This window comes from Lytechinus variegatus, chromosome 4 (assembly GCF_018143015.1).
Source record: "Lytechinus variegatus isolate NC3 chromosome 4, Lvar_3.0, whole genome shotgun sequence".
Taxonomy (NCBI): Eukaryota; Metazoa; Echinodermata; class Echinoidea; order Temnopleuroida; family Toxopneustidae; genus Lytechinus; species Lytechinus variegatus.
The window spans coordinates 58,280,020-58,424,198 of NC_054743.1; the positions used below are offsets into that span (position 1 = coordinate 58,280,020).

Consider the following 144,179-nt stretch of genomic DNA (forward strand, 5'->3'; position numbering starts at 1 on the left):
GAGCAAGATTGATAGATCATAAAGAGAAAGAAATTTTGAGAGGGAGATGGACAGACATGGCAAAGATGAGAGGGAGGGGGAAAGAAACTGAGAGAAGAAAAGCACAGCATGACAGGGGGGAGGGGTATATGATTCATGTAATCATGTATAGATCTTAAAGAGAAAGATATTGTGAGAGGAAAACAGGCAGACATGGAAAGGAAGAGAGGGGAAAAGAAAGAGAGGGGCAGAAAGAAAGGAATGAAGTAAGGTGTAGATATTGAGAGGGAGAAAGAAAGTGAGAGAAGAAAAGAGTACAGCATGGGGGGGGTCAATGATTCATTGCCCCCAAAAGAGAAAGAAATGGTAAGATGGAAACGGACATGAATTGGAAGAAAGGGGGGGAGAGCAAACATCGATGAGCTGAAAGAGAGTGACAGAGATACACAGATTTTCCCGAGGGAGTGATAAGAAGATGGAAGGAAAGATGCAGAGTGGATGTTGCTCCAACATTGATCCTCGTATCCATGGCATTCTGGTTTCTCCGAGAACGAAAGGTGAGAGGTCCGCAAATCAAAATATGGAAAGAGATCACTATCGCGAAAGAAAGATAGCCATCGGTCTGCTGGTCAAACCCAACCTGTTTGCATTGGATACTCGCGTCGATGAGGCCGGGCTGCGTAATTGATTTACCTCGCTCAAGCACCATTCATTAACGACCCTCCTCATTGACTCCAGTGATCTAACATCTTGATGGCAGGGCCTAGCGTAAAAGAGAAAGCAAAACGTTAACGCTTTATGAAGACCGCTGTGAATGGAGATCTCGGTTTTACGGTTATCTATGATTAATGGGATGTCCGCTAGCTTGGATTGTCGATGAGGAATAATACCAATTAACTTGGAAGGATTTTGAAATACGGAGGTATGTGAATGTGTGGATATTTCCAGTTATGATATCATAATTCATTATGCTGGTGTGGATTCAAACCATGAATATGCATATTTTAGACATAGTTTGTGTACTCATTTTGTTCCCGGCCATCGTAAAACAATTATGAATATACTCTGATGACAGAAATAGGAGATAATGAAGGTGAAGAAGAAAGGTAGGGTAGAACAGGAAGAAAAATGATGAGAGAATGATGAGAAGTAAGGATATTTAGGTCATGGTGTCTTTGAGATAAATCACAAGTCCCAGTACAACCTTGTTTAGTTACATGAGTAGCTTGTAATATGAATGAATGGATGGATGGATGGATGCGATGGATGAATGGATGAATGAATGAATGAATGGATGGATGGATGAAGGAATTATTGAATGAATGAATGAGTGAGTGAGTGAATGAGTGAATGAATGAATAAATGAATTGGTAAATGAATGAAAAAAGGAGAAGTAGGAGAAAGAAGAGGAGGAAAAAGAAGGAAGTTAGCAAGAAGAACAGGTGGGAAATGTCTTGATCATGGCTTTGCTAATAAAACTAAACCGTATCTCTTACTACAACAATCAAGATAGAAAAAAAACAAATTCTGCCAAAATCAAAGGTAGATATGAACTCCTTTTGGATAGGCAGAAATCTGTGCCAGAGAGCACCCAGAAGGCTGATCACTTGGGTGGCCATACGCAGAGGCCAAAACTACCAGAAGAATCTTACTAGCATGGTCTTCCTTAAAGGGGAAGGAAACCTTTGGAACGAATAGGCTTGTGTAGAAACAGAAAAATCAAAGAATAAGAATAAAGAAAGTTTGAGAAAAATCGGACAAATAGTGAGAAAGTTAAGAGCATTTGAATATTGCAATCACTAATGCTATGGAGATCCTCACATTGGCAATGCGACAAGGATGTGTGATGTCACTGATGAACAACTTTCCCTTGGGTGGACTATAAAATACCCTCAAAATGTCTCTTTTTGTTTTTTCTTATGATGATACAAACTCTTTATCCATGATGTATTCTTAAAAAAAAAGTATTACATGCCCTCCTGTAGACAGAACACATGATTTATAGATAGATGTGATAAAAGAGGCAATTCTAGTGAAATATATACTAAAGTAATGGGGAGAGTTGTTCACAAGTGACATCACACATCTTTGTCGCATTGCCAATTTGCTATCTCCATAGCATTAGTGATCGCAATATTCAAATGCTCATAACTTTCTCATTATTTGTCCGATTTTTCTCAAACTTTCGTTGATCTGTTTCTTTGATTTTTCTGTTTTCAAACAAGCTATCTTGTTCCAATGGTTTCATTCTCCTTTAATTACTGCTGAAATTACTGAAATCTTAATGAAGTCTGACCTCTTTGGTTATAAAATTTATCATCTGTCCATTCCTTTCCGGGCCCCATTGCATAAAAGTTACCATTACGGTAAGTTTGCCTTGCCATTGTATCTTTCCCAGAAATCCTTGATTTTGATTGGCTGATGAGCATCGTTATCATGGTAGTTACCATGGGATGGTAAAATAGTAACTTCTATGCAATTGGGCCCCGTCTAAAAGGGAGAGCAAACTGACCAACGCTATTGGGGCATGGCAAGAAACTTGCGATCAATTGCGAGTGTAATTTCAGTCTCTAAATCAATCATATGTCTTGCAATTAATTACAAATTTGCAACTGATTGCTAATCTGCTCCTTGAAATAAGGAGTGTAATCTGATTTGCTGCAGTTAAAATTGATCTATCGATTGTAAAATTGCAGCAGAATATTTGCAGTTGATTGCAAATATTTTCTTCCAACACCCCCCTAAGTGTGGTCTCTCATTAACTGTGTGTTATAAATAGCTAGTCTTAAAATACACCCTTTGAAATTTTCATTAATAATACAGATAATAAATCAGCATATAATCTTGTTTGTATACACAAACTTAACTGGACAGAGAGGAAAAAGACTTACTTTGCTACTTGAAATTACGATTATTGTGGTATGAATGTATTGAGTAGTGAACTGGTGTGTTGTCAATCAAGTTGGCCTATATCACAAGACTTCATTGCTTGGAATGTTGTATCATGGGTAAGAAAATTGGCTAGATTTAAGTAGTTGAGCACTTGAGGCGGGCACACTATACACGGCTGCTATGTTGTATATATTTAGGTTATGGTTAGTGGTGGTTATTTACCTAACTGCCAAGAAAGCATGAATTCTTATTAGTAAAAACCAGAGGACTTATGGCTTAAGGTCCTCTTTCAGGGACCTGGTAATGGGAATAATCTCCTCACTGAAAGGGCACAAGTGCTTCGACTTTGTTTCACACACAGGTCACTGGGTTGGCGATACCGCCCATAATCCGACCGATTCATTCGTTGGATCTAGGGATTTTAGTTTAAAGTCCTAGGCAAAGTTACTTACTTCCTTTGAAATATTATATCAGCTGTTACACTTGCCATATCTGAACAAACCTTTTAGGAGTGCACTCTGAAAGAGAGAGAGAAAGAAAGAGAGAGAGAGTGATCTTGCATTGCTAAGGCGCCAAAGCTAAGAATCTGACAAAAACAAACATGCTGTAACTATTGACGCGGCCTTGAAGATATCATTCATTGTATACATTCTATCAAGCCAGATTTCGTTAACGTTCTTTCCACATAATTTAGATTGATTTTTAAGGGATGGAGGCCATGGCCAAAACCAAACCTCAAAAACAAGAGTGAGTAGACAGTGCTGCTCCCAATGCAAGGGCCTAACACTGATTTAAGAATCATGGTCTAGAGGTTATGTCCCTTGCTTCTCAATTAATCAGGGGGTCATGGGTTCAAATCCAAGCCATGGTGTTGATTTCCTTCAGCCTAGAATTTATATGCAGATGCACTTGGCCTAAAGGGATAATAATGATTTGAAAAATATATCAGTTTATAGGAGGTTCCAATTTTTAACGAAATTAACATCTTTTTTGCATATTCTTCTCTAACTTTGATGAATATTCATTTACAGCATACATCCTAGGAAATCAAGCTAATTTTGTTATGTGCAACCATATCCAATTGGGTCGTACCGGTACTCAGTTTTCATAATCAATTGTTAATATATAATTATGTAATGTGTCTCTGCAACATTGGGCATATACCTAAAAGTATTCTCGCTCTTAACATCTTTGAAGTTACCACCAACATGATATCATTGGGCACTGTGGTGTTCCTCAGTTTATATCTTTATTTCAAACATTAACATAACTTATTTGTTTTTATTTCCTAATCTATCATCAGTACTAGTTGTGAAGTTCATTACTATTAAAACACAGATTAGTTCTTTCCCCATAGATTCGTATTATCGACAAACATTACAGTGGAATAATTAACCAATCCCTTAATCCAGTTGTGGCTCTTAATTTTGAGATATCAGGAATAATGAAAGCTACAAACTCCTCTCCTTGATATTAAAATTTCCCGATAACTTAATTTGAAGCATATTTGATCAGGAAATCTGTGCACATGCTCGGCTGCACATTCATTAAATCTCCAAAGCTCGTTCATTTCACCATGTAATCGAAATGGACATCGAAACCAACAACGAAATTAACAATGACCCTCATGTGCAAGCATGTTGTCAGCATTCTTCTCACATACCCCCCCTCCCCTCCCTCTCTCTCTGGCAGTGGTTAGTTGACTTAAGTCGTGCATACAGCAAAATTGACGCCAATTTCTCTGCTTCCTCCCCCGTACCTTGGCTGTTATTTGGACAGTAATGGACGCCCCTGAGCAAATAATCTTTCTACGAATGTGTACGGCTCTGCCGAGCTGGTAGTCATGCGTTCTTTTAGTATCTGTTTCTCTGTAGCGTGATCTCTGGTGATAAAGCCTTCATGGCTGCACTCTATGGAATATAACATCTTCATTACATCTACCTTCTGTCTTAATATTGGAAGCTTGTTTATCAAGGAATGCACTTTTTGGTGGTATGTTGTTTCCTCCTGGAGTGAGGCGTTGCCAGGCATGACTTATTAAAGGTGAGCAGATTAGTTGGTCAAGCACTGGTATTTGTCATTTCAGACAAATTTTAAGTCATAAGGGTCTTTGAGCTTTCTTGATGTCTTGAATTTTTGTATTTTTAATACAATAATTCCAGAAAGAAAATAGGTGAACTTCTGATTTCTACTTCTGCCATATGCATCAGCAAGTTTGCTTTGAATTGATAATTTCAAGGTGTTGGCGTTGGTGTTTCGAGAGTGCATGCCTGACCTAGCTCCAACACTGAAAGTGGATTTACATTAAAAATGATACTCACATACATGTATTTGATAACTCAACACCTGATGAAGTCAGTCTCAACACCATTTCAATTGTGTTGCTGTGGCTGGTGTATGAATAAGCAAAACACTAACACCAGATGTCAACACCAAACTTATTTCAAATGGCGAAAAGGCTTTCATAATCAAAGTTGGAAAATATTGATCAATGTAGGCCTTTGTTATTAATTTGGATTGTTGATCTTGGAACATTAGCCTATATTCTTTAAAAGTTTGTTATTATTCTGATTAAAATTATTATTATTGTTATTATTCTGATTGATAATATTATTATTGTTATTATTCTGATTAATAATATTATTATTGTTATTATTCTGATTAATAATATATTATTATTGTTATTATTCTGATTAATAATATTATTGTTATAATTCTGATTAATAATATTATTATTATTATCATTATTGTTATTCTTATAATTATTATTATTAATTTTGATATTGATATTTTGATGTATTATTATTGTTTATCATTAATATTATTATAATTGGTATTATTAATTTTGATATTGATATTTTGATATATTATTATTGTTTATCATTATTATTATTATTATAATTATTATTATTAATTTTGATATTGATATTTTGATATATTATAATTGTTTATCATTATTATCTAAATTCCAAAATACCGCTTTGGCCACTTCATTGTTTATACACTTTCATTTATTGTCAGTTTTGACAGTCTTTTATCCACAATTACTTATTGATCTTGCTTCATAAGCTTTATTGACGATGTAGAGATGATATCTCAGGCTTTGCATGAAATGCTCTCACCTTGTGTAGAATTTCAGGACATCCTCTTATTAATAACCATCAAGTTATTGTTGATTATATCGGTATTCTCGATATTTCCCAAGAAATTCAAGGTTTTTTTTCTTTGATTGGTAAAAAAACCCAGCAGATATTTAGGTGAAACTCAACATTTGATGCGCTTACATTTACCTCTTCAAAGTTCTCTCTTCCTCTTTCCATTCTTTTCTTATTTCCTCCATGTCCATGATTTTTTCATTGTTTCATCATCAAAACATTAAATAAACTATGAAATAAATTAAATTTGATATTCTCTGTCTGTCTGCCTGTCTGTCTTTTTCTCTTTCATTCTCTTTTTTGTCTCATGCTCTGTCTGCTCTGTTGCTACTGTCTCTTTCTGCATGTCTGTCTGCTCGTCTCTCTATGTTTATTTTTATTTTCTCTGTCTTGTATTTCCTTCTATTTCTCCATTTTCTCTCTATATATGTGTCTCTGTCTCTGCCTCTCTGTCAGCCTCTCGCCATTCCTTACTCCAATTGCATTTGGTCCCCTCTCCCTCTGTGCTGCGAATGAACAATGAGCCGATCATTTTATTTCCTCGGCATGGATCAATTTATTTAAGCTCGCAAAACCCGCCGGCGTTCTCATTCTTTATCCCAATCATTCTCAATCCAACAACGTTTCGCAATCGTGATCCATCACAGTAACGAAGGAACGAACGAAAAGCGCAATTCCCTCATGTCCCCCCCCCCCTCTATCTCCTTTACTGTCCATCCCATGCTACATACAATCGTTGTTCAGGAGGAGAAGTTGTTTACTCATTTAGCTAGCAAAAATTGGATGAATAAGAGGAATAATTCCATTGTGCTCATCGTTCTCTCTTCCGCTATGAATTAAGGAGACTTGCCTTTTGTTAACACACCATGCTCGTCTCGTTGTGCGTCAAATTTATCCCGCTGATTGTCGGTAAGTCCAACATCGTCTGTTGCACAGTGCGATTTTGCCATTCGTTTCTCGTACAATAATACATGGAACGGACACGATGAACAGTATTTGTGCTATCGTGTTGTTGAAGCATGGTCATACTGGCTCGTGTACAAAGTACATCTTGCCTTTTCAACAGTATTAAGGTTGGAATTATTGCTTATTGTGAATTGATGTTAAAAATTATATTTAATATTTCTTTGACAGTTAGAATGTTTCATGAGTAACCACTTAGGGAGAATTATTTTAAGAGTCTTTCTGACATCTTTATAAAGCTTGAAAAGACAATATAAATATGTGTATTTAAGTTTTAATTCTCTAAAATTCATAGATTCATTTGTAGATTTACATCACAGATTCATACTACAGATATCAAAGATTTAAGCATTGGTTGTAGTCAATAAATTGGGCTCTTAATTTAAGAACATATTAAAAACTAGAAGTGTATTTCTTTTAATAATTCCTATTGGGGTAATGACTTAAAACTTTGACATGAAAATGTTCAATTCAATTAAATCCTTTCATTGTCACATTGCAATGGAAATTGTACAAAAGAACAACATCCGCATATTTTCAAGCTCAGATAACACAATTGATGCACACACACATGGCTTTTCATAGTCTGCTAGGTTGTAATGTTTCATGTCACTATACACATCTAAATCTGTGGTTTAATTTTTAGAAGCCAAATGTGACACCAATTTCTAAAACTAGATGATCAATATATCATCACATTTTGGCATTCAAATTGTAAAAAAAAACTTGAAATGATAATTACAATAGTCTTCTCCACCATTAAAACACAGGAAGCATTCTAGTAAACACATTAAGCTTGAAAGTTTAAACATTTTTTTTCACACTCATAGCTTCCCATAATTTGAGACCAGACTTACATGTAGACCATGGTTTAAGTGAAATCGGAGTTCAGAATACGGGCCATACACTCTAAATGTCAAGGATTTAGAATAAATCCATATCGGCTGTGAATAGTGACCAGCCAAATTAAATCTCAAAAAGAATTAAATTCAAATCTTTTAGATTCATATTCAAATCCACAATGTTTAAATCTGAATCTAATATTCGGCTGGTTAACTATTCACTTCCGATCTGGATTCATTTTAAATCCTTGACATTTAAGGTGTAGGGTGTAAGTTACAGCCCTTGCTCCCTACACATTATTGCAAACCTAAATGTGCCCCCCCCAAAAAAAAATAAAATAGAATTGGTATATGTTGATATTTGTTTCAATTCATGTAACTATGTGACAGTCAAGTACAGAATATGGCAAACTCCTCCTCGGAGGGGGGGGGGGGTATTTTTCTTTAAAATAATTATCAAACTGGATTTCAGATGTTGTTGTTCCTACGATGAAACAAATTTTTCTATGGGTTGGTACCAGAATGTCCAATATTGCAATATGATCTCTTTTTCCTATTCTTCAAGGGATGGGGATTTGATTAAGAATTTTGACATTATTGATATTTTCATATTTATGAAATGGGCCGGTGGAGCTGTATGATATTCAATTTCTTGACCGCTTCTTTTTATTTCCCATTTCATTTTCTTTTTTTCTCTCTCTCGAACTTGTTTCATATCTAATTGTGTTCTTTTTGTTCTTTACCTTTTATATTTTGAGCCATTGATCAAATATAAAACTTTTTTTTTGTTACAAAGCTTTTCTTTTTTTCAATTTCTCTCGTGGTATTCCATATTCTTGTGTGTTCCTTTTGTTATTTACCTTTACATTTCTTTTGAGACATTGATAAAATGTTAATTTGATTAGATATTTTTTTTTTCACCATTGCCTGCTCCTTTCATTTGTTTTCCCTCTCCAATTTTTCCTGTCTGCCCATCTATCTATCTATCTATCTTTCTATTTAATAGTATCTATCTGTCTATCTGTCTATCTGTCCAACTATCTTTCTATCTAATAGTATCTATCTATTTGTCTATCCATCCATCTATCCATCTCCTTTCCTCTGTGTCAGTCTATATCTGTCTGCCTCTTTCTCTCCTCAGTTTCTGCCCCTTTCCTCTCTCTTTCTTTCTTTCATTATCTCCTTTTCTTCTTTTTTCTCTCTTCTCTCTTTCTTGCTCAGCCTCTGTCCACCCCCTCTCTCTTTCACATTCCCCTTGTGCAAGTCCGTATGATTATTATGTCTGTCCCTTTCTCTCTCTCTCATTTCCTCTCATTTTGTATCTCCCATTCTACATTTTCTCTTTTTTTTCTTGTCTTTCTCCCCCTCTCTCTCCCACTTTCTCTCTTTCTCTCCTGTCTCATTCATCCTATTTCTATTTCACCATGCTCTAATTCATACATCTCCATGCAGTTCAATCTCCAGTCTCGTTGATGCAATTGATATACACATTAAATAACAGGTTTTCACTCGGGACCAATCACTCCAAGAATTGAGTCGAACATGACAGCTGAACCTCTTCTTCTTTCACACGAGCAATCTCGTGCATCATGCATGGTCTAGTGGTTCTGACTCTTGTTTCTCAAGCAGAGGGTCGTGGGTTTGAATCCCACCCATTGCATGTTTTTTTCTAATCAGCAATGAAGAGATTTGCAGGGTTTCATTTCATGAAGACTTGCTATGATAACAAATGCACAATTTCTATAACAAATTTGCTATCAGCCAGTCAGCTTGAATGATTTCAGTAGCTTTTAACTGTTATTGCAAATTTGTTATTACAACAAGTTTAATGAAACAGGCCCCCAGAAGGAGATATGAAACAATATCTGCTTTTAGAATTTTTCCCCATTAAGATGAAAGAATAAGACTTATTTCAAAATACTTATCCGAAGACCTTTGCTGTTCATCATCCGCCAAAACAATGCACCCTGGAATACGTTTTTAAGATATATTTACTTAAAAAGGCGTCATACATTATTCACTCGTTGTAACCATGACAGTTGGATTATTGACAATCTAAAAAGGAAAATGGTACATTTGAATACGCAATCACATAACTGAATACACAATTATTTACATATCAATTAAATATTTAAAGCCAAGTGGGAAATACAAAAAACAGTATAACACTGTACAAATCGGGACGAAAAAATGAAATGATCAGGATGAATAAAGAAAGACTAGGGAAAATATGCAAAGAAAAAATATAATGTAGCAGGGAAAAAAGAGAAGAGGGGATATGTGGAAGAAAATAGAGAAAGGCAGAGAATATGCAGATGGGTGTACATGGACTATCTAAAAAGTTGGATAACAATTATTACCTTTTTAAAGTTGACGAAATAATCACAGGTGCTTATCTCATTAGATTTTAAAGCACCATGTCACTTTAGTACAAATGACCTTCTTCTGATCATGCGTAGAATCTTTTGATCATGCGCAGAAAGGAACTACAAACTGACTTATTATGAAGACCATCCATTATCTCAGTCCATGGCTGTAACTTGTGTCATAAAACAATAAAAACTGAATTTGTTTTGAAGAAGTAAGAACACTGTTGACCTAATTTTCTAGAACACCCAGAAATCAACTTCCTCGCTTGCACGAACGAACAAACGATACTTCCTATTTGAAATCTCATCCCGCTACCTTGCCAATTCTGACTCCAAACAAGACGAAAAGGAGGAGGGGGAATTACTTGACAAGTGTTCTGGGGATGAAATTCAAGCTGTGCTGGTATCTTTCTCATATCATTAAGTGGTTTCGGAAAAAAAAAACCCACTGACATTTCACCGTCTTGGTTTGACTGCGTAGTTTGACGCCTTTCGTCCATTCTGTGAACGTCAATATTGTTGTGGTTGGGAGTCGAGTTACATCCACTGCGTAGTGACGGTTTCAACCTTGATATATAAAGTAGTAGGATACCTCATCGTCACATTATCTGTTACCCCCGATTTTATGCAGTGGTTTGACACTATTATTTTTAATATCAGCTTCCTTTACAACTTCGCCTATGTTGTTCCGGAAACATTTCAACCTTGATAGAACTGAAATAGTAGAATACTTTTGTTGCATTTAACCCCTGATTTTATGCACTGGTTTGACATTTGTTGTTATTGATTTGTTAACATTCTTACACCTGTGCCTTTGCGTAAATAGGGAGTTTATAAGTTTGTATCTAGCAAGCTAGCACTTCAAAAATAATATTTTATAGAAAAAGACTTTGTTACATTTTTACTCCTGAAGTTACATTGTAGTTTGATGCTATTATCAGTATCAACTTCCTTTCACCCTTGCTTATTTGTGCAGTGATTGCTCTTCGGTATGTATCCTGAAAATGTTTCAACCTTCATACATGAAGTAGAAGAAAACTTTATGATGACGTTCTTAACCCCTGGTTTTATCAAGGAGATATTTCCTTGGTTTTATGCAGTGATTTTGACCCTATTAATCATTAGTGACTCAATGTACACCCTTGCCTATGTGCAGTGAAGGTCCAACGATGAATAAATTTGAATATTAAATCTGGAATATCAGTGCTTACCTGTTGGCATATCTTCCCGTATATACACCACTTCTCATTCACAAATCATGTGGAATGTAATTGCATGTATATGCATAACAAAATGCAGTCATTATTTGTATTTTATGTTATCAAAATTAGGAGCCGAAGATTACCTAAAAAGGAACTTCATAATCTCTCGCACAAGGCATCTCATTCTAATTTCATATGCTTGATAGTTTAAATGGGAAATGCGATTGATTGTCAGGTGGGCTCGTACATTTAATGTACATTTGCTTGATAGAGTTACCTGTCATTATTATGAATGGTATGTTTGATCAGAGCGGTATTGCCCGGTAAGTAATTGCATCAGTGACTCATGAATGTTAACCCGTCGATACTCCAGTGAGATGAATCGATAAGTCAGGCTCAGGGGAGGAGGATGATGTGCTGTCAATTGAAGCCCGGTAGTGAATCCTGTCTGTGAATCTATCCTGGGCCCTGTTTTACAGAGAGTTGTGATTGATCCGATCAATCACAACTATGGACGACCAGCAACGTCAACATCTATTATTCATGTTTGTTCAAAATACTTTATAACTATGATGTATATTCATGCGTTCATTGTTGAAAATTCATTGTGCTTCTATTTTTTACAAAGGACATTGTTCAAATATCTGTAGAAAAAATTATGACACTGTTGGATTTCCCTAGAGTTACAATTGATTGGATCAATTGCTTATATCTGTAAGACAGGGCCCAGATCAACCTCAAGTATATGGAAATCCATCAATGTCATAATTTTTTCTTCAGGAAATTTGCACAATGTCCTTTGAAAACAAAGAGAAGCTCACTGAATTGTCAAGAAAACAGTGAATGTTTTAATATGCATCATATCTAAAAAAAAAAAAACATTTTGAAGAAATTTTAGATGTTGACATTGCTGGCTTTCCATAGTTGTGGTTGATCAGATCCATCATAAATCTTTTGTAAGACAGGGCACAGACCTTTCTTTCAATAAATCGTTATTGAGTTTATGATGTGATCATGATGGGTCAGCTGTGTAGGTAGAAGATATTGAGAAATGCAATTTCTATTCTCAAAACACCAGAAATTTTATCTTAATTTTTTCCAGCCTTTTTTAGATGATATGGCCTCGGGGCCATGAAACAGCTTTGAAAGTGGAGGGGGGGGGCTGACCATGCACAAAATCACAATCAGATGAACATTTTTGTACACTGTTTCGGAAAAAGGGGAGGGGTGAAGACCACCCACCCCCCCCCCTCATTTCTGCGGCCCCTGTGACCTGATCTATCTAGCTTGGCAGACGTTTTGAGTTGAAAGTATGATGAGTGCTCGGAGCATGCATTTAGAGGGCTTAGCTATTTACAAGGTGGTTCATGTGGCCTGCAGCTGTACCTTTGATAGGGATTTATTAAAGCTAAAATCAGGCTCTGAGACTATTTTCTGCAGTGGTCAAATATTTTGAAAAAAATATATAATTAAAATCCCCCTCTATACAAATGGTGACTTGTTTATTTACCAGTAGATGGTTACTTTCATTTCATTTGAAGATGATTAATTCATATAGAAAATCAAAGCTGCACAACCAAATTTCAAAAACCATATTTTAATTTTCTCCACTCTTTGCACTATCGTGAATACCACCGAGCAGCAACAGTCTCCATTGAAAAAAAAAAAAACATTGATCAGCAAATGTCGAAGGGCTTGTTTTTAACGTTATCCACGTTCCGTCTGCGACGGCTTTCACATCCCATCGCATGCCATGCACGGGTGAACGAACAAGCCGTCTAGCCAGAATCTAGTCTGCGTTGATTGAGAGTATTGATTTGAGTATCCCCTGTATTCAACTTGATTAGCTTAAAGGGTGTCAGGAATATTGGAGCTTGATTCGATAGAGAAAATAAATTTGGAGTCATGTGGTTTATGATTTGGTTCAGATTGCTAACTAAAGTAACAGGAAATGTTTAAGATAAATATCAAGTCCCTAAATACCTTTTTGTCCTAGGCAACTGCTTTCATTTTATATGAATGCCATTCTGTATTTGTTTTTGTATGAATAAGGTAAACTGATCTTGTAAGCGCTTTGGACCATTTGGGAAAAGACCTAACAAATATTGGGTATGAAAATTAAGATTATCACTGTAATTGTTATTATTATTAATATTATTATTAATATTCTTATCGGCATCATTATATATACGACTGAATTGATGCTCTTGATTTAAGGATTTAAAACTTACTTGTATAGTGTCCAATTGCACTCAAAATTTAGTTTTAAATCTAACAGATATGAATTTAAAAGCATTAAGATGTTAATTCAAGTCATTTGAGATTGAAAAATAACTCTTTTAGAAATGTAAAAAAAACATGTATGAATAAATTTTATAAATTACATGGAATTAAAGAGTTCAGAACAAAATTGATAATGCAAGGTTGGGTTATAATTTAAGGCAGTTACAAAGGTTGAAGCAGCATTATGTTACATATGCATACAATATCGAATTATATACCAGTGTATATTCTGCTATATTGAATACTTGCTGTGGTTTAGTGCGTTCATATCTTCTTCAGATGTAAATTTTCAATGTATTGTGTGCATGTTTATGTGTGTTTCCAGTGAAATCAATATTTGTTGTTTTCCAAAAAAAAAGCAGAGGGTTTTAGGATTTTATCATGTAGATATGTATGCAGTGACTTTATTTTGACTGTTACAAGGGGCAATGGTTCATGGGAAAGAAAGAAACAAAATAGAGAGGAGAGTGAGAGAGTGAGAGAGAGTGAGAATGTGTTTAAAGTTCAAGTCCACTCCAACAGAAAGGTTGATTTGAATAAAAAGGGAAAAATCCAACAAGCATAACACTGAAAATTTCATCAAAATCAAATGTAAAATAAGAAAGTTATGACATGTTTAAGTTTTTGCCTAATTTCACAAAACAGTGATATGCACATCCTGGTGGGTATGCAAATGAGGAGACTAATGACGTCATCCACTCACTATTTCTTTTATATTTTATTATATGAAATATTGTAATTTTATCCTCATTGTCAAGTGAAATAATGATTAATTACTCCCTGAGCATGTCAAAGAGTTGTGCATATCACTGTTTTGTGGAAAAATTAAAATGCCATAACTTTCTTTTTTTACATCCGATTTGGATGAAATTTTCAATGGTATGCTAGATTGATTTTTTTTCTGTTTTTTCTGATCAACATTTTTCTGGGGTGGACTTGACCTTTAAAAATGTTTACATGCAGACATCACCAAGCAGCATTGCGCAACAAAAATCAAGTAGAGTTCTGACTTCTCCACATTCTACAGTGAACGTTTCGAGAGCTTAAGGGTGTGTTTATGCTTCCATTGCGAGGACAGAATCAGCGATTTCAAACGTCGATTCAAAACGCCGATCGTAAACGTAGTTCTGGGAGTGCTGTTTATGCTTGACTTTTCAGAGCAAATCATGATCTCCAGCTGGCTTCGCATCGTAAAGCGAGGTCAACTTGGGCGCGCCTTTTTTTCGAAAGTTTTTTTTTTCAGATTGTTGTTATTACGTGGAGATAAGCATGGAGCAATACGACTGTATTGCCCGCTGATTTTCATCTCACCGGAAGCATGTACCAAATGACGTCATTTAAACACGTTTACGATCGTGGTTCTGTTTATGCTTCCCCAGAAAGCCTGATTCTGGTCAAACGACGTTTACAAACGCACCTTTTTGTGAGTTTACGATCGGCGTTTTGAAACAGCGTTTAAATGAAAGTAAGCATGGACGCAACCGTGTTTTGGACTAACCACGTTTGGAAACGCTGATTCTGGCCTGAAAAGTGGAAGCATAAACACGGCCTGAGATAGAGAGAGGAGGGCATGAAACATTGTAAGGAAGTGTAAAAGAGTGGGAGGGGAAAAAAAGAGGGAGAGAAAGAGAGAAGGATTGAAATAGATTCGCAAGATTTAGGTCAGGTCTGTGAGGTTGATATTGGGGAATCACTGTTTGGCTAAGCAGATATTAATCAATATGAGATAGCCGGGTCATGGCCTATGTATGATTTGATTTTCATGTATATATCTTTCCCACAACGTCATCCCCTACTCAAACACGCATTTTAAGAGAGCTCCTCCTCAAATTAAAATATTAGATCAATCTATTAATCATGATTTGGCTCTGCCATAATAATTCTAAATCATGTCCAGTGTGGTATAGTGTCCTTTCGATCAGTAAATCTAAGAATAATCTCTGTTTTCCTAATTATCTTGAATTATCATGTTTTAGGGAGGATTTTTGTTGCATGTCAATCATTTAAGGGAGGCATTGTAAGGAACTTAATACCTTATCAAAAATCTGAGCACCGTCTTTTGTGCGAGAATCCCGCTAGCGGCCTTTTATTACCAATCCTTGCACTAATCATTAACAGAACAATGAGAAATGCAAGAAAGCCGGTATGAAAAGACGCAAAGTGCAAAGTTTATCGCTGGATTCTTTGCTAGAGACATGACACAGAGTTTGGACATTTAGGGTACATGCACTTCATAGTCAATCGCATATCTGTTTGTGGTCCCCAAATAAGTCAAGGGGTGTTTCACAAAGATTTAAGTATGACTTAAATTGCACTTAAACACCGATACCTATATGAAATGCAACACACAATCCAATTAATCAATGCACAGTAGTGCGCGTCCTCTTTTCTTGATCTGACAAAGTTATGCCTATATACCTCACGCAACTAGGCATGTAAGTGCGACTCTAAGTCATACTTAAATCTTTGTGGAACACCCCCCAGAATTTATTTCTTTCATTGAATTGAAAATTTGCAATAGACTGCTCATCCACTTTTTGCAACACTGAGTGTTTAACTGATCTGCTACAGCTAAAATTGATTTATCAATTGTAAAATTGCTACAGAATATTTGCAACTGATTGCAAATAATTTCTTGTTACACCCCCTAAGAATCACATCTTGAGGTGAAAAAAAAATGGAAATATGTTTTCATAAAATCAAATTGAGGTGACCAAGAAAATATAATCAATGAAATTATGTGGAAGATCTTGTTTGAGCTTGTATCATTATTCATGAGACTGAAAAAGTTTCTTAACAAAATATAGAAATGCTGATGGAATAAACATCTGAATTTCATCCTCCAGGCATTCCCCAAAATTTGATATGACTGACATTTTATGAGGAAATTTTCCCCATGAATTAATAAGGAAAATGTGAAGTACATGCACATACATGCACATGTAAATTTTATTGAATTTGATATGGTGTCAAGGTCTTTTGAATTTCAAAGTTGACATGAATAAGTAGCCCTAAATGTCCAAACTTTGTGCCATGTCTCTAGCAAAGAAGCCAGCGATAAACTTTGCACTTTGCGTCTTTTCATAGCGGCTTTCTTGCATTTCTCATTGTTCTGTTAATGATGAGTGCAAGGATTGGTAATAAAAGGCCACTAGCGGGATTCCCGCACAAAAGACGGTGCTCAGATTTTTGATAAGGTATTAAGGGAACCGGTAGTCTGCAATGCTCAGCCTCATATTTGACACTTAAACCAATAACGGGTCTAGAGTAAAGACCAGATGGAAAATGCTCTGTCTGTCTGTCTGTGTCTAATAGGTAGAGCCAGCCACAGTACATGGTGAATCTAGTCTCACTACCTCAGACTCTGTTTTATGCACTATGTGTATTGTGAAAAACAAGGGTCTGTGCCTGCAGACTAGGGAACTGGCAAGTGTAAAGAATACCAGTGAACACCCTACTCTTTCATGAATATTGTATTGGATTTAACATACAACATATAGCATCCAATCCGATAGGACATGATAACGGTATATTTATCCAGGGAAGCCACACTTTAGTTCTGAAAACTAGTCTCCCAGTTGGCCCTGAGATTATTATTATCCCAACTTTCACTTGGCTGCCTTGGCACTCAACCATTTTAGGAATTTCCTCCTACAGGGTACCCATGTACCTCACCTGGGTTGAGTGCAGCACAATGTAGGCTAATTTCTTGCTGAAGGAAAGCATGCCATGGCTAGGAATCGAACCCGCGTCCCTCAGATTGAAAGACGAGAGTCATAACCACTAGACCACGACACCCCACACGGAGGAAGGACGGATGGAAGGGGTGTTTTCTAACTGCATGCACAACTGCATTGAATACAACGCTGAGGCACGCTTACATGCATCGTCTTAGCATCCTTTTTTAAGATGAGTTGGACTCTAACCTACTCTTGCTGATCATAAGAAAGAATTCAGATACCAAATAATGCTCAAAAGTGAATTGTTTGACATGGTATTCATACGATCACAGCTGCTCCCGTACCAGAATTCAGTCCCATGATGCATTGGGATACAAGAACCATAAATGCACATGTTCAATGCTATCTATTGGTACACTTATGAAAGTGCATCAGCACCGAGTTGGATGATGATGATGATCCCTTGAAAGTAAATCATAATTGAGTGGGTTTGATTTGCCTTGCAAATGCCATTTGGCAATGTAAGCAACCTGGAGAATGGACATGTGTGTGTTTGAATGTGAGGGAGTCGAGTGAGAGAGTTTAAGAGTGAAGATGAGAGAGGAGGCTGTGCTGAGTTTGCACCAGCCCGAGTTTGCACAATCTCTCAAGATTTTAGCCCGATCGGCCCTTTTCGCAATTAATCTCAAGATTCCAGAAACACTGTCTCCACCATCGCAAAAAAGAGCGATTCCTGCTCGAGCGAGGCATCGATGCATTACGGTCTGACCCTGTGAATAAACAATCCTGAGTGCATCTGCACCTGCGAATTAGCGGGATAATTCGTAAAATAGCGCGCTATTTTGCAAATAATCCCAAGTAGACTTGCATGGGATAGCGTGATAATTGCGTCTCCATTACAAATAATCTTGAGATCATTCAGATCGGGATAACTTGCTGGATCAGAAATAGCGCGCTAATTTGAAAATTGGGATGGTGCAGACAGCCCCAGAGTGAGAGAGAGTGGATGAGAAACGGTATCATCCATAGCCATAGACTTAGACCCTGTTCTCCTTACAGTCTTAAAACTAGTTTAGTTGAATCTAGTTTAACATGTAATATCAGCGCTCAAAGCGGTCTTGGAAGCAATCTTTCCAACCGGTTCGCGAAACCACCTCACGATGTGGTTTTCAAGATGACATGGCTTCGTTAAACTGGTTTTGGTGTAGGTGAGACCACAACCGTTCTTCGGGAAGCAATCTACGCACATGATGTGTGTAGAATGCCTACACTGTGTTTTCAAACTTCGCTCGAAGCTGGAGCGTTCCATAGCAACAAGATCATTTTCCGTCAAGTGGTTTTATAGTGTATATTTTTATTCCATCTTGTGCGAACAAGGATGACTGGTCCTTATCAGGCGTCTGGAACTAGCATCAGACTTCTACAGGTTGCGAATTGGTCAGAAAAAAGATGTCATCCCTTATTTAAATGGGTGCACGTTTCCTAGATCTAAGGTATTCTACCACGATGCCCATTACGTTTTCATATTTTACAGGGTGTACCTACCCCCCCCCCTCCTGGAGCCATGCTTGCTTATAGTGAGCAATCCAATAATTCTATCCCCTCTTCAGACAGTTAGAATCCTGTTTACCCTATCTGAAAGGAATCTTGTTACGTTTTGGATTATCACAGGGTAACTCTTTCAACCCCATCCCTCTCTAATACCTTGTGGCGTGTTTGAGATATGGAGAGACGAAATAGAGCAACGATTTCCATCTGTGGGGTATTATTGTTAGTATCATTTTTATCCTTATCACCATCATTTTCATCATCATCGTCATCATTATCATCATCATCGTCATTGTTGTTATCATCATCGTCATCCTCATCTTCTATAGAGACAGTGATTTTCTGTTTCAAAAAATGGTGTATTCCGTTTCTGAAAATGTGTAATTCCGTTTCAACTTGATCTAAAAGTGGAAATTCTGTTTAGTTACTGAAAATATACACAGCAAAAACCTGAATTCGGTTTTGCAAAGGTGAAATCCATGATTTTCTGCATAAAAAAGTATAAGAACCAAACAGATTTTTTGTTTCTTTTGCTGGTAAAACGGAAAATCACTGTCCGTATCTTCAATATTTATTGTTCAGAGTCACCTGTGCCTGGAAAGTGGAGAAGGGAATTGAATCACTTTGATCTGTGGGTCTATTCTCCCCGTATAACGGCCATAATATTTTAACAGAAGCTGGAAAAGGAAAAAAGTAAATCAAAGAATTTTTTTAAAAAAAAATAATTTTAATGTTGATGTAATAAAACTCTGGAAAAACACTTCTTTTCTTTGCTCTACTTTAAATATATTTTTATCAAGTAAAGTAAATTATTAAAGTAAAGTTCAAGTATAATGATGACCATCACAAAATGTATTGTGACATGGTTATTTTACCTCTAATAATCAACATTAGCAGAATAAAGCAATGTATTCTGTCAGAATATTCTACAAGTATACTTTTAAGAAATTTCTAACATAACTCACTCAAGAATATGCTTGTGTATTATGAATAGGTGACATAGATCGTATCTTATTAAATTGATGGGCCTCCCATTTTCATCATTCACACTCACAGTATACAGCTTTTTCCTTTTTAGCTAATGATCTCAGCCGATAACACTTTCAACACTCCATTCAAGCAATGACCAAGCGATACAGTTACTGATTGCTTAATTAGTCAAGAGCGAGGGGAAGATAAATACTGTAAGAGAAAATCCTCTTGGTCCAATTTTCTCGACCGTTAAAGTAGATGTAAATCTCGCCAGAATGGAAAGTGAGAAAGATATCCTATCTTCTTCTGTCGTCGATCTCGCCTGGATGTATTGTAAACATATTAATACAGAGGGTGAATCACAGCTGATGTGTTCCAGTGAAAAGGATGTAATGTACAAGGTGCATGCTGTTGGAAATTTACATGGGAAGAAATCTGCGCACTTATTTCTTATCTCTCTTTATCTATTATAAATATATAGGCCTACATACATCCCAGCTAGCCCCTTCACCCTATCCTCCCCCTTTTCTGTCAATTATGCATCTTCCTACATGATATGTAAAAGTTAAACAACCCCCCCCCCCCATTCACCCCGTCCCCGCCCTCCTGATATCAAGCATGCATCAAGCTATGACATGTGATCTCTCAATACGGAGTATTGCATATCTTAAATGTAAATGTGAGCCCCACACCTCCCCCCTTCACCTGTCCCCACCCTCCTAATATCAAGCATGCATCAAGATGACACATCTCTCTATATGGGGTATTAATAAGAAAAATGTGAATGCCAGCCCCCCCCCCCCTCTTCAATTACCCCTTTCCCACCCTCCTAATATCAAGCATGCATCTAACAATGACATGTTATCAATCTGTATGATGTATATTAATAAAAAAAAAGGGATCTCAGCCCCCCCCACTCATTCGCCCTCCCCCGCTCTCCTAATATCAAGCATAGATCTAGCTATGAAATGATGATGGATATTGATTTAAGAAAAATTGTAAATCCCAGCCTCCCCCCATCTCCTCAACCACCCCCACCCCTCCCCTATCTCCTCAACCACCCCCACCCCTCCCCCATCTTCTCAACCACCCCCCCCCTTTCCTAATTTCTTAATATCAAGCATGCATCACGCTACATGTATGACATGTGATCTCTCTATATGGGGTATTAATCATAAATGTAAATCTTGGCGAAAAGGGATGATAGTGTTTACTGAGATGTAGCCGGCAAATGTTTGCCAACCTCTTAAACTGATTCATCCTCCCTTGCCATCAGTCCTGCCTCCCCTTTATTAATATCATTTTTTAAAGGCTCTTTCTCCCCTCTCCTGTTTTTTTCTCTTTTAATATCCGTCAGTTCCACATTGTCTTGTCCCGTTCTCTCTAGTACACTTAGAAGCATTTTATATTAATGAATTTATTCGTTAGACTTCAGCCCAGTGCACACTACGCGATGCGATTGCCCTAAGATCTGATTAGAAAAAAGTTGCCTTTCGCGTATCAGCGCAACCGCATTGCAGGCTAGCAATACCCCTACCGAAATTTAAGCGTGCCGCTTGCTAGTAACTAGCATGCGACTAGCAGGGCACTCGCTTAATAAGCGAGTGCATGCTAGCGAACAGTCCCTGCTCGCTAAAAGATCGCTTAACTATTACTCTGCACGCATATCACACGCTTATTAAGCTAACCGCATGCTAGTTACTAGCATGCCGCAAGCTTGCGCAAGCTAGTCGCACGCTTCCCGCAAGCTTGGAAATTTCTGTAGGGGTAGTGTACACATTGCAACAGCTCTGCAGCACGCTGCATCTTTGTGGCACTTCTTCTCTTGCACGTATGTTGTCTGCGCTCCAGCAGCACAGCTATTTGGTCATCCTCTTGGACAAATCTGAGTGGCTAAAATTAGCAAAATCGTAAAAATATCCCAGAAAGATTTGACATGTCAGATGTCTTATACCCCTTTCACGCTGCCCTCTTCATTTTTCACCGGCGAACTTCTCCGCCTCGCATTCCTCACTTCACCGGCGAAAAAAAAAATGTACCCTTTCGCACTGACATTTTTTCACCGGCGAAAGTTCAATGGGCGATTCAAGGGTATCTACTTGGCCACAGCATTCAGCTGAGCTTGCAAGTAGTTGCGCGCGGAATCTCGGTGCAGGGGACTTCGGGAGAGAAAAAAATTGACCTCTGACGTCATTAAAGAGGAGAAGTTCTCCGGTTTGCTTTCATACTGGCTGTTTCACCGGCGAAGTTCGCCGGTGAAAAGTTTCACCGGCGAAGTTCTCCACCTCTAGAGGTGGAGAAGTTCGCCGGCGAACTTCACCGGTGAAGTTCTCCTGTGTACCTTTCATACTGGACACTTTCCCCTTCACTGGCGAACTTCGCCGGTGAAGTTCGCCGGTGAAAAGCGCAATATGAAAGGGTTATGAGATTAGGTCTGCAATCCTACTGCAACAAAGTGGATCAAAGTTGCGGCGCACATTGGTGCTATTGCATAGTGTGCGCAGGGCTTTAAGTGGCATATAAAGTCAAATACAGAAATTATTGAATATGTTATTGTCATGTGAAGACGTTATTTCATATGTGATGTATTAATTATGCAATCTATTTTTTTATTTTTAATGCACATTGTTTTAGGTTAATTTGAATAATAAAAGTGTATTTCCGTACCAAATTAATGTACTATTTTTGTAAAATATCAGGACCCATGAATCCTTGGATGTATACTTTATAATATATTCATTAGAAATGTTAATGAAATATTAAGAAGGTAATATTCTAATACCGCTTTTATTAATAACTTTTTTTAATTTCTTTTTTAGCAAACCATTTCAGATCATGATGATCATGACCACAGTGGTCCAAGATATTGAAACTGACCCTTTAAGTTGGCCCTTTAAATTGACTTCACCAAGAGCGATCGAGTTGATACTTCATGCATGTAATGCACAAATTTTATAGTCTCCTGCGCATCTTTGAAAAGAACAATAGGGATAAAATCATGAGGCATGGGATTAAAGGCAAAAAGTCAATTACTGAGATTTTCTCTGTAGACCTTAGATGTCTGGCAAAATTAATTTTGCTATAGGTCCCTAGCTTGGGAATTGGTTTGATAACTGTACCTGTAATTTGTTCGCAGGTTACTTAGCATTTCTCATTTTGTGGATTTTTACCCCCCCCCTTTCTCTCTCTCTCTCTCACTCTCTCCCCTTTCTTCATGGTATGGTCTGTATTGTAGGTTCATTTTGCAAGGGAAGTGTTTTGAGGAACAAATGTTCCCTGGTTTTATGCTTGTTGTATGCTACTGAAATTCTCCCATCCTATCGCCTCGAAAAACAAATGCATCAAAATCACTGACAAGGGACTACTCCCAACGTTTTGCCATGGATTTTTTTTCTTAGGGGACGGGGAGGGAGAATAATGTGAAATGTTATACACTATGTTTAAAATCTTAAAGAACCAAGTTTAAATTCAGATTTTATTAATGATTTGAGCATGGTTGTTTAGGATTTTGAAAATTTGTTAAAATTGTTTAAACAACTACTGTGCGATTCACATAGTAAACAGCATTGTTTAAAATTATTTTTAACAGTGTAGTACAAATAATTACCCAATCAATCAAGTGACAGAGGGAGAGAGAGAAAGAAAGAGAGCTAAGGGGGGGGGGTAAAATGATGTAAAGGGGAGGGGCAACCAGAAATGTACCCTCGTGTGTGTACTTTCCTCCCTCCTACAATGTGTGAGTTTACACCTTTCAGTAGTATCACTTTGATTACCTCCTCCACCCTTCACACCCAATATTTTTCACTCCCGTTCTTCTTTACGTTCTTCTTCATGTTTTTTCTGTCCCCAAAACTCTTCCCGAGGCGATCGGATGGCCCAACCTCATATGGAGGCACGCACATGCACATTAATTATTTTGAGGCTGTACTAATATGATATTTATTTTAGAACAGATAGAATTTTAAAGATATAAAATGAAACATAGGATGACAAATCCAGGGTTTGAGCCAGCAAGTGTTTTGAAAGTTCTCAAAACCAATCACGGTGCAAGCAGTTGCGCAATATTAGGTGTCTGAGCAGGCTTTTGATCAAGGTGAAGCAGATTGCTCACATATAATGATGTAATTTTGTGATAAACATTTATTTTTAGTAGTGATGACATGTTGAAAATATGACAAGATAATTTTTTTCTTCAAGTTACCTGAACATGTTGTAGAGCGTACTTCTGATATTAAAAAATGATACCACTTTTAAAATGTCCTTACTGAGCACTGTATTATACTTTGAAATATTGAATATACACAGATAATGTTCATGCCATTCTTATGTTTCCCAACATGATAGAAAAGAAATATGAGCTAGAACACATCCATATGTTGGATGTTTTTTAAAAAAGCATTTTGAGCAGTGGAACATGTAACTCAGAATCCTTCTAAAGTGTGAAAGGTAGCCGTGACATCCAGCTTGCCCAAATAGCATGCAGCGGCGAGCCATGTTTATTTTCCATATCTTTCCAGCTAGTTGGCAAATCATTGATTTTAGCCCGTATCTCGTTAGGTTTCGACTTCACGGCTATCCAGCGCGTCGGGTTCTCGATGAGGAACCCTTCAGGCGAGCTGTTGGTTAGTGCCATCCCAAATTGACTTTTCCTTGTGACATTTAGGGGGAAAATAATGGCACGGATGGGTTGAGATGGTCATGAGGAGAGATATGATGCTGATTGAGAGAGAGGAGGATGGAGGGGGAAAGGGGGGGGTGGAAAGAAAGTGTGAGAGATGGATGGGAGTAGTGGGGAGAGAGGGGCGGGAGAAGTTGGAGGTAGGGAGGGGAGTGGGGAAGAGAGATGGAGAGAGAGGGGGGCATGGCAGGGGTAAGAGAGGGTGGGGAAAGAGGGACAGGGGGGGAAGGAGGGGGAGTGTTTTAGGTAGTGGGGAAAATAAGAGAGGCGAGGGGGGGACTGGGGGAGAGAGTGAGAAGAGAGTAGTTGGAGAATGAGATAAAAGGTTTATGAAAATTAGTAATTTGTAATGTTATGGTCAAACACACAATCGGTGACACTGTCTTATTTTGCTACCTCAACTTATATTTTTTCACCCTCCTTCCCTCCCCTGTCTTCCCTCTTCTCTTCCCTCCCTCCTTCCCCCCTCAAATCTCTCATCTGTTCACTTTCATCCCTTGTCACACTGAAGTGTCAGTTCTCTATGATCTCTGCACTTTCGTCTTCAACCTAAATATGCCACCCTTCTTTTCAGCCAACTCTCCTTTTTGTTCTCTGTAAATTTCTCCTCTCACACATATCATGTCTACTTGAGTCTCTGCCCTTTCCCTCTCTCCAATCTGTCTGTCTGTACTTGTCTCCCTCGCTCCTGCCCCCTCCTCCCCCTCATCATTCTCCTTCCTCCTTCTCTCTGCCCCTCCCCCCACCCCCTCTTGTTTGATTAGCTATCATACATTTTTTCGTATTTCATTGTTTTCTCTATGGACAAGGCAAATACATGTACATATACATTCTTGGTATATTGTATGTTTTTACTACTGAAAACCTGCAATGATCTTGTATTTGCATTAATAAATCAGAATGTTGTGTTATGGTAGTTTAACGTAATCTAAATATCAGTGAAGTTAGCCAATTTTAGTCAAATGAGACATGGTACGACTATATGATCGTAGCTAGATGTACAAGTAGGCCTATATGCTTCGCTGAGTATATCAATTTGAATCTTATTTACAGGGAAAGTAAAGTGACTCACTCCAATGCTATAGTTTAACGCATGGTCAAACCCATTGCTCCCTGTATCTGGGTATTAAAAGCCAATTGCTCTGAAAATCAATAGCATATCTATGAAATAGAGAGCAATAATGGTTGTCTTCTAATGCAGGACACCCCAGAGAAAGTTTAGTCTGCAGGCACAGACCCTGGTTTTCGCAATTCACATAGTGCATAATGCAGGGTCTGAAGAAGTCAGACTAGATTCACTATGTACTGTGGCTTGCTCTACCTTTTGACACAGACAGAGTTTGGAGTCTAGTCTTCACTTTAAGACATTGTTGTTGTGTCAAATTTGAGTCTGTGCTTGTAGACTATCAAAAGTTAGTGCATTGGATGCTGAGGGCATTTAATTAGGAATGACCCATTTTTGGGATGCGATCTCTTTGAGAATGGTCATCAAGCGTGATATGATATGATAACGTTCTCATTGATTCATTGATTACTCCCTTCGGACCTCACCTGGACTCGGTGCCGAGAGCTTCCTTGCTCATGTACATAACCAGTAGACAGTTACAACCAGTTGGTGTTAGTGTTGGTATTTTAGTGTTGATGGTGGTGATAGTGTTCATGTTGGTGTGTTAGTGTTGGTGGTGGTTATGGTGTTGGTGTTTGTGTCTTAGTTTTGGTGTGATGGTTTTGATGTTGGTGTTGGTGGGTTACTGCTGATAGTGATGATGGTGATGGATTTGACAGATGTTGGAGTTGATATTAATGGTATTGTTGGTGTTTGTGTAAATGTTGATGTTGAGAGCCTCACATAGCTCCAATACCAAATGTAATTTAATGGAAATGATACTTGATAGCTCAACACCTTGTGAGCTCAATCTAAACACCAGCAATTGTTTTTAAACATTGAACTGAAAATTATTCTGTGAATACCCAATTCTTGAAAAATTGATATCGTAAAATATTGAAATTGAATTGAATTTACAAACAGAAAAAATATGTCAAATGGAATTTGAATACACTGCACAAGCCCAAACAGATACAACTATAAATCAGAAAACAAATGTGAGAAAGAAAAACTTTATTTGTAACATGAAATAATTTCAAGTTCTTCCTATCCCTTACCCTGTTGTGGAGCTATTGTATGGATGCATAAAGTTTAATAAGAAGAAAGATAATAAGTAGTGACGGATCCAGCAGGGGGGGGCACATCAAGCCTGTGCCCCCCCCCCCCTTTGAGAGTCATTGTCATTATTTTGTTAATGTAAATATGCCGGTTTTACACGAATGTGCCCCCCCCCCCCCCTTAAAAGTTGCAGCAAATATAGTAATAGGAATATTTCATTCATACACAGTGATGACCTTTTTTCCCCTCGGGAAATTGTGCCCCCCCCCACCCTTATGAAAATCCTGGATCTGCCTCTAATAATAAGGATGAACATATTGGTTATATATTCCTCATGAATAACAGTTGTTTAATCTTTTGCACAGGCTATCAAGGAATCGTTGGATGACTTGGCTCCGTCCATCGAGTCGGTGAAAGAGAAGGAGCATGTGGCGGTGTCTCAGGTCGGTGCAACGCAACGCAAAGAGATTCAGGAGGTGATGGATCGCCTCAGAGAGAACTGGCAAAGACTCAATAGAGAATATGAAGAAAGGCATGGGTAAGTCTATCAGAGTGTGAGTGTGTGAGACAGACAGACTGAGAGAGAGGTGCAACGCAAAGATATTCAGGAGGTGACGGATCGCCTCAGAGAGAATTGGCAAAGACTCAATAGAGAATATGAAGAAAGGCATGGGTAAGTCTATCAGAGAATGAGTGTGAGTGTGTAAGACAGACAGACTGAGAGAGAGGAGCAACGCAAAGATATTCAGGAGGTGACGGATCGCCTCAGAGAGAACTGGCAAAGACTCAATAGAGAATATGAAGAAAAACATGGGTAAGTCTATCAGAGAGTGAGTGTGAGAGACAGACAGACAGACACACAGACAGAGAAGACACACTGAGAGACAGAAAGAGAGAGAGAGGGGAAGGTGGAAACAGACAGAGTGAGAAAGGAAGAAATTATGAGACAGAGTGAGAAAGGGAAAGAAAGGGATAAACAGACGGACATGAAAAGACACATACAGATCAAGACAGAAAGAGATAGAAAGATATTGAACAGAAAGATGGAGACAGACAGAAAAACAGACTGTACATATATAGAGAGAGGGAGAATGACAGACAGACAGACACAGGAACATGGAATCATAGAATATAGAAATATCTGATACCTGTGGAGTAATTGGCTTTGTTTCATTGGTGTTGAACTTTTCCAAAATAACCTTGTACACATTATTAGTAGTACTATTGCCCTTGTTGATGCATATCATTTGTGTAATATGAAATCTGCCATCTCAGGACAAAAGGAAGGTAGTGGTGGTGGTGATTTTTTACCAGATTGCTGTTAGAAAGCATGAATGCTTGTAAGCGAGCAACCAGAGGACCTACGGCTTAAGGTCCTTTCCGAGGGACCTGGTAATGAGGATTAATGCCTTACCAAAGGGCACCAGCGCACCAAGTTGAAATCGAATCCGGGTCACCGAAACCCCCGCTCTATGGACTGAGGATGCAACATTGTGGAATGTTTAAATTGAAAAAAAAAAAGAAAATCCACAATTTATTGTTCGAAATAGACATCGGAAATGAAATACTCTAAAAAAAAATGTTTTGATCGTAGGCCCGGCAGTTGCTGTTCAGCGCCAGATCAACAAGGCTCTGTCCCTTTAATTGTTGAATGCCAAACAGGGTAGCAGCAACTCCCATATTTAACGTCTTTTGGTCTGACACTGCCGGGGTTTGAACTCCCGACCTCCCAGTTGTGAGATGGACGCTCTACCAACTGAGCCAACACATCCCTGGAAATGGGGAAAATGTGTCATTGTTGCTTGCTTTTTAAACATCTATATTCCAAAGATTTGGGGCTGCGTTGACTCCAATTCTTTTACCATCATGTATAGCATACAAGAAATATAAATAATCATGAAAAGGCAATTTCTTGTGAAAAAAATTAGGGCTGCTTCTTTTGGGCGTGGGACGGCATAAATATTGGTGAGCATTTCTTTTGAGATGACGGTATCTTGTTCTCTTGCAGTCAATTCCAGCGATGCTTCGACCAGTGGAGGCAGTTTCACTGTGATATGAGAGATTTAGCATCATGGTTATCGGAAGCAGAGAGGACCATTCAGGATAGCAAGAGAGCAGACGGGAGGCTTCACGTAGAGAAAGCATGCAATCATCAACCGGTAAGAACTTTAACCAGTCGTGCCTTATGTGATCATCCACCCCCAAAACCAGCAATGAGTCGCCCAAAATCTATTTTGAGACTTTAATTGAGCTTGAAAGAGCACATCCTAAGCTTTGAAGTGATAAGTGTAGTAGCTTTCATGGTATACCAAGTATCTTTCTTGGGCACATGTGACTTATCCAGCCAATCAGAGACATGTGCGCTGCAAGGTGCAGTGCATATGGCACTTTGACAGAGTATACATGTATAAGGCCTGCTTTTACAAAGTTTGCTCATTCTTCTGAAGGCGACAAGAACATACTTGTCGAAACGTCCTTTTCAAGACCAACACTTGCCCAAGAAAGATGCATGGTGTACTGTGAAACCTACACTTTTCTTTTTGCAATGGAAACCTTCAGAAGTTACATGTACATCATTCTTCTCTTTGAAATGATACCTAACCTGTCAAAGTTGGCCCAAAATAACCCATCCAAGTACTATTGATTGAATGCAGAAGGTATTCAGTGAGTGCTTCAAGGAAGTCGGAGAAAACAAGGCGTGAAGTTTGGGGTTTTCACTCAAGCATGAAATATGCAAACTGTGCCTTCTCTGTAAAACTTCCAAGCAGTCTAGAAAAAAATAGTATCAAACCTTTTTGGCCATTTACAGAGAACCTTCCCTCGCAACTTATTGTTGGTTTTTTGGTGGCTGGTTACTTGCAACATTCATATAGCGCTTGCAACGGTGCTTCTATACCCTGGCCTTGGCACTGTTTGTCTGATCAGGTGCTTTAAGCATTCAAGAAATTCCTTCCTACCAGGTATCCAGTTACTACACATGAGTGGAGAGAGGCAAATGTAGATAAATGCCTTCCCAAAGTCCAAAGACTTATCCTCTGAGCCACAACAACTCTACCCCTCAACACCTACATTGTGTAATACCTGAGTTGAGGATCAACTAAAGAAGTCACAGCAAACCATGATTTATAAATAGTCTTAAAATTCAAGGTTAATTATGTCCATATCTTTTTTTAAGGCTAATAACCTTACTCTAATTACCTTTAAAATCTTTTATCCTCTTTTTTCTTGTATAATTATGTGCAAAAGAGATTATTTCTATTTTTCTGATCAGGAAAAAAGTCATCTTTACAAAGTCTGTTTTTTTATTTGTCGATTGATAAGTTTTTCCCCCTCTGCTTTCACATTGCTATGGAAGAGAAATATTATTGGGCAGTGAACTTCATTTGTAATGATTTTGAAAATTTGTAATCTAATTGATATTGATATATTTATTTGTTTCATATACATGTACAAAATCTTGATTTATATGAATTGTGATTGTTAGCTTATTGATTTGAAAGAGGGAGAAAATAAAATGTTATTAAAAACAAAAAAATATATTGAAGATCTAGATCGAGGAAATCTATAAAAATCTAGCTTTGTGAAATCATTTCATCTAAGCTAAGAAGCAAAATCTGGTGATTACCAACTCAGATAAGCACATGTGGGACAGTGTATGATAATTGTTTGGGAAAAGGCTTGACACCTTGCTGGAATGCTATTGTTACAGTATCTTACACACTTTTCAGCAATCAACTCATTTCTACCAGCATCGATTGGCACATATTTTTATGAATACAAATTAAACATATGTGTGTATTCATTTTAGTGGATTCTGCTTTATCTAATTTTTAGTTTGATCCTACAAAGTTGCATTTATGATTAACTTCATGAGGCTACAGTGTATAGAAAATCAACTGTTTCACTGTATGATTAAAGGGATGGTGTGGGCTGAAATATTTATATCTAAATAAATAGAGTGAAATTCACAGAGCAAAATGCTGAAAATTTCATCAAAATCGGATAACAAATAACAAAGTTATTGAATTTTGATATCAATCAATATTTTTTTTAAACAGTTATATGCACATCGTTATGAATATTCATTAGGTAGGCTGATGATGTCACATCCCCACTTTCCTTTGTCTTATGTTATTACATGAAATCATAAATGTTTCATTTTTTCATACTCTTTTCATACTTGAGTAAATGATGTGTCTTCATTGTTGCAATGAATAACTAATGCAATAATCAGTTGTCAATCCAGTTGTTTTAGTTTTTGGTAGAAAAATTTTGAATAAACCTAATTTCATATACGGTAATTTAAAAAAAAGAACAAGTGGGGGTGTGACATCATGAGCCCATCTAATGAATATTCATGAAGACATGCCTAGAACTGTTCACCAGAAAAGTACAAATCTATAAAATTTAATAATTTTGTTATTTATCGGATTTTGATCAAATTTTCAGCATTTTGCTTTGTGAATTTTACTCTATTTATTGAGATATAAATATCTCCAGCGTGGATCATCCGTTAAGTCCCACACTATGAAATATTTGTACTGATGTCCCTTTTTTTATAAATGACCTGTGCCACCAGTCCACCATCTTGCCGGATCATATTCATATTGCAAAAAAGTGTAATTATTTTACTCTGATGTAATTCACATCGTATACCAGCATTCAACAACAAGCTATTGTATTCATCACTGCTAAGATGATTGAATACCCTTCATTAATTGTCTATCAAATATATGGGTAGCAGCAACAAGGCGTACATAATTTCAGCTGGGGGTAGGGCAAGAGTTGATCGCATGAATAAAGTAGAATCTATCATTCAGTTGATTGCGATGCACTTGCCATTGGGTATAAAAAGGCATTGTATTTGGAGTTATTCACAATATGATTATCCATTCGGAACAATGTCATGTGCATTGGTCTAATCGAGTTTCAACTGCTGTGTACTGAATTCTGTAATATGATTTAATTTTGTACTGGAACCAGCTGGCTCTGGTAGAAAATGGGTGAAATAGTTAAGATAGCTGTAATTAGCCTCTTTTCTATGCAGCATTTTCACAGTAGGTGTTATTGCCATTTTATTCATCTTCCAATACCTCTTCAGACCTGCAAACCAGTACGTGTTGGGCGTAGTTAGTACGTTTTTGCAACCAAAATACGGCAGTTCGTTTTTTCTTTTAAAAATTTGTTGTTTTTTTAATCTTAATATATTGAGAAAAATCATCTATATATGTCTCTATTTCATAAAACTTACACAAATATGGTTATGAGATCAATGTGACTTTTAGGTAACTTGTTTGTTTTATCATTTTGTTAAAACCAGGGTGAGATATTACACATGTTTCAATGTGTTTTTTTGTTCATCTGCAAGAGCAGTGCGCATTTTAGCTTGCATGCAGCTTGAGCGCCGCAATGAGCGAGGGCGCCACGCATTTTATTCAGAGATGCCAAGTTCAAAGACCAGCTATGCGTGAGATTTTCTGTGAATCTGAGTGAGATCACACACATTGTGTACAATGTAGATGGGGATAGGCTGTGATAGTTGCGTGAGACAGAGATTTGAGGGGATGAACAAGAGTCCAAAATGCTTGAGTCTCACGCATAATGCGTGAGACTTGGTAGCTCTGTTTATTATGAAATACAATTTTTTTGGGGGGGAAAATACAGTTTTTTTATCACAGAATACAATTTTTCATTCCCAGAGGTAGGCAGGTCTGCCTCTAATAGTCAATCTGTTTCAACCATTTCTATGCCACTTTCTTCCCATAAAAAAGAAGTAAGATCACCCTATACTCATTATTCACTTATGATGCAATCCCTGTAAATGTGAACTCCTTCCATCTTAAAATGGCAGAAATATTCATCATCTTATGTAAATGAATCAATCTTTACTCTGCCACAACACTTCTATAAAGTGCAATTTAATCATTTTGTCTTGGAATTCATAAATGATGATTAATTCATATTAATTTGATAAACACATAAATATAGCTGTAACCTAGTATTTTGTTCATCAACTTGAACTACCAAATGCTTCTAATGTCACTCCCCCACCCCTCTGCCTACCCCCCCCCCATACAGCACCCAGTTGACCCATATAACCCTGACATCCATCCTGCTGTTGAATCGCCATGGCAACGGTAAAAACGTGCATGCCCTTGCATGTCTCTTGACGCATCAGATCAAACGCATTTAGCGCATTTATCACAATGCATTTTGGCAAATTGGAAATAATGGGTGGAAATCAGAGAAATTGGACCGTGAGTGGAAAGACTACCACTCTCTTGCTTTGAGTGATATGTTTGATCAAATTTTGACATCCTCTTCATTTGTCGTATTCCCATTTCAGTCTTTTTTGTCGGTACTTTTCTTGCATACCCACCAGGGTTATTCCAATATTTTTTTCTTGTAGCTTCCGTCCAAAGTTATTGGCATGATTGATCAAACACAGTTTATTTTGTGAATGAGTTTTTCATATGGACTTCTTTGCTAATGTTTTAGTTTTCTTATGTTTTTCTAACATTGATACTTTTGTTAGGAGAAATTGGAAATGCACGGCATGAATTGCAACATCTTTTCACTCTTCAAATCATTTGGAATTTATTCTTATTTTCTGCTGATATGCCTGATGGGAATGTGACATAATTTCAAAAATTACTTATTATTTTGATTTATTAATTGGTATTTACATTATTTACTTAATGATTTGCATGAGTTAATACATGTATCTGCTAAACTTTTTTTTACAGAATGGTTTGACTAGAAATTTGCATTTGATGCATATTGCATAAAATGAATACTAGTTAGCAAAGATGTTGAACTTGGGAATATTTCTCTTTAAAAAAATGATGAATGTAGTCATCAGAGATGTTTTTTTTACTCAAAAATTATAACTGTTGCTTCATTCATAAAAATGTTTCTGAATGTTTCTCTTAATAATATAGACAGCAATGATTTTGAAAGGATTGGATCGGTATATCATTATTAGGAAAGCTTGAGCACCAGCAATGTTTGAATATGGTAATGAAACAAATTACAAAAGACATGCTGCTCTTATCTTCTTGGGGTGAGTTAGGCATACGACATTTGCTCCTGCGACCTTTGCTTTGGTCTTAATATGTCAGAGGGCCCAGGGTGAGTTAGGCATGCGACAATTGCTCCTGCGACATTTGCTTTGGTCTTAATATCTCAGAGGGCCCAGGGTGAGTTAGGCATACGACAATTGCTCCTGCGACATTTGCTTTGGTCTTAATATCTCAGAGGGCCCAGGGTGAGTTAGGCATACGACATTTGCTCTTGCGACATTTGCTTTGGTCTTAATATCTCAGAGGGCCCAGGGTGAGTTAGGCATACGACATTTGCTCTGGTCGTAATATCTCAGAGGGCCTAGGTTTAGAATTCGGACTGTAATAGAGTCTTGGTTCAGAATACTAGTAATGTAAAGATAAGGGTTGGGGTTTATTTAGTTCGGCCGGTAGATATTATGTTTGGCTCAACGTGCAGATATTTCACTGAAACAATTGTCGCCGTAAAAAATATCATGGAACCGATGGGCTTATATCAGGACTAGATCACGTTGAAATCTGCAAAATGGCAACTCATATTATTCCCCAGAGATGAGATCATACAATATGTATCACGGTGAATCCTGTTGAAATCTGCAAATTGGCAACTGATAGTTTTCCCCTATAATGAGTTCATATCAGGAGTAGATCATGTTATAATCTGCAAATCAGCAACCAAGTCTCCTATAGAGAGTTCACATCTTGGAAGCAATTAACGAAACACAGTGATTTTTCACTGATATCTGTAATAAGCTGCTGAAATCCTTGCATTTGATTGGCTGAGAGCAAATTGGTCGGTGAACAAAACTTTTCATTGAATTTTCGCCCAAATTCTCGTCAAAATCTTCAAATTGGCAACCAATTTAGTCTCCTGTATAGAGTTATTATTCATGTCAAAATCTTCAAACTTGCATTAATAGTAACTGCAGTCCCCTGTGGGGAGTTCATATCTGGAGTAGTTCATGTTTAAATTCTGCAAATTGGCAACCAATGCAAGTTGCTTTTGATTAGTTTGTATCAGTGGTAGATCATGAGAAATTCATGGCAACCAGTATTGTGTTCAGAGTTCATGTCGAAATTAAAGACCATGGGAAAATCTTCAAATTGGCAACCAATAACAGTCCCATTGTAATGACAACATGAAGTAAAATTTGTCAAACCTGTACTGCTATTAAGTCCCCTTTATGTTCAAATCACAAGTTAATGTCAAAATTTCTAAATTGGCAACTAATATAAGTCTCCCATGGGGAGTTCATATCAGTAGTAGATCATGTGAACATTTCAAGTTGGCAACTAATATGAGTCCCCTGTGGGAGTTCATATCAGTGGAAGATCATGTGAAAATCTTCAAATTGGCATCCAATATAAGTCCCCTGTGGGGAGCTCATATCAACGATAGATCTATGTGATGTCGTCATCTCTGAACGAGGTCTTAATTGTAGATGTCACGGCTGTCTGGTTTCTGAAGCCTAGGGTCCATTGATTGGTTGATATTCGTACAATCCAAGCTGTCACTCCTGAGTGTGTGCATGAATGAACACTGGGTTTAGCTTGTTCATGTGGTCCCACATGTTCACTTACGTGTCGTTGCGCTGTGCAGGGATATGAAATGAAAGATGTGATGCTGAGAATAATTTTGCTTCCCAAGAACGAGGTCATTGTAGACTGTATGAGAAAATGGTTTGATTGGGAAATATCAGCATTGTACATGTAAATCACACAATTTAACTTGATAGATTATAGGGACAGTGATTTTCCGTTCAAAAAATTGCCTTTTCCGTTTCAGAAAATCTCAAATTCCGTTTCAGCCTGTCAGAAAACGGAAATTCCGTTTCCCCATACACTTTGTACACACGGAAAAGTGACAATTCCGTTTACACATTGAATAGCAAAATCACAGCGCGTACACTCGCACAGGCCAAAATTTGTATCTGCTACTGGACCAACAACACAATAAAATCCGTTCTAATCGGATCTATGCGGGTGCATTTAAGAATTTTTCGATCACATTTAGCATGCATACATCCTCACCTTTCACATAATTAGCATTATTTCGCAGTGAAATTAAATTTCATCGACAATTTGGGGGGTTTTTGGACATCGTTATCATCTGACAACGGCTTTCGCCAATCCGCCATCTTGGATTTTAAGACCACGATATCGTGCTGTTACATCTTCAGACGTAGAGGGCAGCAACACACGACCATGCAGTTGAGCGATATGAAGCAATATGAAGCTCAACCCGGCGCGGCAGGCTGGGTACGGGCGCCTGTACTTTCGAGTGTGGTGATGTCGAGAGCAGTCACGATGTGTGAATTGTCATGATTGTAGCGAAGTGAGATCGTGTTTTCTGGGGTTTTGTGGCCATTTAATACTCTCATTTTGTTGTTATTTTGGAGTAATTTCTGTTGCTATTCTGTGTATTTTGAGGGAAAATACGTTTTCCGTGAATTTCCGTTTGAAATGCCACTTTCCGTTTCAAAAGGCCTTTTCCGTGAATTCCGTCCGTTTTACGCGATCGCGGAAAATCCTTGTCCCTAAGATTATCAGTAACGATTTTGTATCCTCTGAACCAGCTGTTCATAACATTGTTGCTTGTAAATGCTAATGAATCCTGCAAGATGTTTAAGAGAAGCATAATGTGAATTGTATAAAAGCATTTTTTTTTTTTGAAAGAATTCATTAGAAATTAATCTCAATAAATTCATGAATTTTCATAGAGGCTCCCTACATATCCAAGTATTTGTGGTAAAACCTTTGTTGATTTTGTCTTTAAACTTTGTCTTGAATCCCCAAAGTATTCAACATTGTAATATAAAATGAAATGATAATTTTCATACCCACATAAATTGTGAGATATTAATTTTATTGTTGATTTTACAGTGATATATTTAGGTAGTAATGATATTTTCTAATGTCTTGTCTTTTGCTTTGCATGTTATTGTTTCATTATTCTTGATCATTCAAAGCTTATACAGTGCGTCACAGATAAAAAAATGATTCATTTTCTGCGATTGCGGCTATCAAATTAAACATCAGATATTGAACCTCTTAAACACAATTGACTTTCTTTTTGAAATTCAGACACTGCCTGCCGAGCAAGTTTTTGATTTCCTTTCTTCAAATTGTTTTGCCTCACTCGTTTCTTTGTGAATGAGAAATCTCGTTAGAAAGAAGGGACTTGAAGCTTTGCAATGACGGGTCTTTTGTCTATTTTCCATCATTTTTGTGGGATGCACTGAATATTAAACTTTTCATCTTGCCGGAATTCACTATGCCTGATGATTCAATTTTGTCCAATGGTATTATTAAATACAAGCAAAAATTTCCATGAGTGAGAAAATAATCAGATTGTAGTGTTGCCCTTCAACTTTTGAATAACATTACTTGGCCTTGATTTACCCATAATGACATGTTTGTCAAAGGATATTATTAGGTTTCTGGTGAAAATAGCGTAATTTCTTGATGGTAGAGCAGCAATTCGAGGAGATTAGAGTCTCTCTCTTTAGGAATTGTTTCGACCATCTAGAGAGAGGCAACGACTTAAAAGGTTATTCATCAGGAGCCCCCCCCCACCCACTGATTCTGCGAGCCCTGTTCATCGTAATACATCAGAATAATAAAAAGGCATAACTAAAAATCTGTTCTCAACCCCACATCTTAAGGAACCGTCTTCATGTGGGTACATGCATTTGATAGAAATATATTTTAAGGGAACCCATTTTATATCTAGTATTTACTGAATACAAATTTGTCTTTGTACAAAACCGAGTATTCCAGCGTAGCATATATTTTAATTTATCATATGATTATCCTCAAATTGACAACAATTGTATGTAATATATGTATGGACAGAAGACGAGGGAAAGAACGTTGATTACTTTAAAATGAAGAAAGAAACCTACATTATTCAATTGTTTTAGATATTTTGTCTTCATTCTTGAAAATGTTGCCGATTGGCAGATTTTAACATTTACATTTCCTCTTTATGAATTCTGTCCTTGAATCAATAAGGTTTGTGCAAAAACTCATGTTTCTGACTTTGACATTCCTTTTGATGCAGATTCTTTAAAATTATGATACTGGGGAAAAAAACTATAAAAATTACCTTTTACAATCACTTTGATACATTTCCTTCAAAATCATGATCAAAACTTGAAAATTACCTTTAACATTTTAAGTAAGTACCCTGGAAGAACATAACTCATTTGTCAGCCTGGAGTTATTCATTGACAAGCTGTATAACCAGCCATATCAGTATTCATGTCCATAAACTGGAATAGGTAACAGTTCGTCGATCATATGGTGTAGATAACGCTTTGACTTTCATTCTACCTGATGGCTTAGAAAAGCATGAATACTTGTAACCAAGCAACCAAGAGGAGCAAAGGCTTAAGGTCCTCTCCGAGGGACCTGGTAATGTGGATGTATGCTTTACCAAAGGGCACTGGCTTAACAAGCTGGCATCGAACCAGGGTAATCACAATCCAAAACACTGCTCTACTGATTGAGGTATCGTGCACAGCAAAATCTGTGGTGTAAACCGGTGTACATAAAGGACCACACCAGTTATTTTACACCGGTGTTAAATTGGTGGTGTTAGTTTTACACCTATAGGTGTTATTACAACACCTATGGTTGTTACATTTACACTCTGGTGTTATGTTCAATCTCTAGGGTGTTATTTTAACACCTCAGGGTGTGGTCCTCTATTAACACCAATTGGTGTCAGTTTTAACACCACAGTTTTTACAGTGTGCCTCCTCATTTAGCGGACAAACAAGTTTTTGGGCCTAAAAGAACGAAAATCATGAATTTCTATATTGTTGTATTGTCCTTCAGATGAATATCGGACTTTGTCTATATCTTGGCTTTTAGGATGGTAGTAGATGCCTGGATGTTTACACGGCCAGCTAATACCCCTTTCATAAACCCAATTATGCGGCTAATAGCAGCATAATTTGGTCGTAAAATTGGAGGAGGACAAGAGTTATCCGTATTATTTTGATGCTGCTATTATCCACATAATAGCAGCATCGGGACAAGATTTTGAGTTTATGAACGCAATTCCAAATAAATGCGGATAATTGCCATGGTGCGGTCACAAGGTCACCCTTTCCAACACAACCGAATCGGAGGGGGCGTGCCAGTTGTCATGACGATTATCCGCCTTTTTCAGGACGGGCGCTCCTAAAAATAATGCGGCTTATTTTCGGAGTTTGTGAACGCAATTTTTATTGAATTATCCGCATTACTCTTAGGCGGCTAATTGGAGGATAGGTTTATGAAAAGGGTATAACATGCAAGCAAGTCTGTGAGTCCTCATGAAGCTAATTGATATGAATGCTCCGATAGGGCAGACAAGCACTGCACATGATATATGATTCCTTTTCATTGATAATGCATGGGGTTAATCAGTAACTTGTAACATATTCATGTTCAGTTCCGTCCCAACTGAGTATGTGCTCGATGTTAGTGCAGTGATATTTAGAGTGATTTGGTAACTGAGTTTCCTGACCCTACATGCTATAAAGGACTTAGATTGGGACTTGGAGAGACAAAAAACGAGTGGATATAATTTTTCAAAATTAAAATGAATGAATGAAAATATACAAGAATTTATACAAAATGAAAGTAATAAAACAAATTAGAATGATATCGATGATGATAATAGTGATGATGATAAGGCTGAGGATGATGATGATGATGATGATAATGATGATGTTGATGATGATGATGATGATGATGATGTTGATGAAGAGAATGATGATGATCGTGATTAAGATGATGGTGATGGTGATGATGATGATGGTGATGGTGATGATGATGATGATGATGATGATGAAGATGAGGATGATGATGATGATGATGATGATGAATGAATGAATAACATAGAAAAAAAATCATATCAGAAGCATTATTGTTTCTATTAAAAAATATATCAACATATGTTCTTCATATTGAATTTAGGTTAAAGGAGAAAGACAAGGACAAAACAAAAAATAAGAGAGGCAGATACAGATAGAGACAGGCAGAGAGAAACCAAGGAAATTGAAGAGAGTCAGAAACACAGGGAGAGAGACAGGCAGAGAAAGAGAGAGACCAAGAAAATTGAAGAGAGGCAGAAACACAGGGAGAGAGACAGACAGAGAAAGAGAGAGACCAAGAAAATTGAAGAGAGGCAGAAACACAGGGAGAGAGACAGACAGAGAAAGAGAGAGACCAAGAAAATTGAAGAGAGGTAGAAACAGAGAGAGAGACAGACAGAGAAAGAGAGAGACCAAGAAAATTTAAGAGAGGCAAAAACACAGGGAGAGAGACAGACAAAGAAAGAGATAGACCAAGAAAATTGAAGAGAGACAGAAACACAGGGAGGGAGACAGACAGAGAAAGGGCCTTATTTAGAGAGATGGAAAGAGAAAGATACACAGAAGATAATAGTGATGAATACAAGAGCACAATACATTCACACCTACATACTATTCTACCACTGTCAGCCCATTGATAGAATAACTCACCAACCGACCTGCCGACAAGCTATTCCTCTCCCTCAGCCTTGAGAAATTGGATAGCCCTCATTAAAGCCTCAACTTGAATATGAACCAGTCATTCGGAACATTACCTCATATTCAACACTCACAAGGCGACCGAGCTCTGGCAATAAACCCATAAACTCCCCCTGCTGGCAGCATAGCGCCAGGGTGATGTCCACTTCCACAGCTGTTTTCATTTCCACATCAAGGTGTTTCCACGGCGGCGGCCAGTCCAACCCGCTTTCCTCCTCCCTCCCTTTAATCACGACTCCTCCTTAAAGGTGCCAATTTAGCCATTCAGGAACATATGTTTAGCATTACTGATCGGGATGTTTTATTCAGCTGGTGGGATGACCGGTGTAGTATATAGTGCATGAACTTGGGAGTATAGACTCAACCCCGATTTGGATAGATTTTCAAGTGCTTGGACGTATATACCAAAGGCGGGGTAGGCTCCGAAATATTCAGGGGAGAGAGAGTCGTTGGCTTGGTAAATAAAGGTGGTATTGATGTAGGCATAAGACAGCATTGAAGTGTATGTGCGGGGATAAGAGATTAATCAAATGGAGCTCGCATCGGAGGATAAGTGACACGATTGAAGAGTATTATACCCCAGGGGGAGCATATGGAATATACACACAAAGCAGGCATATACCGAAGGGAATATATGGATGGCATATTGTCAGGCTGGCGAACGGTAGTATTTTGCTGAGGTATGTATGCTTTGTTACATAGATCTCTGAATTTCATATTGGGGTTACTTTTTGTATACAATAGGTGGTTCAGATGTTTTAATTTTGCGTGAAATTATTGGTTATTCTGCAAGGAAAGAGCCGTGGTGTAGTGGTTCCGACTCTCGCCTTGTAATCGCTGGTTTGTGTGGTGTGTTTGAATCCCAGCATGGCCTGGCGTCCTTTGGCAATGCATCTATCCACACCGCTGCCACCCTCCACCCAGGTGCTGAATGGGTAGCTGGTAGGATGTGAAAGTCACTGTAGCTTGTCCAGTACTGTGAGTGCCTCATATGGCGACTGCATGGAATACTCCCCAGGGAGTGGAGGGTGTGCATGCCTTGTGTACGGAATAACTGATTGAATCTGATGACCAGATTGTTAGTATTAATGGTTCATGAAAGAATTTAGGGTAAAAGAAAGTACAGTAGTTGCACCAAACAATTATTTCATGAGAAAGTCTTCTTAATCAAGGTTGATTGTTAAAATATTATCATACTTCTAGATCTGGTACATTAATGTAAACTCATCTTTGTAAAATTGTGAAATCTTAGCTGAAAGTTGATAACTCTGATGATCACTAATGCAGAAAAGCATATGAGGGACAGTGTATTGATATTGCTTCGAAAAATACCTGACATTTGATGGAATTCTGTGCTTATTTTGCTCATTTCTCAGCAATTATGCATTGTCTTCCAGAGCTAATTGGCACATACATGTATACATGTACATGCATGTATAAATACGAAGACTTTGGTGGTAATTTCATTTGATTCTGTTCAAACTCACTTTGAGATCGTTACTACAACTGGTATTTATCTTTAAGGGACATCTTATCTCAAAGGTAACTCTTCAGTTGCTGTGACATTTCCAAGACCACTCCTCAATCTCTAACACATTGTGGCAATGTTGCAGAGATGTGGCTACCACAGTGCAAAAAGTTGTCAAGTGATGAAGATGTTATGTAGACCAGCTTTGAAACTGGTTAACTCTTTAAAACATTTAATAGATGGACATGTTTGTTGATTTTACCATGACTCCGCAGAGAATCAAATATATGTTGCAAAAACGTAGACCCCTGTAACCAAAGGAGATTTGAGTTGTTAATTGCATCACAGTGAGCACCTAGCCATTTTGTAGCCCTTTTTAAAGGTCAAGTCCACCCCAGAAAATTGTTGATTTGAATCAATAGAGAAGAATCAAACTACCATAACACTGCCAATTTCATCGAAATCGGATGTAAAATAAGAAAGTTATGACATTGTAAAGTTTTGCTTATTTTTCACAAAACAGTTAAATGCACAACTCAGCGATATGCAAATGAGAGAGTTGATGATGTCCATCACTCACTATTTCTATTGTTTTTTATTGTTTGAATAATACAATATTTCACTATTTATGAATTTGACAATAAGGACCAACTTAACTTAACCATAAACTGTTCAAATAATGGTATTTCCACATGTTCAGGGAGAAATAAACTTTGTTTCACTTGACAAGGAGGAGAAAATTAGAACATTTCATGCAATAAAATACAAAAGAAATAGTGAGTGGGTGACGTCATCAGTCTACCAATTTGTATACCGACCAGGATGTGCATATAACTGTTTTGTGAAATCAAGCGAAACTTTAAAATGTCATAACTTTCTTATTTTACATCCGATTTTGATGAAATTTTCAGTGTTTTGCTTGTTGAATTTTTCTCCTTTTATTTCAAATAAACTTTTTGTTGGGTTGGACTTGTCCTTTAAAAATGGCCAGAAAATATTGAGTTTTGTCCATTTTACTGTATGTTTCTAGATTGGGATTAGTACACGAAACAGCTACAAAACAGTGGATTGTGTAAATTTTTTTTCAGCTTTGCTTACTGTGAATCTTGCTTGATCCTCTGACTAAGACGATGCATTACCTTCAAAGAAGACATCATAATGACTTTCCAATTGCCATTTATAAACTTAGTTTAGATTCTAATTGGCTCTTTCACTTTCTTATCCTTTCACCATAGTATTTCACATGTTGCAATAATTTTATAGTTATTATGTACAAATAATGAAGGAATCACTTCCTTGTAAGTACTTAAGAAGGAAGTGTAGTTGAGCTTGATGCAGGCAAGTGTTGGATGTAAACAAACCAGTATATTTGTTGGAATTTCATTTTTTATAAAAACACTCTGAAAGAGTTTTCAATTTAAGGTTAACCTTTAATCTCTCTGAATATTTTAGGAGTTAGCATCATTGAAAAGCTGTTCTTTTCTCTTTTTTTATGTTTCATTGAAGTAAAAAACAACGAGCAAACAAACCAAAATCGTGCTGCGCTTTACCCAGATGAATGGTGTATTAATCACATTAACAGTATTAATGATAAATTCTTGATTTTATTTTCAGTATGATACTTCCAAAAGAACGACACGATACTAAATTGAAGACAAAAATAAAGAATAGAACATAACATTTTAATAAACGGAACATGTTTCGAGGTGTCGCACCTCATCCTCAGCCTGAAAATTATTAACAGAGTCATTGGTATTTATACAGTTGAGATGTCAAGTAAAAATTTCAAGAATGTAGTTACACAGGATTACAAGGAATGCAATTGTTGAATGGAATGAAGTAAAAAGTTACAAAGTCTATGGATTTATCAGATAGGGGTGGGTTTAAATTAAATGGATAACATTATTTGGTAATTGTACACCTGTTGGTTTAGTTGAGGTTGTTTCCATTTGATGAAAAGCCCTTCTTTTATTTTTAGTTGAAAATCTGTTTGAGCAGTATCGAGAATTTTGAAACAGTGGGTATTGCATTCTAACAAGCACTGGGGTGACGATTGCAAGTGTCTCCAGACATGGGAGTTTTTGTCCTTCCCCAGATGCTCCTGTACTCGTGTCTTATAATGATGCTTGGTTTGACCAATATAGCGAGCTTTACATCTCGCACATGTAAATTGATATATGACACGAGCATGTATGCTAGTATGCTTTAAAGGAGCTTTGAATGTATTTTCAATGTTAGAAAATTTGATCCTGTGCTAAGTCATGTATTGATTCTGATGTGTTGGTGGTTTTATACTGAATAGAGAAATAACAGTACATTATTCCCCCCCCCAAAAAAAAATAAATAATAATAATAATAATAATAGATAAATAAATAAATGAAAATAAATAAAAGATAAATGAATGAATGATTGATTGATAGAATGAATGAATGAGTGCATGAGTGAATGAGTGAATGAATGAATGAATAAATAAATAAATAAATAACTAAATAAATGAATGAATGAATGAATAAATGAATGAATGAATGAATGAATGAAATTGTACCCTTGAGATTTTTGAGTTGCAGTTTGCAAGAACGAACAGAAAATGAACATAGTACAAATTCAAAGAAAAATGAAAACTAAGAGACCAGTTTGGAAGTCCAATTGGCCATCAGAAGATCTTGGTAACCTTGTTAATATTGCCAGTCACTAAATCTGAAAACTTGCTGAAACAATGCAAGCGTGTGCACACACTCTTTCTGTCAACATAGAATGAGGTATGTTGGTTTTTTTTAAAGGATTTTGAAGGATTGAATCTAATTATGATGAAGGGTTCCATTAAAAATGTAATTGTGTATGTATTTCATTTGCACGCTGATATCACAATTTTGCACCTTCGTACAATTCAATTCGTAATAGTTTCCTCACCTAACTTCATATTATAGAAGCTAATAAAGAGCAAAAGCTCTTGGACAAAATCTATATAATAATCATCAGTATCAATGGTTCAAAGTGGAAATCTTGATTCAAAGAAAATAACATGGAAACAATTATCATTCTTATTCCCCAAAAGTTAATTCAGTGTGCAAAGATTTAATCAGTTTATGTGAGCTTTTTCAACTTCCAACATCCATGTTAAGTGCCTTCAAGTTCATTATCATTGTAATTATCATCCTAGAAATATGATCATACAATTTGTCATGCTGAAAGCGAATTAAAGGTCAAGTCCACCTCAAAAAAATGTTGATTTGAATCAATAGAGAAAAATCAGACAAGCACAATGCTGAAATTTCATCAAAATCGGATGTTAAATAAGAAAGTTATGACTAGGCCTGGGACTTTCGGGTTTTTTTCTCTTCGGGTACCCGTGGCAATTTTCGGGCGGGTACCCGGGTACCCGAAAATCATGTCGCTCGAAATATGACTGGTGGAAAAACCCCATTGGTGACGTCATCAAGCCAATGCGATGCAAGCCAAGTTATGAATGAAAATATAGTAAGCATGCGCATTGCAAGGCTCCCGTGCGCCACGCATTATTCCATCGAAACAAGTCTGCAATACTCTGTCACCTCGTACCAAAATCGACCTAGAATTCCACTTTTCTATATTTTATATGAATTATGAAAGGTATTCTCAGAGGATCTATTTTCTCACCGATAGCGCACAGGTAAGCAAATTTTTATTACTTCTTGCTTTTCCGTCAAAATCGTACGAATTAGCGTCGATATTACATCGTGTTCGTGAGTTTGTAGAATCTATCGCTACGTGAACAAAGTCAATTGATTTCCGGGTTTAGGAGCGTCAAATGCACCAGCCAATCACGATCGTGTTACCATTTTCGGTTTATGATGGACTGAAAATGGTATCAAGAACGTGATTGGCTGGCGCCTCGTATGCTCCGAAACCCGGAAATCAATTGACTTTGTTCACGTAGCGATAGATTCTACAAACTCACAAACACGATGCAACATCGACGCTACTTCGTAAGATTTTGACGGAAAAGCAAGAAGTAATAAAAATTTGCTAACCTGTGCGCTATCGGTGAGGAAATAGATCCTCTGAGAATACCTTTTATAATTCATATGAAATAAAGGAAAGTGGAATTCTAGGTCGATTTTGGTACGAGGTGAAAGAGTATTGCAGACTTGTTTTGACGGAATACTGCGTGGGGCTGAGGCTTGCAATGCGCATGCTTAATATATTTTCATTCATAAATTGGCTTGCGTCGCAGTGGCTGGATGACGTCACTGCGCTACAAAAGAAACATGGCGACGATCGAACAATGAACAATCTCAGTCACATCATCACTTGAAAAACTAGTAGATATTTCGAGGGTAATTGGTGAGATTCAAAATGAGACTTGTGTACTTTTGTGATGAGTTTACAATCATGTCTTACACTACGCAATACAAATCAAATGTACGTTTTACTGGTGAGCAATTTTCGGGTATCGGGTATTGATTTTTCTACCCGGGTACCCGAGGCTTCCGCGCGGGACCCGGGTACCCGGGTTTTAGTCCCAGCCCTAGTTATGACATTTCAAAGTTTCGCTTATTTTCAACAAAATAGTTACATGAACGAGCCAGTTACATCCAAATGATGATGTCACTCACTCACTATTTCTTTTGTTTTTTATTGTTTGAATTATACAATATTTCAATTTTTACGAATTTGATGATTAGGACCTCCTTGCCTGAAGCATAAAATGTTAAAATAATGGAATTCCACGTGTTCAGGGAGGAATGAAACTTCATTTCACATGACAATGACGAGAAAAAAACGATATTTAATATTTCATATAATAAAATGCAAAAGAAATAGTGAGTGAGTGATGTCATCAACTCTCTCAATTGGATGTAATTGGCTCATTCATATAACTATTTTGTTGAAAATAAGCGAAACTTTAAAATGCCATAACTTTCTTATTTTACATCCGATTTTGATGAAATTTCCAGTGTTATGCTTGTTGAATTTTTCTCTTTTTATTCAAATCAAGTTTTTGTTGGGGTGGACTTGTCCTTTAAAAAGTAACAGATTTCTGTGCTGTGCACTATGGGTTGATTTCATTGTCCACGCCACCAACCTTAAAATCAATACTTAAATTTGAGCAAGGCAGACAAAATCAATACTTTTTACACATGCAACCAACACATAGGAAATCATCAATCGATTCTCTTTGTATGTTTGATTTAAGTTCTATATTCAATATTTAATTATATGATGTTGTGTGATATGTCATGAGGTGATATGTATTATGGTTGATTGCATCGATGATGAGACTGAAAGGGAAATTTAAAGAGAGAAAAGAAACTATCTTCATAGGCTTTTTGTTCACTTTTTTTTAAAACCCATACGAGACTGAGTTTGCATATATATGCAGGCTGGAGTCTATGGAAATTGTGTTATAGCATTGTGCTATGGCTTCGAATCCCAGCCATGGCGTAATTTCCTTCTGCAAGAAATTTATCCACATTGTGCTGCACTCGACCCGGGTGAGATAAATGGGTACCTGTAAAACTCTGCAGGGCTAAACGAAGGCAGGATAATAATGTCAAATTGAGCACATACATGTAGAGATGCAGTTGGCAGTGATATGCGCTCTATAAGCATGTTGATCTTATAAAAAATAATTCAGTATCAAACAGCTAGATAAGATGGAATTTCATTTCATTTATTTCAATGTGGCAAGGCCTACATGTATTTAGCAAAAGTTGTCTTCCAATTTAGGTCTGTATACCAAAAATAACATGGAATACAGCACTGATTTTTAGTTGTCTATATCTTGTAAGTTTTGTCAAAAGAACATCTCACCATTCTTGTTCCCTTCTCAGGTGCTGGAGGATGGTATTGCCACACACCAGGCTATGGTAGCATCTCTCAACTCCAACGGAGAGGATATCGTGGCCCAGTCTTCCTCTGTGGATGGGGGTATGCTGCAAGAGAAATTAGAGGGACTCAACGCTCGCTGGAAAAGTGTCTGCGCTGAAGTGGCTTCTTGGAAAGAAAGGTCAGTAACGAGGAATTTCATTGGTTTGGTGTTGTATTGGATCTAGGTTTTGTTGCTTGTTGTCTACCACAGGGTTCCCTTTATACAAGGCCATGTGCTTGACATGATGTTTATATCAAACGCCTAATGACTGAAAACAAAGACTAGTAAATAAAGAGGCTTTTATAGGAGGAAATTATAATTTGTAAATTTTTGGCATTACTCCTATGTGTAAGATCACATGCTTGATCTGTAATGAAAATCATAATTCAGAAAAAATTGGAACCAGTAAGATTTGAACCTGCCATCTAATGCCTTCTGGGCAGCGACTTAACCACCAGGCTATTCTGGTTCATTTAGCCAAATGGGAGTGACCGATGTGAGTTCAGTCACAGGGCCTTTAGAAACTCGACTTGAATTTCTTAACTATTGTTTCTGACTCGAGATCGCTACCTGAGAGGTAAGCGTATTATATGACCCTAGCGTCTCAATAACTCCCTTCAGGGATCCGTCTTACAAAAGCCAGCAAAGTCAACATATAAAATTCTTGTCTATTTTTAAAAATTCTAGATATGAATGTATATCCAGAAATTTTTTGATTTCTTGACAATTTGGTGTGATCTCGTCTGTTTACAAAGGACATTTTGCAAATATCCTGTAGAAAAATTATGACACTGATGGATTTCCATAGAGTTACGATTGATTGCATCAATCGTAACTCTTTGTACAGGGCCCCGTCTTTCATAAAGGATTTACAACTGTTGTAACTTTGCCATTATGGCAACTACCATGGCAACATGGTTCAGCAGCCAATCAAAATCAAGGTTGCCATGGTATTTGCCATAATGGCAAAGTTACAACAGTTGTAACTATTTATGAAACAGGGCCCGGGTCTCAGCCACTTCTTGACGAGGAGTATAGCCAACTCAGGAGTGCTTGTTAAAAGGCCATCCACAGGGTAGAAACCGGCCATAATTACTTCATATCTAGATTTGATGTAATCTAATGGTTATTTCTCTGGGCTATGAAAAAGAAGGTACTAAATTTAATCCTCCTTGAATACTAATGGTGAGCTCTTTAGTGGTTGTAGCTACTTGTACTGTCTAGGAGCATAAAACAAGTCCTCTGTTGGCTAGTTATGAGTTCTCCACCATACTCTTTATCCTTGTGCAGTTTCCAACAACATAGTCTCGTATTCTGAAGTCTGGTTTAACTTAAACTCAGGTTCAAAGTTGTGGTTTAAGTATGGATAGCCAATTGCTACATAAATCACTCACAAATAGAGATATATTTCAGCTCATTTGGCTCTCAAATCATTCATAATTGTCTAGGAAATATAAATAGATGACTGTCTTCACCATCGATGAATCAGGAAAGAGCACAGTAAACATAAGAAACAAACAACTTAATAAAAATTGTGAAACTTTTTTTTTTTCAAAGTCTATATTAACTTTTATTTTTATTCATGAAAAGAGGGAATCACTCCTTCAGACAATAATGTTAAACCTCTTGACCATAAGCTGAACCGAACAATGGAATGCATGCAATGCACTCCTCAAAATTCAATAGGCATAACAAAAACTGTATGACCATTGCACGAAAATGTGTTCGTGGCACTCCAGTGGATGCACAGGTATGTGTTCATGGCATGTTAAGGGTTATTAAGACTTCAGGCACAAAATATACCACAAGATGCTAAAGTATTTAAGGAACTTTTCCCCAATTTTGTTTTGTTTTGAAGGTTTGAGTTAAGTCCAGAGAAAGTGAATTCCTTCATGGAGGATTGTAGCCGTCTGCAGCAATGGCTCTAAAAATGCCAGGCTTTAATAAGACTTCAGGCACAAAATATACCACGAGATGCTAAGTATTTAAAGAACTTTTCCCCAATTTTTGTTTTGTTTTGAAGGTTTGAGTTCAGTCCAGAGAAAGTTGATGCCTTCATGGAGGATTGTAGCCGTCTTCAGCAATGGCTTTCCGAATGCCAGGCTTTGATAAGACCACAGGCACAACCTGTTCCAGGGGATGCTACTGCATTTAAAGAACTCATCCTCAAAATAAAGGTAAGAATAATCTTCATTCCCTCTCTTGAATAGCGATTTTACATCATATGGTAATCTCTATGGGAATCAAAATGGAAAAGATGTTGAGCAGGGGGTGTTTTTAAAAGTTGTTTGTACGTTATGAGTGACTTTCCACATGACTGGTGAGCCTTTCTTGTGCTAAATGACATAGTTGTATGTAGGTGACTTAGTACTTAAGAACATGTTTCAGTCATGACTGGTGATCCTCTCTTGTGCTAAATGATAAATCCCTATGTAGCTGATTTAGTACCTAAGAACATGCTCCAGTCATGACTGGTGATCCTCTCTTGTGCTAAATGACATAGTCATATGTAGCTGACTCATTACCTGAGAACATGCATGCTCCAGTCATGTATGAAGCCATGCCTAAGTTTCTGAGCACCTTTGTGAAATGGCCACCTGGATTCATGCTTACACTAGCATTCAGCCCAAACAAAACTCTCAATACCATTGATGATGAACAGAATGATAAATATAAAAGCTGACACCTAGATTCGATTCAGAGGATATGGATATGATATGACACTCCTTGAGAGAGTAAAAGTCCTCTAAAGTCTGAAATTGGAGAGTGAAATGTCAAGAAATAATGGGATAAGTCTCTTCTAGTTAATCAGTAATCTCGGTCAAGCCAATAAATTGGTATTCAGGCATGAAAAACTTTACACTCATCCTTGATGATTCCGGGGGGAAAGAAAATCAGAAGCGAGATCGTTAATCTAATTTTGGAGCTGATGATTCAGTTTTATACTTGTGTGAGCACCATATATCACCACATCCAATCTCCCTTACTCTCATGCTGGTTGTTTCTTTCTGTCTATCATTTTCTCTGTCTGTCTCTCTCCCTCTCCTCATCTTTCTTTCTGTCTCTCTGTCTGTCTGCCTCTCTTTTTCTGTCTGTCTCTTTCTTTCTCTCTCTTTCTGTCTTTCTGCCTGTCTCTTTCTGTCTTTCTGTTTCTCTCTGCCTCTCCCTTTCTGTATTTCTGTCTCATTCTCGCTGTCTTTCTGCCTCTTTTTCTCTCTGTCTTCCTATCTCTCTCTTCTGTCTCTCTTTCTCTCGCTCACTCGTATACATCCGAATGCTATTGCATTCACTCTGGTTTGTATTTTTAAATTTGATTTATTTTAAGATCAAATAAATATAAGAAAAATACCTAATGTGTTAGTCCAATGAGAGGCTGTACTCTTACATGTACATAATGGTTTCTGAAATTCTTTTTGCCTGTCATCATTTTCACGTGTTTGTATGTGGAATTAAACTTTTACAGTATGATTCCAATATTAGTATCATTTACCTCTGGGACTGACTTTTATTGGGCTCAATCCTCAAATTTCTCTGATCAATTTGTAACTTTCCCCAGTAGCTTCGATCAAAGGCACACGCCACTATAATCTGTCATTCTTGTAAACCTGGCCCCGTCATACGAAGAGTTGCGGTTGATCCGATCATTTTGTACTCAATGGAAATCCATCGGGAAATTTGCACAATGTCCTTTGTATGCAAAGAGAAGCACAGTGAATTTTCAAGAAAACAAGGAATGCATGAATATACAATCATAGCTAGAAAATATTTTGAACAAGCATGCGCAATAGATGTTGACGTTGCTGGCCGTCCATAGTTAAGATTGTTCAGATCAATCGTAACTCTTTGTGAGACTGGGCCCCATCTTACAAAGAGTTGTGATTGATCTCATAAATCTTAACTATGGAAAGCCAGCAACCTCAACATCTTAATCGTTTGTTCAAAATATTTTCTAGATATGATGTATGTTGATACATTCATAGTTTCCTTGAAAATTCACTGTGCTTCTCTTTGTTTACAAAGGACATTGTGCAAATTTTCTGAAGAAAAAATGATGTTGATGGATTTCCATATACTTGAGTTTGACCGGATCATAAGGTACTCTTTGTAAGATGGCGCCCTTGGCTACTCACAAGTATATTCTGTTTTGTTCACTATTGAAGGCCTATGTTTCCTGAGCACCTGCTAATGAGTAGCCCTTGTGTTGTGAAAATCTTTGTTAAATTGGATTCCTCAGAATGAAATATCAGAAATAATCCAAGAGTTAGGGTCAGTTTTGCACAAATTGTAGATGAGTGTAATATTGGCCCTTCAAAAATGGAACATTTCCAGTATATTACTATCTTCGATTATAATAATTCATTAGACCATGCAATATGACAGGATATTGCACCACAATATTTGTACATAAGCCTATTGGGAATTCTTGAGATTTCAACCCATCGTGCAATATGCTTAAATATTGCACAGGCAAACAATGCGCACCAAAATACACATTTTTAATTCACCACCAAAATACCATTATACAAATGATATTTATATATGAGTTAACATACATGTACTCGTGGGTGTTTGCAATATAGTTTTGACAAGATGTTGATTTTTTTTTCTTTTTTCAAGGAGCGTGAAGAAGAATTAGAGCAAAAGAAAGATGAGAAACGGAGGACAGAGGAGAATGTGCACATTCTACTGACGGGAGGTACCATTAGCCAGGAGAGGGGGATCAGCATCAAGAAAGAGACCGAAACGCTATTTAAATTATGGGAGAAGGTAAATGTGGTAGTGCAGTAATTAGATAGATTGGTTGATTGGAACTTTTTGTCCAGGGATGGATGGTTTGTGAAAGTAGTAAGTAATGCTGAAAGTTTCAAAGGGGCGAGGGATGGTCACGTTCATGGGGAATGAAACAAAGCATGGCAACCCCCCCCCCCAAAAAAAAAGCCTGTGAAATTAATATTACTTACCCCATGAAAGTCATTTCATTCTCTTTTTTTTCTTTTTTTTTACAAATGTGATATCTTTAAAAATGAGACATGAAATTGACAAATGAGAAATGTTCAAATCATAAAAAGGATTCAGATTGAGCTTTGAGTTATGATGATTATAGTTAATCTGTGTATGGTTTTCCTGTATCAAAGAGTATGTGTGCTAGTTGTAGATAGATTTTTATGCTTTTTAAATAAATTATTTGGCCCATATTCTGAAGTCGGGTGTAACTTAACCTCAGGTGTAAAGTTGTGGTTTAAGATGGATAGTCAGTTGTTACATAAATCACTAACAGTAGAGATATCATGTTTCAGCTCATTTGGCTCTCAAATCATTCATAATTGTATAGGAAGTATGAATAGATGATTGTCTTCACCATTGATGAATCAGGAAAGAGCACAGTAAACATTTTTTTAAAAAAGAGTTAAGAGATATCTTTGTTCTCTCTCTCCATACATGTAGGTCTCTGGCACGATACCCAAGTACCGAGCTCAGCTGGAGGAGAAGCTGGAGAAGACGGAAGCGTTCCTCGAGGAGCTCCAGCAGATGAGGGCGTGGGTTCAAGCCACGATGGATGTCCTTGAGACCCAGGGACCGGTGGGATCGGCGACATCCAATGACGAACAAGACTCGGTTGTGGTCGATCCAAAGGTATGGCAATTAAATGGAAATAAACAGGAATTAATCATTATTGTTGAAATTAAAAAATCTGTTTCTGGAGGAATAAGTGGTGTACTTTACCTCTTCCTCCAGTGTAAACAGCAATACCTAGTGAGCATTTCATGAAGGGAGTTGTCAGATTTTTTAATGATAATTACCGTAGGAACTCCACCTCTTAGCCAATCAAATTCAAGAAAAAATGTCAGGGTTTACAACTTGTCAGACAAGAATTTTGATGAAATGTTTCCCAGAAGTTTTGAAATGGAACAAAAGCTGTTAACTATCTAAATAGATGACAAATACATGTAATCAAGCTTTGTCAAACCATACCCAAGACCATACCATATCGGTGTCCCAGCACAGCGTTATGTGACGCAAGGAGACCAGAATGGCGTTACTCTTGTAGCTTGATGAACTACTTAGCATATAAAATTGTGGTCATTGGAGGAGGTGATGGAGGACGAGGGGGAGGAGGAGGAGAAGAAAAAGAAGAAGGGGGAGGAGATGGATTAGTAATGTAGGCAGTAGAGGAGGAGAAGGAGGTGCACAAGGAGGAGGTTGATAAGAAAGAAGTAGAGGAGGAAGGGAGAGGAGGAGAAGGAGGTGGATAAGTAGGTAGCGGAGGGGGAGGATGAGGGGCAGGAGGAGGAGAAGAAGGAGAAGAAGAAGGAAAAGGAGAAGAAAAAAGAAGGAAGAGAAGGAGAAGTAGTTTTTTGTTGTTGATTAATCAGATTTGTTTGGATATTAGCCAAAACTGTTTTTGTTTTCATATCTACATGTAAATATCAGAATTTCTTACAAACTGATTTTCCTCTCCATTGACCACTCAGACGATGAACGATGCCCTCAAAGCCCGGCAGGAGAACATGGACAGCATCAACCGTCTCAACACCCAGCTGACCGCGGAGGCTCAGGCCGCCAGTCGACAGCTTGCCGACCCTCTCCGGGGAGACGTGGAGAGGCTGAACGCAGACTGGGAGAGGATAAGATACCTTGCTGCTCACCTTCGACCCAGGTCAGATGTCGAGCTGGAGAGGAAGGTGGTTATACAGCAAAGAATAGGTAAGAGGTCAATTGGGGGTAAGGGAAGGTCATTGACCTTTAAGAAGCTTAATCTAAAGTCATCAGTTGTCCACGATAATGATAATATGCATTTTATAGAGCGTCATCTGTCGAGAATAATATATCCCAAGGCGCGCTTCTTTCACCCCTGCTTTAGCTCAAGCTGCCATTCTCAGCACTGATTGCTACAAAAAAAAACATTACAGATTTAAATAAAAACACTGAATCTCATAGCTATCACTATTTTTCGGGCTCCAAAAAGGAATGCCGAAAAATGCAGTAAAATTATTAATATCAAAGCATATTTCCAACAGAACAAAACTGTTTATTAGCAGAGAATCTGTCAAGCAGAGAATCTGTCAATCAAAACCGGTTTGCGGTGTTAATCATGTATTCACTAAGATGTGGAGCATTGTGGCCCAGTGTATTAGTCTTCGGACTTTGAAACAGAGGGTCGTGGGTTCGAATCCCAGCCATGGCGTAATTTCCTTCAGCAAGAAATTTATCCACATTGTGCTGCACTCGACCCAGGTGAGGTGAATGGGTACCCGGTAGGAAGAAATTCCTCGAATGCTCGAGCGCCCGATCAAGGTAGCCGTGCTAAAGCCGGGGTAATAATAGCAGGGCCCGCTGGGAGAACAGTTTTCGGAACTGAAGTGGCTACCCTGGGTAGATATGCCGCTATTATTATTATTATTTTTCTGCATCTCAGTTTAGCTCATAATATTTTCATATTAATACTTTTCTTTAAAATATGAAAATGACTGGATAATAATGAATAAATTGTTGCCAATTTGAGGATCAAACTTACATGAATCTTTACTTCATGAAACCCGTTTACGTCTATGGGTTTAACAAGAGATCTGCAGTCCATCTTTGTGTGTCGTGGGCAGCAATCCTTTGCATAATTTCTTCTCTTTGTGCTATTTTAAATGACACTGACCCCGGCTTACGAACAGTAAACTATCTAATTCCACCGACTGATAGACGTACTAGTAAACCTAGCCTATCCCTGCTTACCAATGACCTCCATATCAAGAATCAAATTTCCCTGTTATTACCCCTGTACAAGATCTTTAAGGCCAATCCCTAAATAGCAGGGCATATTAAGATCTTGGAATAGATTCATGTATCGCATTTCAGCTAATATTTATTCATAACCTTGGAAAATACTTGAGATACAGTGTAAGATGTGGATTGCAAGTGTTAAAGTGATTGGTTAACATTGGTTTCACTTTTAAAAAATCTGAGCTAGAAGGTCACACTTGTCATCTGTGTCTAGGATATGTTACAAAAATGAAGCCCAGAAAAAATTGCGTTCGAAAATAATCATTTAGTGCTTCAAAAATTGAAATATAAAGTGACCGGAAACACCATCTTAATTTCCTCCCATACACTTATGTGTACTATTTAGGCGTCTATAAGACGCCTATTTACAAAATCGGGGTTTGCCTTGTAGTTTTAGCTTTTCATTCTCAATAATGGTTGTTTTCAGGGTTTATTAGTTCTAATACATGCACTTGTGCACATGTTTCATCTTGGTTTGAGAATTTTTTAAATCGGCTGCTCACAAAATTAAACAGTACCTTTAAGATCAGTAAGTGTTGAATAGATAATGTTACATATTTCTTCCTTTTACCTCTTGCCTATTGGAAGTAGGCGGTCCTTGACAAAACCTACACGTGTATGGAATTAACTAGTCAGTAGTCAACAGGTTATTTATCATAATAATACATAAGATTTATATAGCGCACTTTCCATCTTGTTAGATGCTCGAGGCGCTTCAGAGCAGAACAACAAAAACTATATATAATACGTGTCTGAACAATAAGTCAATGTCTGTCAAAAAACGCTCTTATACAGGTATGTTTTCAGGTTGCCCTTGAAGGTGGTCACTGAAGTCTGGGTTTTCAAACTGTGTGGGAGAGAATTCCACAGGCTAGGCCCTGCATGAGCAAAGGTCCGCTCCCCGCATGATTTCTTAGCAACTGGAATTTGTAAGAGATTAGATGATGATCGTAAATTTCGTGAGGGTTGGTAATTATGCATCAAAGACCTATTGTAACTGGGGAAGTTACATTGACTATATGAAAAATCAAAAGAAGGATTTTAAAGACTATGCATTTATAAGTTTGATAAAAATCAATTCATTTGATAGGGCTAGTTTTTGTGATAAATGAAGTTTCTCTTTTCAATTATAATGATGATATTAATATTTTTTATAATAATATACTGTTCTTGTCCAGTGCATATCACATTATGATTATAATGTCTCTGTGCGGTTCCAAAGGACTAGGCTATCAGTACCCAAGCTTGTTGTAATAGTAACAATTTTGCCATAATTGTTTGACTGTTTCCTAGTGATGAAAGGGGAAAAATAAGTTTTTAAAGCCTTAACATATTGAAGACAACATTAATGTTCAAATGGCACTCTATAAAAGTGTGATTTAAGTTGGCCTGGGGGCAGCTTAACCACTGACAGAGAACACTGTTCAACAAACCTTTTCTCTCAAATTGGTTATCTTATCTGAGATAAAGAATATGAAAAACATTTTGCATCCTGTGAATTCGTGAAACATCAGAAATAACGAGGGAATTCTTGTATTTTGCTTGGAATAGATTACATCATGTTTAACTTAGTCAACTTCCTGTGTGTGATAATCCCCTGATTCGAGATACTTCCTATGTTTTTCAAACCTTTAGAGCAACTTTTTCTGTCTGCCATAAAAAATTGGTAACATGGAATAATTTGGGGGATTTTTTTTTTTGGGGGGGGGGTCTTGATGCAAATCTTTCAGAATGATCGTAAACTTTATTAGTATGACTGACTGCTCGTATTGAATAGTGCACTCAATCATATAATTCAGCCCACTGATCTATTATTTTGTCTTATAGGACCCTGGACCCCATTTTCAAATTCAAATATTGATTTGTTATATCATGAAAGTGACAGACATAGTAATTCACTGAAATGAGATATTGATTATTTAAAATCAGAATCTTTAAAAATGTATTCCTTGCAGTTGTACATGTATGCAGTAAATTAAAATTAAAAAAAATCAAGAAACATAATTCTGTTAATAAATATTTTGAAAATAACACAAGTTTGGGGACATCTGGAATGTACAAAATGTATTTGAATGGCTGATAGCAAAGTCATCATATAAGTTTGAAATATTCTTCAAAAATTTTATGAAGCTAAAGCTGGAAGTGGATGAAAACAACCCCCCCCCAAAAAAAAAATAAAATAAATAACTAAATGAATAGATAAAAATAAACTAGATAAGATATATTTTTCCATCGTGAATATAAACTAGATTTTGTTTCATGAAATTTGTGATAATAATGCCAGTTAGCTCCCGAAATTGGACCGATTGACTGGCTAATATTAATATATATAGGTTTAGTAAAGAACAAAAGCTTAAGAAAAAAACAAATTTTCACGTAACTTTAATTTAATTCTTTAACAAATTGGTACCATCGTAGTGCCTGATATGAGAAGTCAAATTTATAGTAAAGAACGAAGATTGAGTATTGTTTTTTTAATGAATAATATATTGAAGACTTTTTTCATTGTTCTTTAACATAAAAAATTAAATGAAACTGACTCGATGATAACCATAAACACTTCTTCTAAACAAGGGATTGCTGAAATCATGCGGTTATGAACAGACACAACCAAGTGGCTAGCAATGGTTGTTATGCGGTTGTCATGTGATACCACACTAACAACATTCAGAGGTCCCTGACGACGCAGTTTCATCACTCCTGCTTCCCCTAACGAACAACTTCCTTTTCTTATTAAAATCACCCAGACGAACTTGAGCTGATAATTAGGGTTATTTTTGAGAAGCACTGATACTCATGTGCCCCGGATTTACTCAGTTGTCGTATACTTTTTAGGACTTCTCAATATTTTTATCATTCTTTTGTTGTTTTTCCCCGTTTTTGAAGACGGGAATCTTTGATTGTGATATTAACCAAATGTTGAGTTTCCTGGATTAAGCATACATTGCCTCATATATTTAGCTCTGAATTTTGTGACTTCCTAAATGGAATTTTTAGAGAGATACACCTATTTTTACTGAACTACTTGTACATGATCAAATGTATATATTTCTGGAGGAGTGCTTGGAACATTTTCTGGATATATAATCATTATGGCTTCTTGATTGGGATTGTCAAAAAAAGATAAATGAAATATTAATGTTAGATATACATGAACTTGGATAATGTTTGTACTTCGGCTTGAGACCTCTGATATTCTTGGAATTGTGTTTAAGATTTCAATAATTGAACTGCACCAAGCTGTAATGTACCTTTTGCAGATCTAACCTAAATAAAAAAGGACCGTGGATGTGGCAACTGTTGTAGAAGAACTCTGTGAGGTTCAATGAATGGTTTCGAGGTATAGCTTGAAGGTAACCTAAAGGAACTAAACATAGATCTCTTGGAATATAAACGACTGGGTAACTTCTAAGAGCCTGGGCCTAGTCTTGGAAATGTTTTTGTGATTTCAACAATTGAACTGCACCAAGCTGTCATTGACCTTTTATGGATCTAACCAAAATAAAAGAGGACCGTGGATATGGCAACTGTTGTAGAAGAATTCTGTCTGGCCACAATGAATGGATTTGAAGTATGGCTTGAAGGTACATGTACCTTAGAGGAATTTAACATAGATCTCTTGGAATACTAACGACTGTGTCACTTCTAAGAGCCTGGACCTGGTTTTCCTATCTGACCCCAAGGCTTCATATTCAATCTAGGACCAGAATTTAGAGTACTCCCACTCTCCTGTCTAAGCTCCTCTGTCACCCAACTAGCTGTGACTCTAACATTTTAGCTTCAATAGCTGCAGCTCTTTCTGATACTAATGATTATAGCTGTAGCTGGAAATAGGAAAATACTTACCTGATTTTCTTGTTTATGAAATAATCTGATGCATCCATCTTCAAGGGTGAGTTCATGGAAACACAAACTGGGCTAAAGTAGTTGGATACATCACGATTATTGAAGAAAATAGGGACTTCTATTTGAAATTTTGGATGAAGTTACTATTAACCTGCCTTTAACTGCCTTTAACATGGAAGACCGAATAATAACATGTTCTGACAAATGCCTGAATAGGAGCCAAAGTACGTATCTGTGCATCATGCTCTTGTGATCATCTGTGCTACAAGAGAGGATGTCAAGACATGTTTTGGAATAAAGGACATCATTTTCTTGCGCAATCACTGTCATCTAAACCCTGTGATGTGTACATATTGCGCAATTAATGAATTGTTACCTGGCATGAACGTGAGAATGCTGAATCACGATGCGATCTCGGTGAATGTGCAGAAAAATACGAGAATCACAAAATTGCAGGTCTTGATTTCCTTCCCTGCTGATTCTTTGTGAGACGACCGTCGACGCGGCCGATGTTGACTCCTCCATCAAGAGGATTAATCAGCGTGAAGCCTTTTTGGGGGGGTTTTAATTGGATTTATATCGCATTGTTGCCGTTCAAGGGTGTTCAGTGATTGGTATTTTTTTTCTGCTGGTAAACAGGGAAGCATTCAATAATACAAATGGTCAGTGATTTTCACTACTGTTATAAGCTACTGAAATCCTTGCATCTGATCGGTAAGAGGAAGTTAGTCAGTGAAAAAATCACTGGCTAAACTTTTCATGAAACTCTCCGTAGGACTCAGTAAGATACAAAGTGAATGAACCATTACAAGGGGACAAAGAAATGGCAAAGATATTGTTTTTTCATCAGGGATGGTGCATAGAAATACCACATAACCAGCAAAAAAAAAACCACAAATAACAGAAGACAAAGTGCGAATGAATCAAAAAACAGTGACTTAGACCCCTTTCTCTGCAGTGTGTCTTTAATCCAAGCAGTTGCTTTTGTACATTCAGCAACCATGTATTCAAGAAGTTGCAATGTTGCAATGTCATTCTTGGCTTCGATGGCAGCCAGGTAATGAACTTGGTATCCTTGCGGCGTTTCATCAACATTTTTTTGTCCTACAAATAGTCAAATCTTTCCTTGATTTTGATTGGCCGAGAAGCACAGATGTTAACGACTTTGTCAAAGAACACATCAAAGAACTCCTCACTTTGTCAAAGAACAACTAATATCACAAATTACTCCCCTAAAGAACATCTACCAATCTTCGACAGGCTTCTAGTTGGGAACTTGACTTCACAAAGGATTCTGGATGATTTGTTGAGCTGTTTCAATTACTGAAAGATTCTTTACCGTCACTTGCATTACCAGAATATCGTGTGAGAGCTGCTGGTTGTTTCATAAACATTTATCCGCCAACTACATGTACATACTGTCAGCGCCGACTGAATTTTAGATCGTTGATTGGCTAAGAAGCACTGACCACTGTTACTACGGCAACTGCAAGAGAACGACTCTCTGTTGATGAGAACAACTTTCTTAAAACGCTCTCTATCCATTGCCAGTCACGTTCCTTGTGCAATTGAGGTGCTTCAAGCCTCTTGAATCTACCAGAATGTGATATTCTGAAAACGATACATTCCATACCACCAATTATTTAATTTGGATTATAGATATATGTTTATACATAACCCCTCGAACACAATCATGTTTTCCGTCGGCCGCGCTCTTCACTGCGTCTCCCTCTTTGCCTTCCCGACAGTCATCAGCGAGCCAGTGGATGCAGTCACCGCCGAGGTCCAGAGGTTGCCCGTCCCGCCCCCGGCCATCGACGCCAACCGCCGTGACTCCTCCCCATGGCCCGACATCGACAAGGTCGTAGCGGAGCTCCGCGATTGGCTGATGCTACTTGAGAGGATGTTGAGGTCGCAGGTCGTGACCGTAGGGGACCTGGAGGAAATAGAGAACATGATTATGAAACAGAAGGTTAGTTGATTTTGCCAATTTTAAAGAATCCTACTCACCTTTGAATATTGATTACATAACAAATTATTAATGATTATGATATTTTGATACATGAAAAGTGGTCACACATAGTCTATGAGAATAATCCTTTGTATATGAGATACCTGTATGTATTATGAAACATCACACTTTAGAAGTGAATGTTCTGTATTATGTAATGGTACTGTTCATACAGGCCCGAATTCACAAAGGAGGTTTTGAAAACCCACGGTTGAATCCACGGTTTATGCAGATTTCATGTATGAATTACGCCTCATTTAGCATGTATCGGGCACGTGTATAAGAAAATGTTCAATGCTGAAGCACGCTTTGGTCACAGTGCGACAAATTGACGCCTGTTACCATGGTTAGATACGCTATTTTATTCAGGAGTCCACTGTTTAAAGAGTGGACTCATGAATAAAATAGCGTGGAGAGGCGTCAATTTGGCGCACTGTGACAAAAGCGCGCATCTGCATTGGACATTTTTTTAATATACGCAGTAAAATAAGCATGATTTATACAGGAAATCTGCATAAACCATGGACTCAACCATGGGTTTTGAAAATCACCATTGTGAATTCGGGCCAAAGTGTGCTATATCTGTATAATATCTAGTGTACCAGTTTCCATTTGAGTGTACCACATGTTTATAAAATGGATTCCATTCTCTTAATTGGTATAAATTTATAGGTCAGATATATTTAAAAATGAAAATTAGTTACCCTTGTGGAAACAAATAAAATGACTTTCAAATTTTGATTTCCAGTTTAAATTACAATGAGCTGCATTTACTATTGCAAAGTGGTTGCATTTCAAAACACCCCATCCTTTATTGTTGCTCACAATTAGAAAAACACATATTTTTGTGTGATTTTTATCTAATCCTTTTCCTTATACTCCTCCCCTTGCCCAAGAAAATTAAGAAGATTGTTATTTACTTTTCGTTATTTTTGTAAAGTTGTTAAATATGAACAAGGACGTTGAGGTGACTGGTACACTTAAACCAGGGAAAAGTTACTAGTTCCATTTCCATATTGAATTAAATTGGTTCCTTTGTTTATTACTAACCCCCTTGCCTTCCCCTCCCAATACCCCTTTCATTGTCTTCATACATTCATATTTAACCATTATACTTGTCTTTGAATATATTTGCGAATATATCTCGCAGTCCCGTGCTGTATTGACCAGGCTTGCATCTCTTTGTACTTGTTTTGCATTCTTTTCTGTTTCTTTTATGCTTTAAAAAAATTGACATCTATTTTGTAGAAAAATATGTGTCTTCTAAAATAGAATTCATCCCAAAGTAATAATGAACAGACTCCTGACAGGTATGCAAAACTGTAGATCCCATTTTAAAGTTCAAGTATGTATCAACACTGAATATGAACATTTATATTATTTCTAAGTAAGTCGATCATTTTCAATTAATCCATTTCTTAAATCTCTTTTAAAGAAAAAATGCATGTTTTTTTTCCTTACAACCTCCGTCCCATTAGGATATTTGGTCGACTGTCTTGCCGACATTCTATTCCTTGGATGCTAACGATCGGCAGCTCATTGGAGGGCTAGTCGTAGATATAGTGAGCATGTTAATTGAACTCGAGGTCAGTTCAAAGTTCAAAGGTCATCCTTTGATTCCAAACCCATTTTCGGCTTATTTCACTAGGTACACATATTTAGCCTGCACCTCACCACAGCGCTTCGTAACAAGTCGTATCATGTTTCGTTTGAAAGTCACCGCCAATTTTTTTGCTAAATTTCACACACTGAAAATTTTTTTGAGCCTAGAATGTATACTTGGCCATTGCCAAATTTGATGTCATAACATTATGCTGTCCAACATAACTACCCGGTTTGTATATTGCAATACATGTACATGCATTTATTGGTATAACATTGGGCTATTCATTCCGGGATTTCCATGATATACACTCTAGAAATGTAGAACATTGTCAAGCACCATTCTCACAAGACTCACGTTTTGCCAAGTTTTTGCATAGACGCGAATGTGAGAAAAGTCCAACATTCGCATTGTATGCGACAAAAGTGCACAAAGCTTAGCTGATTGTTCATGCAGTTAGTTGGAGTAGCTTTTTGTTGGGAAGAAGTTTTAAAATTACTTGCAAATGAAGAGCAAAGCCAAGTGACACCCACCCCCCTGACAAACAAATTGGCAATGCCTATGAACATTTAAATGCATGTTTGTTGCATAAAATAGGAATGTTGCACTTTTAAATTTGCTTCCTTTCAAAACCTTCACAAAACATTTGGGAGCGCAGTGAAAACTGCGCTTTAGGTCGCTGTCAATAACTTTGAATGGTCAGTTCACATAAAAGCAACCTCTTTTCTCTCTTCTGAAAAAAATTTTTTTTTGGAGTGTATATGTGTATCTAACATCTAAATGTACTGTAACAGTAAGAAGCAAGATCCTGTATTTACCCACCTAATGGAAGTATGAAATAACATTTTTGTAATGGTATAGTGGTTCATTTTTGGACACTCAATTCATGGGCTTAGGGTTCAAATCCCAGACATTACTCGTCATATTATGCCATGCACTCACCCATCACGTATTAAGCAGGTTTGGGACTATTAACTTCGGGTAATATATATGCAGGGTCATTAAAAAGAAACTAATCAGATTTTAATTCAAAGTCATTATCGTACTACCATATTAATCTTGAAGTATAGTGATGAAACTAATCAATAACATTTGAAGTGGCAATTTAAAGTAATGAAAAGTAATCAATAATTCTTAAAGTAGCCATTGCCAGATTTTCAGTTACAGAGTTATAAAATGAAAAAAGTATATGCACCCTTCTGAAATTTGATGTCAACTTGAAACTTTTATAACATTTGAGAAGGGTTGTATGTTCAAGATGATGCACTCTTCATATTTCCATAATTCATAAAAAAGAGTCATAAACGTGCGATTCTTTCATACGTATTGGAAATCCATACCTCATTCAAGCATTAAGTGCTGCTTATATTTTGCATCACATAATGTACAACAACGAGGTTGCATTTAACCCCCCCCCTTAAAAAAGTAAAATAAAATAAAGTAAAAAATAGAAAAAAAAGAAAAGCACAGTGTTTAGTCACAAGGTGATGTCATTTCTGAATGTTTAATAAAGGGTATTCCAGTATACTGTTCATGTGCGTGGCCGGCCATTTTCTACTTGATGCTATTTCTTGAAATCTTGAAATTTCACGGATCAAAAATTAATAAAAAAATATCAATTCAAATCCTTCGGGAGAATTCTCTGTATTTCTAACAAAAGACATTTCTTGATTTTCAAGAAATGAGACTAAGAAAGTGGATCGCCGTATAATAATAATAATATAGGTATATTTACCCAGGGAAGCCACTTCAGTTCTGAAAACTGTTCTCCCATCGGGCCCTGCTATTATTATTACCCCGGCTTTAGCTGGGCTGCCTAGGCACTCAAAAACATTCATATAGCCTACGTACGTCGTTATACGCTGGATAAAACATTTGGGTACGACAGCCCCTACATGCTTTGCAAATTCTAGACATCAATTAGTGCACTTCTAGTGCAATGGGTCATGAAATTATGTAGCCTCTATTCCTTATATGAATAGGCTAATGTTTTCAGCACAGAAAATTGTTGTTTTCTTAGGAAATCATGTCGATACCATCCTGTTCACACTTTGAAGCACAGGTTCTAGTCACTAACGCCACAGTCACATTGTGAAACAAGCCCTATGCTGACATATTCTATTATGTTATTTCCGATGACATAAATGACACTATCATCCGGTTTGGCGTTGGTGCCAGTATGACTGTAGCGTAATAATTGCCTGTGGTGGTTTTTTGTAACACACATTTTTTATTGTCATGACTTGTGAGCCTTTTTTTCATCCTTGCATTTCATTCCTTTTTGTTCATGTACCATCCATTTCACTCCAAAACTCCTCCTCTTGTGCCATCCCAGGGCTGCATTTTATAAAGCCATTCTTAAAGTTAACTACACGCTGCACCAGCTATCAGTGGAGATCCGCGAGACGGTGCAGGCTTGCCTTTTTTTTAAATGCGTGTGAACGCGATTGACTTGCCCGGCTAGCGGGTCAGACACAGCAATTTTGCTCCGCCGAAATAGTCAGATCCGCGAGCCGGTGCAGACATGGCAATTCTTCTCCGTGTAAGCGCAAAGTCAAGTTTGCCCCTGCAGTTAGTATGTGTTTCATGACATAGATTTTATCCACTGATTTTTGTTTTTGCCCCGCAAGCTGGGGCAGCGCGTAAACACGAAGCAGGATAATACGTGAGCCGGTGCAGACTCGGGTCTGCACAGCCAGCCGGGGCAGCGTGTAAACATTGTATTTACGAATGACTGGTGCAGAGAAACCTGTCTGCAGATACCAACTAAGGGAGAAAAGAAAACCGGTAGGTGTTTCACAAAAGTTTTCGTCAGTTATGTGTGACTTTGTGAATGACTGGTGATCCTTCCTTTTGGTAAAAGATATAGTCTGCAATCACAGACTCATATTTGACCCTTTAACTAAAACCATATCTGGAGTGAAGACTAGACTCCAAAGTCTCTGTGTGTCAAGTGCCAGCCACAGTACATAGTGAATGTAGTCTCACTACTTCAGACTCTACACTATGTACGATGAAAAACAAAGGTTTGTGCTTGTAGACTAGTAAAGATACACCAGTCGTTTGTATAGTCGCTCGTAATCTACAAACAGCTTTATGAAACACCCTCCCAGTCTTTTTTCATGAGCAGATAGCCTTTATAGGCAAGTTTCTGTAATACAGGTTTCAATGGGAAATAGTTTTCAAGGGAAATCTTTATAAAGACCACCCAAGAAAGGCAAGAAATGGTCTTTATGAGCAGGTTGTCTTTTTTTTAATATTGTGATTATCTATCTTTGAAAGCGGGATTTCTTTTTTATGGAACACACTGTACAATCATGGTTTCTGAGTTGAAAAACCACAGTGCAACTATGACCTTCTTACTTCTGACTTCATTTCACATTCACAATGGCGTTCATTTATTGAAGGAGTGTCGCCTTTTCTTTGGTGTTATTAAATCTCTTGTTGGATGTCTTTGTGCGTTGATGCCGTTGGTAAATGTCAACATGAAACGATTCATTCTACCCAATTAGGACCTTTCACAATTGCTTTCATAATGATCACATCATGGGAAACATGAAATACTAGAGGATTTTTTCTCTTTAAAGGGGGAAGTCACGCCTGGTGGGTGTTTCATAAAGTGCATTTACCAATGACTGGTGTAGACCTGCCAACCAGTACGTTTTGGGCATATTTAGTACGTTTTTGCAACCAAAATATGGCAGTACGGTTTTTATTTTAAAAAATATGTTTTTGTAAAAAAAAATTACAAAGTCGTAATTTATTGAGAAAAATTATCTCTATTTGTCTCTATTTCATAAAACTTACACAAATGTGGTTATTAGATCAATGTAATTTCAGGTTACTTGTTGTTTTTCAATCATTTTGTTAAAACCAGGGTGAGATATGCACATGTTTGAGTGTGTTTTTTTTCATCTGCAAGAGCAGTGCGCATTTTAGCATGCAGGTTGAGCGCCGCGATGAGGGAGTGCGTCACATATTGTATTATGAAATACACTTTTTGGGAAAATACTCTTTTTTTATCACAGAATACAGTTTTTCATTCTTCAAGGTTGGCAGGTCCGTTGGTGATCCTTAAAGGACAAGTCCACCCCAACAAAACTTGATTTGAATAAAAAGAGAAAAATTCAACAAGCATAACACTGAAAATTCATCAAAATCAGATGTAAAAGAAGAAAGTTATGGCATTTTAAAGTTTCGCTTATTTTCAACAAAATGGTTATATGAACGAGCCAGTTACATCCAAATGAGAGAGTTAATGACATCACTCACTATTTCTTTTGTATTTTATTATATGAAATATTTCTATTTTCTCGTCATTGTCATGTGAAATCAAGTTTCATTCCTCCCTGAACACGTGGAATTCCATTATTTTAACATTTTGTGCTTCAGGCAAGATTGTCCTAATCGTCAAATTTGTAAAAATTGGAATATTGTATAATTCAAACAATAAAAAACAAAAACAGTGAGTGAGTGACATCATCGACTCTCATTTGGATGTAACTGGCTCGTTCATATAACTATTTTGTTGAAAATAAGCGAAACTTTGAAATATAACTTTCTTATTTTACATCCGATTTTGATGAAATTTTCTGCATTGTGCTTGTCTGATTTTTCTCTATTGATTCAAATCAACATTTTTCTGAGGTGGACTTGACCTTTAAGGTAAATCATTTGCACCAAATTCTTATTGTTGTGGGTTCAGCCTTTGAAGAAGGATCACCATCCTGTCTTTCGTAAAGTTGCTCGTAACTTATGAACAGCTTTATGAAACACCCTCATGGAAGTTTTATCCAGCATATACCGACAACGTGCTGTAAATGTGACTAGCAATTTTCTCCTTTGATCCCATTTTTCATAATTAAACATTCCATTCTAGATACCAATTAAGAATTGCATTTAAAAAATATTAATGATATTAATAATATTAATACTTTTGCCTCCAAATTTTCTTGGCATCTCATGGGATACATTTGAATAATGTCACATTTTCATGACATTCATGCCTCATGTTATGGCTACCTCATTTAAAGCTGAACAGTTTTAGAAGCTAGAAAATATACTAGATAAAGCAAATTAGAAACCAAAATTTTTCTAAAAATCATGTATCATGTTTTACTTATTCTTCTACATTTTAAAAGGTGATTGTGCAAAAGGAAAATGAACTTCTGGGGAGCGTTTCATGATCCAACAAGTCCTGTTTTATCCGACAGTTACTATAGTAACAGTGCCTCTCAGCCAATCAGAATCCAGGAAAGTTGTCAGATCTGACAACTTGTCGGACGAAAAATATTGATGAAACGCCCCCCAGAATAAAATTTCCAGCTTATTGAGTCACCCTCCTTTACACCTGTGCATATGAATTTTATAGACATTAGAAATGTTGCCAATTTGAGGAGGTTGGTTGAAGGAGCCTTTAAAAATAATCACATGTATTTAGAAAAAGGGTGTTTTTCATATATATGAAATCTTGCATAATTAATAAAATGTGATGAATAATATTCAAATTTTACTAATTCTTATCACTGATATTTAAAAAAATCTTGATATTTATTTTGTGTTCATTCTCTTTTATCTGTCTAATTTTCATTGGGTGATGGCCATTAATTTCATGCACCCTCGCAACTGTGCAATAAATTAACAAATTTCCTCACATTATCACCTTTTTAGAATAAAATAGCATAGTTTTTAAACAACACCAGAGATATAATATAATATGAATATAATTAATGCTTGGAAAACTATTTTTTATGTAAGTGTTATAGCGATTACATGTTCTAGATAATGATACATTTGTTATGTTGCGTTTAAGTTTAAAGCTGTAGTGAAAATTTGCACAAGTCTTTAGAGTAGTAGGCACACTTAACCACAAAAACATTTTGTTTTGTGCAGCAAATATTCATATTATTGAAATTCATTTTTAAAGAGATTGTCCAGACACTTAGCACCAAAATAGAAAATTAGACAATTAAAATAGAATAATGTTTTTAGCCAATGTCATTGTTTACACTGTGAATGGATAGCACTTTGTCTTCTCCTTTTCTTCAAAATTTTCCCTAAAATTTAATTTCCTTTTTTTTCTCTCTCTATATATTCAGAAATCTATTTGTTCTTTGCACTAAGAGTCCATGAGTAACTGAATGAATCAGTCAGTCAGTCAATCACTCCTTTGCTTATTTATCTTTTCGTATGAAACATCTGATCCTCCTCTCCCCCCTCTCTCTCCCTCCTCTCCCTGTCTTTCTTGTTTCTCCTATATCTCCAGTTCATTTAATTTTTCACTTCCACTCTATATATCTCTCTTTCAAACTCCCACTCTCTCTCTCTCCCTTTCTGTTCCTTTATCTTTCCATTTCTTTAATTATCTCCCTTTCTCTATATGTTTCCCATCATCAACTTCTGACCCCCCCCCCCCATCCCAAATCTCCTTTCCTAACATCCATCTCTCATCTGTCCATCAATTCATTCAGTCACTCATTCATAATCTCCATCTGTTTATCTTCCATTCCTCTTTAATGCAGTCTCACATTCAAGACTTGGACATCAAGCATCCGCAATTAAAGGAGCTTGTTGAAAGGGCCAAGTCGATACAGGAGGAGACGGCCAACGAGGGCGACAAACGACTATTACAGGAGAAAAGTAAGTGCCCATTGGTCCATTTCATTGCATTGACGGAAAAGGGGGTCTCTGAAAGAATCATCTACATGTAAATCTGTAGTAGTCATGTATTCAGTTACTGTTTGCAATACAGGGTCCCTTAAAGTTGAGCGATTGATCGTAAGCTTGATTTTCAAGATTGATCCTACATTGTAGTCAATCGATTCAATCGTAAGAAAATGTTCTACGATGATTGCTAAGCTTTGTGTTACGGGTCCCAGCAGATGTTGCTAACCCACTGACAACTGAATTCTGTAATTCACATAGACCTTGTACAGTTATCACCCGGTTCCAGTTGGAAATGGGTTAAGACTTATTCTATCTCAAAGAGAGTCATAAGTGTATCTTTGAGCAGGAATCCCACTTTAAAGGCCTGGGCCCCGTCTAACAAAGAGTTGCCATTGATCCAATCAATCACAACTATGGATGGCCAGCAACGTCAACATCTAAACTGCATGTTTGTTTGAAATATTTTCTAGATATGATGTATATTTATACATTCACTGTTTTCTGGAAAATTCAGTATCCTCCTCTTTGTTTACAAAAGACATTGGGCAAATTTCCAGTAGAAAAAAAATATGACATTGATGGATTTTCATACGGTTGAGATTGATTGGATCAATCGTAATTCTTTGTAAGACGGGGAACATGATGCCTCATTTCATAGCAGTTTTCCCCGTATTCCCTTTTAAAGATAAATTCCAGTTTTGGTAACAATCTCAAAATGACTTTTTACAGAATCTAATGTAATGACCACCCAAGTGTCTGTTTGTATGAATAAAAAATATGTGCCAAAGGATTCTGGAAGAAATTGTGTAATTGCTGAGAAATCAGCAAAATAAGCGCGGATTCGGTCACTTCCGTCGGGTCTTTATTCCAGCAATAATAATACACTGTCCCACATGTGCCTATTTGTGTTGGTTATGTTCAGTGTGAACATTTTTCAGCGTAGATTTCAAGATTTCACAAAGTTCAGTTTATGTAACTGTACCAGATCTAGATCCTCGATGATATACTGACAATTAAGCCTGGTTTTACAGACTTTCTCATGAAATCAGTGTTTACTGCAACTACTGGCATTTCTCTTTAATTGCCATCGAATGTGAGAATTGGTATTCAAACACTGCAGAAAAGACGCAGCTCTGCCTTTAAAAAGGTGCCTTAGGATTACAACCTTCTGATGAAATACCAAAGTAAGAACTTATAGGACACACTTTAAATTGATTATTCACATCATCTAGTTGCTGTTGATAATTGCAATTAGTACAAAAAAGACCCTTTTTATTTCTGCAAGGGATCAATCCACACTTAGCCACTCTCTACCCAGGTTTTTAAATGAAATCCTGGTAGCATGTGAAAGCCAATGGTTTGTGCTGAGCAATTAATTTTAGAATACTCCCCAGTGAGTGGAGGAAGTGCATATATTATTTGCTGGCATGGAAGAATCTGACATCTGAAAACTGCAAAGAGTTGTGGTGATAAAGAGTCATGTAAAGCCGAATATTACTGTTATTTATTGTAATTTTTTTCATTAAGTGGCAAGACTGCTAGAATTATGGGAAGGAGCCGAGAAGAGAGCTACCCATCGCGCCGGTCAACTCGAGACGATGATGACCGACTCCCAACGCTTCCACCAGCTGACCCAAGAGCTCCTAACATGGCTTAACAAGATGGAAGGGACGCTGGATAGATACCCTCCGGTAGCCCAGGAGATGCTGATGCTACATGCTCAGCTAGAAGCGCAAAAGGTAGGTCTTCCTATTAATTTCAGCTGGTTTAATCACTGAATTGGGATATTATCCAAAAACTGGATGAAAAATGTATGTCTTTAAAAGATTATTTGTAGATTTATTTTCATGTTAATTTTTTTTTTTTGTGTATTATGTATTTCAGATGTTGTATTAACTGTATTGCATGAGCAAAACGGGCCGTTTCATGAAGTTGTTTTTGTCTCACCTGCGAAGCAAAGTGAGACTATAGGCGCCGCTTTTCCGACGGCGGCGGCGGCGTCAACATCAAATCTTAACCTGAGGTTAAGTTTTTGAAATGACGTCATAACTTAGAAAGTATATGGACCTAGTTAATAAAACTTGGCCATAAGGTTAATCAAGTATTACTGAACATCCTATTAGAGTTTCATGTCACATGACCAAGGTCAAAGGTCATTTAGGGTCAATGAACTTAGACAATGTTGGAGGAATCAACATCGAAATCTTAACCTGAGGTTAAGTTTTTGAAATGTCATCATAACTTAGAAAATATATGAACCTAGTTCATGAAACTTGGACATAAGGTTAATCAAGTATCACTGAACATCCTGCATGAGTTTCACGTCACATGACCAAGGTCAAAGGTCATTTAGGGTCAATGAACTTTGGCCGAATCGGGGATATCTGTTGAATTCCCATCATAACTTTGAAAGTTTATGGATCTGATTCATGAAACTTGGACATAATAGTAATCAAGCATCACTGAAAATTTTGTGCAAGTTTCAGGTCTCATGATTAAGGTCAAAGGTCATTTAGGGTCAATGAACTTTGGCCGAATCGGAGTATCTGTTGAATTACCATCATAACTTTGAAAGTTTATTGGTCTAGTTCATTAAACTTGGACATTAGAGTAATCAAGTATCACTGAACATCCTGTGCGCATTTCAGGTCACATGACCAAGGTCAAAGGTCAATGAACTTTGGCCGAATTGGGTGTATCTGTTGAATTACCATCATAACTTTGAAAGTTTATGGATCTGATTCATGAAACTTGGACATAATAGTAATCAAGCATCACTGAAAATTTTGTGCAAGTTTCAGGTCTCATGATTAAGGTCAAAGGTCATTTAGGGTCAATGAACTTTGGCCGAATCGGAGTATCTGTTGAATTACCATCATAACTTTGAAAGTTTATTGGTCTAGTTCATTAAACTTGGACATTAGAGTAATCAAGTATCACTGAACATCCTGTGCGCATTTCAGGTCACATGACCAAGGTCAAAGGTCAATGAACTTTGGCCGAATTGGGTGTATCTGTTGAATTACCATCATAACTTTGAAAGTTTATGGATCTGATTCATGAAATTTGTACATAAGAGTAATCAAGTATCACTGAACATCCTGTTCGAGTTTCAGGTCACATGATCAAGGTCAAAGGTCATGTAAGGTCAATGAACTTTGGCAATGTTGGGGTTTTTTGTTAAATAACCATCATATCTCTGTAAGTTTGTTGGTCTAGTTCATAAAAAGTGGACATAAGAGTAACCATGTATCACTGAACATCTTGTGCGAGTTAGAGTAGTATTCAAAGTCAGCACTGCTGCTATATTGAACCGTGTGATGCAGGTGAGACGGCCAGAGGCATTCCACTTGTTGTAAGTTAAGAGCGACTTTAAGAATGACTGGTTATCCTTTCTTGTGGTAAATGATATTCACCATTAAATTCTCATTGGTGAGTATTTCGCGCATAAGAGAGGTTCACCAGTCGTCCTTAAAGCAGCTCTTAACTTACGAACACCTTTATAAAAGACCCACCAGATATCCTATTTTTACAGAGTTATTACAAAAATTAAAAAAATTGAAGTTGAAATATACATATAATCAATCTTGGCGTGAATGAGTTAAAAATGGTATGTGCGTGCATGTACAAAGTGTGATAGGAATCTGGAAAAAAAATATTTCAGATGTGATATCATCGCATCAGTGCAAGAAAGCCTCAAGCAGCCATTTCTTGTGTATTGTATTGTGCATAAATGCCCTTATCCAATGTGTGAGTGCATGGAGCCATGGTTATTCTCATTTTAATGGTAAAAATGAGCATGATGGAGTAGATGCCTAGTCTGCAGGCACAGACCCTGATTGAAACTTTGATCATCAAGTGGGTCTCCATGCAAGAATAGTACATACAAAACTTGCTGTCTCAATTTTGAGCGAGAGGGCCTTCAGTACACAAGGAATTATAGGCTGCACATTCAGACCCTTTCTTGGAGTGAAGGGTTTGCACAGCAGACTAGTCAAGGCCGGCCTCGAGGCCACATTTTTGTCAGCCTTGGCCTTGGCCTCTGGCAGAATCACATGTAAAAAGTCTATGGGAGGATGTTTACTCCAGCTGCATCCTTGTGACTCAAACCTCATGGCCTGGGCTCCATCCCTGCAAAATAGTGGTAAGGACTTTTTGTTGCCTACCTGTTAAGGTGAATTGCCAATTCATCTATTGCCAACTCATCCACTCACCACATGGCCTACTTTCATTTAGTCTTATTCCATTCCATCCATCAACATTTCATCTAATGACCATTTGGTCCAATAACCATTTTGTCCAGTCATCACTTCGTCTAATCACCATTTCGTCTCATAACCAGTTGGTCTAGTATCCATTTTATTTTCATTCATTTTGCCCAATTAACGCTTAGTCTGATTATACCAAAATGCTATAGACTATATGGCTATTGGCCAACTGGTTATTAGAATTAGCAATTAGACCATGTGGATAGAGGACAAACTGATGGTAGACCCAATGATAGTGGACGAGTTGCAAATTGGACGAATTGGCATAAGGCCAAATGTAAATAAACCCCTGATAATATGATTTTTTTTCCAGGGGTTCCTTGAAGAAGTTGAGCAGTGGAAGCCCTGCCTTGATGCAGTCAACGAATCTGGTGACAGGTTAGCTGTGGAATACAAGGATGACGACATCACCAAGATCAAACAGGTTCTTGATGGCGTCAACCAGAGATGGGCTAATATATGTCAGAGGTAAGGATGATTGTTGTTGTTGATAGATGGTGATGATGGTGGTGATTTGGTGGTGACAGAAGTGATGTCATGGGTTTGGGATGGTGATGATGATGGTGGTGGTATTGGTGGTGGTATGGATGGTAGAGATGATGACAGAGGTGATGTGATGTGGTGTGCTTGGAAAGTTGGAATGGTGGTAGTGGTGGTGTTGCTAAGTGTGGTACCATTAAGATGGATATGGTTTGGTACCAAATCTTTGTGGTGCGGTGTGGTACCATTGAGATGGATATGGTTTGGTACCAAATCTTTATAGTGTGGTGTGGTACCATTGAGATGGATATGGTTTGTACCAAATCTTTATGGTGTGGTGTGGTACCATTAAGATGGATATGGTTTGGGACCAAATCGTTATGGTGTGGCGTGGTACCATTAAGATTGATATGGTTTGGTACCAAATCCTTATGGTGTGGTGTGGTACCATTAAGATGGATGTGGTGTGATGCCAAAACTTTATGGTGTGGTGTGGTACCAAGATGTACCAAAATGACCCATATGAAAAATGGTCATTTCCAACAGTATTGGTGACAAAGGTGGTGCTTAGAATGATATGGTGTAGGGTCAGAATGGTGGTGGATGTAGTAGTAGTGGTGTGGATGGTACTAACACATATGGTGACAGAAGTGATGGTTATGACAGGGGCTAGGATGGTGGTAGTAGATGTATGGATGGTGTTGGTACTGTAGATGGTGCGTTGTTGCAGTAGCAATTGGAGTACACATCAGAGCAATATGATATAATACATGAAATCTCACACAGGTCATGACCTAGTGATCTTTGATCTTATCTAGCGTATATGTAAATCAGATACCTTGAGACTTTGTCTTTCATTTGTTTCAATGCGATTTTTTTTTTAAATTTGTAACTACAGAAGAACAATAGCTTTTTCCTCTTGAAATACTGGTGGTGCTTTATTCTTTTGGAAGAGGTTTTGGTCCTTTCTTCTAAAGACAGGTGTTAACTTTGTGTAACAGATATTGGTCTTTTTCTTTTAATTACCGGTCTTCAGTTATTCTTTTGGAACAAATATTGGTCTTTTCTTTTAATTACTGTTCTTATGTTATTCTTTTAGAACAAATATTGGCCGTTTTATACCAGTCTCGCGTTATTCCTTTCTTCTCTCGAAAGGAGCACATTGTGGGGTCGTGCATGCAACATACCAATTAAAACTCCTGGAATCCCTTAATACTTTTTGAGCTGTGCAGGTGGCTAGAATTCCTCAGGTGTCACTTTGCTTTTAGGGGCTCACTTTAACCAATCATTCTTGACATGTGTATTTACACACTCCCTCCCTACCTTAGGGGTGACAGAGTGCATGGAGGCCCTGTTCACGTTGCGTTATCCACAGAGATGATACGATAGCTTGTCCTGTCACATTCCTACGAAGCAGCATTTCCAACAAAGTTAACGTCGCTTTCACGGTTATTTTAATAGTTGATATGAAGCTCTCGGCATGCATACCTTATCATTTTAGATTACATGCTCACACATTTAATACATGTTCTTGTTTGTCTTTGAAGTAGGTTCGTTGAACTTAATCAATTGTTTTTCTCTAATAAATGGGACAGGGCATTTGCTCATGCAGACTGCGACAATTGCTCCGGTCTTCATATCTCAGAGGGCGTAGGGTTCAGAGTTAGGATTGTAGTGGAGTTTTTTTTTTTGCTCAGAATAATAATGTAAAGGTACATATTATGGTTAATCTCGTTTTGGAGGTTAGGATTTTTGCTTTGCCTATTATGTAAATTTTCCGTCAGTGGGTATTAGACCAAGTGTAGTATATAGACCAAATGTCATTTAGACCGATTGATAGTAGACCAAATTGGTTTGGCCTTTGTGGCATTAGACTCTGGGAAGGAGACCAACTGCTAACTACCAACAGGAAGAAACATATAGGCGTGTAAACCAATGCCAGATTATACCATGTTGTACAGATGTATACTGTTTTTTTCTCTGATATGAAGGGCACCCAAACGGATTGCATACCGGTTTTTCCTTGGAGGGTGATCAGGTGAACAAGGCATCAACCTTGTTGGCAATATTTTTTCTACAGATTTGGTAAACTTTGGTGGAAGACAAGACATGCTTATTCTTCAAATTCAGATATACACGTACTGACGGGAAGGGGGCAGGGGTTTGGGGGGGTGGTGTTTATGCATACACCGTATATTTCAACTCATTTATTTTTTCATTAATAAGCAGGCCTATCCATTACCAAAGATTCAAATTTTAAAGCAAAAAAGTCACCTCCCTACATATGAAAAAGAAAATGAATAGGGGATATAACTGAATACAGGACACATTCAATTCACATCCCCAGCTAGTGTAATCCTCTCCAAAAATTGCCGACTGTATCATGCTGTTGTGGTGTAATAAAAGCTTGTATCTCAAACTATACAAAAGTTAGTATACCTCAGACAAAGCTTGATTTCAGAGCTTTTGACACGGAAATTTTCTCCACAGGAATTGGGAGACTTCATTTCTACACTTGCAACCATTGTCATATTTCTAAGAATCCAGCTTTTTTTCTGATCGAGCTGCCCCCCCCAAAAAAAAAAATATTGTTAAATTTTGAAATACAAGGTTTTAACTAGTGTGCCGGCACAGACCCTGATTGAAACTTTGATCAAAAGTGGGTCTTCACAAAGACTACCACATGTAAAACTGACTGTTTCAGTGGGAGGGCCTTCAGTACACAGGTCATTGTAGGCTTTGCACTCAGACCCCTTTAAACTCTAGTGAAGGGTTTGCACAGCAGACTAGGTTTTAACGGCCAAGTGATGGTACTTATTTCCTGATTGGTGTATGAGATGTAAGACTATTGTGAGAGATGGGAGTGTTCCAACATGGGACTGGAGGTTTTTAGAGGTCATGACCCGGGTTTTGAGTGGTAGAGCTTTACATCAACTACTCAATTTGGCTTAAGAAAACAGTTGGTGGGTTCTGTTTAGGTGCGTGAATGTTTGAGGAAGCTGAAGCGTTAAAACTTATCTTTAGTTTTGGTGAATCCCTAAAAAGTACATGTCACTATTCCATTTCATTACTTGATTATATTAACGCATGTGTGAACTATATTATCTAGAAAATGTATTTTATTGGGTAGATATTGTAATTTTACATCAATACAAATTTTGATGGGATACCTGATCACAATAAGATATCTGCATAGTTTTGTCTTTTTCAAATAAAACATGGAATTGGCTGATAATTCAGGATATAATCTTCTGTCTTTACTTTATGATATTCAATTCCTTAATTAGCACCGTTGTCAAAACATTTTCATTTGCCTGTCTTCCTTACAGAGTTTGAAAGTGTAAACACATTTAGTTTCCATTGTGTGAATGTACCCAAATAACAGAGTTTTGTGGGCACCACTGGTATAAATATCTTGCATTTACATGAGTGTTTTGTCATTTACGTTTTTATTTGCCTGTTAGCTTGACAGGAACTTTGGAGTATAAACACAATTAGCTTACATCGTGTGAACACACCCATGTGTTGGAGTTCACTGGGCACCAATGTCATAAATAGGTTAGAGTTTACATTAGCGTTTTGCTTGAGCTGATGAGGGTATCATAAACATACCCATGCAGCTCCGCCTCCCTTCCTTCCTCCCCAATATACACCTCATATTCGGCAAAGAACTGCACTATTCTCTATTGAATTGGAACCCTTTGAAGCAAATTATGCTTGTATTCTGTTACATTCTTCTCTGAAAATGGTGGAACTTTGGAGGCTGAAAAGGCATGTGTTTGGCAGCGGTGATTGAAGACTGAATTGGTAGTTGGGGCAGAGGTGATAGGTCCGTGGTGAGATTTTTGGGAAAGTTGGCTGGAGCTGTCGTGGAAGCAGAACTTCTGAAAAAAGTGTAGGATATAAACTGAGGACTCCCAGAGCAGGTAGGCCTCCACACGTGAACCAATAACCTACTCCCACCTGCAGGCGTATACAACTACAAGGAAGTTTTACTTCAGTGGAAGGACAGGAACGTCACACTGGAATGTTCCCAAATTTTTAAAAAGGAGTTCAGATATTTTGCATAATTGTTGGTGAGTTCCTATGTAGATGGCGATATGGATTGGATCATAATCGCTGAAGTCACCTGTTGCTGTAGTAGTAAAATGAAATATTCCAAAGTTTTGAGGAAGAAATATGAGGTTGATACCATATCATTTCTTGGTATGTTTGTGAAGCAACGAGTGTACTTGGAAAAAAATTGGAGGTGAAATCAATTGTTTCTTGTAGAAAAAGGGCAATTCCATAAAATATGTACGTCCGACCCCATGTATGTGAGACCTTCATGAAATTTTCTGTGTCTGAATTTTAATTCTTTTGACAGTCTTTAAAGGGGAAGTTCACCCTGACAAAAAGTTTATTGTAAAAATAGCAGAAAAAATAGTAAAAAATATTGCCGAAGGTTTGAGAAAAATTTATCAAATAATTAAAAAGTTATTAGAATTTCAATTATTTGATTTGTGACGTCATATGCAAGCAGCATTCCTACATAGACAAAGAATATACTTGGGTGAAAAAAATTAACCAATGTTAACTTGGTTCAAATATGGACCAACCTAGTACCAACTATTGGTTAAAACAATATTGCATGCATTGTGAATTTGGATGAATTGGTCGATTTACATTTCAACAAACTTTGGGGTTGGTTAAACATATTCTGTGTGTATTGCAATGAATTCTGTGAGATGAGTGTCCCCGCAAGCTTCATAGTCTGCAGGTGCAGACCCTGATTGAAACTTTGATTAAAACTTTGATCAACATGTGTGGGTCTCAACACAAGACTAGCACAAATACAACTTGTAGTACCTCAAGAAGTAGTCTGCAGGCACAGACCCCTGGCTTTCACAATTCGCATAATGCAGAGTCTGAATTAGTGAGACTAGCTTCACTTTGTACTGTGGCTGGCTATACCGATCTACTTCTTTGACAAAGACAGAGCCTTTGGCATCTAATCTTATCTCTAGACCTGCTATTGGTTGAAGTGTAAAAAATTAGCCTTTGCCGACAGACTTCTCGACAAGATCAAGACATCTTCTGCATGCAAATTCCATCCAGGTCTTTAGGCTCGATATTCAGACCTCTTCCTTGAGCAAGGGGTTGCCCAGCAAACCTGGGCCTTCATGTGCCGCAAATAGTCCCATGTGTACTTTTTCAGTCACTTCCCAAACATATGCATAATCTATGACATCACCTCTCTGACTTGGTGTGGGTAAACAACATTGTGTTTGGGTCAAATACTTGTTTGTTGACAAAAGTATTTGAACCTTGCCTTTTCCTCTTTTTTTACTTTATCTTCAAATTACTCTTTTGCAAATAGTCCAAAAGGGTACATCTTCCTCAGTTGTGTGAAGATTGGGGATAGGAATGCTAATGGTCATTGTAAATCAGTATATCTCATATTACTTCTTGGAGAGAAATTTTACCCGGATATTTCATCGGTCAGAAATGAAAAGAGATTTGGTCCAGGTATTAGATTTAATTCTATTTTGTTGTGAGGAATAGGATTTGAAATTAAGACAAAAATGTGATAAGTCTGATGTTGGATGCATGCTCCAACAACATTTTCAGTTTTATTCTATTGTGATTCTGAAATAGAAGTATTGAAAAACTAAAATTCTGGTTATATTTAACAAGCTATTATTAATTGTGGTCGCTGTGGTTTTGGGTTGTAGGAGTTAAGGTTAGGTTGTCTGGTCTATTCTCCTGGTATTTCTACTTTTAGGAGTAACTGCTTTTGTGTTGAAATCACATTTTCTAGAAATCACATTTCCTGGTGGAAATTGTAAGGTCATCATAAGTACTATTCCTATGGTAGTTATACAGAGATAACTTCATTTCTATGAATAATAATTGGTATGAAAAATGAATAAAATCATTCAAGCATGATTGATATACCAGCATATATATATACACACATTTTTCTTAATAGCAGGGAATCGTTTGAATAAAATTCCCATGATTTCTTCTTTGTATTGATCAAAGTATGAAGCTAGAAATACTGCTTGCGTCTGCATTGATGCACACAGTATCGGATTGTAAGACTTGTGTTTAGTCATGATTTTTGTAATACTTTTGTAACAATTAGATGTAAGGATTAACTGTATGTGCTTCTGGCAGATGGACGAGACTCAAGGCTTGAACTTAGAACCTCTGAATTGGTTTGAAACTTCCATATATCTTAGTAATATAGCTTCATGCTTTCGGAATGTGGCATCTGTGTTCGTTGTTATATAGTGCTGGTCTCAGTGAGCTGCTGGCGATGTCGGCAGCACGCATGTATGTTCTACCTTTTTCCTGAACCATTTTCCAGTGAACTAGTTTTTAGGTTTGTAATGACAACAGTGTCATAGTGCACCCGGGGGGGGGGGGGGGGGGGGGGCACTCAGTATATAATGCATAGTGGGTATGTGCCGCGGAGGGGACCCCCATTTCTACACCCAAATTTCCGTTCCAAGGCATAGCATTTTTGTCTTTTTGAGAAAAAAAACAAAGAAAGCCGCTCCAAGGCATAGCATTTTGTTCTTATGGAGAAAAAAATAAGAAAGAAATCCGCTCCAAAGCTTCGCATATTTTTCGTTACGCCGTTCCGGTGCATTGATCTGCTGCAATTTTGGTGAAAAGCGGCCGCCGAGCGCTGTCCGACCATCGTCTCTGCCCGAGCGCACCCGGCAGAGGCCGCGCTAGCTGCATCTTGCACGCATGCCCGTTCCATAGGGGTGCATACGCACATACTCACACGCTGGCGATCCATTCCAAGGACCCCCGTTTTCACAAAATTGTAGTTCAGAAGCCCGTTCCGAGGACCCTCCTTTTTACAATAAGCCCGCTCCAAGGCCCCCGTTTTTTGTCTCGCCCGCGGCACACCCCTACCACTTTTTTGGTCGAGTGCCCCCCCCCCCCCCCGGGATAGTGCGTCTTGGAATAGACTTATCTAGATGGATGACTCTCTATACACAGTAGATGGTTATTATTATGATTATTGCCATTGTCTCCTTATTGCAGATCAAATGTGAGACTTGGCAAGATAGAGGAAACGGTTCAATCCATGCAAGACATTGACAGTCAGTTAGTGGAATTCACATCCTGGCTGGACAGCGTAGAGAGCCCTCTAGTGGCCTTGTATAGCCAGACGGAGGACAAGGCGGCGAGGGAAGACAGAGATAAAGTCAGGGTTTGGCTACAGCGGCAACAGGTAAGAAGTGGTGTGCAATTTGTCTGTTTGATAATGTTGATTGTTGTGCAGTTTGTTGTTGAGTAGGGGTAAATTGCCAATTCGTCTATTGCCAACTCGTCCACTCATCATCACATGGCCTACCTTCATTTAGTCTAATGCCATTCCGTCCATCAACATTTCGTCTAACAACCGTTTGGTCCAATCATCACTTTGTCTAATCACCAGTTCGTCTTTGACCATTTCTTCTCGTAACCAGTTTGTCTAATATCCATTTTATTTTCATGCATTTCGCCCAATTAACACTTTGTCCAATTAGACGCAATGGTATATGGACTTAGATGGCTATTGGACCAACTGGTAATTGGACGAAATGGTAGTTTGACCATGTGGACGAACTGACGGTAGACCAAATGATTGTAGACCAGTTGGTAAATGGATGAATTGGCATTGGACCAATTGAAAAATAAACCTAGTAGGGTACCTTGTTAAAAGCCTGAGCCGCATCTTTACGACAGGAAACTGGCAAGCAGCTATTTAATACAAATGATCACAGTCGCCATAGACGCAACAATGGTGACTGCAGGAAAGTTGAAAAAAAATTTTTTGAAAGACACATAGCAGGATTCCTGCTAAAAGACGTGGCGCAGGCTTTTGATAAGTTGCCGAATCTGTTTGATTTTATGATCATTTGGCAATGTTGTTGCTTAGTATTGCAGAAGTGGCAGGTCTCTGTACCTTATAATGCTGCTTCACATGGAGAGAGAGATATGTTGTGCTGAGGAAAAGTGTTGCTGAGTAAAACAAGTGGTGGATTTTGAGTGGTAACAAGATGCAAGGCGTTAATCCACACTTTGCCACTCTCGACCCGGGTGCTAAATGGCTACCCGGTAGGATGTTTAAGTCATAGCTTGTGTGCGCCTCACTGGCGACTGACTGGAATACTCCCCAGGGAGTGGAGGATGTGCATACATTGTGTGCGGGGAATGACTGATTGAATCCGATGACCGGGGTAATAATCTGTAGAGTGCTTAGACATGTCGTTCCGATGTATTAAGCGCTTAATACAAGCGGATTATTATTAAGATGCGGTGCTTTGCATGGAGCGATGGAGTTTGAGTGGTGAGTAGAAATGTTGCTGAGTAAAACATGTGATGGATTTGGACTTATGGAGTGGTATGCAATCATTTTGCATTGTATGGAGTGGCAGGCCTATTTATCATTGAGTGGTCACAGATACCGTTGGTTTGGATAGAGTGGTGGGTATGTATCGGTAGGCCATTGATGCTCAGTATTGAAAATGTGGTATATTGACATTGGAATTGATTGTATTGTAGAAATAAGATGATGTTGTTGTTGCTGACATTTGTATAACACATTTGGTACTTTTACTGGTTAATAAAGTGGTAGGTGTGTCTTGTTGCGTGTTATTGCTTCCTGGGAATAGGAATGTAAGAATGTATTAAACCATCAGTTTGATAATATTTTTTGCCAAGGTTGAGATGAATTACAGAGTTAGATGAATTAATTCATGCGCTATTATTACCATTGTGCATTGTAAATGGTGACTACATTTACAGCAGCATTTGTGTTGAAAATTCAAAGGACAAGTCCACCCCAACAAAAACTTGATTTGAATAAAAAGAGAAAAATTCAACAAGCATAACACTGAAAATTTCATCAAAATCGGATGTAAAATAAGAAATTTATGACATTTTAAAGTTTCGTTTTGTTAAAAATATAAAGCGAAACTTTGAAATGTCAATATTTTACATCCAATTTTGATGAAATTTTCAGCATTGTGCTTGTCTGATTTTTATCTCTTGTTTCAAATCAACCTCTTTCTGATGTGGACTTGACCTTTAAATGACAAATTTTAACATGGTGATTTACATCACCGATAATGAAATTTGAAATAATTTTGAACTTGTGATATGATTTAGAGCTATTTCTTGCCCCTTGCTCATCATAGAGAAGGCCAAGAGAGGATCGTTTTATGTTGGCGGCTTGTGCCATTTTTTCTCTGAGCAGACAGACCGTCAGAGCACCTGACCAGATCAGACTGTATGGTATATGACCAGTAGAGGGCAGTATACTGGTTTCCCTGCCGTGAGCAGGTTCTGTGTTTTTGGTTAAATTGTCTTGGATCGTTTGAAGCTTCAGGGTATGATTTACATCTATTGGTGTGTAATTGAGACCTGATTATAATTTTTTGAAGGAATTCACAAATCAAAGATTGCTGACTAGAAAGAAGGAGGTGGAGAAAGAATTTTCAACATGAATGTGGATGATGTATTACAAATACTGCATTTATTCATTGTAGCTGTACTGAGGTGCAAATAAATCTACTGAGAATACAAGAGATATTGGGGGATTGATCAATACATGTAACAGTTTTTTAGATAGAGAAGAGGAAGAAAGAAGGAGGGAGTGGAATTAAGAAAAAAAAGAGGAAACAACAGGGGAGTGAGAGAATCTTGGAAGGGGGAAAGAAGAGAGAAGAAAAGGGATACAAAAAAGGAAAAGGAGATGAGGAATAGAGAGAAAGAGGTAGCGAGAAATAAAATGAGATCAAAGAAGAACATGTTTCAGAAAATTATGATTATAATTGATAAATGAATAGACAAGCAAAGAAATAAGTAATGAATAAATGAAGTAATCAATGAATTAAGTAATAAATAAATAATATATAAATAAACAAATAAGTAGTAGATATATAAATAAATGAATAAATAAATAAATCAAGATGATTCTTTTTTATGATTTACTTCAACGGAATCAAATCATTTGCACAGCTTTGACCATATCCTATTACCTTAAACATTAAACAACTGATTAATGCGTAGGCAAAATTTCTGTACTGCTGTACACCTATATTAAAGCAAAAAACACCATAATTTGAATTTCAGAAAATGTGTGTTAGCAGTGGTAAATTTCTCACGATTTGCTGAAGTATGAGAAATCTTGTCCACCCGTCCTCCTCCTCTTTTCCACTTAGAACCATACCAACATATTTGATAGATTACCCAGGGGGTAATAGAAACTCCCATTCACATCCTATATTTATTATTCCATAAATGAAATATGCTAGTTTGTTTTGGTATCAGTGGGTCGGAGCATCCTGGGTTACATTTGGTGAGTCATACTTTTAGTTTTAGCTGCAACGTCTTTCGCTCTGTTTTTATTTCGTCTGGTTGTCGACATCCTCCGGTCTGAAATGCCATTGGTTCCCGATGTTTATCATTATGACCCCACTGCACACCAAAATGTCTGAATATGCAGCCTAAGGTCCTTCCCTGCCATTTGCTCCTGTACTGGACTTTTATTTGTGCTAGGCTCGAGTGAAGACCCACTTGTTGATCAAAGTTAACTTTTAATCAGGGTCTGTGCCTGATAGGACCTGATTTTGGAAGAAGTGGCACTTTGCATAATGTTTAAAAAATATATCTATATTATTACACTATTGTCCTTACTGGTTTCAATTCATAGCTATTGGATAAAAGTAACAATAACAAAATGAAAGAAAATAGTTCATGGTCTGGTTTTCAGACTAAGAATGACCCACTTTAATGATTTATGCTGGGGTCAAGGAAGCTGTTAGTTTGGGTTGGTGCTTGCTCTGTTGTCATGCCTTTGGAATGTGGTTGCCATGGAAACTGACCAATCTCAGCTGCTTGACATCAGTGTCAGGTATTATTTTTTCCTAAGGAGATGGTTTAAAAATAAGGATACTTGTCCTGTCAATCTGGCTGTACTTGGGAAATCCCTGGGGGTTGGTAAAATCCTTGTTACACAAGTATTGTGTTACTCTGTGAAGGATTTTTCTTAATGTTCCAGAGCCAGATCCTCTCAGAAATTAATAACCCTTTCATAAACCCAATTATACGGCTAATAGCAGCATAATTTGGTCGTTAAATCAGAGGAGGACCAGAGTTATCCGCATTTTTTTTATGCTGCAATTATCCGCATAATAGCAGCATCGGGACCAGATTTTGACTTATACCCCTTTCATAAACCCCATTAAAATGAATTAGGCGGCTAATAGCAGCATAATTTGGTCGTAAAATTGGAGGAGGACAAGATTTATCCGCATTACTCTGCTGCTATTATCCGCATAATAGCAGCATCGGGACAAGATTTTGAGTTTATGAACGCATTTCCAAATTATGGGGATAATTGCCATGGTGCGGTCACAAGGTCACCCTTTTCCAACACAACCGCATCGGAGGGGGCGTGTCCAGTTGTCATGGCGATTATCCCCCTTTTTCAGGACTGGCGCTCGTAAAAATAATGCGGCTTATTTTCGGAGTTTATGAACGCAATTTTTATTGAATTATCCGCATTACTCTTGGGCGGCTAATTGGAGGATAGGTTTATGAAAAGGGTATTCATGAACGCATTTCGAAAGTAATGCGGATAATTGCCATGGAGCGGTCACGAGGTCACCCTTTTCCAACACAACCGCATCGGAGGGGGTGTGTGCAGTTGCCATGGCGATTATCCCCCTTTTTCAGGACGGGCGCTTGTAAAAATAGTGCGGATTATTTTCGGAGTTTATGAACGCAATTTTTATTGAATTATCCGCATTACTCTTAGGCGGCTATTAGGAGGATAGGTTTATGAAAGGGCTATAACAAATTTGAGTGAGTTTGAGCATGGACCTATTGGTTTGAGCAGTTTCTGAAATTGATTGGATAAAATGACAAACACAACAACTTTGTATTAGGGAAACTTGCAGACTCATGTAAATACTGCATACTCTTGGTAAGTGATTTTGCCCCCCCCCCCAAAAAAAAAAAAAAACAGAAAAGATTGTTGGGACCGACCTAATTCTCATAATCATATATTTAATTTTCAGAACAGTGTAAGCCAAAAATTTGGTTAGCACCTCAAACCTTCACCAATGAATTTAATTTAATGATTTTTTTTTTCTGGTGTTTATTTTTACTGTGAACTTTTCATCAGGGTGAATATTCCCTTTAATAGTGTTGTCCAGGTTTAGGGGCAGTATGCCTGTACAGAAAACTGCAGTGAAATAACCACAATATTGTATTCTTTATGCAAAGTCCATAATCCTTGGGAAGGAAATCTCAGTATTTTCAGGACTGGTGGAAACTATTTTCATGAATAATTGTTCCAATGACCTTTACACGACAATCCCCTGAAAAGGGATAACAATCTGATCAATTGTAGCAGCACGTCTTTTATCTGGAAGTCATTTCAATCTCCACATCCACAATTCTTTCCATATTATTCACTATTCCTTTGTTGAAAACTATCATTATCTCTTTTGAATTAGTCACAAAATCTCATTTGTTTTTTTCTCACCTGCGAAGCAGAGTGAGACTATAGGCGCCGCTTTTCCGACGGCGGCGGCGGCGGCGACGGCGGCGGCGGCGTCAACATCAAATCTTAACCTGAGGTTAAGTTTTTGAAATGACATCATAACTTAGAAAGTATATGGACCTAGTTCATGAAACTTGGCCATAAGGTTAATCAAGTATTACTGAACATCCTATTAAAGTTTCATGTCACATGACCAAGGTCAAAGGTCATTTAGGGTCAATGAACTTAGACCATGTTGGAGGAATCAACATCGAAATCTTAACCTGAGGTTAAGTTTTTGAAATGTCATCATAACTTGGAAAATATATGGACCTAGTTCATGAAACTTGGACATAAGGTTAATCAAGTATCACTGAATATCCTGCATGAGTTTCACGTCACATGACCAAGGTCAAAGGTCATTTAGGGTCAATGAACTTTGGCCGAATTGGGGATATCTGTTGAATTCCCATCATAACTTTGAAAGTTTATGGATATGATTCATGAAACTTGGACATAATAGTAATCAAGCATCACTGAATATTTTGTGCAAGTTTCAGGTCTCATGATTAAGGTCAAAGGTCATTTAGGGTCAATGAACTTTGGACGAATCGGGGGTATCTGTTGAATTACCATCATAACTTTGAAAGTTTATTAGTCTAGTTCATTAAACTTGGACATATGAGTAATCAAATATCACTGAACATCCTGTGCGCGTTTCAGGTCACATGACCAAGGTCAAAGGTCAATGAACTTTGGCCGAATTGGGTTTATCTGTTGAATTACCATCAAAACTATGAAAGTTAATGGATTTTATTCATGAAACTTGTACATAAGAGTAATCAAGTATCACTGAACATCCTGTGCGAGTTTCAGGTCACATGATCAAGGTCAAAGGTCATGTATGGTCAATGAACTTTGGCCATGTTGGGGTTTTTTGTTGAATAACCATCATATCTCTCTAAGTTTATTGGTCTCGTTCATAAAAAGTGGACATAAGAGTAACCATGTATCACTGAACATCTTGTGCGAGTTAGAGTAGTATTCAAAGTCAGCACTGCTGCTATATTGAACCGCGTGATGCAGGTGAGACGGCCAGAGGCATTCCACTTGTTTTCTTTAAGTTTGTAGAGTTATATTCACAGAGTTGAATAATTCATATAATATTCGTGGCACCTGTATTTAGTCAAACATTCCAATTCATTTTTCTGTTTGTCAAAATGTTAGATACTTGAATTTTGATATTGATCTATTGCTTGAATGTTCTGGGTGACCTTTTTACCTTTACAATTTAATGCGTGCAACTCATTTTGAAAAGAGCGAGAATAAATAAGGAAGGAAAATGTTCTATTCAGAGGGAGATTAGTGTAATAGTTGGAATGTGGACATGTGGTGGTAACTCCAGATAAATTGTACCAGTCTATTCACATTGGTATCAAAAGAACATTAGTGTCACTAGGTGGTTTCAAACCGCCTCGATCACAAGAATCCCCGTTAAATTACGAGAACTTTTTAAGGCTAAAAAATACCCGTTAATTATTCCTGCATTCACACCGCCCCGAAACACATCCTTCGGGATAAGTTCCCGAAGTTTTTTTTCTTTCGGGGAAATTACGCGTAGTTTGCTTTCACATTACCAAAATACCTGGTATTTTCTGATCGGGGTAAATTTCCCGATCAGAGAATACCTGGAACTGGCGAACTTCGAGGCGGTCTGAGACCGCCTATTATGGAGCTTAATTGTCCAGCATGTATGCGGCTCAATGGTGGTTTCCTGGAATAATCAATCCCCAGGGAGTGGATGATGTGTATAGGGCCTACATGTATGTTAAGTGCATGCAGGAATGACTGATTGAATCCAGCTAGTGACTTGCTAGATTTCACAAAACAGTTAGGGCCTACATGCACATCCTGGTCGGTATGCAAAGGGACTGATGACGTCATCCACTCACTATTTATTTTGTATGTTTATCTTATGAAATATTATAATTTTTCCTCATTTTTCTGTTTAAAAAAGTTTTCTTTTTCCCTGAACATGTGGTATTTCCATTGTTTTAACATTTTATAGTACAGTAAAGTTTTTCCTTGATGTAAAAATTGAAATATTGTATAATTCAAACAATAAAAAACAAAAGAAATAGTGAGTGATGGACATCATCAACTGTCTCATTTGCATTTCACTGAGTTGTGCATATAACTGTTTTGTGAAAAATAAGGGAATTTTTAAAATGTCATAACTTTCTTAATTTACATCCGATTTCGATGAAATTTTCAGTGTTATGTTTGTTTGATTTTTCTCTATTTATTCATACCAGCATTTGTCTGGGGTGGACTTGACTTTTAACTAGATGTAGGTCTTTTTTCACCAAACCCATGTTCCCTGCATGATCTAGTATGATTCTGTGTGATCCAGCTTTATTCCTTGTGCTAGTGCCTCGCAGGCTCGCACTGATGTGACCTACACTGAATTATACTGTAATTAAAAATCAATTTAGAATAGTCCTATGTCTGATTCACCTAACTGCTCATGAAGTGGCCTCAATCTATTTCTTTATACAATGTTTGCAAAATTCCTGTGAAAATTGCTCATTTGATTTTGATGCAAGGCGATCTTTAACAAAGGTAAAGCAATGTTTGTTTTTGTTTTTTTACTAAGGCCGTGTTTATGCTTCCACTTTTGAGGCCAGAATCAGCGTTTCCAAATGTGATTAGTCAAAACACAGTTGCGTCCATGCTTACTTTCATTTAAACGCTGTTTCAAAACGCCGATCGTAAACTCACAAAAAGATGCGTTTGTAAACGTCGTTTGACCAGAATCAGGCTTTCTGGGGAAGTATAAACAGAACCACAATCGTAAACGTGTTTAAATGACGTCATTAGGTACATGCTTCCGGCGAGATGAAAATCCGCGGGCAAATACAGTCGCATTGCCCCATTATGTTATCTCCATGTAATAACAACTCTCGGAAAAAAAACTTTCGAAAAAAGGCGCGCCCGATTTGACCTCACTTTCCTGCGAAGCCAGCTGGAGATCGTGATTTCGCCTCGAAAAGTTAAGCGTAAACAGCACTCCCAGAACCACATTTACGATCGGCGTTTTGAATCGACGTTTGAAAACGCCGATTCTGTCCTCGCAATGGAAGCATAAACACACCCTAAGATGTGAACACGTTTGGAAACAGTCTTGGGATTTTGTCCTTGGAGATAAATGGCTAAATATCAGAGGACTGAGAAGGTTGTAAATTTATCCATGGATTGATAAGGAAGCATTCAGAGTCCGACCCTGAGTCTTGCAAGAAAGTTTAAATGTGTTCATTGTATAGAGAGTACAGAAGTCTTCATGATCATGAGAAATTCCAACCTGATGATGTGTGTATATGTGTTCCACTAAAAAAGCTAAAGTTTGAGCGAGTCCTGATTTTTAAAAAAAAATTAAAGGGTTACAAAGTTTTAATCTAGAAGATCATCCCTGCGTAAATTAGCAGCAATGCTCTCTCTCTCTTCCTCTACCCAAGTGATTACAGGGCCTGTTCTTATGAATACTTTTATTTTTGAAAAAAATCTGTGGGTTTAAAGGGGAAGTTTACCCTGACAAAAACTTTATTGTAAAAATAGCTGAAAAAATAATAAAAAATATTGCCGAAGGTTTGAGAAAAATTCATCAAATAATTAAAAAGTTATTAGAATTTCAATTATTTGATTTGTGACGTCATATGCGAGCAGCATTCCTACATAGCGAATGGTAAAAAATCAATGAAATGTCATTTTCTAAGAAAATTGAAAATGGTTTTCACTGTAACTTTTGTATATCAATATACAAATCATTTCACACCCAATCATGAATAGAAAACAAAATTAAGTCATCAGGAACCATGCAAAATTTGAAATTCATGCATTTTATATTACATAACACATGGGGCAGCTGCTTGTTCATGACGTCACAAATCCAAAACTTTGAGCTCTAATAACTTTCTTACTGTCTAACGGATTTTCCTCAAACCTTCACCAATATTTTTTACTATTTTTTCTGTTATTTTTGCAACGAAGTTTTCTTCAGGGTGAACTTCCCTTTAAAACGACCCCGTTATATCTCTCTCACTCTCTCACACACACACACACACATTTTCTTTCTGTATCTTCTTCACCTCTTTCATGCATTCCTTTCTTCTCTGTTCTCCCACACCTCTCTCTTCCATTCTCTGTCCCTTTTCTGTTCTCTCTTCTCCCAGTCCCACTCCTCCCTTTCCATCTCCATCTCTGTGCCCACACCCTTCATCTCTTTCTATCACTCTCTCCCTCTCTGCATCTCTTCCTATCACTCTCTCCCTCTCTCTCTCATCTGCCCTCACCCCCCATGTAGCCTTTCAACTATATAGATAGGCCTAACCTCTTCATCTTTACCAATATATACCGTCTTCTCCGTGGCCTCTCGCGTATTCCCCCCACTTTATGACGTTCATACGGAACATTTGTCCTCAATTTTACAACAATTTGATGTAATTCAGTCAACCCACTTTGCTGAAATTGTAGCCTCCCCATTGAGGGGGAAGACTTCGTGGGGGAACTCGAGATACTATTAAATCCCTCTTCCTTCTTCATTCAGCATCTGCGTCTGCGTTGGTTGAGCGAATGGAACGGTAGGCCTACTTCATGTTAGCAAAATTTGAAAACGTGTATTATGTAGCGTTTTTTTTTTGTAGGCCTACCCAGTTTGATAGGTTAATAGTTGGTTGATTTAATAAAGCTTTGGGCCCTACCCCTAGAAAAGATATGATAAAAGTTACCCATCTATCACAGAACATAGTACATGTATAGCACATAGAGACATATTGTGATATAGCCTGTGCTCTTTGAATATGGTACATGTGTATCAATGTTTTATTGTCATGGTTAGGTTACAAAATGAATATTTGACATGGCCAAAACAAAAGGAGTCAAACATGTTTTAGGCCAACATTATTAGAGGAAAAATGAAAATGAAATATGCCATATTATATGTGATTCGATACTAGGGATTTATTGATCATGTAGCTTCATGAACCTCCTCGTGTGTGTCCCGCCTGTTGTGCAATCATTTCTGTTATGTAAAAGTACGGCCTAAGCAAAACTTTTAGGAAATGAGTTGTTTTTTTAATTCAATTTTTCATAGGGATGGTCTTGGCCTTTGAGCTAGACTTGTTTTGATGTGGGCCTTCAAGAATGTCCAATCCTTATGTTCCTTTGATTTTTTCCACCTTTTTGAGTTGACTGGAGAATATTTTTTGGGGAGAAAGGTTTCTCTGTTTGGCTCATGATGAAAGGGAGCTATTGTTTGACTTTGGGATCAGTTGTAAGTTGAGGCTGCTCTTCAAACCACTCTGCCTTGGGCCAAGAATTTTTAAAGAAACCGGCCATATTTGTTTGATTCTCCAAGATCTTCAAGAAGAAAATGATGTATGTCATATCGGACTCCGTGTTCAGACTGGAGACCGTCACTCCTGAGTCCTGATCTTGACAGCCCCCCCCCCCCACACTGTCCCTTTTACACTATCTTGTCCTTTATGTATGGACAACCCTTGACACATGCTTCTGCATCTCCGCACGTCAGACACGTACTCAACAATGCCACATGGAGACCTACTAATTAATTATCGGCCTATGGTTCATTTCTAATTCTACCATGACATCCGAGCACTGCATTTTGCACATAAGTTCATTCAATGAAAACATCTGTTTTCAGTTGACTCACACACACAAAAAGTTGCCCCCTCCAAAATTTGCCCCTAAATAACTTCAGAGCACTACTTTGCACACATGAATATTCAATGAAAACAGCTGTGCCACATCTATTCCCACTCAAGGATGCTCTCTCCTCCAAATTTTGTCCGTATACCTTGATCCTGGGTTTTAGGAGTTCTCCCGAACCTCTCAGAAAATACGATTGGAAGAAAATTCTGTGAGGTGTTGGGAATTCCCCTCCTTACAGATAATAGTGTGAACACAGCCTTGGTGTGTCATAGTTCAGGCACGAATCAGATGCATAATTGTTAAAATGTTGCAAGATGTTTTACTTAGGGCCTTTTCACACATGAATCTTGAATCATAATCGTAATGATGATTGCTATTGTAATTGTGACTATGATTAGCTTTCGGGATTCTAATCACGTCCTAGTTTGGTTTCATGCGTGCTAAATATTCGTCATTATTATTTTCCACTGGACTTATCTTTAAAATTATGATGTTTTTTACCGTGTAAAAGGGCGGTAACTAGTCATATATCCCTACAGAGAGGGGCAGTCATAGGTGATCATGTTTAGGAATGATAATCCTAATAAATTCACATCCAGGTGCATTGTGGGAAAAAGTGGAAGCAGAACTTCTCTTCATCAGAAATTTATTATCTAGTCAAAACTTCAGGCTTCCATAAAATATGACCCAATTTATTGTATTTTCAACTTTTTTTATTTTATTTTTTTCGAGGTTATTAGTTGAGAAAGTCATTATGTATAATAGAGCCCCCAGGAGCATGAGGAACCCATAAAAGAGCCTTTTGTTAATGTTGAGCTGGAACGCGATACATGATACTCTTTTATGTGATTAATCTGCATGTTCAGTGCCACAGGGATGTCAGTGTCAAACCAAGTGTAATAAGTATGGGGGGGGTACCGTATATGTACCGTATGTAATTATGTATGCTTACAAGGTTGGTAGAAGAATCACGATGTATATTTGATTTATACTCAAACAAGCGCTCTTGGAACCCCGCAATGTAGTTTTCAAGATTGCTTTGCCTCGTTAAACTGGTTTTAGCGTAAGTCAGGACACAACCGTTCTTCAGGAAGCGATCTTCGCACATTTTGAGCGTGTTACTCCACACCACAGGTGTAGAATGCCTACGCTGCGGTTTCAAATTTCGCACGGAGCGTGTCACCCCACTGAGAGCATTCCCATAGCAACAAGATCGCTTTATGTGAAACCACTTTCTGGTGATCAAATGGGAACCGGTTTCTAGTAAACTAGTTTTAGAAAGTGTAATGAGAATGGGGTCTACCTATGAAATAAATCCCTCCTTACCAAATACCACCAGTCTTTCCCCAGGGCTGGGGGCAATGGGTTCAGAGTTGAACATGGGGTAAAAACCACAACCCACTTTTGTCCTACAAATTGGTTTTTGGAGAGCCTAGTTTGTTCATTTGACTGTTCCCCACTTGATCTGTCTTGTAATGGGTTTTTTTTTTCAATTGTTGTTTTTTGTAATTGGGAGGAGAGGCAAGACTGCATAATACTTCTCAGAGCTGTATTTGAACTGATCTTTGGTTCAGGCTGTGTGCAATTACGTGGGACAATAAGGAAGAGAAAGGATGAGAAGCTGCACCACTCTTTCTGCTGACAGACACCCCCCATCCCACCCTGTAGCATGATGTGCATGTTCATCCCACCATTTGGATGCATGCATGATGGAGTTCTCGTGTTAGTGTTAGGGATACAATACTTCCATCGATCCCACATATATATATATATATTGTGGAAAGGTGTCATTTTCTTCAATTCATGGTTTATTTTGTATAAATTGATTCAAGATCAAGAATGAGAAGCAAGAAGTAAGAGCAATTTTGTAACTTCGTCAACATCTTGAGAAATGTTCATCTCCATGGTCTATTGAAGCTATTCAGTTGGTAGCATGTAATATTGCACAGTGAAGCGTTCATCATCTTGTACCATTGGTATGATAAGTTGTTATTATTACACATTGTCTGGAATGGATGGAATATCATGGGATCATGGCTGCTGGAAAAGTGACAAGACTATATTGGATCTTGGAAGAAGTTCAGGAGGTGGCATTATATTTTATTGCCAACGAGATATTATGTAAAGTGATATTGTAAGAAGCAGTCAATATTTTTTGCTATTGCCCGCCTGTTGGTTGGATGAGCATGATATAGTATTGGATTTAATTGAAGTGAGAGCGCAATCCATGGATTGAGCACACATTGCTGCTGTTGTATATTATGTTATATGGCCCACTCGAAAGATCTATGCAGGTGGGGGTATCCTCTCCCATCGCTCTTCGGAGAAGTCTGATATGGATGACAGAGAATGTCAATTTTTTTGGCCGTCTGGACAGTGCAGAATTTTGTCAGGTATTGAATTGTGAATGGCAACAAAATGAAGTTGTTCATTATCAATGTCATATTAGAATCAAAAGATTCACTAATTTCTATTTTGAATATGAATGGCAAATCTTCATCCCCCCCCTTCACATTGCACTTATCATTTTTTCATTATTGCCTTTTTTTAGATACATGATAACATGGGTTTATCAGGGGTGTGAGAGTTCAGATTTTTAGCTGATTACAGATTTTGTTTTTATTTTCAGCTTAATTTCAGCTTATTTTGGCTTTCCACTGTACAAAACGTATGGGAGTTCTTTCTATTTCAGACTTTTCAGCACTCTTCAGGTTTTTTTTTCTTTTTATTTGTGACCACTCACACCCCTGGTTTATGTTGGCTTGATTTTTGCTTGTCATGTTTGCTGTTACCATTGTTTTTTGTTGTTGTTTTGTTGTGTACTTCTTATATATTTTTTTATTATTTTCTATTCTCTTTCTCCCTCTCTTTCTCTCTTAGATTGTCGTTCCCCCTTCCAATATGGTCCCCTATTCTCCTTAAAGGGGAAGTTCACCCTGACAAAAAGTTTATTGTAAAAATAGCAGAAAAAATAATAAAAAATATTGCCGAAGGTTTGAGAAAAATTCATCAAATAATTAAAAAGTTATTAGAATTTCAATTATTTGATTTGTGACGTCATATGCGAGCAGCATTCCTACATAGCGAATGGTAAAAAATCAATAAAATGTCATTTTCTCAGAAAATTGAAAATGGTTTTCACTGTACCTTTTAGACCAATCATTTCACACCCGATCATGAATAGAAAACAAAATTAAGTCATCAGGAACCATTCAAAATTTGAAATTCATGCATTTTATATTACATAACACATGGGGCAGCTGCTCGTTTATGACGTCACAAATCCAAAACTTTGAACTCTAATAACTTTCTTACTCTTTAACGGATTTTCCTCAAACCTTCACCAATATTTTTTACTATTTTTTCTGCTATTTTTACAACAAAGTTTTCTTCAGGGTGAACTTCCCCTTTAATTCTCATCTTCTCTATCTGTCTCTCTGTCTCTGTCTCTCTCTCTCTCACACACACACACACACACTCTCTCTCTGTGCCTCTCCCCCCTCCTGTTCTCAAGTCGTTACCTCTCTTACTATTAAAGTGTTTGTTTTGCTAGTCATGTATCATTCTCATTGGTTATATCAGCAAATAGGACCTAGATGCAACTTTTATGAAGAGTCCTTTTTGGAGTGTGGTAGAAAAGTACACAAACACTTCTCATGAACTGGTTGTATATTCACGATTCTGTGTCCTATAAATTACATTTGTGACCTGTTTCTTGTTCAATAAGGTTTTCGACATTGGCATTATGGGAATTACTAATAGCATTAGCAACTACCATTGTTCTAGCTAAATGTATTGTAGTGATAGTCACCCGGGGGGCCACTTACATTGACGAGTGGATACCATGCGCGACCAAAAAAACACGTAAAAAGGATGTCCTTTTCACGATAGGGCACGTTACGTACGTAACGTGATAAGGGTGTCAAAAACACAAAAATAATGAAAATAGGGTATCTATTTCGCTAGGAAAATTACGTGTTTAGGGTCGAATTTGCGGGGATGATAAAACAAAATTAGAATGTTTTATAAAGGATGTCCTTTGGCCCCCAACACTACGTGTTTAGAGTCCTATTTGCGCGAGGTGTAGAAGATGGGGTCGTACTTAACCAAATAAGGTGAAGCCGACGACCGAAGGACCCGTAACAATAAAACATTCCTGTACTTGTTTAGGGGTTCATTTCAGGGAATATTTGCCAAGAGTATCGTTTTGTTTCCAATACTTGTTAAGGGTAGGGTTTCACACGCCAATACTTGTTAAGGGGTGCATTTTCAGAATATGGAAATTACGTATTTAGGGTGCTTTTCGAGACCCCATGGTCGCGCATGGTATCCACTCGTGAATGGAAGTGGCCCCCCCCCCCCGGGATAGTCACTATTCCACAGCATTACAAAGTTTTTTCAGGCCGAGTTCAAGTGGTCTTAAAGCCAAAAGTGAAGGAACATCAATATAATAACAATCTGACATTAGCAAATCTTTGGGAATAAACTTATATTTATCAAATAGAATCTTTTGATGTAAATTATGCAAATAGAACTAGATTGGAGATAAAAATGAACGCAAGTGCAGTTCCTCTTTGCAGTTGTAAGTCATTATGAAATTGGGCCCCTGGTATTGATATAGGCCTAAATGAATTTTGTAAGAAATTCTTTGTCAGGAGTATGGTAGTCAATGATTTCCCTTTAGATATGTCTTTCTCCTTGCGGCCAGGTGTTGGTAGACGAGCTGGAATCCAGGATGCCAAAACTGGAGCTTCTCTCCTCATCAAAAGCCATCATCATGGGCTGTGTTCAAGCGACACTGTTTTAACTTGAAAGCACAGTTTTCAAAGACGTTTAGTGGACCTACTTCAAACCATGGGGGTTTAAGCGATTCTCGTTATTAAATTTCACCATGTTTTAATATGCAAATATGAATCACTGGAAAGGGTGTGTTTTGAAAATTATGGGTTATTTGAAAGGTGTTTTTGCCGTTCTGCAGGTTTCGTTGTTCGTCAAAAATGCACTTGAACGCAACAGAGTGAACAACTCCTAGGGTGACCTTTACTTCCTAGGTCAATTCACTGATCTTTGATGCAAAGTGGGTGGGCTTGAAAAAGAGGGTAGCATAGGCCTACATAATATTGATGATAAAATAATAGAATGCTATCCTGTAGTTCCTGAGCTATGTTTTGTGTTTGTATTCCGATTGATTCATGATTCATGTTTGTGATTCTAGCTTAAAACTGTATCTGTGATGCGCAGTGGGTGGATGGGCTTGAAATAGAGGGTGAAACATTGTTGATGTGAGTCTGGAATAGTGAGACTAGATTCACTATGTACTGAGGCTTAACATAGACAGGGAGCTTGGCATCTAGTCTATACTCATTCTATACTTGGTATAATTGGTTGAAATGTCATTGCTTGAAGACTAATCCCAAACAACCAGAAGTACGTTGGTCTATCCTGGGGAGCGTTTCATGAGGACTTGTCAGACGTTTTATCCGACAGTTGCTATAGTAACAGTGCTTCTCAACCAGTCAGAATCCAGGAAAGTTGTCAGATCTGACAACTTGTCAATATTGATGAAACGCCCCCCACCCCTGATTAATAATTCATGTATGCAATTCCAGCTTAAAAGACATCGATTGAACGCAGTCCTGGTTTCCATACGCGAGGTCTAAAACCAGGGCATTTCTGAAATCCATGGGATTACATGATGGAGATGAAAACTGATGGATGAGGATGTGTGTCAGCATCTTATACCAGGGGAATGTCATCCTGGTTACCATGGCAACAGGGAAGGCATCATCTCCCCAAATCTCTCGGATGCCATAACAACCTCATCTTATGTTCCATTCGAAAAGATCACTTATGCATCTTTATTGAGATTTCCAAGTTGGATGTACATAAATGATAGACCCAGTATGAGTACGATTTATAGGGTTTGAACTGTATGAAACAGCATGACAGTGTTAGATTGTGCAGTGTTTATGCACTTCAAAGTTCATTGAAGTGAATGTCATGAAAGAATATTATTTCTAGATATATATCAATTACATGTATAAAGCTATTCTTTTTTTGTTTGAGTACTTCTTTGATTAACATGATCAAAGTGATGAATTTTAGATACACATGACTGGTACATTGGAAATTCATTATCATGCTTTGGAGTAAATCATACTGGAAACAGTTGCTTATAAAAGTGAAGGGGGGGGGGTTGGGGTGCAAAGAAGGTAAACTTTTAAAAAAAATAGTAAACTCTCAATGTTTTCTGTGACAAGTGACAAATGAAGCACATAAAAGGGGTGCTATTAATTTAGCACCAGTCCGCACCAGAAGTTGAGGCTGGTGAACACTTGTCCTTACAAGTGCAAATGTTTTATCGACATCATGGAGGACTATAAAGGCCTACCACTCATGTCTCCTCAGTACTTACTCTACTAATTTGAAAATCCAAAGAGGTAAATGATTTGCAGACCTACCCCTTCAAAGTCTGTAAAAGTCTGCATTTTCGGGACAATATAAATTCATCCAGTGAAACCAAGAGTGCTTTAGAAAGGGCAATATTTCTGTTTCATGTCATTACACCAAAGATGTAACAGAAACTTGAAGAGTGACAGTAATTGCTCTAGACCAATTTATGATTGTAAAGAAATAGGGCATGCGTAAACAAAACCTGCTATGGATGTATAGTCAGGTGATCTTTACACTGCACTGTCTGCATCTCTTTAATGTTTTTATATTTACTCATGACAGTAATGAGTTCGGAGGAACTCTTGTTGTTATAAACATTAACAACCCCTGTCATTTACTTTTCTATTTTTTTCTTGCCGAACGCTGAAAATTTATCCTGCTTGTAAATCCGGATATATTTCACTGCAATAACTGAAATAAGCACCAATAAGGCGGGATGTCCCACCTTATACATGTGAACTGAATGTATGTGGATTTCAAGAACAGATTGTGGATATAAGTGCTGATTTTGTTGGATTTTTCATCTAAACTCTGGAACAGCCTTATTTGGTATTTGAGCCAGACCTTAGTCTGATTGAATTCATTGATTAATGTTGTTAAGGAAGAACATTATTGTACAATGGTCCACTGCAGTGCAAAGGGTTGCACATATAGGGCCCCATTTCGAATGTGCAATGACAGTTTAATCTGTTTAATCTGTTTAAAGCTACTGAAATTATTTAAATTGTTTGGCTGATAGCAAAATATAGACATTGTGTATTATATAGCAATAATGAACGGGACGATGTGACGTGATAATATAAGAACAATATTCATGTATAAGGAAATTCCTATCGTACACATCTACAGAATAACAGATGCTCAAGGATTCATAATTGTTTTCAGTTTAATGGATGTGAGGAATATCAGATGTAACGTATCTGTTTCTTATCTATCATTAGAGGCAGTTCTGTGTTGACATTATTACTCAAAATATGACACAAATGGGTAATAAAAGTGTCGAACTTTTGCAACCCCCTTCATAATTTGGTTGCGAGATCTGATGCAGATCACTCGTTTGTCAAACCAGTGAATTCTGTCTTGAATCATCGCAATCGTAACATTTCTCTGTTTCTGCTTTTGCTAGAACCTGTGGCCCATTTCATCAAAACTGATATCTGTTGTAACTTTGCCAGTATTGTAACTACAATGGAAACCTTGATTGTGATTGGCTGCTGAGCCCTGTTACCATGGTAGTTGATAAAATGGCAGTTACCATAGTTATTTACTCTTTACGAAACGGGCCCTGTCTGTCTTTTCTGGAGGATGGACTTTCCTAGTTGTCATTCTGAATTTTTCATTTCGCTCACATGGTCAATATCGCATCTTTGGAGGGGGTCATAACTACACCCACGCTCCCCTCCGCTGGAGATCCCCTGCACCCGGTGGAGCAATGATGCGTAACCACGGAAACCTGCCAGAATTTCACTAATCCTCTCCAGTGTTGGATGGAGGCATATTACATGTAGATTGGCAGTTTTACCGCAAAGAGTGTGCAATGATTGAGGGGAAAGTCGTAACTTCTAGGATGGAAATATACTCCAAAGTCTAAAGGTATACAATATCTTCAAGGTATCTTCTTGTGTGGCTTGAACTCTGGATTTTGCAAAGTTACAAATAATTGCCATTTGTTTCTCCAAGTGTGAATCAGGGAATTTGTAAGTGGAACATATTTACGATCTAACCAGTGCCTGTGATGAGGGGAGCATATTATCAACATATTTGTCTGATATGTCAGATTGGACCACCTTGATTTTGATTGGCATCAGTGCTTGTCCATGAAAAGCATGCCTGTGATTATGGGAGCATATTTATGAACATTTTTGTCTGACATGTAATAGATTGGACCACTTTCCTTGGCTGAGAAGAAAAAGTCTGTGCTTGTCTATGAAAAGCATGCGCAATTTGTGTACCAACTTTCTTACTAAATTCTGAGTTGATATAAAGCAATACAGGGCATCCTTTTTGGTCAGTACTCAATAGATAGTAAATAACTTTTTATACTTATAACCGACAACATTTTGGTCATATCATATCAAATCGTGTTACCGGGATTATCAACAAAATCATAAACCACTATTTGATATAAAACATTGTTTCAGAATTGCATGCTTTCGATAATTTTGAAATACCTACAAGCACCAAGGCTATATACAGATCCATAACTTGGTTTGCTTGATCAGATATCCATCTTTAATTGTCTTTTGAATGTTATATTGTTCGTTTGGTTTGTCTTTTTGTTCACATCTTTTCAGTACATAGGATAGGTGAAGTGTATCTCCCAAACTGGGTCTGGAGTACAGACTAGGCTGCATACCAATGAGTAATACACAGGGTCTTAGTTTTGTAGTTGGTTGGGTCTTAGTTTTGTAGTTTTGTATTGAGTACATAGGATAGGTGAAGTGTATTTCCCAAACTGGGTCTGGAGTACAGACTAGGCTGCATACCAATGAGTATTACACAGGGTCTTAGTTTTGTAGTTGGTTGGGTCTTAGTTTTGTAGTTGGTTGGGTCTTAGTTTTGTAGTTTTGTAGGTAGTATATATATGGGGTCTTAGGTCTTAGATCTTAGGTCTTAGTTTTGTAGACACCCCACATCTTTCCATTTTGTACTCTCTAGAACAGATCCTAATTCGAACAGGCCAGAACAAAAGGATACCGATCAAGCATTAGGTCTGCCTGTTTGAAGTTTGTTAGCCTCTTATATGACTTTGTTCATATTAATATTGCTCAGAAAAAGCAATATTTCACATTTCTGAGTTTACACCAACACCCTTTATCTTCTTAAATAAATACCAAGGTGCATTTTGGCGTGTCCTATCATCACTTCATTAGTTCCAGCTGTTTGGTGTTTACAGTGAAAGGAATCACCGGCTTTGGATAAAAACAAAAAAGCTACTGAATAGAGGATCAAAGAGTCATTGTTTGATGACGAGATAGATCTTGTATTCTAGTCAATGGCTGGGTTGTTTTACTTGAAGGACAATGGGATTCTTGGGATTTTCTGAATAGTTGAGCTTGATACTTAACTTGTGCAATAAAAAATATTTATTCTTGGATATCATGTTTAAGAGTTTCTTTCAGTAGTATCGAGAAGAATGGTTGCAAAAGTCCGAGAAGAGAGCCATGAGGAGCATTTTGGAAACAGGTAGGCCAAGTTACTTCCACTGGCTGCCATGATATAAAGCTCCTGAAATCTTTGCATATACATTGGTTCTGTTCAGAGCAAACTAGTAGTTAGTGAAAAATTACTAATTATTTCATGTAGTGCTATTCATTGCTGGAGCGGAGGTAGTTGAGAAGTTTGGAGGAAATTTTGGCACAGCCCAGTATTTGCAGGATTTCCTCAACTGTTGCTTCTGACATTTAAAGGGGAAGTTCACCCTGAAGAAAACTTTGTTGTAAAAATAGCAGAAAAAATAATCAAAAATATTGGTGAAAGTTTGAGGAAAATCCGTTAAAGAGTAAGAAAGTTATTAGAGTTCAAAATTTTGGATTTGTGACGTCATAAACGAGCAGCTGCCTCATGTGTTATGTAATATAAAATGTATGAATTTCAAATTTTGTATGGTTCCTGATGACTTAATTATGTTTTCTTTTCATGATCGGGTGTGAAATCATTTGTCTATTGATATACAAAAGTTCCAGTGAAAACCATTTTCAATTTTCTGAGAAAATGACATTTCATTGATTTTTTACCATTCGCTATGTAGGAATACTGCTCGCATATGACGTCACAAATCAAATAATTGAAATTCTAAAAACTTTTTAATTATTTGATGAATTTTTCTCAAACCTTCGGCAATATTTTTTATTATTTTTTCTGCTATTTTTACAATAAACTTTTTGTCAGGGTGAACTTCCCCTTTAAGATGGAAGACTTTTTATTGTGTGAATCTACACTGTTGGACTACATATATTATTACCTCCTTGGAATAATATGGAATAATGAAAGAGTGATCATAATATTTTTAGTCCTGATTGTGGCTCGAGCAAGGAAACAGATTTTTGACAACATAGACTTTTACAGTCGCGCAAGAGTGAAGCCAGTTTGCGATTAATTATAACAACTGTTTATTACATGTATATCCCAATATCTTTGTTCTTTTTGTGTGAAAGTGAAAGGCAATTTGATGGATTATTATAACAAAGCCGGGTTGATAATGACTGTGTCCAGCCCATCATGTGGTCAGTGTCTTACCAAACTCCTGCTAAGTTGATGACATTCTTTGAGTAATATCCAGCATGTGCTTCCTCACCCAGCGTACTTCTGCTTTTGCTCCCTGAAGTTTACGCGTCATCCTAGCCTTGGTTCAGGCTCCACAGATTAGTTGTTTCTCCAGTCCATAGATCTATGCTATAAACATGATCACAGAAACATCCCTATTTTTACTTTAGAACCTGTCCAGGCCTTTAAAATATGTTTTTGAAGGCCTGTTTTTTCTGTATTCAAATCATACCCATCCTAAAACATTTTCTGGGGGTAGGCATTAGTTCTCGAAGCTATTATTAGCATGCGTAGTATGGTCTGAGAATCAGACGAGGCAGCTAATACGTTATCTTGTGCCGGATCTTGTGAAATGTAGGATACTGCACATTTGAAGCAGGCCTATTAGTTCACAAAGTACTGATATTTGAACTGTGTCAGGGACTCAGTTTTATAATTATGAGGGGAGCAATAAATAGCTCTCCTAGATCATTTAAGGAGAGCGGTAGAGGAGCACTGCAAAAAGCTCTTCTTCATCATACAAGGGGAGCTTTTTGTCCAATTAACAAAACAGATGGAGGTAAGGATCATTGAGGAAATGTATGTACTATAAAGTTACAATCAACAACCAAAGTATTTGTAATCGTTTTACAATGTTTTGTAATTAGATTGTGTGTTATCAAAACCTGTTTGAGTTAGGTTTTGACTTTGGCTTAAATTTAAGTAACTAACAATTTTTTTTTTCAGGGGCTCCATTTTAAATTTTTTTGGCAAATTTCGGGGGCTCTTTTTAAATGCTACTTTTTGTATTTTGAGGAATACCTGTTCACTTATTAATGAATTATTACTTTTTGTTCAATATTGTATGATTTTTAAAGTTATTTTTCATGCTTAGAATCTTGGATGTGGGTGTGTGTGGGTGAGTGCGTGTGTGTGTGACTGTGAGTTGGACTTGGATATACCTGTTCACTTATTAATGAATTATTACTTTTTGTTCAATATTGTATGATTTTTAAAGTTATTTTTCATGCTTAGAATCTTGGATGTGGGTGTGTGTGGGTGAGTGCATGTGTGTGTGACTTGATACCTGTTCACTTATTAATGAATTATTACTTTTTGTTACTTTTTGTTCAATATTGTATGATTTTAAAGTTATTTTTCATGCTTAGAATCTTGGATGTGGGTGTGTGTGGGTGAGTGCGTGACTTGGATATACCTGTTCACTTATTAATGAATTATTACTTTTTATTCAATATTGTATGATTTTTAAAGTTATTTTTCATGCTTAGAATCTTGGATGTGGGTGTGTGTGGGTGAGTGCGTGTGTGTGTGTGACTGTGAGTTGGACTTGGATATAAATGAATTCAATATCTAATTTCTACTCCATCTATTCCAGTACAAATACCCTGTACTCAGCCATGTACATGTAATAAAGGCCCACATCCCCTAACTTTTCCTGAAGTTCTTTGAAAACGCAGATCTCCATGAAAATTTCATTTCTCTATTGGGGAGTCTAAATTCGGTGAGAATGTATTCATTAAGAACTTAAATATACATGACAATGAAGAAATCATCAAACTTTATTGGCAGTTTTGAATAATATTCATGAAATGTAAACTCTGTCTGAAACAGAAAATCACCATCATTGAGGCCTTTCCTGAGTGAATTGTCCCCCAGAGCTCTGGCAGAGACAGAGCTCTAACTGGCTAGCTAGTAAAAGCGCCAATGCGTGAGCTGGGCCGCCAGCCTTGTAAAATAGATGGAGCTTTGTTTGATGATTTATTGTCTGATATAATACCTCATCCCTTAGAAAAAGAAAATAAATGATTTTTTAGTCATAATTAATAAATAAGGTAACTTATTTTGAAAGTTAATAGGCCTAAGCCGTTTTGAAAAGCAAAGCCGAATGACAACTCACCAATGCTAGGTTACAAGTCGCAGGGATTTATTTCCTGTGTAATTCGAATTATTTAATCACAGAATCGTGATATCTGTAGGGGAAACATGTGCATTCGAAATTGCACATGGTGGTAGTCATAATGGACCCCTATACATGCAACTGTTTCCCGACCGTTGCATTGATTTTTTTTCCGTACTTGGTACCATGTGTATGGAAATACGTGGTACAGAAAAAATAACGCAACGTCGGCATTTGAAACTGCGCTACTCGCGCTATTTTTAAGGATTATTCATGACTTTGAGTGTTGGTTTTTGGATTATTTTAAATGGTAAGCAGAGCTCGAGCATATTGAGTTGATATTCACTCGGCAATAAGCATGATTTGGGGTGATTTCAAGGGCGACTTTAGGCATTTCCGCGCAGGTCAACGATCGCGAGGCGCGCTATTAATCGCGCTACCAAAAATGGATTAAGGCGCGCATGTAGCGCGCGATCGCTCTCGCGCGCCTTAAAATCGAATCCCTGCTGTGTTATATGGTGAATATATCTTAAAGCATTAAGCAAATTTCCTGGAACTGAGACTAGTATGAAGCCTGGAAGCAAATCATATTAATCATTTCCAAATCAATGACAGTAGGGCATGAAGAAATAAGGAATATTGAAAGAGATAATAAGGAAGATCATGTCCTCCTGCTCCGGGCATTCTTATACCAGCATGAAATCTGGAGCAGGCTCATTTAGACTTCAAGCAAACCATCACTTTTTACCTCATTAAAATTGTTGTCTGAACTGCCCACTACTTTGTCAGGCTGCAGTGAGTTTGTTGGTATGCAATTACTTGTACATTCAAAAATTATGAAATGGAAGAATTATGAACACCATCAGAATAATCAAGGAAAAAGGGAAAAAAGGATAGTTGAGGTCCAGTCCTTTACCTGGTTTTTAATCATTATTTATTGAAGACTTATCTGTGTATCGACGGCTGAAAATGATCTAAACGGTGACTACACCTCACTCTTAAATTTAGAATGTTTGAACAAATACTCTTGAATATTACACGTTATTGATCCTGTACCAAGGCTTTAAACTTCAAAGCATTCATTACACGTACTAATGGAATGTATGATTACAGTAGATATGCATAATTTTTGCAATCCTACACCCTCCTGTTGTGTAGCGACGAGATGAGATATTATTGATGCATGATTTTGATTTCCGAGGCCATGCTTTTTTGGGTCAGGGTGCTTATTCGGCAGAATAAGACACCGGCTGTAGGAACATCAATGAAATTATATCGACTCCGCTTTGTAATCTCGATGCAAGATCGGTGGCGGGTGTACCAGCCCCGGTGAAGGAATGCAATCGATAATCCCTCAGACGTAAAAAACAATCAAGCCAAGGAAGTGTTGGGAGAAGGTAATATGTACCCCCCCTCACAGCTAGTCTAAAAGCACAGACTCATATTTGACACTTTAACCAATTATACCATGTCTGGAGTGAAGACTAGATGCCAAACTCTCTGTCTGTGTCAACAAAGGGTGTGTTTATGCTTCCATTGCGAGGACAGAATCAGCGATTTAAAACGTCGATTCAAAACGCTGATCGTAAATGTAGTTCTGGGAGTGCTGTTTATGCTTAACTTTTCAGAGCAAATCATGATCTCCAGCTGGCTTCGCATCGTAAAGCGAGGTCAAATTGGGCGCGCCTTTTTTCGATTTTTTTTTTCCGATTTTTTTTCCCGATTGTTGTTATTACTTAGAGATAGCATGGAGCAATACGACTGTATTTGCCCTCGGATTTTCATCTCACCGGAAGCATGGACCAAATGACGTCATTTAAACACGTTTACGATCGTGGTTCTGTTTATACTTCCCCAGAAAGCCTGATTCTGGTCAAACAACGTTTACAAACGCACCTTTTTGTGAGTTAACGATCAGCGTTTTGAAACAGCGTTTAAATGAAAGTAAGCATAGACACAACCGTGTTTTGGACTAGTCACGTTTGGAAACGCTGATTCTGGCCTGAAAAGTGGAAGCATAAACACGGCCAAAGAGCCAGCTAAAGTGTATACTTAATCTAGTCTCACTACTTCAGACTCTGCATTATGCACTAATGCAAATTGCAATAAACAAGGGTCTGTGCATCCAGACTACATCGCAGCTTTGCCTCAACGGTGGGGATATATCATCAGTATTCCAGGGAGGAGGAATATGTAATGGAGGATGTTTGGAAGAGAGGAGGATGGTGAACTTGATTACCAAGATGCAGTCCCTGTAGCATTCTCCATCTCCTTTGCCGAGCTAACCTCATTCTCGGTGGTTAGGTACCGATGGAGCTCATAGATGTCGCCTTCATTTCTTTTTCAAGTTCATTACAACTTAGCATTCATCTCCCCCACGCTACCCATTGCCCTCTGCTCTGACCTCACCCTCTCTCTCTGTCCCGCTCTCCCTTCCTCCCTCCCTCATCTTCAGACTTCATCTTTTGTCTTTCATCTCTTTCATCCTCTCTCTGATTCTCACGCCCTCTTATGTTCATCTGTTTGGCACATCCCCTCACCCCCCCCCCCTCTTCCACTCTACCCACCTGTTTCTCCCATCTTTAGGATTATCCCCCCCCACCCCCACCACATATCAGTCCTCACTTCAAATTGTCTTCTTCCTCTCTCCCTCATCCTCGATTGCTCCATCTCTTTCATCCTCTTATGTTCATCTGTTTGCCGCATCCCATCACTCACCCCCCCCCCCCCCCTCTTCCACTCTGCCCACTTTTTTTCTCCCATCTGTTTATTCCCCCCCCCCCTGCTTTTCAATCTTCTCTTCAATTGTCTTCTTCCTCTCTCTTTCTTTATTTGATCTACATGTAGATATATCATTCTCCCTCTCAGTCATTTTCGACCCCCTCCTCACCCCTTTTCTTTCTCTCTCTCTCTCTTCTCCCACTCCCTCTTTTCCCTATCTCCAAGTTCTCCTGTTCCTTATCTCATCTGTTGCCACATCACTTTTTCATCTTATCTCTCTCTCTTACATTTTTCTCTCTTTCTATTTCTGTCTCTCTCTCTCTCTCTTGCACTCCCCTCCTCCTCTCTCTATGATCTTTCTCTCTCCCTCTCCAAGTGTTTCCATCTCCGAATTTGTCTTCTGCCACTGTCCTCCTGCCAGAGCACCGTGCGCTTCAACTCCATCTCTCCGTTCCCATCTCTCTTTGAATAACTCATTTTGGGTGAGCTGCATTTCTCAACCTTGGTGACATTGTTTTCAGTCTAGATGTTGCCGTTTATCTCTCGATATATACAGAAGAACTCGGAGGATTACCTCATCTATTTGTATCCGTGCTGGTGTCTTCATTTCTATATTTCCTGCCTCTTTGCCAGGTTTATATAACAAATTATATCATGTCTCCACAGCATGGATACATGTATCAATTATCATTGGAGTGTGCTATTCGATTTCTATTCACCATTCCTGTGCACCTATATCCTGATGACATATCAGTTCAGTGTTATTCTTGATTTCCAGATATCCTCTCAAACATCCTGTGGGACAACCAGAGCCTTATGCTACCTCTTATTTGAATATTGGTAAACCCTCTTGGATTGAATGCACTTGCTGTGTAATAGCTCCTCTGCTATGCTCTGTCATTCCATTTTTTTGTAGAGGATTATTGGAAGGAAATATTATGGTTGGAAGTTGGTGAAATTGCTTGGTTTATATAACAAATTATATCATGTTTCTACACCAGGGATATTTATATTGATCAATGTGTTGGAGTGTGTGAGTGGACTTCCCGTTACCATTTCTGTGAGCACCTATTTCCTGAAGACTCTAGTACATTTCAGCTCAATGTTATTTCTGATTTCTCGATTAGACACAACCTATTTACATCCTGTGCGGCATAGCCTTTTCAAATCTACCGTTTAATTTACAAACCTCTTGGATATAATGCACTTGCTTTGCAAATTATCATCCAAGATTCGTGCTCTCTTTGGAATTCCATCTTTGATTTCTAGAGGATAATCGGAAGATTAATCAAGGAAATATTCTCTTTGGATTTGGTGAAATGGCATCAGCTCTGAAACTTGATTTATTTCAAGGATTTTTCAGTGGGTTCCACAGCTCTTTGTTGATCTGGTTATTATAAATACTGATTTGGTTAGTCAGTGACTTGTATTCTCTGTGTGTGGATAACTGTGTTTGGATAAAAATCAATCTTCAATTATGTACTCCCATTGATCTCAAATACTAAGAATTAAAAGTCATTATGTTAAATGTTAAGTTGATGGCAGTTTATTTGTATTTTGTAATTTACTTCAATTTTTTTTCATTTACCACATTTTGAGTCATATATGAACCTTATTTAAATGAAAGAAGTAGTTATAATTAATCCAAACATATTCTCTGCCCTTAAAACTAAAGGATTTGTGTTAATCTGGAAAAATTGTAATTGGTTACAGGTTTCATATATCTTTTTTAATAGTGTATTGACTGATACATCTTCCACCTTTCAGAGGATTTTTTTTTAATTAAAAAATAGGCTGTACGTGATGTAGTATAAGGGCTACATTAGAGTATTGTTTTAAATGTTCACTCCTTGAGTCCTTATTTAGATGAACTCCGGATTTTAATAAAATCATCTTAAAGGGGAAGTTTACCCTGACAAAAAGTTTATTGTAAAAATAGCAGAAAAAATAATAAAAAATATTGCCGAAGGTTTGAGAAAAATTCATCAAATAATTAAAAAGTTATTAGAATTTCAATTATTTGATTTGTGACGTCATATGCGAGCAGCATTCCTACATAGCGAATGGTAAAAAATCAATGAAATGTCATTTTCTCAGAAAATTGAAAATGGTTTTCACTGTAACTTTTGTATATCAATAGACAAATCATTTCACACCAGATCATGAAAAGAAAACAAAATTAAGTCATCAGGAACCATACAAAATTTGAAATTCATACATTTTATATTACATAACACATGGGGCAGCTGCTCGTTTATGACGTCACAAATCCAAAATTTTGAACTCTAATAACTTTCTTACTCTTTAAGGGATTTTCCTCAAACCTTCACCAATATTTTTTATTATTTTTTCTGCTATTTTTACAACAAAGTTTTCTTCAGGGTGAACTTTCCCTTTAATATACATATCTGTTTTTGTCTCACCTGCGAAGCAAAGTGAGACTATAGGCGCCGCTTTTCCGACGGCGGCGGCGGCGGCGGCGGCGGCGGCGTCAACATCAAATCTTAACCTGAGGTTAAGTTTTTGAAATGACATCATAACTTAGAAAGTATATGGACCTAGTTCATGAAACTTGGCCATAAGGTTAATCAAGTATTACTGAACATCCTATTAGAGTTTCATGTCACATGACCAAGGTCAAAGGTCATTTAGGGTCAATGAACTTAGACCATGTTGGAGGAATCAACATCGAAATCTTAACCTGTGGTTAAGTTTTTGAAATGTCATCATAACTTAGAAAATATATGGACCTAGTTCATGAAACTTGGACATAAGGTTAATCAAGTATCACTGAACATCCTGCATGAGTTTCACGTCACATGACCAAGGTCAAAGGTCATTTAGGGTCAATGAACTTTGGCCGAATTGGGGATATCTGTTGAATTCCCATCATAACTTTGAAAGTTTATGGATCTGATTCATGAAACTTGGACATAATAGTAATCAAGCATCACTGAAAATTTTGTGCAAGTTTCAGGTCTCATGATTAAGGTCAAAGGTCATTTAGGGTCAATGAACTTTGGCCGAATCGGGGGTATCTGTTCAATTACCATCATAACTTTGAAAGTTTATTGGTCTAGTTCATTAAACTTGGACATTAGAGTAATCAAGTATCACTGAACATCCTGTGCACGTTTCAGGTCACATGACCAAGGTCAAAGGTCAATGAACTTTGGCCGAATTGGGTGTATCTGTTGAATTACCATCATAACTTTGAAAGTTTATGGATCTGATTCATGAAACTTGTACATAAGAGTAATCAACTATCACTGAATATCCTGTTTGAGTTTCAGGTCACATGATCAAGGTCAAAGGTCATGTAAGGTCAATGAACTTTGGCCATGTTGGGGTTTTTTGGTGAATCTCTGTAAGTTTATTGGTCTAGTTCATAAAAAGTGGACATAAGAGTAACCATGTATCACTGAACATCTTGTGCGAGTAAGAGTAGTATTCAAAGTCAGCACTGCTGCTATATTGAACCGCGTGATGCAGGTGAGACGGCCAGAGGCATTCCACTTGTTAGATATTATGAACAATATTGTGATATGGTTTCATCAGTACTGTACAGTGTCTACTGATCATTGTAAAAAAAAGCTTTCCTATCGATAATCGTTGAATAACGCTCTTCTGTTCAAGAAGGCATTGGGTTTCATATATGACTTTTCCGGCATTCAGGTACGTTCCATGGTGCTTCCTACTCAAAGTAAAAAATCTTCAGCCGTCTCGTATTTCTTTGGTAACGGACATTTATTGATTGATTTTCATAACCTTTCTGCTGAGCTCTTGTTTTCTTGAATTATTTATAGTGGTGATGGTTGCAATAAACATACTACTGGCATTTCAGGATCGGTTGAAGGAGAATCTGTTTGGGGCCTGCCTGTACAGTTGTGCTAAAGGAGGCGCGATAGCTCAGTCAGTAGAGCGGGGGATTCGTATTCTGGTGACCCGGGTTCGATTCCAACTTGGTGCGCTAGTGCCCTTTGGTAAGGCATTCATCCTCATTACCAGGTCCCTCGGAGAAGACCTTAAGCCATCGGTCCTCTGGTTGCTTGCTTACAAGCATTCATGCTTTCTTAGCAATCAGGTAAAAAATCCCAGTCAGTCTGCAAGCCCTGAAAGTAAAAAGATAGTGAACCCCACCACAGAATGCTCACCTTCATGCTGAGCGGCGAATGTAGACACCAAATCGAATTGATGAAGAGCGAAATAATATTCCATTGATTTACAATGCTATGTACTTGTATGTTTAAATTGTCACTTCCCACTCTAAATTTTTATGTTAATTGTTTCTGATGTTTAATAGTTTGTGTTATGTATTTTTAACGTTGATTGTTTTTTTTTTTATGATATATTTCATAATTATCTTGACATGTATTTTAAACTGCAGGGTGCCTTTGTAAAGCAGTTTTAAGAACTGAACAGGCCTACCGTGCAATATAAAATAAATAAAAAGAAAATCAATATTAAAAAACAAAATTAATATTAAAAAACAAAATCAATATTAAATAATAAATCTACGATGTTCGGCAAGCCCAGAGGAACTAACTTTATTAAATTTAATATTTTATCACCTGACTAGTTTCAGAAATAAGTATCTAAAACATGAACGCTTTAAAATATGTTCATTTTCTGGTGAGGTAATAATACTCACTTTTGAACACCATTGTAAATACTGCTAATGGTCATAACAGAGGACAGCAGCTACATAGCATAAGGCCTGGTCACACTGCCCGAGCTTTGTTGGAGTGGTCATGGAGCGGTAGGAGAGAGGGTCGAATTTCACTCACAAAATTGGGGAAAAAATCAAAAAAAAAAAAATCGAAATCGAAAATGGTGAACGGTAGCGAGCGGTGATGATTTTTTTCTCTCCGCTCCACGACCGCTCCACCAATGCTCGGGCGGAGTGACCAGGCTTTTAGGATCATTCAGATTCACGATTACCTGCGGCAAAACCAATACACCACGATGCTTCCAAATGTATGATGGGCCCTATTTCATGATCACAAACATACTTTGTTTTTGAAGGTCACAATGGTTATCTTCATCTAGACAGAGATAATAACATTAATGTATCCTCAATTAGAGCGTCTTGCCGATCTTGTGTGATCTCTTCATCCCACTGAATATAGGCCAATAGGAATAGGGGTATCTGTTTTCATGAAATTTTGTAGATTTACTATCGGTAGACATTGAATTTCCTCTGAGGATGGATTAGCCTGTAAAGGAATCTTTGTTATATGACTTTGATTAGATTTAAGATAGCTTATATACTCTTGGCTAAAAACATAATGAATGCTCGGAAAAACTTTCTAAAGATAATAGAGATGTCGCTAACGGCAGACTGGAATTTAGAATATGTTTTTTAGAAAATAGTTTATCTCCCTTATAAATTAGGAATATACATTATTTAAAAAAAAAACATGCCACTATACCACTGAAAACATGCCACTCTACATTGCCTATGTAGGCCCTATGCAATGATACCATCTTTAAAGGACAAGTCCACCCCAACAAGAAGTTGATTTGAATATAAAGAGAAAAATCCAACTAGCATAACACTGAAAATTTCATCAAAGTTGAATGAAAAATTTAAAAAATATATTTTTTTCCCACCAAATGTCTTTCACCTCATCTACAACACTGAAGAAGTGCTCCCTAATTGTATTCTTCGGTTCTAGTAGGATCCATGTTGTATTAAATGTACCTGTTGGCCTGCATGATTTATCTAAGGACCTTGTAATTGATAGTGGCCTTACAAGTTGATATACTTGAAAGGTATTGTTTGTCATTATGTAATCATTTGACTTGCCAACCCTCAAAACAGTAGTCTGATGTTTCAGCCTGTGTCTCAAACTCTCATTCAGAGAATCCCTATTTACTCATTCTCCAGAAGGCTTTAGAAAATGGTATTTTCACCAGTGATATTCACTTTAAAATAATTTTAAGAAAGAGAGGGGGCAGAGCCCCTTGGTTGGGGGGTCCTTGACAAGTCTCATCCAAGACCAGTCAGTTGCGTATTGCAGGGGCACATGGTAGATGGACAAAAAAATATCTAAAAAGCCACGAGCAAGTGAAGCGAGTATTAATAGCTAACAATTTGACTCTTTCAAAATGAAAATGTAATTTCGTGTGAGATTTTGACATAAAATTCTGAAGATGAATTTAAAATTACTCTTTTCCTTTCCTTCTTTTTCACTATTTCTTCTTCCTTGTTCGTGAAACTTTTTTTTTTGGGGGGGGGAGTGGGATCCAGTCAAGTGTCCCAAGACCCCCCCCCCCCCATTTGTATGCCAGTAATTGTAGATACAGAGACTGTCTCACAATAAAGGTCTCCTGCCAAGACTAGACAGGATAATTATCACCTAAGTTGGAGGATAACAGCTAGAGCACTGTGTAATGATCTGATAATAGTGATGATTAAAGGTAGTTATCGCTGCTTAGGAAATATTATGTGTTAGTCTTTAAACCGCAAACATAATTACAAAACCTACATATTAATTTGCCTCACATAGTATGTATTTATAGGTAATTGGGTATGATGAGGAAATAGTGTAAGTCTTGAAACTACTCACAATACTAATTTGCTTCACATTGGAATTATTTAGATTCTTCATTCAAAGCATGAAACCAATAGCAGATATTGTAGAGGTCCGAGGGCATCGGGCATGCTCATGGAGTGAATTAATTGTGACATGAATGTCAAACTGTACATATAGTAGGCCGACAATATTTGTAGGATAACCTTTATCCTGTAGCCTGTATGTATGGAAATGACTTCCTGCATATCCTCCATGTAGACCTTTCTCTGAACCAGCTGGTGTCATGCTTGTGTCTGTTGATTGATGTTACTGAAAACAGTGAGCTAACCAATTAGGTGCCTCTTTTCCTTCAATAATATACCTTTGGCTGCAAGTGATAGCGATATAAAGTGAATAAGTGTAATACGCCAACATTAATACTTCCTTTATGAATAGTACAAGCAATTCTGTCTGGTGAGTTTGCATATTTGGAGGACTTACATGTATCTGACCAGGTTGGTTTCCGATAGTCTTGAGATATGATAATAATTTGTTTCTTTATTCCTGATACAGTTGAAGGGAGAGATACTTCCATGTTTTCATTTAATTTGTCAGGATTTTCAAATACATTCTTGAGCTAGTCTATGAACATAATCTAGATATTTACAGCCAGTGTTTACAATATTATTCATCGTAGGAAAGGAAGACCTTTGGGTCATAGTTATTAAAAAATAAAACCTTTGGAACAAGATAGCATGTGTGAAAACAGAAAATCAAAGAAAAAGATCAACAAAATTTTTAGAAAAATCAGACAAATAATGAGAAAGTTATGAGGATTTGAATATTGTGTTCAGTAATGCTATGGAGATCCTCACATTGGCAATGCGACAAATATGTTTGATTTCACTTGTGAACACTCTCCTCATTACTTTAGTATATATTTCACTTAACCTGCCTTTTTTATTATATATATTGTTAGATCATGTGTCCTTTCTATAGGAGGGCATGTAATAGAGATTGTTAAAGAATACATCATAGATAAAGAGTTTGTATTGCCATAAGAAAAAGCAAAAAAAGAAACAAATTGGGGGTATTTTATAGTCCATCAAAGGGAAAGTTGTTCATATGTGACATCACACATCCTTGTCGCATTGCCAATGGGAGGATCTTTGTAGCATTAGAGATTGCAATATTTAAATGCTCATAACTGTCTCATTATTTGTCAGATTTTTCTCAAAACTTTCTTTGTTCTTATTCTTTGATTAGGCCCTATATGTTTTGACAGAAGCCTGCTTGTTCCAAAGATTTCATTCCCCTTTAAATTAATATTTCCTTTCCCCAGTGTCCATGTGACTCTCTTTATCCCAATGTTTGTATAATTTGTTTATATTAAATAATGATAGTAATAAAATGTTCAAAATTAATTTGATATCGTCCAAGACCATCCTACAAAAAACCTGTTAGACAGGGGTAGGCAATGTCATTAGACTGCAAGGAATAACACGTCCCTTGGTCCCTAAGCTACAAGAAGTGATAGATCAGCAACAGAATTCTAGGAAATGACAAGCAATTAATTGTGTGAAAGTGACTTGATTTGATTAACCCTGTACTTGTTGTTTTTCTTGATTAGTGCAAAATCATCCAGGATGTGTTAAGGTCAAAGGATCCAATTGATATTTTATAGAGGCCTACATCAGCTAGTTCGTATTGGTTTGAGCATTGAGTCAATATGTTGTTATATACTACAGTGAGATTGTAAGTTAACAGATTTTAGCATCCAGTTTAAGGAGATTCTGTGGCCAATGTGTTCTTTGTAGCATTGGACTCCACGTTAATATTATGGATTTAGTAAGCAATACTTCTCTATTGACATGATTGACTTGACTTTATTTATGTGAGTTTGTCTCTTAATGTGAGAATGTCTGAATTCGATTCATTAATTTTCTGCCCTTCACAAATCAAGTATTATTTGTTTTAATCTGGTCCTGTCATTGGAGTCCCTTAGGCCTATACTTTTCTACAAATCAACAGAATGAAAACGCCTTTCTCTGAGTCAGTGAAGACCAATATCTGATGCTAGTTGGTTTTGCCTTGCCTGATTTCTATAGGGTATAAAGGTGATGTCATATGTTTTGTTACAACCTTGTGATGGTTCCAAGTAAGGATTCCTCGCACCAGGCATACATTGGTGGGTAACAGCCAGGAACTTGCTTTTTTAGCAACCAACGCAATCAAAGACATTAAGTCCATCTGTAATTTGTTCAGAATCTGTTGTCATTTGGTCATGACAAGCTGTGACATCACACTCCTGTAGTCAGAGTAGTCAATAAATTATTTTTGGATTTTAATTGCTTAGAAATCAGAGGTATGATGTTTCCTTGAGGGACTCACCATTGCCTTATCATAAAGAACAACTAGACTGACTTTTGGACCCAACAGAAACAAGACCATCGCTCTCTGTATATACACACACAGTATTATCTCATCCCTTCAGGAATGTATTGTAAACATTTGTAAAGCCTTGGAAGAATGGACATTCTGATGAAAAACAACAGGATTAAAGTTTCTTGATTTCCATCGTGAGGATTATATGACATGCACAGTCATTCGGATGGAACATGCTGGTTACTGAACATCCAAAATAGATAGTGTGTCTTGTGTGACTTTATGAAACAGTTGAGACTCTGGACACGTCAAAACTGCACTCTTTAGCCCTCTCAAGCTCGGAAATTAATTGGAATATATCAATCAGGAGCTTCTTGCGTGGATTCTGGAAAAACCGAGAGAAACTTGTTGAGTTTAGAGACCCTCTCGTTCAAGTCTGTCCTCCATGCCAACTGTCAGACAAGGAATGGATATCGAGTGGGAATGGGAGATTGTTGATACGGATGAGATCGGCAAATGGGTAAGTATATAAGTAATAAGTAATTCAAAAGCTTTTTACTGTTTAGGAAGAATTCATGTCGAGGAATTCTTTTTCCTTTGCATGGGCAAACCATGAATCTAAATTTGTCTAACTGGTGCAAGAACAATCTTGAAAAGGATTGATGGAAAACAAAAAAATATTCATTCATGAAGGGGAGTTCCACCAACAAGTTTTTTTGTAAAAATCAAGCAATTTATGGGTGAGAATCTACTGGATTTTTGTTCATATTGACCATTGTAACAATAAACATTGTTGTCAGTTGGACACATATTTACCAACAGCTTAGTAACTTTGCCCAATCCTTTAAGTGTGTACTCCAAAGTTGGATGTGATTGTGACTGACTGGAATGTAGTCAGGTTTTTTTTTAAGGGGTGTTCCTTGCAATCAATTTCAGGTATTTCCATTTTAGTCATGCAAGTGAACAAAACTTATTCACTTAATAACAATAATCAAATGATAGATTTGGGTACAACCAATTACCTTGGAACTGAGCCAAAAAAATTCCACGAAAACATACAACATCTTCAGTTATTTATGGTTCCATATAGAGAGAAAAACCTATTTGTACTTTTGTATTTTTGCATGAAATTTTTATGAATTGTGAAAATAATGAATGAAAATTATGAATTGTGAAAATATTATTGATAGTTATGTTTGTGATAATGATGGTTTAGGGTTATACCTTGGTCACATTTGATCTATGGCGGCCGTACGGCGAGTCGATAACAGCCTTTTAATTCATTTTTATTCAAACCACCTATATGTAGCTGTAGTGACAGTAGCTGGTACAAAAAATGTTCAAACGGCTGTTTTCGACTCGCCGTACGGCCGCCGTAGAGCAAATGTGACCAAGCTATTAGTCTTTTAGACTTGTGATTAATCAGTAGGCCTAAATGCCACAGAAAGAGATTAATTACATGGTGATAATTAGAATAGTGATCTTTATTTGCTGATGATGGCAGTTAATAATGTAAAGGTTCACTTCTGAATTTGGAGCTGCAAGTCATTGTTTTTGTTTTTTTGCCTTGTATACAACAGTCTAAACATTCTTCCAATATATATAGGGCTACATGTTGGCCCTAATTATTCCTTATCACACACTCCAACAAAGTTGAATCTATAGGTGGTTTCAGACCGCCTCGAAGTTCGCCAGTTCCAGGTATTCTCTGATCGGGAAATTTACCCTGATCAGAAAATACCAGGTATTTTGGTAATGTGAAAGCAAACTACGCGTAATTTCCCCGAAAGAAAATACCCGCTAAATAGTAGGTACTTGGCGAAATTACGAGAACTTTCGTGGGGATTTTTCCAAGGTCGCAGGTATTTAGGCGAAGTGAAAGCAAATTACGGGAACTTTTATCCCAGCGTGTCGTTGGGCGCGGCGGCGTGGGTGGCTGCTGGGCAAGTGATTTTGAATCTCCCGCCTTGCCTGCTTATCAGACCACACTGCGCATGCTCGTAACTTCGGGAACTTATCCCGAAGGATGTGTTTCGGGGCGGTGTGAATGCAGGAATAATTAACGGGTGTTTTTTAGCCTTAAAAATTTCTCGTAATTTAACGGGGATTCTTGTGATCGAGGCGGTTTGAAACTGCCTTATATATATTTTTTTCAGTCTTCAATGACAGAACCAGAACGGAAGATAGCCATCAACCAACAATGAATACTTGTATGAAGAAGCACATATTACAGAAATAATACATTTGAAGCAGGCCTGGTTTGAAGTGACCTCCTTTTTTATAAAAGCCCATCAAAGTTTCCGAAGTTGGTCTGCTGGGGCTAATTTACACGTAATCTGGCACTTAAATGGTTTTAATTAATTGAAACTCGGTGAACCATTGTGTCAGTGATGACCAATAAAAAGATTTCCTTTTCTTGATTTCTTCCAACCTTTGACAAGAAAAATATGGTGTTTACTGTGAGTATAATATATCCAAATCTTTAGACCCCCACCCCCAAAGGAAATTGGAGTGCTATTTCACTGAAGCGTGTTACTGTATACAGATCAGTGGCAATGTGGATTGTACTGTCTAGTCTAGTGATTCAGACGCAATGAAGCCCTATAAATTCTCACTGACTTTGAGGACACGCTGCTGCATCTTTTGATCCTCTGATGGTATATTCTCATTTTTAAGATCTGTTTCTCATGGCGTATCAAGGGGAGGGGCTTGTGCCCCCAGGCGACACTTTCACGGGGTGGCATGGGGTGGAATTAGGAACAAAAATGATACTACAGTCATTGATACTCTAATACCCTTATTACACAGGCTAAAATTTCCTTAACCCCGTACTATAGGTGGGGCTAAATGGCAATTTAGCCCCACCTATAGTACAGGGTTAAGCTTAGCCCACTTTCTTTTTACACAGCATTTTTGCAAAGTGGGCTAACCCCACCTATAGTACGGGATTATTTGGCCCTGCAAAAAAGCAGGGTTATCCCACCAATTGCGGTGCTAAGAGCAATAGTACGGGGTTAAGATCGCATGTGTAAAACTATTTGGCCCCACCTATAGTACGGGGTTAAGGAAATTGTAGCATGTGTAAAAAGTGTACGAGTGAAGTACTTGTACTACGAATGATCGACAAAATCCACTAGTCCGGGGTTAGCGAGTTTCGTGTGTGAAAAGCAAGCATTCCTTATCCGGGGTTAGCAATAACAATTTGGCATGTGTGAAAAGGAAAAAAAAAAGTACGGGGTTAAGGATAGTACGGGGTTAGCGATAGTCCGGGGTTAAGAAAATCCTGTGTAAAAAGGGCATAATGGTAGGTTTTTATTCTAATGGTTTATCAAGCATTAGCTTTATTAATTCATCTTTTATGTATCGTAAAATTTGATAAAAAGGGTGGAGAACTGGAGATAGTCTGATTCCTTTAGAAAAACTGTTCTACCACAGACTCAGCCCTCCATTTAGTATAAATGCCAATATAGAACATAAACACAATAAACTTATTTATTATGCAACCAAATCAAATTGAAGCAGAAACTGAACATTAAATGGATGACTTCGTACATACTAGCAACAAAGTAAACATAGCAGTATAAACTGAAGAAAGGATGCTAGAAAAATATACAGCAGACATACTTAAATTCCCCTCTCACAAACCGAACTTCTCTCGGGTCCTTACAACCATCTTTGTTATTATATTTTATGTATCCATGTATATATGTTTGGTTTTGAATAAATTTGTGAATTCTTTTAAAAGAAATTCCAGCAGTTGCAGTAAACACTGATTTCATGAGAAAGTCTGTAAACAAGGCTTAATTATCAGTATATCATCGAGGATCTAGGTCTGGTACAGTTACTTTATCTGAACGTTGTGAAATCTACGCTGAAAAATGTTCACACCGAAGATCCCCAACACAGATAAGCGCACGTGGGACAATGTATAATTATTGCTTAGAGCGTCGGGCCCGACGCTCTACCCGAATCCTGTGCTTATTTGCTGATTTCTCAGCAATTACGCAATTTCTTCCAGAATCCTTTGGCACATGCGTTTTATTTATACAAACAGACACTTTGGTGATCATTTCATTGGATTCTGTACGAACTCATTTTGATATCATTACCAAAACTGGAATTTACCTTTAAGTCTTGTAAGCGAATTCTATATTCCAGACTTTCTTGACATCGTGTCCTCAAATATCAATGTTTCAGGAAAGTGTGAAAGACTTCCCTATAAGCCCAGGTTCTTATGAGATCTGCCAAAGAGCCTCTCCGATCCCTTCTGCAAATGTTTCTGTTTATAGAAGCTTCTTTGGTAGAGAGGGGGTGGGTGGAGAGAGCCAATATTCAATAAGAAAGAGGAGAGAAGGACTGAAAAAAAAACCACACACTGAATCACAATGGAGATGTCCCTCTGGTAGTTTACAAAGCAGACTATTGTACCAATGTCACACTTAAGTGCCCACAACTTTACAAAGCAGCATTTCCTGTCCCCCCATAGATAAATGGCCCAACTTCAACCGGATCAAAAGAAGAAGAGGAAAAAAAAACATCAATAAGAGGTTCGACAAAGACGGAGGTGAATAACGATTTAATCAAAACCCTGACGAGCCTGGAGAGGGAAGGTTCCTGCCTTGGTTTTATTGTGAGTTCCCCTTCGGTTTCTTTTGAGGGGAGGGTTTCTGCCCGAATTCCACACATTTTGATGATTTGAACAGTTGCAGGGGACTCAGCGCACACCGAAGGACTGTGTTTTATTCCGCTAGGTTAAAGACATAGGGGAAGCTGTCGTGATCACCAGTAGGAGGTTCTTGGACAACAATATTGTGATGTTTATGCGGATGCTGCGCTACCGAGTAGCGCTCCCAGCAGGATTGGTTACTTGGTAGGTGGGGTGCAGTGTTATAGACTCCGCTGCCCATCCCTGGTAGCTGACCGGTGCTGGTGTTAACTTACCCTCCCCTACCATCTTGGGAATTTCTTGTTACCCCTTGGACACTCCCGGCATCATCCTCATCCTCGCTGCTGGAGAACTTCTTGATATCTCCCCATGTTGGAAACTTGGAATCTTTTAAAAGAGAGAGGATATTGACGTTCATTACTCTTACTAACTGCTTTCCTTGCGTGCCATTACTGTGTTAATCTTATAGAGGTTCTGGAAGCTTTCACAGTGGACTAAGCTGTTCTTTTGGATTATTAATCAGGATATATTTCATAAAACAAGGATTTGCCAATTTGGATTACTAAGAAGTGAGTATTTTTCTGTTAAGGAAGTGTTTCAACTTATTTTTGTTTAATCTGTTGCCTTGGGGAAGCAGATGGCCCTGCACAAAGCCTATGGGAATTACTTAATTCGGTGATCAACTTCTGCTGGAATCCTACCCAGCATCTTTTTCACCCAATGTTGAGAAAGAAACAGTAGGTGGTTTCAGACCGCCTCGAATTTCGCCAGTTCCAGGTATTCTCTGATCAGAAAATACCAGGTATTTTGGTAATGTGAAAGCAAACTACGCGTAATTTCCCCAAAAGAAAATACCCGCTAAATAGTAGGTACTTGGCGAAATTACGAGAACTTTCGTGGGGATTTTTCCAAGGTCGCAGGTATTTTGGCAATGTGAAAGCAAATTACGGGAACTTTTAGCCCAGCGTGTCGTTGGGCGCAGCGGCGTGGGTGGCTGCTGGGCTAGTGATTTTGAATCTCGCGCCTTGCCTGCTTATTAGACCATACTGCGCATGCTCGTAACTTCGGGAACTTATCCCGAAGGATGTGTTTCGGGGCGGTGTGAATGCAGGAATAATTAATGGGTATTTTTTAGCCTTAAAAAGTTCTCGTAATTTAACGGGGATTCTTGTGATCTAGGCGGTTTGAAACCACCTAGTGAGAAAAACTGAAGGGGGTAGTCCTGCTAATAATAAAACAAGAATTTTAAACTATTAAATTACACAGTTATCAAAGGTGATGTCATATTTAAAAAAAAAATAGTAATTTCTACAGCAAGGATATGCATGCAAATATATAATTGGCATAAATGTTTTTTAGCATGTAGCCTAACTATGCTGCACTGAGAAAGGTCCAATGAGAAATGTGCCCTTTTTGTACATACACAAAATCTGCATATTCTATGGTTTTATAGCCCCTCCTTGTTTATTGAAGCATTTGTGAATATGGGCCATTATATTTGGAAGGTATATTTTTTAACCCCTGAAAGTAATGTGGATATTTTGCCAAACAGTTATAGAAATCACATAAAAGTCAAGATACAAAAAGAAGAAAAATGTATTTGTTCGTGCTTCAATTGAACTTTTATCAAATTTTTAAGCAATCATTTGTTTCCAAAATATCTTTTTGAAATAGACTTGTGAGTAATGGAGTGGATGTCAGACAGTCATGGTAACCACATAAAATTCATATACCAATGGGGAAAAAATATCCTGTTGTAAAGTGATTCAATCAAATGCACTTTTTATGAAGTCATTTATAAGATGAATTAGGATATTTCCAAAATATTTTTATGAAATAGACTTATGGACCCCTACGAAAAACAGCATGTGCTGATAGGGTGTTCCATCCCACAAGTGGTAAATAAATAAATAAAATAAAAAGTTAGGGAGTGAATATTTTGTCAAACAACTTTTGTAATCACATTAAAGTCAAGAAAAAAATGTCCATTTGTTAATGCTTCAATTCAAATTTATCAACTTGTAGAATTATTTATGAGATGAATTAGGACTTTTCTGAAACATATTTTAGATAGACTGGTTAGTTATGGGGAACTGCTCATTGGAATCTACATGTAAAGATCTTTCTGGGTGAGTGCTTCAGTTCGTCCGAATCTAGGGCTTCAGTTTGCCTCACAAAAGCTGGTTTATAGACTGTCATTGTTATACATAACCCATAGGGCATTTGTTTTTCAGATCACCCTCCCATCCCAGTCATTTGGGTTAGGTTGATCCGTTAATCTTTTTTTAATGGGTATAATGTAATATTTTATGAAAATATACATTGGATGCACTTTGTGTAGTATGAGGTAGAATATTTTTACTACATTTTAATCCAATATTGAATACACAATATCTCTTAAGTATCACTGTTTTATTGTCAGATGATCGAATTGTGGCATTTTCTCTCTAAATTTAATGCCAGTGGTAAATGCATATTAAATTCACTAACTAGGCCACACCTCTCCCTTTGGTACTCTTCTTTCTTTTTCCATAATTCTTCCTCATTTTTTCATTTTTTCTTTTCTCTTTACTCTCACTACTTGAAAAATCAAAGGGGGATGCAGCTACCCCCTCCCCCACACTGTGGCCCCACCCCTCATAACGTCCTTTAGCAAACACTGACTCAAGCATATATTGACGTATTGGGAGTATCCTAATAAAGTACTTCATCACCCCTGGTCTAGTCTGCACGCACAGACCTTTGGGTTTCGCAATTCACATAGTGCATAATGCAGGGTCTGAAGTAGTGAGACTAGATTCACTATGTACTGTTGCTGCCTCTGTCAATCTAGTTATTTGACACAGTAGGGCCGTCTCCATCATCCCGAGTTTTCAAATTAGCGCATTATTTCTGATCCGGCAAATTATCCCGATCTGAACAATCTCGAGATTATTTGCAATGCAGACGCAATTATCGCACTATTTCGTAGGATTAATCTCGAGTTTGCAATCCCAAGTCAACTTGGGATTATTTGCAAAATAGCGCGCTATTTCACGAATTATCGCGCTAAATCATAGGTGCAGACGCACTTGGGATTATTTATACACGGCAATGCATCGACGCCTCGCTCGAGCAGGAATTGCTCTTCTTGCGATGGTGGAGACGGGGTTTCTTGAATCTCGAGAGTAATCGCGAAGAGGGCCGATCAGGCTAAAATCTAGAGATTGGGCAAACTCGGGATGGTGCAGCACCGCCTTACCAATCTACTTATCTGACAAAGTCAGAGCATTTGGTATCTAGTCTTCATTCTAGACTTAGTATAATTGGTTAAAGTTTCAAATTAAGTCTGTGCTTGCAGACTACCCAGGGTCCTGGAGTGGTACCAAATAATGCAGACACGGTCACCCCCCCCCCCCCCCCCCCCCCCCCAGCAAGTCCAGTGCAAGTTAACGTCCAGTTCACTGGAACTCCTTTGACTTACCAGACATCTTAAATTCTTAATTAAGAGTTACATCATCATCACTGCTTGATATTCCTAAGATAGCAAACAATAACAATCAATTTCCTTTCAAGTTGTCTTTGGCATGACACAGGGACTAATCCAAGTTTACTCTCAGAAATCACCAAGTACTTGGGTTGTTGACCCTTTGCTTTTTGATGTGTCACAGGAATAGATGACACCATTGCTTGGAGACTCATGGTCATTCTTGATCAAACTAACGTTCATGTGTATGTTTGGAAGCCTGTCACAGTCTCTTTAAAGCTGATGTGTCTTCAAAAGAAATCATTTTGAGATGAGGTGCACATTATCTTGCTCAAGTCTTACAGTCATGCAGAGAGTTCCATCATGTAGTGTTCCTTGATCATTGTATTGGAGAGGTACTACCTGGAAGATGTTGTCCGATGTTGTTACGAGTTAGTTTTGAAAGAACAGGGTCACAGGGATGGTTGGAACATGGACCTACTACATGGTACTTGGTACTGACTATACTTGACTGAGCATACTATCATTACAATCCACTGCTCATCCTTGGAAAAAAGTTCTTCAGTGTCTAGTCACATTACAATGAAAGTGAATTTGCATGTACCTCAAAAAGTCAAATTTTCGAGTTAGACTGTTTTACCATCTGACGGCCGAGTCGTTATCAATTGAGTCTTGAGTGTTCATCAGAAAGGGAAAAAATTTGTCCTCTCGAATGCTCCAGTCACACCTGCGAATCCTACTCCTGATTGACAGAATCGATTACGTTATATTACCAGTGACCTACCAACCGTTTGTTTGGTGTCAGATTCGTTTGTGCGACTGTGGATCATCGATGACTGAAGTTACATTGGATTTTAATTGCAGATAGTGGATGAGAGACAATTAACTCTACTTTATTTCTTCTAGATTTATGGAGAATACTATGTTTTCTTTGGCCAAGTTTTTTTGAGGGGCTGCTGATTGTGATTGTTGAAAGATGTGTCCTGATGTTGTTCTGAATCCATTACCAGCCGGTCGCAACATGGCGACATCCGAGAGTGTATGCTTCAAGGTAGGGTGAATATTATTTGTTATAAACTACTGAAACTTTTGCAACTGATTGGCTCGGAGCAAATGGGTTGTGGAAAGTCACTGACTTATATCTAATTAAATAGAGTAAAATTCACAGAGCAAAATGCTGAAAAATGTCATCACAATCGGGCAACTAATAACAGATTTGCATTACTCCGATGAAACAGTTCTAGGCATGTCTTCATGAATATTCATTAGGTGGGTTGATGATGCCACATCCCCATTTTCCCTTTTCTATGTTATTACATGAAATCATAATTATTTCATTTTTTCATAAATGTGTAAATGATGTGTCTCCATTATTATGAATAAGTTGCAGCAAAAAATAACTACCGGTAATGCACTTAATCAGTTATCAATCCAATCGTTTCAGTTCTTGGTAGGAAATTTTTTAAATAACCCTAATTTCATATAATTAAATGCAAAAGAACAAGTGGGGATATGATATCATCAGCCCATCTAATGAACATTCATGAAGACATGCCAAGAACTGTTTCACTGGAATAATGCAAATATTTAAAATTCAATAACTTTGTTATTTGTTATCTGATTTTGATCAAATTTTCAGCATTTTGCTCTGTGAATATTACTCTTATTTATTGAAATAAAAAATATTTCCAGCCTGGACTATCCCTATAAGATTTTAGCTTTCATTGCTGCTGTTCCTAAAATTTTCACAAAATAAAAGAAAAGTATATCTACATTCAGAGTTTAATAATTATTCTATTCTAGTATTCCTGTTTTCCTTGTAGTGTGTTCAAGCAATTTTCTGTTACGACCTACCCTCCTTAAATTGCTATTAATGGTTGTTGAAAAATGGCAACCCGTATGTGAGTAATGAACTTGCTTGATGTGCAAAACATCTAGGTCTTTAACCTGGTGTATTAATAGATCAACCTAATACCTAATAAATTCACAGTATGTATTCATTAAAGAGCCCTTTGGCTCTATTATGATGATGCATGTAAAATGAAATGCTTTGGGGTGAAGTCCAAGCATTGTGTAAGGGCGAAGCGCCAGAAGCCTTCAACGCCATGTTCTGCCGTAACCCAAGCGGGAACGGGATACCCTGTGATGCATTCAGAAATTCTTTGCAGAAAAGAAGAAACAAATAAAGGATCAGATCGAGAAAGGGAGGATGAAATAGTCATATATCATGTTGCATCTTGTCGTCAATCCGATTCTTCTCCGGTATTCACAAGGCTATTACCGCGTTTTACAAAGGGGCGATGCGAACAGATGCGAGGCAGAACCACTCCCATCATCGCCCACACGTCAGCCTGTAGTAGTTTATGAATTCCTTGAAGAGTTGTTCGGTGCTTGGTTATAACATGGACCTACCATGGTTATAACCAGTCTACATATGTCTTGATTCATGTAATGTTTATCCAGCATGAATTCACATTGGAGGATGTTGATGGTTTTCTGCCGATTTAGTAATGGCTGTCGTACATGTAGGTATTGCATCTACACCAAAAGCGGCCATGTAACAGTCTTGTAGATTCTGTCCTTCCATTTATGATCTGCACATGTAGCAACAGCTTATTCCTTGTGAAACCATTGTGATGATTTTTTGGAAATTACTTGGCAAGGCATCAATTATACAGACATTGCCACTCTCCACCCAGGTGTAAAAATGGGCACCAGGAAAGGATGCAAGGAAAGGATGCCTTTGTTGAATGCCTTGCAATTGAGTCTTGGATCTGTCGTTGGAATGTTCCCCAGGGAGTGGAGACAGTGCATGCAATGTGTGTCTAGTAGGCTAGACAGGATCCAATAACCAAGCCAATAATCTATATGTATAGGTCTTGGGAGACGGTGCAATGTATGAAGTGTTTTGGTAATAAAAGAGGAATGCTATTAAATTATTTTTGTCTTCTTCCCATCAATCGTTGGTATCCATCACCAAATGTCTTTGCTCTTCTTGGTTTTCACCTCCATCCCTAGATCATCATCGGGACTCTTCTGGAGATATCCGTTTGTGATTAGTACTTGGCATGGGAGGAATTTCTCATGGTTTGTTGGTATGTACTTCCTCCTTGTAAATGATCTTGAACTTGATGTTGCTAATGATGATAAAAGTCCTAGGAATACTTATGAGATGAATCTCGGCACTCCATAGTTACTTGGATTCTTTAAAGCAGTTTGGTCTTCCTCTCTTCTTTTTTTATTCTTAGTTAACATTACGATTTTGTATTTGCATTTACATTGATTTTGTGATGCTTATTTGTCTGTATTGGTATTTGAGCCATGAACTTTCTCCCCGTGTATCACATTTTCTCACAAAAAACATAAAAAGTTTGATTTCAGTGAATCCTTCAACAGTTTCCCACCTTCAATTTTGCTTCATTTTCAAATTTGTGTTAACGTTGCTATCAAACATGGATGAAGAAAACAAGAAAAAAAAATGTGTACTTTGAAAAATGATCCAGCAAAATCATTTGATTTGAATTTATTTCCACATTCCAATAACAAAAGTACAAACAAGTATTATGATGTTTCAATGTAACATAACAATAAACAATAATGATTAACATATAAGTAAAATTATTCTAAGATGTAATTATACTTGAAAATTTACTCTTTTAATTTTTTTTAACATTAAAGATCAGAATAATCTACATGTAATGACATAATATGGAGCTTGAAATTAATGGATGCCTCGATAGGAAAGGGGAAAGAAAACCACACTTACAGTGCAATACATGTTAGAGCCATTATGCCTCACGAAGTGGTTTCAAACCACCTCGATCATAAGAATCCCCGTTAAATTACGAGAATTATGAGTTCCTGAAGTTACGAGCATGCAGTATGGTCTGATAAGCAGGCAAGGCGCAAGATTCAAAATCACTAGCTCAGAAGCCACCCACGCCCCAGCGCCCAACTAAACGCTGGGCTAAAAGTTCCTGTAAATTGCTCTCACATTGCCAAAGTACCTGCAACCTTGGAAAAATCCCCTCAAAAGTTCTTGTAGTTTTGACAAGTACCTACTATTTAGTGTGTATTTTCTTTCTGGAAGATTACATGTAATTTGCTATCACATTTCCAATATTACCTGGTATTTTCTGATTGCGGTAAATTTCCCGATCAGAAAATACCTAGAACTGACAAACTTTGAGGCAGTCTGAAACCATTTACAGTAATTAGTCAATATACACCTCCCCCCCATCGTAAAAACAGTAAATGGGTCAAATTTCAAAATCTCTCGTCTGATATCATTTTCTACTCTATTCTCATACAACTTTACATAATTTCTTGTGTACCACTAGGAATATACATTAAAATGTTAATATTTGTTGTATTAGTCCGGCTACAGTGAGTCACCGTGACTTTTAGGATTCTTACTGCAGTAAGCAGGTGTTAAAAGCTTTTGAATTGGGTCACCCCTCTACCTTGGATGTTGACTTTGCTACATCTGGACGATGCAGATCTAACAACCTTCTTGCTCTAACAGACAGTTTGACAACGTTGGTCAATGGCAACACATGTTCCTTTGCAGTTCTTGCAGATTCATGCAACAGGTCTTTTTCATTTCCTTGTCAACGTATAAACATCACCTTGACTATAAGCCAGCGAATTCACACTTTAATTGAATTGCGATCTCTAGATTTTAGAGGAAGGTATGTCTTGGATCTGATAATAAGTGCTTTTAGACCGACTCAAAACCAAGAAAACTGTATTCTCTGATTATCAATTGTACCCTGATTTGCTCGATCAGAAAATCAGGTATTTTGGCAAGTATGAAAGCAAATTACCTAATCAACTGCAAAATTCCTTAAAGGAATTATGTGCAAAGTGGTGGGTACTTGTGGAAATTGTGCAAACTTTCGCTTGGATTTTTCGAAGACCTGTCGTAGGTATTCTTGCAGTGTTAAAGGAAATTACGAGAAGTCTACCATCCAAGCAATTTTGAATTGTGTGCCTCAGCTGCATCTTAGACCATACTGTGTAATGTGTATGCTCTTAACCTTGACAGTTTACTGTGAAACAGTCTAGGACCTGTTGCATTAAAGTTACTATTATTTATAGTAACTTTGTTGTCCAATGGTAAATTTCCTGAAATCCTTGGTTCTAATTGGCTGATAAACATTGTTACCATGGTAGTTAGCATTGGATGATAAAGTTGCTACAATAGTCACTTTTCTGCGATGGTTACCTGGTTGAAATAATCTGGTTCCATTGGGTATGAATGCAGAAAGCAAATATTGGATATTGTTTGGCCTGAATATTAAGTTGTCATGAATTAACAGGATTTTGGAGATCGAGTCGGTCTGAATTCACCTGACATGGACACTGTGTGATTGGCCAGAAATGAATGGAACATGAAGCTACTGCTTCACTGGTTTTCCATTCCATCACTCATAGTTTTGGTCTAAGATTCGTTCCATGACTCTTCCGTATTAACTGCTCCTCCAGATCCAGTTGACCAGGAAACATTGGTTGTATCAAAACTTTGGATTCATCTATATTTAAAGGATATTTTTAGGTGATATTTGGCATCCGTTGCCATGTCTTGCAGGGAGGCCGTTCAAGCAATATTGAAGGTAATGTATGGGTATTTTCGTTGATGTTGAATTTGCAGCACTTCTTTGTTTCCCTTTTTGGCATATTGGCAGATTTCCAGTTATCATTTCTTAAATTCTGGGCCACCGACAGATGTATGTGCTTTCTGAAGGAGGCCGAGAAACTTTTTTTATATTTTCTAGAACCAAGTAGTATATGGAGTTTTTCTGTATAATTTCCTAGGATTTAAATCCATAACAGCTAGCTAGACAAGATATCTGCATCAATCGATGCACTGGACCCGAGTTTGTTAACACTGAGGGCCAACACTTATAACAACAACAGCAATCACAGATGTTCAGGAAGTACGACATTATGAAGTGAAAGATGTTGTTTTCAAGGAGTTTAATGACGTCTCTTTCATGCAAGAAGATAATTTTTTCTGGGTCTACCTTTGAGCTCAGCTCACTAGTCCAAATTTGTCATAATGTAGTAGAGCTTACATGGGACCACTCATCCTGTTGGAGCATTGCGGATTCCGCCGAGAGCCACGGTTATGTTTTTTGTTTTGCTTGCTTTGGTTTGTCTTTAGTTTGTGAATACCAACTTTGCCGAGTAGATCTTGGGAAAGCATGGAAATGTTCTTACATTTCTTCAAGGTAACTGTTCATAAAGCTGTGGCATTACCATGCGAGTCAAGTATTTAAACATCCAATGAAACATTGCTTCAAAGCGTGATTGCCAACAAAATTTGCCTGGTAGATCTTGGGAATGTTCTTTCAGGGTAATTGTTATTGAAACTGCGGCATTATCATAAAACACATCTTGTGAGTATGGTATTTAAACGTCCAATGGAACGTTGCCTCAAAGCACGAATGTCTGTGGACACCATCCTGCTGCTACTTACCAAAGCAGCGACGGTTCTCTTCTGGTTAGAACGCCACACCCGGAGGCGTGTCCAGACCGTTGCGATTAACTTCACTCTCAAAGAACTCTTGAGCAAGTTTGAAGAGGTAACTCAAGATCCTTTTTGGAAATTCTTTAAGTAGTTACTGTTCTAGGTCTAACTATAGTTATCTTTTATAAAGTAATTGAGCATGTCCAGCATTTTTCCATACCTGTGCTGCCGGCAAAAGGATGTTTCTGCTACTGAGCCAGGCAACCAATTGTTAGTGAGCAAATATTTCATGAGATGATATAAAAGCATAGCCTACTAAACTAAAAATCATAACCTTGCGTATTTGCTGGATTAAATATCTTGTATTGCTTTGCACTGATTGTGCAAATCAGGATCATATCAGTTTTATTTCAGTGTTTCAATTTAAAGCCCTGTTTACATTAGGGGGCGTTTCATGAAGGACTTGTCAGACGTTTTATCCGACAAGTCCCATTTTATCCGACAGTTTACCATAGGAGCAGTGCCTCTCAGCCAATCAAAATCATGGAAAGATGTCAGATCTGACAACTTGTCGGATGAAAATATTGATGAAACGCTCCCCAGATTGCAATGGAAAGTTGATTATTCCATGTCCAAGGAACAATTATTTTGAATTATGACAAATGAATGTTCATATTTTTGTAGACTGAATCCTTTCTGGAAGAAAAAAAACCCTGTTTATTTCATGATGAAAATAATCATTGATTTTATAGACCTACATGGCAAACTGATTTTTTTAATCAAAGTGAAAATGTTTTTTGTTGCAGTCTTAGATTGGAATCATAATATCATATCGTATTTATATTCATGATGATGATTTTATTAACTATAATGAATAGCACATATAGTGGTACTCAAAATTAAAGGAACCCCGCCAGAAAGTGAACACATTAAAATTCTGCTATGCTTTAGATATTTAATCGTGAAGTCAGGTATTGCATTTAATGTAATACAAGTATTACCAAGGAGCTTCCAACACAATTAAGTTTGTTTCTATGGGCTCGCCGAACATTTGGAGTGGTGTTGTCTATATTCAACATTCTGCATGGAGGAGTGCATTTTGTGGTGGGTTCACTAACTGTTCGCTAACTTTTGAGCAATACTGTGCATGTAGGTAATCTGATGAGCTCCTACTAGTGCACTATATGCACACAAATACTAACTGATCTCTTACACTATCACTCGGCCTTCACCCTCAAAGAACCAAGATGTGCTCGAAATAAAATCGTATTTATTGTGCAATATGGGCTTATATATACCTGGTAATCCATCGATGTGCGTGATAGGGCACACTCCATGTCTCTCTATTCTATTAAGGGTGTGTTTATGCTTCCATTGCGAGAACAGAAACGGCGATTTCAAACGTCGATTCAAAACGCCGATCGTAAACGTGGTTCTGGGAGTGCTGTTTATGCTTAACTTTTCAGAGCAAATCATGATCTCCAGCTAGCTTCGCATCGTAAAACGAGATCAAATTGGGTGCACCTTTTTCAGAAAGTTTTTTTTCCAATTGTTATTACGTAGAGATAACATGGAGCAATACGACTGTATTTGCCAGCGGATTTTCATCTCACCGGAGCATGTACCAAATGACGTCTTTTAATCACGTTTACGATCGTGGTTCTGTTTATACTTCCCCAGAATACCTGATTCTGGTCAAACGACGTTTACAAACGTATCTTTTTGTGAGTTTATGATCGGCGTTTTGAAACAGTGTGTAAATGAAAGTAAGCATGGACACAACCGTCTTTTGGACTAATCACGTTTGGAAATGCTGATTCTGGCCTGAAAAGTGGAAGCATAAACACGGCCTAAAAAACATTTCCTTCTGATTTGTCACCTACAGATGAGATACAAACAGAAGAAACTGTACAATACACAGTCCCTGAAAAAAGCACAACAGTTTTGTTATTGGGAATGCTTATTTACAAAAATGACAAAAATGCAAACATGGGATAGAATTTAAGAACATTATTTTGGCCTGGATGAATCCATCAAGAAATCCATCAAATATATCATCTGTTCACCCTAAAATAAATAGATTAACAGTTGGGTTTTTTTGCACTTTTATACTGTTTGCACCTTTTCTATTAAGCACTTAGAGATTGACTTATAAATACTGTAAAATGTTGAGAATTATATATGTTGAGTGTTATCCTGTTGGAGACTGGAAAATAAGCCTACGTGTAGTAGTCTAATCAATGAGCCTCAAACAGGTTAATTAAGTATCAAACAAAATCAGGGGCAAACAATGTATGCATGTTATGTATGGAATTGGCTGAAAGGATAAAGCAATAAATATTATCATAATTAGGAATCAAATAGAATTGCAGAATACGAAATATGTGTACCTTCTTTAACTTGTCTGTTTTTTAGGCACAGCCAAAAACACCTCACTCAATGAAAGTGGTTTGATTATGCAGGCTATTCTAAGTTCCTGATTTGGAAATGAGTTGTATTTGTGCAAGACTGCTAGTCTTGTTTAAAGACCCACTTGTTGATCAGAGTTTCTACCAGGGTCTTCGATTACAGACTAGCTATTACTATTTTGTTGTGCAATCATCTCACTTGATGAAAGTGGTTTGAATATGAAGGCTATTAAAAGTTCCTGACTTTGAAACAGTTGTACATGTATTTGTGCAAGACTGCTATTCTGATCTAAAGACCAACTTGTTGATCAAAGTTTCAATCAGGGTCTTGGACTACAGACTAGCTATCACTAGTAACCCTGTACAATTTGCATTTATTTGTTAAAATATGCAAAAACATTTTAGGAAATATATTACGGAACATAAAAAAAATGTGTTGTTAAAACATGGACCTACTAGTACTTGTCTGGTAGGTCCATGTGTAGATATATACCTAGATTAAGTCCTCAGGTTCTGTTTTTCACCCGTCATTCCATAGAATCATAGAATAGTTTGTATCGGAATAGTTAAGTATCCTTGGAAATTTATAGGAGATATGGTTTATGATCATCATGGCCACTCTGTTTAATAAACAGGCCTTTGACAATTCCTATTTTCATTTTTTTTCTCTTAAAGGTCAAGTCCACCTCACAATGCTGAAAATTTCATCAAAATCAGATGTAAAATAAGAATCTTATGACATTTCAAAGTTTCGCTTATTTTCAACAAAATAGTTATATGAACGAGCCAGTTACATCCAAATGAGAGAGTCGATGATGTCACTCACTCACTATTTCTTTTGTTTTTTATTGTTTGAATTATACAATATTTCAATTTTTACGAATTTGACGATTAGGACCTCCTTGCCTGAAGCACAAAATGTTAAAATAACAGAATTCCTCGTGATCAGGGAGGAATGAAACTTCATTTCACATGACAATGATGAGAAAATGAAAATATTTCATATTTCGTATAATAAAATACAAAAGAAATAGTGAGTGAGTGATGTCATCAACTCTCTCATTTTGATGTAACTGGCTCGTTCATATAACTATTTTGTTGAAAATAAGCGAAATGCCATAACTTTCTTATTTTACATCCGATTTTGATGAAATTTTCAGTGTAATGCTTGTTGAATTTTTCTCTTTTCATTCAAATCAAGTTTTTTGGGGGGTGGACTTGTCCTTTAAAGACCAGTAACAAGTTCCTCCCTCTCCTTCTGACTTTCTCTTTGAAACTGGGTGCACATCAATGCAAGCAGTACTCCCTTAATTTTTCATACTGAAGTATACTTGTCAATACAGTGCACAGTAATGGGGTCAAGGATTCGAATTTTCAATTGAGCACCATTTGAAAACTCATGATAAGGGACAAAGATAGGAGCATTTTTTTCTGAACCACAAAAGAGTGAAATAGAATGGTTTTGCTCAAATAATAGCAATGGAAATCAATGATTGTAATCTCAGTCAACAGTGGGAAAGTTTCTCACATTTATAGGGTTGCTTTTTCAAAATATATGAGTAGTTTTGAAAAGAAAATATTTCGAGAATTACCAATCACAGGAGATAGTTGACTATTAGTTTGAAATTACTCTGACCCAATTTATTTTAGTTACAATGTTTTATTGTAAACATTCCTTTATCCATGTTTTTTACAATATTTTGTAAGCATTCAGATAACTGTTACATCGCAACAAATTTAGTTTATTTCACTTTTTTATGTCGGTATGTTATGTGATTTGAGAGCATGAACTGAGTTTGTCGATATGTTACTTTTGTGCAAATGAAGTTGTACTGGTCTCTCTTCAAAAATCTTGAATGTACTGTACATGTAGGTGTGAGTGTACAACACTGTGGGTATGTGGGTTTGTGCACGTGTGTTGAAAGTTCCTTCATTAAGTATCGGAACAAGTGCAGTATTTAATTCATGTTGGTGATATAGATGATTATTTCAAAAAAAATCTATGCTTGCTTTTATTATTTTACAGACAAATGTTTTTTTCTTCTGGGGTGAAATGTATACATTAATTGTTGTTGTTGAGATAAAACTCTAAATTATACTTTTATTGGAAGAAATTTTTAATTTTTCATAGTGTGAGTTCAACTGACTCATATATATCTTTATTCCTATGTAAATACTAAAAGGAGGTCAAATTAATGGGTTTTTTTCTAGTTTAGATTTACTATTGACTCTTTATGGTATTTCAAAAGAAAATGCCCTTCTTGACTCTAGTAAAAATAGAATGGACACTTTTACTTGTTATCTGTGCCCATGCTCTTTGAAAAATCAACTGAAATGAAAATTCTATCATTGTGAAAAATGTGCAAAAGGAAATGATTTGGCAAATCAGGCATGACTGTATCCGTCCTGATGTCTTCATCGTTAATCAAATTGCATATTTTTGCTCTCTCAGGATCTCCAAGCCGAGATCGAAGCCCACCATAGCATCCTATCGTCCCTGAATCAGAGCGGAGTGAAAGCCGTCCAGGATGCAGACAGCTCGGAGGAATCCCAGACGATTCAGAAGAGACTAGACGGTGTCAATCACAGATGGACCAAGATACAGGATAGATCCGCTGAAATTAGGTGGGTTTTTCATCAATAATATGAATAGTAATGATGATGATGATGATAACAATTATTGTGATTTTTAATAATAATGATGATATCATGATGATGATGATGATGATAATGATTATGATTGATTATAATTATGATAAGGATGATAATGATAATATTATAATAATGATAATAATAATAATAGATGATGATGATGATAATGATAATAATAGTAATAATAATAATAAAACTTATACAGCGCACCGGTACACCTATCAGTGCTCATGGCTCTTAAAAAAAATAAACACACAAAAGAAAAGAATTTTGAATTCTCCTAAATAAACACACTATTAAGATGTTAATGGGAGATCAAATAAGTTTTCAGTTAGGACTTGAATGTTTCTGTTGACGAAATTTGGCGCAATTGGACAGGCAATATTATAGGCATTTGTGGAGAGAACCAAAGAGATGACGTCACAAAAAAATTATTTTTTTTGCATTCCAGCATTTTTTATACACTACCTCAGAAGGATATGATAAAAAACATCTACTACCCAAACTTGGTGCGGAATCGGTTAATGGGGGCCAGAGATATGACCTCATGAATGCAGAATTAGCCCCATTAAAGTCAATGTATTATTGGTCGGGGTTTCTAACATTTATAAGAACCAGGGCAACGTTGACTTCAATAGCTTAAAGATAAATTCCAGTTTTGGTAACGATCTCAAAATGACTTTTTACAGAATCCAATATAATGACCACCCAAGTGTCTGTTTGTATGAATAAAAAATATGTGCCAAAGGATTCTGGGAGAAACTGTGTAATTGCTGAGAAATAAGCAAAATAAGCGCGGATTCGGTCACTTCTGTCGGGTCTTTATTCCAGCAATAATAATACACTGTCCCATGTGTGCCTATCTGTGTTGGTGATCTTCAGTGTGAACGTTTTTCAGTGTAGATTTCAAGATTTCACAAAGTTCAGTTTATGTAACTGTACCAGATCTTCATCCTCGATAATATACTGACATTTAAGCCTGGTTTTACAGACTTTCTCATGAAATCAGTGTTTACTGCAACTACTGGAATTTATCTTTAAGTATGTATTCTAAGGCCATGTTTATGCTTCCACTTTTCAGGCCAGAATCAGCGTTTCCAAACGAGATTAGTCCAAAACATGGTTGTGTCCATGCTTACTTACGCTGTTTCAAAACGCCGATTGTAAACTCACAAAAAGGTGCGTTTGTAAACGTTGTTTGACCAGAATCAGGCTTTCTGGGGAAGTATAAACAGAACCACGATCATAAACAAACGTGTTTAAATGACGTCATTTGGTACATGCTTCCGGTGAGATGAAAATTTGCGGGCAAATACAGTCGCATTACTTCATTTTATCTCCACGTAATAACAACACTTGGAAAAAAACTTTCGAAAAAAGGCGCGCCCAATTTGACCTCGCTTTCCTGCTCAATGAAAATTGTGATGCGAACCAGCTGGAGATCGTGATTTCGCCTCTGAAAAGTTAAGCATAAAAAGCACTCCCAGAACCATGTTTACGATCGGCGTGTTGAATCAACTTTTGAAAACGCTGATTATGTCCTCTCAATGGAAGCACAAAGAGAACTGTACAACAATTTGTTTTGCAGATTCTACCTAGTCTGCAGGCACAGACCCTGATTGAAACTTTGATCAACAAGTGTACCTCCTTACAAAGACTAGCACATTTATACAAAACTTGCTAACCCTAATTCAGACCCTTCACTTAAGTGAAGGGTTTGCACAGCAGACTAGGAATACTCATGTGATATGCTAACTTAGAAAACACAAAATTTTAAAATGTAAAAATAAAAACATTTTAAAAACCTTCAGATGTTCTGACAGTGTATTTAGTTGGCTTGGAAGCTACACTGCAGGCACATACTCATTCATATTTGACACTTAACCAAGTATATCATTTCTAGAGTAAAGACTAGATGCAAAACTCTCTGGCCTGTATTTTGATAGCAGTTTAACTTAAACTCAGGTTTAAAGTTGTGGTTTAAGTATGGAAAGCCAAAAGTATCAAAATTTTTATTAAGTTGTATGTTTCTTATGCTTACTGTGCTCTTTCCTGATTCATCAATGGTGAAGACAATCATCTATTTACACTTTCTACACAATTATGAATGATTTAAGAGCCGAATGAGCTGAGGTATGATATCTCTACTGTTAGCGATTTATGTAGCAATTGGCTGTCCATACTTAAAACACAATTTTAAACCTGAGTTTAAGTTAAGCCCTACTTCAGAATACGGGCCTCTGTGTCAAAAGACCAACCACATTAAATGTACATCTTGAACATAGTCACACTACTTCAGACTCTGCATTTTGCACTATGCATATTGTAAAAAAAAGGGTCTATGCTTGCAGACTATGGCCCGTATTCTGAAGTCGGGTTTAGCCTAAACTCGGGTTTAAAGTTGTGGTTTAAGTATGGAGAGCCAATTGTTACATAAATCACTAACAGTAGAGATACAATATTTCAGCTTATTTTGCTCTCAAATCATGCATAAGTGTGTAGGAAGTATAAATAGATGATTGTCTTCACCATCAATGAATAAGGAAAGAGCACAGTAAACATAAGAAATATACAACTTAATAAAATTTTGATACTTTTGGCTTCCCATAATTTTAGCACAGAGTTAGACCCGTGGTCTAAGTTAAACCTGACTTCAGAACATGGGCCTATGTGTACTTTGAAGGCAATGTCATCTGCAAATTTCCATTGAACCTCAGTAAAAGCAGTCTCCTACCGAAGAAGTAGAAAGTTGGGGAAAGCAATGATAATGAGGTCCTTCAAATTCAGACTCGCATGTTTGTGAAGTAGCTTGCTTAGTGTTGTGTATCATGAAGAGCGGCTATAAAATGCCTCGGAATGCATTTAGAGCCAGTGAAAATAAAGATATTCAAACCTTTTTTGCCTCCATCCATAACAGGAAACGTCTTGAAGCAAACGCCGAGGAGTGGAACAGCCTCGTGAGGGCGACAGACGATCTGATCAGGTGGATAAGACTGAAAGACGACGATCTAGTCAAGCGGCAGCCGGTGGGAGGAGATTATAATTCCATTCAGCAACAGATCTCTGATCACAAGGTATGCCATGTTGTCTTGAAAATAAAACAGAAAGCGAGTATTCTGTCATTTCTGTGAATTATTTTATTTATTAAAAAAAAAAAGAAGTCCACACCTAGTTACAAAGAATGAATATAGTATTTCCTTTTATTTGAATACAGGATGAAAGATCTCTGTCGACTAAATGTCTTGCTCACGGGCATAGGTGCCGTGGCGTGGCCGGGGATTGAACCTGGACTTTCAAATGTCTATTCAAGCGCCATAGACCACTTGGTCTTATTACTAAAAAAATTCCTGAAATTATTAATCAACCACCTTCACTGATATATCATTGACTTATGTTTGTGATTTAAGTACTGTGACATGTAAACTAAAGAATATTACACACTCTTACAAATTGATTTCTAAACAGTCTTGTGATTATTCTTGGATTCCAATAAGGTTAAGGCCTGTCTTTAGTTTTGTGAAACCTCCATAATAATGGCTATCACCTATTCAAAAATACTATATTATATGAATGTGTATGTCTAACAAAAGAGGACTTGAGAGTAAAATGTCTTCCCCAAATGTTTACTGTATTTGTCGTTGGCATTTCATCCTCAGGCGTATAGGCAGCAGCTTGAGGAGAAGCAATCATCCGTTGAACGGAACTTACAAATGGGTAGCCTTTATCTTGCCGAACAGAGAGATTTGGGTAAGTTAAACCAAGTAAATATATTACACACCAAAAATATGTTCTGAAAATCAGTAAAAATTACAAGATGTTTTTAAATAAATGTAAAAAAATCGATGAAGCAGATAAATAGTACTACAGACAAATTGGACATACTATTTGAAAGTTATGAATTTTTACAAAATTTATTATCTCTAGATTTATTGGATTTTCAAATTGGCCATATGATTTATGTTCTGGTGTAACTCAATACCATAAATGATTGTACAACAGTTATGAATTGAGTTCTTCATTTATGTTTCATATAGAAAATTATCTTAGAAATTATATTCCTTTTTCTGATTTTTTTTCTTCTAATTTTTTATTCACTCCAGATTTGCTGACAGAGAATGCCGTAAGTGGTCCAGAGGCCGAGGCTCATAACATCGTTCATAAACTGAAAGACAGCGTGACCGATCTTCAAGACAGCTGGAACAAACTCAATATCAAGTCGGAAAATTGGCAACATAAACTAGACGAGATGTCGACAGTAAGTTTCCTCAGATGAATGCAAAAGTTGTGAGCATTGTGGTGTAGTGGTTCCCTATCTTTCCCTCAGTCCAAGGGTCAGGGGTTCAAATCCCACCTTAATTAGCATCCTTCGGCAAGACATCTTCATTTACTACTCTCCACCCATGTGTTTAATGAGTACTCCAGTAGGAGATAAAAGTAAATATAGTGCGTCCAGCATTATATACTTCATTTGACTCCATGTGTCTATCAATTAGACAGATGCCACTCAAAGAATAAAAGTATACCTTGTAGGTGAAGGCTCGATACTGAACATACATTTGACCTCTTTAAAGTTGTTGCTACAATGCTCCCCATGAAGTGGAGAATGTGCATTGGCTAATGTCAGAGTCCATTGACATCAGTGGTAATATGTTTGTATTGTGCTTATAAACTTATTTTGTGTTTTCTAAAAACTTGGTAAGACATGTTCGAATTCACCATTCATTCCTCTTTGTATATTGATGAAATTTTGACTTCGAAAAGAATCGTTTGTATCATAGATATTTGAAATCTTGTTTTGCAATAAAATAATGTAACTGCCATAAATTCCTCTGAAATATGCTTTAGCTACCACCTGACTATAAAGACCACAGTTTTTCCCTTTCAACAGTTTTCACCATTGAAACTTGTATCGTAGCAACCTGTCCCTAAAAGTCACCATTTGATAAGGCATTTCTTGTTGTCCTTGGATGATCTTTTTGTACTGTGTTCACTGTATCTATAGTCAAGTTTTTTTTCTCCTCCTCATCCTTTTCTTTTTTTTATCCTCATTTTCCTTTTCATTGTTTGCCTTTTGTCTTTTTATTTGTCATCTTCTAATTATCATGTTATCTTTTTCCTTATAATCTCAGAAAATGTTAGCCCTGCATCAAGCCATGGACAAGCTTAGTGGTCGTCTTCATGAGGCTGAAGCTACGAGATCAAGATGGCTACCAGTGGGTGACCTTATCATCGATAGCCTACCGCAGCATCTAGCTGAACTTAAGGTATGTCTCATTTTCTTCTCCTTCTTACTCCTCCTGCTACTCATCGTCTTTTTTCTTCTTCTTCGTCTTTTCCATCTTCTTCTTTCCTCTGCCTTTTCCTTCTTCTTTTCTTCTCCTTGTCCTTCTTCTTCTTCTTCTCCTCCTTTTTTTTTCTTCCTCTTCTGCCTCTTAATATTCTTCTCTTCTTTTTCTCCTCATCTTGCTCTTCCTCTTTTTATTCTCATTCTCGCCCTCTGTCTTCTTATTTTTAATCTTCTGATGATTAGCAGATTTATTATTCTCTTCATATTTTGTAAAAGAATCCAATCGCAACTAAAAATGTGGAATGATTGTTTTGAAAGAATTGATTCTTTTCAATATGAAAGAGAGATTATCTGATTCTCTCCTAAACATCCCACCTCCTCGTTCCTATCTCCAGAGCTTCCAGGATTACTACAGTCCAATCCACGATGACTTGGAGAAGGTGACCCAGATGGCTGGCCACTTTCCTGCACAGCAGGTCAGTCTCAGTACCGTTAACCAGGGAAGGCTTGAGGACATTGTTCGAAGATGGAAAACCTTGCAGCTGGCCATCGACGAGAGGGCGAGGCTACTCAACGAGGCTCTTAGAGACTTTGGGCCGCAATCGCAACACTTCCTTAGAGGTATGTGAGGATGGTCCAGGGATCGTTTCATAATGACTTCCAACTATGGTAGCTGTGCAAATATTGTAACTACAATGGAAACCATGATTGTGATTGGCTGCTGAGCCCTGTTACCATGTAGTTACCATAATGTCAAAGTTGCAATAGTTGTGCTCTTCATGAAATGGGTCCCAGATGGCAGATGTTTAACCTTAGATTTATCAAACTGGTTGACAGTATGAAAAAATCAGTATTATTTGTTATGTTTAATCTGGCAAATTGTAAAGGTTGCAGCCTCTTTTCGGGGGAAAAAGCCATAAGATCGATTATAATGTTGATCCCCTCTCTTCCACTCTTTCTTCTCCAAGCCCTTCTTCCTTTCATGGTATTGTACATGAGTCCACAGGCATATCCCGCCACTACTTACTGTTTGTAGGGACTTCTGCTTTCTTCTGTAAGTAAACATTTATCATGTGTATATTATTCAAAAAAACAATTGATTTTGTATGAATTTATGATGTAAAAAGAGAATTGTATAAAATTGAAGAAGAAAGAATGAATGATTGATTTTTATCACCCTTTAAAAAAAATTGTTTTACAGCTTCTGTGCAACATCCATGGGAAAGGGCAGTAGCAGCAAATAAGGTGCCATATTTTATCAAGTGAGTATTAATATTAACTATAATTGCTTATGTTTTGACATTCATCTTTTTATATCCACCTTTTTTACATTTAGTATTTAGTGTATGACATTGACTCTTGTTTGCATGTCACCATTATGTGATACTTAAAAATGAAAGAAAAGAAAATAATTCAAAGGAGTAAATAAGCAATAGATAGATACATGAAGATAGATGGATGGATGGGTGGGTGGGTGGGTGGATGGACGGACGGACGGACAGTTAAATAGATTAGTGAATAGAAAATAAATGCGTAGAAATTATAATGATAAAATAAATATTTAAATAAAAAAGACGAAATTCATCCAGGTTTTAGGAGATTTTCAGCAATATACTTTTCAATACCTCTTTTTCTATTTATTCAAATGAACCTTTTTAGGTATAAATATGAATTTTATTCCTAGTATTTTGACAATTTTTCACTTCTTGTTTGTCAACTAACAGCCATGCTACAGAGACTACCCACTGGGATCACCCTCGTATGACGGAACTCTTTCACTCGCTGTCAGACCTCAATGCTGTCAAGTTCTCAGCGTACAGGACAGGCATGAAGCTAAGAAGGTTACAAAAATCATTATGCTGTAAGTATCTTATTCACACACTATATATGATTTTTTTTTCAACCTGTTCAATACTAGTTTGATTTTAGTACAGTACACATTACAGATGGCTTGGCAAAATGATCCGATTTTCCAACCATTGTTTTGTCTCACCTGCATAGCAGAGTGAGACTATAGGCCCCGCTTTTCCGACGGCGGCGGCGGCGTCAACATCAAATCTTAACCTGAGGTTAAGTTTTTGAAATGACATCATAACTTAAAAGTATATGGACCTAGTTCATGAAACTTTGCCATAAGGTTAATCAAGTATTACTGAACATCCTATTAGAGTTTCATGTCACATGACCAATGTCAAAGGTCATTTAGGGTCAATAAACTTAGACCATGTTGGAGGAATCAACATCAAAATCTTAACCTGAGGTTAAGTTTTTGAAATGTCATCATAACTTAGAAAATATATGGACCTAGTTCATGAAACTTGGACATAAGGTTAATCAAGTATCACTGAACATCCTGCATGAGTTTTATGTCACATGACCAAGGTCAAAGGTCATTTAGGGTC

General features: G+C 37.4%; 2 protein-coding genes across 4 annotated transcripts in view; both read left to right on the forward strand.

The window, feature by feature from the left end:
• Window positions 1-880: 880 nt before the first annotated feature.
• LOC121414390 (dystrophin-like) lies at window positions 881-81,692 on the forward strand. Its single transcript, XM_041607547.1, has 14 exons — window positions 881-901; window positions 27,093-27,265; window positions 28,736-28,886; window positions 47,637-47,812; window positions 49,698-49,851; window positions 52,292-52,441; window positions 53,120-53,308; window positions 54,148-54,379; window positions 61,042-61,265; window positions 62,783-62,890; window positions 69,429-69,546; window positions 71,101-71,312; window positions 74,155-74,309; window positions 81,366-81,692. The coding sequence occupies exons 2-14, from the start codon at window positions 27,207-27,209 to the stop codon at window positions 81,619-81,621; spliced, it is 2,184 nt and encodes a 727-aa protein (XP_041463481.1). The 5' UTR covers window positions 881-901; window positions 27,093-27,206; the 3' UTR covers window positions 81,622-81,692.
• A 34,719-nt stretch (window positions 81,693-116,411) lies between these two features.
• Window positions 116,412-144,179, forward strand: part of LOC121414391 (dystrophin-like) — a 44,175-nt gene continuing 16,407 nt past the window's right edge. The window contains exons 1-9 of one of the 3 annotated variants that reach the window (XM_041607549.1): window positions 116,412-117,346; window positions 136,291-136,463; window positions 139,408-139,564; window positions 140,147-140,237; window positions 140,591-140,745; window positions 141,620-141,754; window positions 142,173-142,398; window positions 142,979-143,039; window positions 143,502-143,638. In XM_041607549.1, the coding sequence (XP_041463483.1) occupies window positions 117,272-117,346; window positions 136,291-136,463; window positions 139,408-139,564; window positions 140,147-140,237; window positions 140,591-140,745; window positions 141,620-141,754; window positions 142,173-142,398; window positions 142,979-143,039; window positions 143,502-143,638 (1,210 nt within the window). In that variant the 5' untranslated portion in view covers window positions 116,412-117,271. Of the gene's footprint in view, window positions 117,347-125,904; window positions 126,010-131,392; window positions 131,546-136,290; window positions 136,464-139,407; window positions 139,565-140,146; window positions 140,238-140,590; window positions 140,746-141,619; window positions 141,755-142,172; window positions 142,399-142,978; window positions 143,040-143,501; window positions 143,639-144,179 lie in introns of those variants that run through there. The other 2 variants (XM_041607550.1, XM_041607548.1) reach the window with 2 other exon arrangements.

Excerpts from the sequence above, each read along its gene's own strand:
- LOC121414390 (XM_041607547.1), top strand. The coding sequence starts at position 27,207 with ATGGATCGCCTCAGAGAGAACTGGCAAAGACTCAATAGAGAATATGAA. Across the intron at positions 47,813-49,697 it reads GTGGCTTCTTGGAAAGAAAG|GTTTGAGTTCAGTCCAGAGA; the intron begins GTCAGTAACGAG and ends TTTGTTTTGAAG. Across the intron at positions 53,309-54,147 it reads CGGTTGTGGTCGATCCAAAG|ACGATGAACGATGCCCTCAA; the intron begins GTATGGCAATTA and ends TTGACCACTCAG.